General features: G+C 40.5%; 8 protein-coding genes and 1 long non-coding RNA gene across 15 annotated transcripts; 5 read left to right on the top strand and 4 right to left on the bottom strand.

The window, feature by feature from the left end:
- Positions 1-17,467: 17,467 nt before the first annotated feature.
- Positions 17,468-18,310, top strand: LOC308402226 (trace amine-associated receptor 1-like; the record flags this gene model as incomplete). Its single annotated transcript, XM_080890914.1, has 1 exon — positions 17,468-18,310. One exon carries the CDS (start codon positions 17,468-17,470, stop codon positions 18,308-18,310), a length of 843 nt encoding a protein of 280 aa, XP_080747040.1.
- A 28,426-nt stretch (positions 18,311-46,736) lies between these two features.
- Positions 46,737-56,158, top strand: ccdc3b (coiled-coil domain containing 3b). Its single transcript, XM_080892464.1, has 3 exons — positions 46,737-47,459; positions 50,979-51,153; positions 54,749-56,158. The coding sequence occupies exons 1-3, from the start codon at positions 47,101-47,103 to the stop codon at positions 55,040-55,042; spliced, it is 828 nt and encodes a 275-aa protein (XP_080748590.1). The 5' UTR covers positions 46,737-47,100; the 3' UTR covers positions 55,043-56,158.
- LOC308403204 lies at positions 52,796-68,851 on the bottom strand. The gene is made up of 3 exons (XR_013972884.1): positions 63,350-68,851; positions 54,678-54,847; positions 52,796-54,228 (listed from the first exon to the last, which is right to left on the bottom strand). It is a non-coding gene; the product is annotated as an uncharacterized lncRNA (long non-coding RNA).
- A 433-nt stretch (positions 68,852-69,284) lies between these two features.
- On the bottom strand, positions 69,285-111,170 carry camk1b (calcium/calmodulin-dependent protein kinase Ib). Of its 3 annotated transcripts, none has more exons than XM_080892459.1 (12): positions 111,062-111,170; positions 104,968-105,081; positions 85,564-85,695; positions 76,705-76,779; positions 75,517-75,655; positions 74,886-75,012; positions 74,589-74,664; positions 74,122-74,234; positions 73,071-73,149; positions 72,760-72,847; positions 72,384-72,492; positions 69,285-72,293 (listed from the first exon to the last, which is right to left on the bottom strand). In XM_080892459.1, exons 2-12 carry the CDS (start codon positions 105,051-105,053, stop codon positions 72,193-72,195), a joined length of 1,125 nt encoding a protein of 374 aa, XP_080748585.1. In that variant the 5' UTR covers positions 105,054-105,081; positions 111,062-111,170; the 3' UTR covers positions 69,285-72,192. The 3 variants fall into 3 exon arrangements, with proteins under 3 accessions (XP_080748585.1, XP_080748586.1, XP_080748587.1); XM_080892460.1 differs by having other exon boundaries at positions 110,932-111,067; XM_080892461.1 differs by lacking the exon at positions 111,062-111,170 and adding an exon at positions 110,626-110,882.
- A 1,899-nt stretch (positions 111,171-113,069) lies between these two features.
- nek4 (NIMA-related kinase 4) lies at positions 113,070-122,302 on the top strand. Of its 5 annotated transcripts, none has more exons than XM_080891666.1 (16): positions 113,070-113,365; positions 114,666-114,932; positions 115,023-115,220; positions 115,967-116,074; positions 116,639-116,793; positions 116,954-117,098; positions 117,437-118,045; positions 118,130-118,180; positions 118,257-118,406; positions 118,906-119,070; positions 119,757-119,823; positions 119,940-120,052; positions 120,234-120,322; positions 120,436-120,647; positions 120,728-120,864; positions 121,585-122,302. In XM_080891666.1, exons 1-16 carry the CDS (start codon positions 113,276-113,278, stop codon positions 121,681-121,683), a joined length of 2,655 nt encoding a protein of 884 aa, XP_080747792.1. In that variant the 5' UTR covers positions 113,070-113,275; the 3' UTR covers positions 121,684-122,302. The 5 variants fall into 5 exon arrangements, with proteins under 5 accessions (XP_080747792.1, XP_080747791.1, XP_080747789.1 ...); XM_080891665.1 differs by having other exon boundaries at positions 120,231-120,322; XM_080891663.1 differs by having other exon boundaries at positions 118,879-119,070.
- A 148-nt stretch (positions 122,303-122,450) lies between these two features.
- Positions 122,451-123,897, bottom strand: spcs1 (signal peptidase complex subunit 1). Its single transcript, XM_080891667.1, has 4 exons — positions 123,741-123,897; positions 123,090-123,149; positions 122,921-123,007; positions 122,451-122,736 (listed from the first exon to the last, which is right to left on the bottom strand). The coding sequence occupies exons 1-4, from the start codon at positions 123,774-123,776 to the stop codon at positions 122,611-122,613; spliced, it is 309 nt and encodes a 102-aa protein (XP_080747793.1). The 5' UTR covers positions 123,777-123,897; the 3' UTR covers positions 122,451-122,610.
- A 355-nt stretch (positions 123,898-124,252) lies between these two features.
- On the top strand, positions 124,253-128,769 carry glt8d1 (glycosyltransferase 8 domain containing 1). The gene is made up of 9 exons (XM_080892838.1): positions 124,253-124,653; positions 124,775-124,873; positions 125,011-125,215; positions 125,311-125,428; positions 125,511-125,595; positions 125,699-125,811; positions 125,908-126,074; positions 126,259-126,371; positions 127,935-128,769. The coding sequence occupies exons 1-9, from the start codon at positions 124,638-124,640 to the stop codon at positions 128,117-128,119; spliced, it is 1,101 nt and encodes a 366-aa protein (XP_080748964.1). The 5' UTR covers positions 124,253-124,637; the 3' UTR covers positions 128,120-128,769.
- Positions 128,770-129,587: 818 nt separating this feature from the next.
- Positions 129,588-134,832, bottom strand: gnl3 (G protein nucleolar 3). The gene is made up of 15 exons (XM_080890445.1): positions 134,735-134,832; positions 134,479-134,537; positions 134,178-134,318; positions 133,883-134,002; positions 133,724-133,804; positions 133,508-133,643; positions 133,297-133,400; positions 132,413-132,563; positions 132,214-132,301; positions 131,852-132,029; positions 131,606-131,748; positions 131,249-131,385; positions 130,417-130,565; positions 130,122-130,188; positions 129,588-130,029 (listed from the first exon to the last, which is right to left on the bottom strand). Exons 1-15 carry the CDS (start codon positions 134,745-134,747, stop codon positions 129,929-129,931), a joined length of 1,668 nt encoding a protein of 555 aa, XP_080746571.1. The 5' UTR covers positions 134,748-134,832; the 3' UTR covers positions 129,588-129,928.
- A 2,815-nt stretch (positions 134,833-137,647) lies between these two features.
- On the top strand, positions 137,648-142,709 carry LOC308403178 (uncharacterized protein). The gene is made up of 2 exons (XM_080892444.1): positions 137,648-137,890; positions 139,694-142,709. Exons 1-2 carry the CDS (start codon positions 137,710-137,712, stop codon positions 140,611-140,613), a joined length of 1,101 nt encoding a protein of 366 aa, XP_080748570.1. The 5' UTR covers positions 137,648-137,709; the 3' UTR covers positions 140,614-142,709.
- Positions 142,710-143,756: the final 1,047 nt, after the last annotated feature.

The following is a 143,756-nucleotide window of genomic DNA, read 5'->3' as shown; positions in this document are numbered from 1 at the left end:
CGCTCTCCCAGCTGAGCTATTTCGGCACGTTTTGCAATGGAAAGTGCTCAAAAATTGCATTCTAATCACCAGTCAGGTCTACAGCTGGCCAAACTGCACTACAGCTGCCATTCTGAGACACTGGATCAATGTGAAGTGAACTTTTAAGCTTTGGATTTAACAGTGAACTGTGATGAACTTTGCTCTCTTAAAGAGCAAAGTTGCTCTCTTAAAGTAAGACAGAAAAAAAGTGAAAGTGTAACGTGTCGAGAAACCCAGGGCGGATTTGGTGAGATTGGCATGTCTTAGACACCGGGTTTCGCAAAGGAGCTGAGCTGAGAACCAACTGGCGGTGAGTTGGACCGAGGGGCAGGAAAAGATTCTTTACAGAGCTTGTACGGTGGGATTATCTGAAATAGGCCTCTGTCCCTGATATCCACAAATCCCATATCGTCATCCCACCTGCAGTCTATGGACTTTGCTAAAGATGACAATGAGGTCACAGAACTATCAAGAACAACTGAGCTTGTTAGGTAAAGCCATGGAAGAGCAAGGATCCAAAGGAGACACCTGGACAGGGACTTGAACCCTGGACCCTCAGATTAAAAGTCTGATGCTCTTCCATCTGAGCTACCCAGGTAACAAGAGTCACGTGTTTGTCCTCTGGGACACATATTGTCTTTCTTTTCTGTAAAAACGTGATCTCTTATCCTCTCATTTTACTGTAGGTACTGGTGAGGATTTGCAGTTAGATATTATTAAATGGTCATTTCAGACAAGAGCCAAGGGAAGGATTTGATTCTAGGGGAAACATCGCTAGGCTGTATTATGACGTGTGATCACCCAACCTACAAAGCCCTAGGTAAGTCAATGGTATAATGGGTGAGGCCTGGGAGCTTCTGAAGGAGGACCTTCTTCAAATTCCACCTCCACTTGATGGACGTTTGCAAGCTGCACCATCTGTGTTTGTTTTCTCATTTGATGGCAATGATCCACGTAGTTGTAGGCCGTATAATGAAGTCCTACCAACAAACCTACCAAGCCCTAGATGGTGACCAAAATAGCTTTGCCGAAACCCAGGATCGAACTAGGGTCCTTTAGATCTTCAGTCTAACGCTCTCCCAGCTGAGCTATTTCGGCACGTTTTGCAATGGAAAGTGCTCAAAAATTGCATTCTAATCACCAGTCAGGTCTACAGCTGGCCAAACTGCACTACAGCTGCCATTCTGAGACACTGGATCAATGTGAAGTGAACTTTTAAGCTTTGGATTTAACAGTGAACTGTGATGAACTTTGCTCTCTTAAATGTTGTCCCACCCAAAGTAAGACAGAAAAAAAGTGAAAGTGTAACGTGTCGAGAAACCCAGGGCGGATTTGGTGAGATTGGCATGTCTTAGACACCGGGTTTCGCAAAGGAGCTGAGCTGAGAACCAACTGGCGGTGAGTTGGACCGAGGGGCAGGAAAAGATTCTTTACAGAGCTTGTACGGTGGGATTATCTGAAATAGGCCTCTGTCCCTGATATCCACAAATCCCATATCGTCATCCCACCTGCAGTCTATGGACTTTGCTAAAGATGACAATGAGGTCACAGAACTATCAAGAACAACTGAGCTTGTTAGGTAAAGCCATGGAAGGGCAAGGATCCAAAGGAGACACCTGGACAGGGACTTGAACCCTGGACCCTCAGATTAAAAGTCTGATGCTCTTCCATCTGAGCTACCCAGGTAACAACAGTCACGCATTTGTCCTCTGGGACACATATTGTCTTTCTTTTCTGTAAAAACGTGATCTCTTATCCTCTCATTTTACTGTAGGTACTGGTGAGGATTTGCAGTTAGATATTATTAAATGGTCATTTCAGACAAGAGCCAAGGGAAGGATTTGATTCTAGGGGAAACATCGCTAGGCTGTATTATGACGTGTGATCACCCAACCTACAAAGCCCTAGGTAAGTCAATGGTATAATGGGTGAGGCCTGGGAGCTTCTGAAGGAGGACCTTCTTCAAATTCCACCTCCACTTGATGGACGTTTGCAAGCTGCACCATCTGTGTTTGTTTTCTCATTTGATGGCAATGATCCACGTAGTTGTAGGCCGTATAATGAAGTCCTACCAACAAACCTACCAAGCCCTAGATGGTGACCAAAATAGCTTTGCCGAAACCCAGGATCGAACTAGGGTCCTTTAGATCTTCAGTCTAACGCTCTCCCAGCTGAGCTATTTCGGCACGTTTTGCAATGGAAAGTGCTCAAAAATTGCATTCTAATGACCAGTCAGGTCTACAGCTGGCCAAACTGCACTACAGCTGCCATTCTGAGACACTGGATCAATGTGAAGTGAACTTTTAAGCTTTGGATTTAACAGTGAACTGTGATGAACTTTGCTCTCTTAAATCGTTTAAAAAATTTAAAATAGAATTTAATCTGGAAAATATGGATCTGGACATCATTTTTACAATACAGAAATAAAGAGCGCCTCCTCCCCAGGGCAAGGATTTCTGCCTACCAAAACCGTGTCTAACTCTACAAAGGACTACAAAAACAAAATGGCAACAACAAGTTGAAAATTGGACTGTCAGAGTGTGATTGGCTCTCAATGTATATCACACAACAAACATCAACTAGTTCCAAAAGGTAGAGGGAATTTGAGTGGAAAACTCCAATTAGATTATTTTGTAAATGGTAAATGGCCTGTCTTTGTATAGCGCTTTTCTAGTCCCTAAGGACCCCAAAGCGCTTTACACAACCAGTGTTCCACCCATTCACACACTGGTGATGGCAAGCTACATTGTAGCCACAGCTGCCATGGGGCGCACTGACAGAGGCGAGGCTGCCGGACACTGGCGCCACCAGGCCCTTTGACCACCACCAGTAGGCAACGGTTGAAGTGTCTTTTGGATGAGTACACAACTGCCTTCTTTTTATATCCAAGTTAACAGATGACATCATGATCTATGCCATCCCTAAGGATCCCAGGATCTTCTTACTGGGTTTGTGTAAAGAAATATACTCTAAAACACTTCTTCAGTAAAGACTCAGAGAAGAGAAACACACAGAACTTCTTGCTAGCAAGGGCAATCTCCAGAACTGAGACTCGCACTGAGAAACTGCCCCGGTCTTTATTTATACCTCAGTGGGTGCTTGTGTGTGTTTGTGCGTGTGCGTGTGTGTGTGGGGTCCTGCTGATCAAAGGGGTATATAACAGCACAAAAGGAACATCCTTGGTCATAAAGAGGGTAGTCTCCCCCTCACCCTAGATGGTTCACCCTAGATAACACAGTGAAGAAGTCCAGCAGTTCATCACAACAAAAGGCACTTAGACTAAAACAGACATAGCTACGTTAAAACAATAAAACAAGGTACGACCTCTTCCCATGCTCCCAGGATGTAGGTGTGCATTCCAGGAATGCAAGCCTTTTGCAGCCTGCTAGAGATCACACATCCTGTCACTACACAATTGATTATACGCCTCTAAGCATACATGGTTAAATATTTCCTAATACAAATAACTGCATGCAGTATTCTACCATATGCGAACTTATATCACTGAAAGATTATACTGACTACTAAGTACAATTTTCCATTGACAGTTTGCTACCTAGAGATTAGATTCTAAAAAAGGACAGATATTAATAGGTTTGTAGCTTAAACCTATTCGCTGGAATGTTCAAGACAATTCAACTGCACAGCAAAGCAAGACACAAGTAGGCAAAGTTCTTTATGTTTCTCGTGCACGGGAGAGAACTGGACAAAGGCCGTTCCTTCGCTTGACCCCAGTTGCTCTCGTCCGTTCCCCCGTAACACTGCTCTTTTATTTAGGTTACATGAATATACATAGGCTCATTAACATATGACGTGTAGGGTCAGAGTGTGACCCCATAAACAACTTCCCTAAACCTGCTGGTCTCATGATCCCAAGGGGTGTGTGATCTATGCCAGAACACTCTGGAGAGGAGTGAACGCACCCCCTCTTCATGCTACACAGAGTTGTTACAGACCTCCTAGGATGAGACATTCTTTCAATCTACAAATGATTATATACTTCTAAGCATATCTAAATATATATTTCTAGGCATAAAGGACAATCCAACAATACAAATCTAACAGATATATTTTTAAAATCCTGTTGCTCGCATCTAAAAAGGCCATAACAAGGAATTGGCTTAAGAAAGATCCTCCCCGGAGCAAGTCCTAGAGATTATAGAGGAAATACATCTGATGGAGAGACTGACTATCTTTCTACGACTAAAAGGTCATCTTTTTCAACAGCATTGGACTAAATGGTATAAATATAAGCAAAGGCTTGAAGATTCTGTCACTTAATTCAGCTTATATCTCTCTATTTGTTTGATGCCTGGAACAGTACCCCAATTTCTTCCTCTTATATTTTTGTTGGGTTCTGTTTGTTTGTTTTTGTTGTTCAAAATTAAAAATTTAAAAAAAAAAAGTTCAGGAGGAGTGCCAACCAGGTGGAAAGCAGCAGAGATGGAGTAACTCTTGAAGTTGGCAGGAAGGCCAACAGTAGAGATGGAGCAACTCTGAAGGCCAGCCATGTGGCAAATAATGAAGGCGAAGAAACCCTGGAGCTCAGCTGATGGGCCAGTGGCAGTAGGGATGAGGAAACTCCAGAGATCGGCACTGAGGTAACATGTCCAATCAGACAGCTTAGCAGGAGGCTGGTAGCTGAGATAATTCATTGGTAGCTGACCAATGAGGCACCTCAGGTGGCAAAGCCGGACATTGACAGGGCAGGAGGCCAGATGCTGAGATGGAGTTCCACTAATGATTTGGTTGCTGGTGATGATGAGGTTGCTGGTGATGACAGCGGATCCTCTGACTATGCTCAGGCGATGATCTCGGTGCTTGGGATACTGAAAACTGTACATTTGTTTCTGTTAAACAAAATAAATGAATGTGTCACCTGACATCCTTTTCAATCCTAATGTCAATTTACATCCCTCCAGCATTTAGAAAATTCTTAAATATAATCCCTAATATTGGTATTGGGATATCTTTGTCAAGTTTAGGTATAGCTCTCAATATTTAAGGATGTATTTGGAAAGCCACTACCAAAAACAAAACTGCCTTCATCTTTTGGATGCTTGGACCCGTTCTTGTCAGGGTCCTGGGTCTCCTGACCCAGCGTTTTAGTTCTTTGTGATTTTAGTATTATTGTACTTGGTGTGAGTCATTCTATGGTTTCTAGTTTCGATCCCTTGCCCTTCTCGTTTCTCTGTGTCCCCTCTGTTCTGTGTAAGTCTGTGTCTGCATGTTTGAGTTCCCCTCTGTGTCTCTCGGTTCTTAGAGTCCTCTGCCTTATGGTTTATGTCTCTGTGTTTCTTAGTTGCTGTCTCCACGGTGTCAAGTTCGCGTCTCTGTGTGATCCTTCCTGTTTTACTTTGAAGGTCCGTGACTTATGTGAATGTGTCCTGCTTTGCTTGTCTCGTCAGTTCTAATTTCCCCCAGCTGTGCTCTCCTTCTGTGTCTCATTCTCCTCGTTACTTCCCAGTGTATTTAGACCCTGTGTTTCTCTGAGTCAGTGTTGCGTCGTACCCTCAACAAGCTGTGTGTGTTTTGCCAGTGTTTTGTTTCCAGTTCAGTGTTTTCTGCTTCAGTGTTTTAGTCCACCAGCGTTTTTGTTTGTCTTTTGATGCCTTTAGTTAGTAAGAGGGTTTCCAGCAATAAAGCTGCGCTTTAAGTTGAACTTCTGTGTCTGAGTCCTGCATTTTGGATCCACCACTCCTTGCCCGCCTGCCACACAGCCAACCATGACAGTTCTTCCCTTTTACCAGACAGTTAGGGTCTTTTTCCATTATGATATTTCCTAATTCACGACAGAAATGCACCTGTATATTGACTGTCTAACCCAGCTAAATGAATGGAAATAAAATACTGTATTTAATTATTCATATTATTTGAGAATTATGATCCAGTGATGCATACCTCTGACCAGCAGATATCACTTCAAGATAAAGAAATGACTCTGTCAGTCAGAGTGGGCTTGTCTCTGATTTTAGGTTTCCAACTGTACAACTGTAAACACCTTGGCTGTCTGATGCAGCCAAGGTGTTTGATTGATGCAATGGTATCGAGAGGCCTCACACTTCTTCCATTAAAGGTGTGAGTGAGTATGAGTATTGAATCCCCTAGCTGCTCCATTGTTACACAGAGGGAGTTCTGCTTTTCCCCAATGTGTGTTGTATGTGCAACCAGATGTGTTACTTGGTAATAATATCTTGTTTACATGGGAAATGTTTTCAACAAAGTTATACATTAGAACAAAAAAGAATATCTAACAACAAATAGAACATGAAATGCTGCCATAATCACTGTGTAAGAGTCAGGGTCACAATGTGAACAAAAATAGAACTTCAAATTATCTACTTACTGAGGCGTCTTTTGAAAGAATCTTGAAAATTTTACAGCTGGGATAAGGTGCAGCATTGATGTGCAGCACACGATGATGCATACTATGTCCACATAGTGGACACTGGTTGCACACAGATGTTTTGCTTTAGCAGTAACTTAAACAACAAAGTTAAATCAACACAAGTTATTCATATTCGATAAACCTGTGTATTTTGTGTTGATACAATGTGACTGAAACATGTTTAGATGAAGTAATTGGAGCTCTTGGAATATTTTAATCCTTCACAATTGTCTCAATTTATTCCAACACTATTCATAACTTTTACCCCATTACTACGTGGTCACTTGAAAACTACATTTTATCTTTATATTACACAATGTTCAACAAAGTATGGAGTCTGGTTAACATAAAAGTTTAATGGATTTATAACAAATTCCACTCCATCCATTGATCTTATCTTTATCAGGGCTGAGGGGGGCCTGGGGCCTATCCCAGATGTGATAGGGTGAGACCCAGGGTACATCATGGACACGTCACAGGCCTATTGCAGGGCTAACACAGAGAGAACTTTCACCAATTACCCTAATTGGTGAAAATAACTGCATAACTTTTAACCGTGGGAGGAAACCAGAGTACCCAGAGAGAACCCACTGCAAACTACCTCGATTGTGGATTGTCAATCCAGACTTAACAAAAGTAGGAATTTCCTTTTTTTGAGTGCAGTGGTTCTCTAAGACTTTGCATGCTCTCACTGTGCCAATAAGAATTTGTTCTGGGCCCTACATTTACCTTGTACAATCCAAAGACATATGTTAGGTTCATTAGTGATGTGATGTACACAAATGTTTAAAATGTGGCTTGTAGCACTTGAAGATGTCAGTATGAGCTGTATGAATGTCATTCTCTTCCAGAAAATTGCTAAAAATCAAACTAATTATTATTATTATTGTTATTATTATGTTAATGGTCAGTTAAATAGCATAGGGGTTTGTTAATTAGTTTAATCTTTCTTTGGTGGTAATGAAATTAACAACAGGTCTACTAGCGGGCAAACAATAAAGCAACTACCAAACTTTTTTTTTTCTCTTTTCATCTTTCTTACTAGATTTGCATTTGGCTCGGGTCAGTGTCACTACTGGTAGTGTTAGGTAATATCTGCACACAACAGTTGTTCACCTTTTCCAGTATGGCACATCAATACTTGGCATTGACAGAATGCCAGACAGTTTGCTGTGAGATGACAGGAGACAGGTAATTACTCTTGAAAAGCTGGACAGGGCTTTAAACCACCAGCAGGATCAATATCTGTTGGTCCAAGAGGAGAGTGTGTGCAAAAAGGGTGTAGCTATTGCAGTATACAGTGTGTTAAGTGGGTGAATTGTACAGGGAGATGGCCACAGACAGGAAGGTTTTCCTATGTCGTTCAGTGGTGCTTTTTGGTACTCTCAGTTTCTCACTGAAAATGCTCCTGTGACTGACCAGCATGTCATGGAGTGGGTAGGAGGTATTATCCAACATTGTCTTTATTTTGGACAACATCCGCCTCTCTGACACCACCTTAAGGGAGTCCAGCTCCATCTCTACAACATTACTGGCCTTACAGATCAGTTTATTGAGTCTGTTAGCATCAGCGACCCTCAGCCTGCTCCCCCAGCACACAACGGCATAGAAGATTGCACTGGCCAAATTCAAATTCAAATTTTATTTGTCACACACACAGAACCATACACAGTATGACATGGGGGTGAAATGCTTGTAGCTGTACAATGCCCGACCATTAAATGACAGGAGAAAAGTTTTACAATATTTACAATTTACAGTTTACTACAAAAATTACAAATTAACTTAGGAATTTACAGTAAAGAATGTGCAAATAGCAGAAGAGATTATAAAGATAAGGATTATAAATTATAGGAATTATAGCATTATAGGAAATGTGTGGTGGTGCGTGTGGTGACGTGTGTGAGAGTCCAGTCTTATAGTGACGTGTTTGGGAGAGTCCAGTCCTACACCTGGTTCAGGCCCCGAATAGCCTGGGGGAAGAAGCTCCTCCTCATTCTCTCTGTTTTGGCCTTAAGGGAGCGGAAGCGCTTCCGAGACCTCAACAGTGAGAAGAGTCCATTGTTGGGATGGGAGAGGTCCATCATAATCTTCCTAGCTTTGGACTTGCACCGCTTGGTGTAGATGGACAGCAGGTCAGGGAGCTCTGATTGAATGATGCGTTCTGCCGAGCGCACCACCCTTTGCAGATCTCGTCTGTCCTGCTTGGTGCTGTTCCCAAACCAGGTGCAGATGTTTGCCGTCAGGACGCTCTCGATGGTGCAGGAGTAGAAGTTCTTGAGCACCTTCAGTGGCAGATGGAAGTCTCTAAGTCTTCTGAGGAAGAAGAGACGCTGACGGGCTTTCTTAACCAGGGTGTTGATGTGGCAGGACCATGAGAGGTCCTGAGTGATGTGGACACCCAGGTATCGGAAACTGTCCACTCTCTCCACTGGCGTGCCACTGATGATGAGGGGTTTGTAATTCCTCGCCTGCTTTGTAGTGAAGTCCACGATCAGCTCCTTAGTCTTGCTGATGTTTAGGAGGAGGTTATTCTCCTGGCACCAGGTCTCCAGGTTCCTAATCTCCTCCAGGTAGGCCGTCTCGATGTTGTCGGAGATCAGGCCCACAACAGCAGTGTCGTCAGCAAACTTGACAATGGAGGTGGTGTCGGATGTGGCTACACAGTCATAAGTGTACAGTGAGTACAGCAGGGGGCTTAAAACACAGCCCTGAGGCACTCCAGTGCTGAGTGAGATGGAGGGGGAGACTTGTTTTCCCACCCTCACTGATTGGGGTCTGTCTGTGAGGAAGTTGAGGATCCACTGACACAGTGATGAGCTGAGTCCTAGATCCGTCAACTTGGTGAAAAGCTTAGAGGGAATTATCTACAACAGACTTGTAGAAAATCCTGAGCATTGTTCGGCAGATGTTGAAGGACCTCAGTCGCCTCAAAAAATAGAGACTCTGGCCCTTCCTGTAAAGTGCTGTGGTGTTTTTCGCCCAGTCCAGTTTATTGTCAATGTATACTCCAAGGTATTTGTAGTCCTCCACAATGTCAATATTGACCCCCTGGATTGAAACAGGGGTCGAGTGTTTCCTGGTCTTCCTGAAGTCCACGATCAGTTCCTTGGTCTTTGCCACGTTGAGCTGAAGACAATTCTGCTCCCACCACGTGACAAAGGAGTCGACCACAGCCCGGTACTCTGTCTCATCATCTCTGCTGATGCATCCAACCGCTGCAGAGAAAACTTCTGAAGATGGCAGGTCTCTGTGCAGTGGCTGAAATCTGTCGTGTAGAGGGTGAAGAGGAAGGGAGAGAGGACGGCACCAGAAGGGACCGTCCTCTCTCCCTTCCTCTTCATAAAAGCACATTTAAAAACAACACAGGTTGGCCAAAGTGCTGTACATAGTAAAAAAGTAGATTATTGAATGGATCATGTAAAGGCACTTTACCTCATTCTCACATTTACCCATTCACATGCATTCAGACTCTGGTGTCTGACTAAACAATCAGAAACAGACTTCACTAGGTTAGCTTGAGGGCCTGGTATCTTCTAATGCAGTGGTTCCCAAACTTTTTTCAAGGTCCCCCTTTGTTTTACAAGAAAAATCTTCGCAACCCTCCACCACCTAACAATAGTTTGTCCGTGATTTGTACAGGGGGAACAAGTTATGGCAGGATCAGCCTGATATTATTTGTATCCCACTGTAACTTTACTGTATAAACAGCTAACATCTCCAAAATGTCAGGAGTAGTTAGTCATTACAGGAAGTGTTTGTGAACTAAAAATCAAGAATGTGGGATTCTGTTTTTGCGTGACGCAGGGGAAACTAATTCTGTCGCAGAGACCTACCTTGGCACTTGTGCAGGTGAAGCCAAAGGGAAGATATGCTTCTTCATATTTTCTAGTATTTGGCTTGAAAGGAAGTTTGTTTGGAAACATATTTGGGAATCCTTCATCTCTTGCTTTGCATTTGTGTGGGAGACCCGTCAAAAACCTGTCCATTATCCTGTCCAGTGTCCAAGCATTCTTTTGTTTTTATTCATTCCCCGACCCCCCTGCAATGGCTCTGCGCATCTGTCTCCCGAATCCAAACTGGAAGCTGGTTGCACAGAAGAGGGGCCTGAAAACTGAAGGCTCTCCCTCCCATTCTACTTTTAAATACTCTAGGAACAACAAGTAGGCCTGCAGAGCAAGAGCGAAGTGCTCTAATAGGGTGATATGGTACTACAAGGTCATTAAGATAAGATGGGGCCTGATTATTTAAGACCTTGTATGTGAGGAGCAGGATTTTGAATTCAATTCTGGATTTAACAGGAAGCCAATGAAGGGAAGCCAAAACAGGAGAAATATGCTCTCTCTTTCTAGTCCCTGTCAGTACTCTTGCTGCAGCATTTTGGATTAGCTGAAGGCTTTTCAGGGAGTGTTTTTGGACATCCTGATAATAACGAATTGCAGTAGTCCAGCCTGGAAGTAATAAATGGATGAACTAGTTTTTAGCATCACTCTGAGACAGGATATTTCTAACTTTAGAGATGTTGCACAAATGGAAGAAAGCAGTCCTACATATTTGTTTAATATGTGTGTTGAAGGACATATCCGGGTCAAAAATGATTTGAAGGTTCATCACAGCGTTACTGGAGGCCAAGGTAATGCCATCCAGAGTAAGAATCTGGTTAGATACCATATTTCTAGGCTTTTCAGGGCCGAGTACAATAACCTCAGTTTTATCTGAATTAAGAAGCAGAAAGTTAGCGGCCATCCAGGTCTTTATGTCTTTAACACATTCCTGCAGTTTAACTAATTGATGTGTGTTATCTGGCTTCATGGATAGATAGAGCTGGGTGTCATCTGCATAGCAGTGAAAATGTATGCTATGTCTTCTAATGATACTGCGTAGGGGAAGCATGTATAGTGTAAACAGAATTGGTCCTAGCACTGAACCCTGTGGAACTCCATAATTAACCTCAGTGTGTGAAGAGGACTCTCCATTTACATGTACAAATTGTAGTCTATTAGATAGATATGATACATACCTACAGCATGTTCTAATCGCTCTAATAGGATATTATGGTCAACAGTATCGAATGCTGCACGCAGTTCGTGGCCTTGTGTGGGAAGAATATGCAGGCAGTTCCTGGAGGATTAAGGAAGTGACACCACTGACTGCCCTCCACAGTCGGCTGACCAATACAATACCTCTGATGCATTATATTTCAGTCCATCTGATGCTGCCAGGTTTCCCCTCAGAGTGTCCAGGAGCTCAGTTATGCCTTATAAATATATATATGCCTTATACCATAAACACTACTCAGTACCATTTTGAGTAGGGCTGGGTATCGTCACTGATTTCTAGAATCGATTCAATTCCGATTCACAAGGTCCCGAATCGATTCGATCCACGATTCGATTTAATTCGATTCGATTCGATTTAAATCTGGGAAATTTTGACAGTCAGAAATATTATAATTCAGATCAGTACATTTACATATTTTTGTATCTATAAAAAGGAAGCTGACACACGCAAGACTTTATCACAGGTGTAAGCGTCACAGCAGATGCCTTTGTGTCAAAGTAGCTGAAGATAAAACACAGAAAAACATGAAGGTTTTCCTGGCCTGGGATTTATAAAAATATTCTGCAGTACATCAAAAACGAAAGAAAACCATTAATCAACATATGAACATCACCTCTGAAGTTACAGCAGTCTTATTAGAGACACGTTAAGCGTTTTGCATTTTGAATAATTTTGAAAAGTTTAAATTTGTTCAGTATTGAACAGCAGAAATGAGGTTTTCTTTTCGGAAGAATGTAAAAGGGAAAAAAACAGCGGCCGACAGCGCTGTAAACAACAGTAGACTTGTGCGTAACAAGCAAGCGAATAATGACGAAAGGGAAACTGTTCTTGAAGTACAGAGAGAGAGAGAGAGAGAGCTGTGCATCGCGGTGGAAGCAAAACAGTAAAAGTCAGAGTGAATTCATGACGATTTTATGTGAAGCGTTTGGATCTTCTTTTGCTGCTGGTTCGGTCAATATTGTTTGGAGAGAGATCAAACTAACAGCTTTAGAATCGGCGCATAAAGGGCGTGAACACAAAGCGCGGACCCGCCGACAGATCAGAATCAGTGAGCTGTCGGCTTTCAGCCCCGACTGTGAGAAAGGCGACATCTAACTGATTCTGATCCGCGGGTCGCGCTGTGTGTTTAAGTCTATGTGCAGAATCCGTGTTCCTGCTCTCATTTACTGTCTTAACTGTTTGGTGGTTCTTGAAATTTTGTGAGATTTCACCAGAGATTCTGGCATTTTGGGCAAAATAAATTTATATTAAAAAATCGATTCAGGATTTTAATGAATTGATTTTACGTTATCCAAGCCAGAATCGATTTTAATCGATGAATCGATTATAAAAACCCACCCCTAATTTTGAGTCACTGGAATGCCATTTCCAGAAAACAGACTACTGTGCCTCATAATTGGCAGAATCCCTCTGTCCTCGCCGATTGACTTACCACTTTCTGTCTCTCTCTTTCCTAAGCGCTGTACCTCTGTTCTGTCTAATGGCAGTTTGCATAATCTTCACATTGATTTAAGAAAAACAGTATTTCTGGGTGGAACCTCGATTGTCTCCAACAGTGTTTAAAGTCAGCCACTCCCCTGGTAGATTTAGTATTCATAACTGTACAAGAAGTATATCATGACCTTGCTGAGGTATTTAGTAAAGATCTCACCCTCTCACTTACACCACCACTGCTGCTTCCATATGATTGCACAATCATTCTGCTACCAGATGCTCCATTCATCTCAAGCCATCTATATAGTTACATAACCAATTCACTAGAATAGAATAGAATAGAATAGAATAGAATAGAATAGAATCATCATTTAATTTAAAACACATATACAAACAAACAGTACACAGGTCACAGAACAGAAAAATACACATTTTGTTTTACATATTTACATCAAGGACAATAGTTACCAAAAACAGAGTACTGTACAGTTATTAGAATTAAATAAAATTGAATACAGATAAGAGGCAAACCCAGGTTGTAGTGTGAATCGGTTGATAAAATAGTGCAAGTTACAGTGCTGATGTAAACATCTATGTTTGTTGGGAGCAATTTTGATTGTACAGTACACTAGCCGCTGGAATCATCTGTCACTTAAGACAGTAACACTTCTGTCACTGATTTCTGTGGGATAAACAAAATTACTGTTAAAACTAAATATCCTCTGCCTTTTTTGTCCTCTGCTTTTCAGCTCTTTTAGGGTGCGTCACTGTTCACCAAACCTACCACCTGATAAGAATTAAAGAGAGTGATTAATAGAAAGCAGCCTTTTAGACACATCTGGACCACTTTGAATATTGCCATACTTTTTTTGGCTAATGTCTCCCCAGTTTTCTAACCCCTTTTCAATGACATGCTACATGACTTCATTAATCATTTTGTGCCTGTTTACCTTGATGACATTCGTATTTTCTCAAAGTCTGTCCAGGAGCATAAGTCCGATGTCCTTCTGGTTCACCAGTGTCTTTTGGAAATGCCTCTATGTCACGTTGAGACAGTAAAATTCCTAGGGTTCATTGTGAAAAGGGCAGAGGTGTGGACTCGAGTCACATGACTTGGACTCGAGTCAGACTCGAGTCATTAATTTTATGACTTTAGACTTGACTTGAAAAAATGTTCTAAGACTTGTGACTTGACTTGGACTTTTACACCAATGACTTGGGACTTGAATTGGACTTGAACCGGTTTACTTGAAAAGACTTGATATTTTACCCCAAATATAAAATTTAACAGGCATATTATATAGAGATTGAAAATGTGACGTCATTCACGGGTAGAACCGCAAAGGATTCTGGGAACTCGTGGCAAGCGGTACTAGCGCACGCAGGCTTTCAATTAAAATCAGTTATACAGCGATAAAAAGAAACACAAAAATGTCAAGAAGCCGTTGTATTATTAACTGCAATAGCCGGTCGCATGACAGCCACGGGAAACCGACAGGTAAAGAGATCGGTTGTTATCGGATTACGTCGTTGAAGAGAAATTGTTCAAGCCATGTTTCCGAAGTAACAAAGACGCGACGGATGGCCTGGATTGCAGCCATTCAAAGATCAAATATAACGTCCCAGAACACTCCGGCTCACATGTTAGTCTGCTCCAAGCATTTACACGAAGGTCAGTGTTTTTTAGTAGTTAATACGTCATTTTTCTTAACATAATTGGTGATATAGGTTACAAGCAAGTCTGGCGCTGAACAGAAATTGTCGCGCTATGCTCCTTTATTTATTGTGCATAAATAGTGAATTGTCCTGACACAATATTGCGTTTCGCTTCTGTTATTATGGTACATTGACAAAAACATATACTTTTATTCACAGGATAAAACAGGTTTTTTGTATCACTAATTGCCCAGTACGATTACAGCATACAGTATTATTGTCACTGCTACATTTCTGTGATGGGTACCAGAAATTATTTCCACTACTAATTAATTACCGTTGAGCTCAAAGGTCCTATTAATAAACGGTTAACGAATGTGTATTTATGACGACAATTTGTGAGACTGGTAAACTTATGATACGTACGATGGTCTTTCGTTCTACACGGTGCATTTCAAGGTCCTGTACCCATCCGTCGGTAATCTGTACCTGGGCTTGTTGCAGTGACCTGAAGTTACTAAACTTCATGAGTGTGTGCACTCACTCCAAGAACCGTATAATTATAAATATGCATATAAATATGCTAAGATGATATAGCTGACTTCATCCAACTAGCAAATGTTGTCCAGGCTACGTTGGTGATACAGTTTTTTTTAATGTGTATGATATTTTTGTCATGCGATTTTAAAGCTGGTCCTACAACCGCATCCAAGAATAACATGCAGCTTATCTCAGAACTGTCGGTGAAAATTATTCTTGGAGCTAGGTTTAATTGAGCTGCATTTTAAAGAGGTGCAATTTCACAATTTGTGTATATTTACATTTAGCATATAACTGCAAAATTATTTTTTCGTTTGTTTTTTTTTAAAGACTCGAAAGGACTTGAAATTCAAAGTTTCAGACTTGTGACTTGACTCGGACTTTTACACCAGTGACTTGAGACTCGACTCTGACTTGCCTGACATTACTTGAGACTTGACTTGAGACTTGAGGATAAAGACTTGAGACTTACTTGAGACTTGCAAAACAATGACTTGGTCCCACCTCTGGAAAAGGGGAAAAGCGCAGGGCAGATACAGTTAAGGCAAAAGCGATTGTTTATTGGTGATTGGCCAGTACCTCCAGAGAAAGTTGCCTTACCTCTATCCCATCTCACATCTCCAAAGGTCCAATTTAAAGTGAGAATCTTCCAGTGATACAGATTTCTTCTTCTGAGTCTCCCATCTCTTCTTTTTTTCTCCTCTTTTTTGTTCTTAAAGCATAAGCATGTAAGCTTTTAAACTCTCTGATCTTTCAGAGATATGTTTTCCTCCTTTTTCAAATCTGTGAAGGCATGATTACTCCTTTCCCAAGTTGTTGTTGTCTTCCTTTCTGTTTTTTCTTTAGGCCATAAATCCTGCATCCTTTGAAGGTAGGGGTCATGCTCATCATGTCCCCATATCTGAGGTCTTCCATCCTCACCCAGAACTTCTGATAATGTTCCCTGATGAGCTCAGATATTCAGGTTGAGTAGGTTTGACTAACTGAATGAAAGCTGTGGAGCGTCATCATTTCTTTATTCTCAAATATTTACTTCAGGCAGAATAATGATATTAAAATAATGCAGAATTTACTCTGCAGAATACTCTGCAGAATAATCACTGTTCTTATTTATATTCATGTTATAAACATTGGTTTTAACACTTCCTTTCAGATTAAATTACCTTCAGCACAAGAGGTCTATATTCTTTTAAATAATTAATTGGCTCGATTTTAAGTGTTAATCAGTCACTTTAAAAATCTTACCCCCTCCTCGATCTCACTGGACCCCTCTGGAAGAGCATGTAGACCACAGGTGTCGAACTCCAGGCTTCGAGGGCCAGAATCCTACAGGTTTTAGATGTGTCCTTGATCCAACACAGCTGATTTAAATGGCTAAATGACCTCTTTGACATGTATTGAAGTTCTCCAGAGGACTGATAATGAACTAATCATTTGATTCAGGTGTATTGACCCAGGGTGATATCTAAAGCCTGCAGGACACCGGCCCTCGAGGCCTGGAGTTGCCTACCCCTGCTTTAACAAAATCAGCTTGAAGCAGATGGTGAAGCTGTCTCTGCTCAGTTTTATTATCTCATGCTGTAATTGTATTTTGGACTTATTGCCAGAAAGACAGCAGACAGTATGTGTTGGCAGTAAGAAATCACCAAAGCAGGGCTGCACTCTGGGCTGAGTACTTTGTCAACTGCTCTTTACTGTGGTGACAGATTACTGCACTGCCAAATTCAGCACAGATCAGATCAACACGCTTGCTGATGATACAACAATATTAGCACTCATCATCATGGACATGCTTTTCTATAGTGTCTGCAGATGTTGTGCTATCAGTGCTCAGGTGTTAACAAACAATGAAAAAGGTCAACTGTACACTATCACCTTAAAAACAAATTGTTTTTATTAGAAGTGGCCACAAATAGTTATTGCCAGTTCATCTAATTTGGGATGACAATACAAATCATGCATAAACACACATGCAAACTCATCACTACTTGTGATGTCAGCAACGGCCATACGTTTCTCACTTTTAATTGGACAAGTGCATAATGTATTCGTTATTCTAATTAGCTGAGAAATGTTACAGTCATGTGACTGTCATGTTAAAAGTCTCTTAACACACTCCTCATACAGGTATGTAGACAACCTCATACAGGTATGTAGACAACCTAAAGAATGCATTGTTTGTTTGTTTGTTCATGAGAACAGAGAAAGAAATGTTTTTTTGAATGCTGAAAATTGAAACTTGTTCCAGGGCTGTGACAGGGAGTCATGGAGTTATTCAATGTGACTGTTAATACTGTGAGCTTCCTTCTCTGCGATTCACAAAAGAACAAATTATGTGTGTTATTATATGTTGTCCTCAGCTCATTTATGCTTCTTACAATATGTGGAAATCTTCTTGTGATAATTTCTATAATTTACTTTAGATATCTCCACACTCCTAAAAACTACCTTATCCTCTCTATGGCTGTGGCTGATCTACTAATTGGTGCTTTAATATTTCCTTTGAGCATGACAGTGTCTCTAAAGCCATGTTTGTATATATACAGTTTACTGTGCAACTTAAGAAGCACAATGGATGTAACAATGGGTGTATCTTCCTTATTAAATTTGTGCTGTATTTCTGTTGATCGATATTATGCTGTTTGCCACCCTCTGATATATAAAACTAAAATAACTGATTGTGTTGCCATGAAGATGGGCCTTGGAAGTTGGGCTGTTGCTATCTTGTGTGGAATTTTTGTCTTCCTGCTGTTTTTTATTTTAGACGAATGTGACACAAGTTGCGTTTTCGCTCTCATTGCCGCATCAGTGGTAGTATATTATATCCCAACAATAGTTTTACTTTTCATGTACACCAAAATTCTTGTTGTTGCACTGAGGCAGGCACGCAGCATCCATAATACAATTTCTCAGAACACAAAGTCTAAAGCAGTTTCCAGTACGGAGAGAAAGGCCACAAAGACATTAACCATAGTTATTGGAATATTTTTAATTTTTTGGGTTCCTCTTTTTCTTAGTTATTCATTTGTTCCTCTGGATAGTTTTATACTTGATGTGCTTCTTGAACCATTTAACTGGTTTGCAGTTTCTAACTCAATGCTCAATCCCTTTATTTATGCTTTCTTTTACACTTGGTTTAGAAGAGCTTTTAAAATGATAATTTCTGGAAAAATATTTCAAGGTGATGTTACTAACATAAAACTACACTGACAGCTATATATATATTATGAATTATATCAATAAGAGTAAATATCACCACAGTTGATCTTCTCTATGTTGTTCATTACAGTTTCAACTATGTAAGTCAACTGTCACTATGCACAGACTGAACTGCCTATGTACAGATTTTATCAGTACACTGTTAATGAGCTTGTTCATGTAATTATCACGTTTCTATAAAATATGAAGATATATTGAATGGCTGTTAAAAGTGAGCATGACACAAATGATCATTCTTCTACTACTACTTCTGTATTGCCCTTATAGAAGACCTTGTTGACAAACAGCATATAATGTTACAATAAACATGTACATAATTGTTATAATAATTCTGTCTCTTTTTTAAAAAAAAATTAAGTGTGTACTGTGTAAATGAAACAAGACAACACAGAGTCCCTAATTAAAGGTGTGAATGACTGTTGAATCCTTATTCCCTAAGCTTGTCTGCGTGTCTGCTTGTCTGTAATTACAGGTGTTTAGTCCACTTCCCTTGTGTGTACTGTGTAAATGAAACACGACAACACAGAATCCCTAATTAAACGTATGAATGACTGTTGAATCTGTATTCCTTAAGCTTGTCTGCTTGTACACAGAGCTAACTTTCTCCCAACCAGCTCTAAGAAAGGTCTAACTTTAGCACTTGGCAAATACATAAGGTAAAGATGTTTGGAGCAGAAAACAATAAAAGAGCAACAACAGTAGTGACATGATATTTTCCCATAATTACTGCCTTAGGATGGTGACATTTTTCATTGCTCACACTAAATTAACCCAAAAAGTCTGTTTTTATTAATTTTTCATTTACAAACATACGTACATACTAGGGGTGCAACGATACACAAAATTCACGGTTCGGTTCGGTTCGATACTTTGGTGTCACGGTTCGATATTTTTTCGATACAAAAAAAATGTTCATGCCTTTTTAATTTGTCATTTATTAAAATTATAAATATATATTTTAACTCAAAAGTACAGTTTTTAAATTTAACCCTAACCCTTGTGCGTGTTTTTTATTTTGACAGCGAATGCGCACCTGCGGACCACTTATGTGCAGCCCTGGTTATTTAGCTCGTCATATTGCAGCCACAGAAATTCTTTTGTCCATGAAACCATAAAGCTGCACTTTCTTTTTGCCTTATAGTCTGATTTGTCATAACTTCTCCGTTTTGTGGTAAGCTTTTCTTTGGCTGTCACTTCTTCACCCTGACCTCTCTTATTTGGCTCAGCAGAACTAAAATATATATCTGTCTGTGAAGGTTCTCAGTCATCTAGGTTATCGTAGTCAAATATAAATCCTGCTGCTTTTACACACTCACTCACATAAGCTCAGCGATTCTCTGCGCGATCAACCTCTCACATGTTTAAGCTGCGGGAGATTTCACTTGTCATGTTTGCATAGTAAGCTAACGATTAATAAGACGATGTCAGAGGAATTGGTGCACAAATTATCATCACTCACAGATCAGTGCTGTCGCCCTCTATACACAGTTCGCGCGATTGCAAAGTGAAAGCAAAAAAACAAGCGCAAATTCAAACGCGATTTCAATATGTCACATATTGACAGTGGCTCACCGATGCCAATGACATAATTACCCAGCTACATTTCCGAAAGAATGCAAAAGCATTGACATATATTTTTCCTTCCTACAATAGCCCGACGGGCAGGGCAGAGATAGATTTTGGTAGCCCGACTGAAAAAATCGCTAGCCCCGGGACGTTGGGCTAGCGATATTGCGAGCCCTGTATCTGATTGAGGAATCACTCATCTTTGGAAAAGAGAGTTTATTACAGAGAAATGTCTCTTTCCAAAATAAAAGCTATACTATCCACTTCTTCTGGGCTATATTCTCAGCAGCATATTAAACATATAAGGAGAATCATGTGCTAACAGCTGTCTAAATGACTCGGCTAAAGTTAGTAGCATGCTTGCTTGTTTTTTTTCTGCTTCCACTTGTCTTTGCACTAGGATGATGTCGGCGTAAATGTGCAGTCATATTCGTTGTGTTCCCACTAGTGCTTTCAGGTTAATCTCGTTGAAATGACCTTAACGCCACAACACGGCAAATCTCCGTTAACGAGCTACCGCCGATCGCCCCGTGCATGGGGCTAGACGGCCAACACGTTAACGAGCTAACTGCGCTAACACACTAGTTCACACCAATGTAATTGAGCATTGCATGGCACATCCAACATACTGTTTTACTTTAATCCATGACTCGCTTACCTTCAGGGTCATACGTCACATGAAAACCAAAATAATTCCAAACGCCAGATCTGAATGAGTAGTCGAACGCAGATTCACTGAGCGCTCAACACAGACAGCATCATCAGAAGGAAAGTTGATAAAATAAATTACAAATTTTGTATTGTTCGATACATATGCGTACCGAACCGAAAGCACTGTATCGAACGGTTCAATATCGATACGAATATCGTTGCACCCCTAGTACATACATACACACAGTATATCTCAACAGGAAAACTAAATATATATTGAACATGGGAACAACTTTTTTTCAGGCGACACATAACACACGTGTTCCCATCAAAGAAACTGAATCATGAATCTGAACAGCAACACTGAGATAAAATATGTTTATGCCACCCACAAAAAAGCTTTTTCATTTCACTGTCTTAAAAGTGGGAGTATAAATGCAGTAAACCTTTTCCCCTCTTTCACTCTCTTATTCCCTCTTCTTGTGTGTGAGAGAATGTGTGCGTGTGCATCAGGTTTGCTTTGTGTTCCAAAGTTGAGTATTTCTGCTATTCTCTCTGCACCTGAGTGTGACACATTATCACACACCTGCATGTTGTTGGGCCAGTTAAGGTCTGACTACAAGCGCATAGTCCCTCCTGCTAGCCCTCAATGACTAAGTGTATTTAAAATTGAGAGGTGGGCAACGACGTCAGGGGTGAGGTATACACCCTGATGGTAATTTGGACTCCGTGATTGTGCCCACCCCCAAGATCCTATATGTATGTGTAATGAGAGTGTGAATAATGTGAATGTCTAAGTTGTGGGATAAAATTGAGGCAGAGGCAGCCAGAAGGGGACAGAGGGGGGGGGGGGGTAGCCTCCTCTGCACCCTGGTGACATACCCCCACTCCAAGGCCCTGCATGTGTGGGTGGTTGTGGAGGAGCGGGAGGAGGGAGGCAGCTGGAGATGGGGAGGGAAGGAAGGGAGGGGCTTACCTGCTGCTCCTTGGCAGGTAGCTCCATGCCCTCCTGGGTTTTAATTACACCTTAGAACACATATGCATCAACACTACAATGAGCGGGTGGGGGGAGGTTTGGAGTCTTCTCCCACTCCCATTCTCTGCGGCCTGCTGGAGCGGGAGGGCTAGTAGGAGGAGTTGGCCGTCTGACTGCGGTCTGGGGTGTGGGGCCTCCCTGCTGCTGCGGAGTCGGGGTGGTCTGCCTCTCCCCACCGCAGGGAAAAGGGTAACACCACCTGGGTCTGGGTGCAATTCCCCCCTCCAGGGGCAAGGGTACCTAGACCCGGTTTGTAGAGTACGCTTGGGGAGTGTGATTGTGTGTACAGCGTCTCTTTATGTCTGTCTCCACGTTGGTTGAGTGTGGAGTGAGTGCATATGAGAGCATGAGGGTGGGAATGGATGTTTGTGTCTGTGGGTGCCTGTATGTCTGTGTCTATATGTCAGGTTGGGTATCAGACGCCACCTCTCTGGGGACACCTCAGGCCCTCCAAGGTTTGGAGGCCTATCTCCACCCACCACCACTTCCCCTGCCGGTGGCGGACTCCCTCAGGTGTCGGTGTGTTGGTGGTTCTTTGTGTCTGGGGGTGGGCGTCCGGGTACACACCGGCTCACTCCTTGGCGGCCGCTTGTCGGGGCCTGGGGCCTGGGGCTCGCTCGGGCCCCTTTGGAGGTGGGGTGCCCCCGGCCTCTCGGCCTGGGGCTCGGTCACTCAGGCACAGCTGGGGGCCGGCGGAGCTCACGGGCGCGTCACTGCAACTCCCCCTGACTTCTGCTCCGCGGCTGCTGGGCGAGCCCTCATCTGGGACTCTCCTCAGCTCTTACTGGAACAGTGGCGCGGCTGCCCCTCTGTTGGTCTTCCGTGGTCTCTTGTGTTCTGGGGGCCTCTGGATGTCTGGAGTTTTGATCTCCTCCATACCCGCTTCACACCCTGGAGGACGGGGCTGTGGCCCCCCCACACTCCCTAGCAGATCACTACATGGAGAAACCTTTGGAATGCAAGCATGCTGATCCACACAGGTATGCACACATGGGTATTCACAGACGCGGACTAAAGCTTTCTTGGCTGCTGCCTCAAAGCACACTGTGCGCTGTCTATCTTGCGTGCTGCACAATATCGTTTATTATTTAGTAAATATTGATATCTATGACTAGCTAGTTTATTGTGATGGTGCTTTGTTTTCTCTATTATTATGTTGCTCTTTGTTGTTTGCTGTCTCCTCTGTTTGTTTTTTTTGTTTGTTTTTTTTTTTTTTTTCTCCATACAGGTGACCCAGGAGTTCTTTTTTTTTTTTTTTTTTTTTTTTTTTTTTCTCTCTCTTCCCCCCCCCCCCCCCCCCCCTCACCGTCTCTTCTCCCCTTTGGTTTTCTTTCTTCCTCTCCCCCTCTTTCTCTCATTCATTCCCCCTGTCCTATTTATTAAAAAAAAAAAAAAAAAAAAAAAAATGACAAAGGATGAACTGAAGCTCTGCCATCACGTAATGTCGCATACTGCTGTTTCTGATGTCATTTAAAAGAGAAAAAAAAACTACAAGAGAGGGAGTTTCTCCTCAGCCAATAACATATCATTGGCCTCTTAAAGCAAGCTAGGTTCCCGCACATTGGAGACTTAAAGAATCGGTGTAAGTGTGTTTCTTTGGCCCTTTTTTCTCCTCTGTTCAGAATGCCGATAACACAAGGTGGGAGAGCTGAAACTGGACCTTCACTGTTAATGCAAGGAAATCTTTGGCTAACGGATCGTCATTACAGCAGATATGAATGGTAAGATCACCAACAATAAGCACACAGTCATATTTAAAAATAACTGAACCAAGAAGGTCAGCAAATTCGTGAATAAAAGTCTTATTATATTTATGTGGCCGGTAAACCACAACAAACAGAGAAGTTCGCGAGGCGGTCATCTCCAGAAGTTGAGCCTCGTAGCTGAAGTAGGAAGGACAGGGTAGCTGTTGGACTTTGTATTTACATTTAGAGACTGAGGGTAAGCTACCGCCTCGGAGAGCTAAAAAACACACAGTCCGGGGGGAGAAGCTCAGAAAAGGGAAGCGACTCACCAGGGCGAATCCAGGTCTCTGTCAAAAAGAGAGCATCAAGGCTCGTGGCGGAGAAAAAGTCTACACATGGTTGGACCTCCAGGGCAACGGAAAACTACGTGACCGTGACCGCTCATTACATCACAGCCGAGTGGGAGATACGAAGCCCTGTACTGCAGACATGCCCCCTCTATAAGAGTCACACGGGTACAAATCTGGCGCACTTACTGACAGAAGCGATGGCAGAGTTGAGGATAGAGAGGCCCAATACCAATATCCCAGTCACAACAGATAATGCTAAAAACCAAATAAATGCCGTGAACGAGGCAGGACTGGGCCCACAGATAGGGTGCTTTGCACATGCAATTAATTTAGCATCCCAAAAGGGAAAGTGAGTAAGATGGACCGCCTCCTTGGGAGGATAAGGAAGGTGGATTCCTACTTGCACCAAAGTTCAACAGCTGCTCATGTGCTTAAGAGCAAGCAAGATATGCTACAACTGCCTACTAATAAACTCATACATGATGTCCCAACAAGGTGGAACTCCACTTATGATTAGGGATGGGTATCGTTTAGGTTTTATCCGATACCGGTGCCAAACTTTTGAAACGGTGCCGGTGCTTAAACGGTGCTCAAACCGGCGCTTAAAGAATGGAGAACACAAAATTGGTCCAAAAACCTCTCATGTTCAGCTGTTTTTTTGTAAAAAGATAACAATGTTAGCATTCTCTGCAGCTATAGGGGATTTATGGCATCACTCTTGGCTGGAAGCAGAGCTTAATCAATGGAAAAAACACAAACTTTGTCCAAAAACCTCTCATGTTTAACTGTTTCCCACTTTTTCTTTGGTCATTTTAGCCTTTTTGGCCAGGGTGAAGAGAGTACCTGCCATCAAGCAAGAAGACAGCCGCATGTAGCTATGATGATGTTTGCTAGTTCACCTTACATGCACTAATGTAATAACGAGGTTAGCCTACTCAACGTAAATTACACACGAACAACATTAAGCTACTCACGCAGAGAAGAACGGCAGCTGCTGCCATCATCATCACCTTTGACAGTATCACAGTATCACCTTAAAGCACTTGTTGCAGGCTGCTGAGTATACATATTTTGCTGTGAAGTACAGCCAGACTTTTGACTGCTTCGCCTCGGGCATTTTTAATCTGTAGCACTGCTCTAAAAGAACGTACTACTATCCTCAGAAACGTAAAATGATTGGCTAGAATCTAAAGTGTATGACATCTTAGGGAAAAAAAAGCACCGAAATAAAGCACCGAAATGTGCGCTGCTTTTTGGTCTGGTTACTAAAGTTTATGTCAGAACCGGTGCCATCATGGCACCGGATACCGGTACCCATCCCTACTTATGATATGTTGGAACGTTATCATGAGCAGCAGACAGCTATATACTCTGCACTAACAGACAAAACCCTGAAGAAAAATGTCAGAGAGATCGTCACCTTGTCTGATGATGATGTTAGAGTGGCAGAGGAGGTCCTCCAGCTGCTCAAACCACTCAAAGCGGTTACAACTCTGTTGAGCACTGAAACTGCACCATGTGTCCATGATCCTGCCTCTGAAAACAAGGATCCTACGATCCATGGTCCCAAGTGAGGAAGACAGCACCATCACAAGAGATGTCAAGACTACCATTACAGAGGACCTGAAGCCCAGATACACTTCACCACCAGCCCTACAGGAGAACCTTCACGGAACTACTGCACTTGATCCAAGGTTCAAGTCCCTGTCTCACCTAGACATTGCCCTACACCTGAGGACATACAGTGATCTCACTACTGAGACTGTGAGCAGTCTTGGCACTGCAGACTGTGAAGAGGTAAATAAAATAAATATTTAGAAATTATATATATATATATTTTTTAATGATAATGTTTTTCTTCAAAGTTATTGCCACATTTTAATGTCAATGAAATATTCTTTTAAAAAATAATTGTTTTAATCAATAAAGTAACTTTCCCTGTAGGGTCAAGCAGCACCAACAGGAGCAGACACAAGTCCTCCTCAAAAGAAGTCGGCAATGGCAGAGCTTTTTGGCGACACTTTTGTACAGAAGGACATGGGCAGCAAGGCTTTTGCTGACACCATCAAAGAGGAGGTGGCATCCTATGAGGCAGTAAGTGGCATTCCAGTGGATGGTGATCCACTGACGTAGTGGAAAAGTAATGAATGTAAATACCCTCACCTTGCCATAATGACAAGACGCTATCTGGGTGTGCCTGCCACTTAAGTGCCTAGCGAGAGGGTGTTCTCAACAGCAAGGGACATAGTTACAGCAAAGAGGTCTACACTCTCCCCAGAAAATGTAGACATCCTCATCTTTTTGAAAAAAAAATTGAAGTTATAAGCTCACATCTGCTTTGCTTTCTTTCTTCTTTTTTGATGATGTGGACATAAGCTAGTTTTTATTTCATTCTCCAAATGTTCAAAGTAAGAAGCAATGATACCTTAAATTGAATTTTAAGTTGTTTTTGATTGTGCCCACATTAAAGGAAATAATTAAAATGCCCTATAATGCACCTTAATTTGTTTTTATATAATTGTGTGGAATGATTCTAGAGTTGAATGTTTTTTAAAGGGCAAAAAATACTTAACTAAATAAACGGACAGTTACATTTGTCTTGTCTTTTTTGCTGATCCAAAAATTTATCCGATCCATGACTTAAAACCGTGATCTGATCCGAACCGTGAGTTTTTTGATCGGTTGCACCACTAGTAGTGAGTATGGGCCCAGTGTGCCTATTCACTTCTATGATGTCTGGATATGCTTCTTATGACACGGTGCATATTGTCCTCTTTTAAGATGTGGATCAGGGCATGAGTGAGCTCCTGTACAGACTGTGGCCTATCTGGGTTTAGGTCAGTGATAAATTAGGACCAGTCAGAAGCATGCCTTTGTCATCTATAAACAGCCTGCTAATTGCAGCTACATAATATCAGGCATTTGTGTTTCACCATAGAACCCAGAGCACACTGCAGGAGCATAAGATCTGACAGTGGGTCCTGCTACCTAACAAGGCATTTCTGGCAAGTCAGTGGAGGTCTTTGGATGTCTGGGTGACCTACAAGACATGTTGTATAAAGCTCTGTCTCTGCTGACTGTAGTACAACGTTCAGCAGAGATTTCCGGTATTTCCGGGTCACTGCTCGTGTGGTCGACTGGCCAGTCAGCTGAGCAGTTTTGTCACTGTCTGCTGAGGCAAACTGGAGTGTGAAGAGTGGACCCAGGTGCAGACATTCTAAAACTCAAACTTAACTGATCATGAGCCGTTTATTAAGGCAGACAGAACAGTACAAAATAAAAGGGCGAAAACAATGCAAACTAAGCAATAACCTAAACTGGGTAAACTAGAAAGGAAACACGAACTATGAAAAACCCCGGCAAATAGAAAAACAAACAAACTCCAAACATGGCAATGTGATGAGGATATATGAAAACCTGAACGCAGTACATGGCATGGGAACAACGCAGACGATCCGACAAAGACTGAATGAGAAGGCACAGACTAAATACACACAGGAGGCTAATGAGAGAAGTGGGAACACATGGGGAAACAGCTGACACACATGAACATAATGACATCATAGTAGAAGAGTAAAACTAAACATGATGAACACAGGGACACAAGACCTCTTCAACATAAAACAGGAAACATAAGACGCAGACATGACACATCAACACCCTGGTTAAGAAAGCCCGTCAGCGTCTCTTCTTCCTCAGAAGACTTAGAGACTTCCATCTGCCACTGAAGGTGCTCAAGAACTTCTACTCCTGCACCATCGAGAGCGTCCTGACGGCAAACATCTGCACCTGGTTTGGGAACAGCACCAAGCAGGACAGACGAGATCTGCAAAGGGTGGTGCGCTCGGCAGAACGCATCATTCAATCAGAGCTCCCTGACCTGCTGTCCATCTACACCAAGTGGTGCAAGTCCAAAGCTAGGAAGATTATGATGGACCTCTCCCATCCCAACAATGGACTCTTCTCACTGTTGAGGTCCGCTTCCGCTCCCTTAAGGCCAAAACAGAGAGAATGAGGAGGAGCTTCTTCCCCCAGGCTATTCGGGTCCTGAACCAGATGTAGGACTGGACTCTCCCAAACACGTCACTATAAGACTGGACTCTCACACACGTCACCACACGCACCACCACACATTTCCTATAATTTCCTATAATGCTATAATTCCTATAATTTATAATCCTTATCTTTATAATCTCTTCTGCTATTTGCACATTCTTTACTGTAAATTCCTAAGTTAATTTGTAAATTTTTGTAGTAAACTGTAAATTGTAAATATTGTAAAACCTTTCTTCTGTCATTTAATGGCCGGGCATTGTACAGCTACAAGCATTTCACCCCCATGTCATACTGTGTCTGGTTGTGTGTGTGTGACAAATAAAATTTGAATTTGAATTTGACAAGCTGAACTTGACAACATAAGACACAGACATGAAACACATGAAGGGCAAGGAGACTTAACAGGGGTTGGAAGACACAAGGGGAATATAATAACAAAGAACTATAACAACCTAGGCATGGTAAAAAAAAATGAACTTAGAAAACCTAAAGGGCTTAAACATAAGCCATAAACATGAACAGAAAATCAAACTCAAAATGCTGGGTCAAAAGACCCAGGATCGTGACAAGTTTTGTGTTCTTTTTCATTCTTTTTCTAACTTTACTGCTCTTTTCATTGTTGTTTTGAGCTGTGTGCTTGGTATAGTTGTATTCTTTTCCTTTTCCTTTCCCAGTCATTTTCGGACTTGTTTTCGACACTCGACATGACCCCAAGGCTCAACTAAACCTTGCAGCTGCATCCCAGCCTCCTGCTTTTTCGCTCTACTCCCATGGACTACTTTCCCGAGGAAATACTCAGTGGACACGGAAATAAAAAAAACTCACAATAACAAGGTAACCAGGACTCAAGAGGGAGACACACAAACAACGAGCATTCCCATCCATTATCCTTGCTAATGTGCGGTCTCTCTGCTTCAATCTGGACGAGCTGCAAGCCTGCGTCAACCACCTGCATGAGTACAGAACTTCCTCCGTTCTGGCATTTACGGAATCATGGTTAAACAACAGCGACTATGACAGCACGCTGCACACTGATGGCTTTTCACCACCCCTTCGTCTGGACAGAGACCGCGAACGCACCGGGAAGCAACATGGCGGCAGAGTGTGTCTGTATGTAAACAACAGCTGGTGCTCTACAGTCACTGTGAGGCAGAAGCTGTGCACTACAGACATCGAGCTTCTGGCAGTTTCCCTGCACCCCTACTACCTCCCCAGAGAATTCCCACAGCTTTTCATCATCTTGGTTTACATCCACCCCAGAGTTGATGCAGCTAAAGCCACAGAGTACTTCACCAACACTCTGTACAAACTTGAACAATTATCACCGGACTCTCCCAAGTTCATCCTGGGTGATTTCACCCAATGTTCTCTTGACAACTCGCTTAAGGGATATCAACAGTATGAATACTGTGGTCACCACCCCCAGAACCCTCCAGGTGGAAGGCAGCAACCCTTCCTCCCTCCCTGACAACCTCAATAATTTCTACACCAGGTTTGAGACGGACAACATCGCCAAGCTTGAAGAGTCCACATCCTCACTCACCAGGACTTAAAAGTGAGAGTTTAAAATAAGAAAGTTCGGGTCAACAACTCTCTTTCTGTTCTCCGTTCCACCTCCACTGGCTCCCCCCAGGGCTCTGTGCTCTCCCACCTGCTCTTCATCCTCTACACCGATGGAGATCCACACAGCCCAATTGTAACCTGGTGAAATATGCTGACGACACAGTTCTCCTGTCACTGCTGTCAGACCCCTCACAACACCACAGGCCTACTCTTCAGGAGTTTGTAGAGTGGTGTAACAGCTCCAAACTTGAACTGAACGTGAGCAAAACCAAACAGATGGTCGTGACCTTCTCCAGTAGGCAGAGGGATCTGGCTGCTTCAGTCACCACCACTATTCATGGGAAGCCAGTGGAGGTAGTTGAGGAGTACAAATACCTGGGAACCATCTTTGACAACCTCCTGAAATTCTCAGGAACAGAGTGCAGCACAGTAAATCAGGGTGCTCTAAAATCATTGGCCTGCCTGTCAGAACTCTGGCACAGGTTTTCAGTCAACAGGCCCTTAGACAGGCAGCCAAAATCATCAATGACCCATCTCACATTCTCCACCCCGCATTTCAATGGTTCCCCTCTGGGCGACGCCTCCGCTGTATTTCCTGCAGGACTGAGAGGAGGAGAGCCACCTTTGTCCCCAAAGCCACTCTGCTTTATAACTTTAGCCGATAAGACCATTTCCCACACCCATAAACATAAACTACTCTACACTCTTTTTATACTGCCGACACTTTACTCACTTTTAGTCACTTACAGTTATTTATTCACCTATTCAGTCACTTTAATTTTAAAACTGTGTAATTTTAAAACTGTGTATATACTGTATATTATGTGTATGTATTATCTCACTCTTATTGCCTGTTTATGGCCTGTCCTTATCTTCAACGTCATGCTGTTCTGTTGTATCTTTATTGTCCCTTGGGGATAAATAAAGTCGTTCTGATTCTGATTCTACACCTGAAGGGTCACTAACTTAATGTTAATACAATACTGGTTCTCGTGCTGGGTTGATACCCTGTCCAACTTCCCTCGTGTGATAGCCCATCTGCTGCTATGCCCTCCATAGGTTCGAGGCTGTGATAGCAAGCTTCTTCTGACTGGATGATCCATGTATGGATGGGTCATCCTGGTGGAGCTCATCTACCAGCAAAACCTCAATGGCGTGTGGCACTACTCATGCTGCAAGTAGTTAAAATGACACTGACAAAATGAAAAACTAGAAAAAAATTGATAAGGAGAGAGCAATGGTCATTGAGGATGGACAACTATTTCATTCTATTTCAGTGTGAATCTGAGCTGTACCATCTGTCACTTATCATCTTGATGGATGCTGCTGCGGAGCTAACAAAAGATTTGTGTGTGTCTCAATTTGCTTATGTGCAATTTGATTTGTGTGAACATCCGTGTGTGTGTATTTCGATGCATGTGTGTGCAATCAGGAATATTTATAGAAATCTGCAAACGTGTATTCAGAATATGGGTTTAAAGATTTATGTAAATAACTGTGAAGCGTGCATTAATGGCTGCTCAAAGTACAGATAAGTCATCACTTACAGGTCACCCAGCTTTCCATTTGATTTTCTTTTTACACATGAATCGTGGTGGAGGGGTTTGTGTGTCCCAGGGATCCCAGGGGCATTGTTAACTCGCAACTCAGGAGTCCTGCGTGTGAATCCTCAAGGGCAACCCATTACAATATGGACATTTACTACAGTAGCTGAAAAATCTGCTGGAAAAGGCACAAATGAGATGATATGTTTCACGTCATGTTTGCTCTTTCCCTCCGTGCTCTGCACTCGGCAGTGAACCCCCACTCACCCTCCCCCCAGCTAAACATCTAATCACTGTTAGTATGCAAATAACCTGGTGTCAGGTTTCTCAGTAGGCAGGGCAGAGCAAAATTAAGCAGCTAATCTCTGTCGTCAAAATCATAGCAGTTATACCTGACAGTGAATTATTTTAATGTTCTTCATTGTATTTGTTACTTTAATTGCGGGATTTTCTTTTGAAACTTAGTGGAGTGGAAGTAATGTTCAGCACGGACTTTTTAGTGACACATAACAAGTAAAGCATGTACCACGGGTTTCGCTGTATCACTGCCTTCAAGCTGGACTCAAGTTTATAAAAAATGTTTAAGTATTGTGGTTAAGTTAAATCCAATTTATTAACCTACCTTTTTGAAATGAAGTGCAGCTGCGAAGAGCACTATGGCAACAATGAGGTGTCTTTATGGTATCTCTGAGTTTCCATGAAACCATGACAAAATGTATTTGTGTTTCTACACTTTTATTTGCTGGGTTTATTTTGATAACAGTGTTATTGCAAACCATGTCACATGATGGTTTAAGTTATTTAATTTCACTAAATATGTGAGAAAAGCTAGAGTAGCATTATATTTTTATGTTTAAGATATGGTGATGTTTCTGAATATAATTGACTTCATTTTAATTAGTTCTCACGATGACAAAAATGAGCTATCCTTTTGGGTAACTTAGAATAAATCATCTGTAAACAAAAAACTTGTCTGCATGGTGGCTGATGGTAGCAACAGCGACTCGTGAGATAATTAACAATTAAAAAATACATCTTTATTTGTACAGTCAGTGGGGAATGAGGCCATTGTTCTTTTCAGTTTAATGTCTGGAAGAGAAGTGTTTCTTTCTATATCCCACAAGCACCACTGTAAGCCTGTCTGCTGCATAGAGCTGATTGGAGGACCTGTGTCTGTCTGAATTTAGATCAATTGTGTTAATACAGTATGCCAAAATGAAAAAATAACTTCAAATTCAGATATTTGAGGTTTCGCTGAAAATAATGATACCAAACAAGGCAAGATGAACAGTTTTTAAAGGTGAAATATAGAGATCAAATCAAAAGTAGTCAAAAACGTCAAATTATACCCTGGATCCCAGAGGGTTAACACACCCCGGGAACCAGTTCAACTTATTGCCAGCTATTTGGACCAAGCTTTTACAATGGTTGTATAAGGAGTGAATGGCCTGTAGCAATGCGACAGAAACACCATACTACGGAAGCACCTCCCACAGGGCACCCCGAGGGACACGGTCTAATGCCTTCTTCAAGTCCACAAAACACATGTAGATTGGTTGGGAAAACTCCCATGCCCCCTTTAGTATCCTCTAGAGGGTAAAGAACTGTTCCAGTGTTCTGCCACCAGGACGGAAACCGCATTATTCCTCCTGTATCTGACATTCGACTGATGGACAGACTCCTTTTAAGCGCCCTGGCACAAACCTTCTGGGGGAGACTGAGGAGTATGTTTCCCCTATAGTTGGAGCACATCCTCTGGTCCCCTTTCTTGAAGATAGGAACCACCACACTGATCTACAAATCCAGAGGTACCCCCTTGATCTCCACATAATGTTGCAGAGGCATGTCAACTAAGACAGTCCTACAACATCCAGAGCTTTCAGGAACTCAGAGCAACTTCTCCACCCCAGGGGCCCTGCCACCAAGGAGATGTTTAACTGCTTCAGTTACCTGAGTTGTCAGGTAAGATGAGTTGTCTCCCTCAACCCCAGACTCTACTTTCTCTACGACAGACGTGTCAGTGGGATTAAGGAGGTCCTCAAAGTATTTCTTCCACTGCCCGACAATGTCCAAGTCAGCAGCGCTCTGCCCGCACTATGCAGACTACAGGTAGAGCACCGCTTTCCCCTCCTGAGTAGCTTGACAGTTTCCATGGCCTCTCCGTACTCCTCTCACATTCGAGTTTTTGCTTGAGCCACAAGTCCAGTTCCACTTTGCCTGTCAGGACCTACCTTCCAAGTCCCACAAGCTAACCAAGCCAGATTTTTTCTTCATCCTGATGGTTAACTTTACCTCTGGTTCTGGTCACCATCTAGTTCGGGGTTACCACCATGACAGGCACCAACCACCTTGCAGCCGCAGCTCAGTGCAGCTTCTTCAGCAATGGAGGTGCTGAACATTTGGACTCAATGTCCCCAATCTCCCTTGGAAGGCTGTCGAAACTCTGACGGAGGTGGGAGTTGAAGATCTCGTGGATTGGGGCCTCAACCCGACTATACTTTTAGGCGCGCCAGGTCTGTCCAGCATCCTCATCCACAACAGCCCCTCTGCGGTCTATAGTGTCCTGGTGCCACGTACACGTACCCTTATGTTTGAACATGGTGTTTGTTATGGAGAAACTGTGGTTTGCACAGAAGTTCAATAACAGTACACCACTTGGGTTCACATCTGGCAGACCATTCCTCTCAATCACACCCCTCCACATCTAATTGCCATTGTCTACATGAGCACTGAAGTGTCCTAGTAGGACCACAGGTGGAGTACCCTCAACCAATTTGCCCAGGGACTCCAGAAAGAAAGCCAGATACTCTGAAACATTTGGTGCATAAGTTCAGACGACAGTCAGGACCTGTTCCCCGACCCGAAGGTGCAGGGAGCAAACCCTCTCTTCCACTGGAAAAAACCCAACCGTTCAGGCAGATACGAAGATACCCACTCCAGCCCGCTGCCTCTCACCAAGGGAGTGTACTCTAGACTGAAAAAGAGTCCAGACCCTCACCTGGAGATTCGTTCCGGAGCTTGGGCTCTGGAACAAGTCTCCAGGAGGTGAGCCCAACTATATCTCCATTGAGGTGAGCCCAACTATGTCCAGCTGGTACCTCTTAACCTCATGTACTAATTCATGCTCCTTCCCTACTGGAGAGGTTACACTGCATGTCCCAAATGCTAGTTTCTGTAGCTGGGGATTGGTCTGCCAAGGTCTCTGCCTGGGTGAAGGGTTCCCTCAATCTTCTGCTCATAGGGGCTTTTGGATCGCTCCTTGTCTGGTTCCTCACCCAGGACCAATTTGCCACATGAGACCCTACCAGGGGACAAAAAGCCCCAGACAACATAGTGCCTGGCATCCCTGGGACACACAGACAATTCCATCACGATAAGATAGTGATTCACACAGGGGGCTGGCAAACTATTGTGTCCTAAATGTTATGCAGCCATCTGCCGCCAGATGATGCATCTTTGTTGAGAAACACCACAAATCTGTTAATCTAGGCCTCACATTTTTGTTAACAGTATTAGAATGAGATTACCGATACAAGGGGCAGAAGGGAACTTTCTGATAAAATTGGATGGCTTTATTTTTTCCATTAAACCATTACATTTTCTCAAATGTAACTTAAAAAGTGACCACCAATGGCCAGTTTTGGTAAGGACAGAGACTTTCAGGCAACAGGACTAGAGGCCAGCAATGGTGGTGCAGACCCTGGGTTGACAGCGGTGACGCAAACCCTGGGCGAGAGTGGTGGAGACTCTGGGGTGACAGGACTGGAGGTTGCCAACAGCAGCAGCACAGATGGAGACCCTTGGGAGGCTTGGCAGGAGGAAAGCTACACGCTACAACGATAAACCTATTAGCAGACGGTGCGGAGAAGTCTATCAGAGATGGAGCAGATGGTGTGGGAACCTCTGGTGGAGATAGCGCAGGAGCAGATGCTGCGAAGTAAGACGGCTGGGACGTCTCGGCTCAGTACCCAACTGATGCAGAAGGCTGCATATTTTTGCAGTCGAGAGTGCACTGAGACCTACGACTCAGTCTGAGGGCAAACCAGGATAGGAGCACTAAGTCTCACAATCTCAGAGCTTGGAGGACAGATATCTGTTTTTTGGTTTTCTGGAACACTTCTCTGGAATGTTGACAGTCTTAGAATTCACAGAGGTGGAAATCAAACCCTCTGTTTCAATTTCTAGGAGAAGGCTGAGGCAGGGGCAAGTTCGTCTTTTTCAGCACACAATCCAACCTGAAAATAGGCTTGTGAGGAGTGAACTGGCTGCAAAGGCAAAGAGGAGCAGGCCTGCTGTAATGGAAACATGGAAGGACACATCTGCTGTAGGTGACTGAGAGCTGTAGAGAGCTGTCAGATTGCGAGACAACCAAGAGGCCAGGAATTCCAAGTCTTTAATTGGGGTGCCCATGCCAAACAGTTCAAAACATATTTTTGTTCTTAGCTGGGTGCTAACAAAATAGTGTTGGGAAACACACAGGTTGTGAAGGAAAGGAAACTATCAAAGACAACACCCTGCAGGTGACTCCAGTACAGGTCTATAGCATGGATTAAGCTCTGGCAATAATCCCAAAGAGCAAATATTTCCTCAGAAAACAAATTTGAGTCCACTCGGTCCATTATGTGGTCATGTTTTTCTGTCACTTTGTGTCAATGAGTAAAACATTCTGCGAGGCACAACACAACCATGAGGGAGAACACAACACAGGTGGGAATACAGCTGACACTAATCTGACTGACAAGAAAGGGGAAGCAATACTAAACATAATACACATAAAGCATGACACTATCACAATAAAACAGGAAGTAACAAACACAGAGGCCAGGACTAAGACACATGGGGTTGACACTGGGAATGGGAAGAAACCAGAGGTGTGGACTCGAGTCACATGACTTGGACTCAAGTCAGACTCGAGTCATTAATTTTATGACTTTAGACTTGACTTGAAAAAATGTTCTAAGACTTGTGACTTGACTTGGACTTTTACACCAATGACTTGGGACTTGAATTGGACTTGAACCGGTTTACTTGAAAAGACTTGATATTTTACCCCAAATATAAAATTTAACATGCATATTATATAGAGATTGAAAATGTGACGTCATTCACGGGTAGAACCGCAAAGGATTCTGGGAACTCGTGGCAAGCGGTACTAGCGCACGCAGGCTTTCAATTAAAATCAGTTATACAGCGATAAAAAGAAACACAAAAATGGCAAGAAGCTGTTGTATTATTAACTGCAATAGCCGGTCGCATGACAGCCACGGGAAGCCGACGGGTAAAGAGATCGGTTGTTATCGGATTACGTCGTTGAAGAGAAATTGTTCGAGCCATGTTTCCAAAGTAACAAAGACGCGACGGATGGCCTGGATTGCAGCCATTCAAAGACCAAATATAACGTCCCAGAACACTCCAGCTCACAGGTTAGTCTGCTCCAAGCATTTCCACAAAGGTCAGTCTGCTGTTGTAGTTAATGCGTCATTTTTCTTAACATAATTGGTGATATAGGTTACAAGCAAGTCTGGCGCTGAACAGAAATTGTCGCGCTATGCTCCTTTATTTATTGTGCATAAATAGTGAATTGTCCTGACACAATATTGCGTTTCGCTTCTGTTATTATGGTACATTGACAAAAACATATACTTTTATTCACAGGATAAAACAGTTGTTTTGTATCACTAATTGTCCAGTGCGATTACAACATACAATATTATTGTCACTGCTACATTTCTGTGATGCTACCAGAAATTATTTCCACTGCTAATTAATTACCATTGAGCTCAAAGGTCCTATTAATAAACGGTTAACGAATGTGTATTTATGACGACGATTTCTGAGACTGGTAAACTTATGATACGTACGATGGTCTTTACTTTCTACACGGTGCATTTCAAGGTCCTGTACCCATCCGTCGGTAAACTGTACCTGAGCTTGTTGCAGTGACCTGAAGTTACTAAACTTCATGAGTGTATGCACTCACTCCAAGAAGCGTATAATTATAAATATGCATATAAATATGCTATGATGAGATAGCTGACTTCATCTTACTAGCAAATGTTTTCCAGGCTACGTTGGTGATGCAGTTTTTTTTTAAATGATATTTTTAAAAAAATATCATTTATTTATGTATGATATTTTTGTCATGCGATTTTAAAGCCGGTCCTACAACCGCATCCAAGAATAACATGCAGCTTATCTCAGAACTGTCGGTGAAAATTATTCTTGGAGCTAGGTTTAATTGAGCTGCATTTTAAAGAGGTGCAATTTCACAATTTGTGTATATTTTCTAAGTTCACTATTTTGTCATGTGTTGAGAAAAACACAGATTTAAAAATTACATGGTCTAATATTTACATTTAGCATATAACTGCAACATGCTTTTTTTCGTTTTTTTTTTTAAAGACTCGAAAGGACTTGAAATTCAAAATTTCAGACTTGTGACTTTACTCGGACTTTTACACCAGTGACTTGAGACTCAACTCTGACTTGCCTGACATTACTTGAGACTTGACTTGAGACTTGAGGATAAAGACTTGAGACTTACTTGAGACTTGCAAAACAATGACTTGGTCCCACCTCTGGAAGAAACAGACTGACATGGGTACATGAGAGGGTAGACTGACAGACACAGAGAGGAGACTAGGACAGCATGGATGTGAAGGGAACAAACAAGAGCAACAATACATATAGAATTTAAAATACGAATAAAGAAGACTCAGAGACTAGTGTAACGGAAGCTCTAGAAACAGTAATATAGAGCTACAGCACAAGTTCATAACAACAAAAAAAAACCCAAAACTGGGTTGAACACCCAGGACCATGACATATCTGTTGTCATTGTTTCTTAGTTTTATACTAGTTGGTTAGTCTAATTGTTTTTCCTCATGTAGTTGATTAAGAAATTAGTTGCCAGTAACATCCCTAGTCTTGACCCTACAATATAAAGTGCTTGAGGCAACTTTTGTTTTGATTTCGCACTATATAAATAAAACTGAATTGTAATATGTTGCTTTTTTCTTCTCAATTTCTAAAGCTTTCTAGTTTTCACACGTCATATTCACTATACCAACACATGCACCCAACAGGCCACCCCTAACACTGCCAAGCAGGGAGGAGAGCAGGCAGGTCTTCCTACACCCCTGGCTGATAATCCGTCGCCAATCTGGCTACATCCTGAGTTTGTTGCAGAGGGGGGCATCTAAGTGTCTGCCATTCAGAGTGTGGTGTCGATGTGGATGGATGTGTGTCTTTGTGAGTGTACCCCGCCTCTTGCCCTATGGTAGACTCCAGCCTGCCCACTACCATAGGGCAATTGGCAGAGGATGGAACTTGAATTGGCATTACTAAATAAATCCCGGGAGAAATCAACTCAAATTTGATGCAGACTGGTCTAATGGTATGGGCTCAAATTGTGGTCATAAATATTTTGTACTTGTAAATCAGTTTTGTATGTGTAAAAAGAATTTGTGTGTGTGTAAAAAAGATTTGTATGTGTAAAAAGAATTTGTGTGTGCGTAAAAAAAAGATTTGTGTTTTGACTTAGCCAAAAAATACATGTGAAACTCTGCACTCAAGTTTCAAGTAACAAGTATGAATTTTGACCCTATTTTTCTTCCTTTCAACTGATTGGTCAATATCATGTCAATCACAAATTTAACAATCCAGTCAGAAAACAGATGGGTTTGACTGTCGGAGGGGCGCTTTTTTGAACTGCAGGTCCTTGAAGGGTAATACAGTTTGAAGCTGGAGGATCTCTATATAAATATCCGATAGAAGCTAGGTCCCCTATCTGTGCCGCGTCATCTGTTACCATTCCTGTCACTCTAGCGACACGTCATGATTCATAGTTTTTCAGTCTCTGTTCTGGTCATGTTCATAGTAATCTGCTCCTGTCATGTTTTCATAGTCTTTCATGTACCAGTCCAGAATTCTGTTCTTTGCTTTTTCATGTCGTGTTCATAGCTCATAGTTACAGTTCAAGTCAGAGTCTTAGTTTGTCTTAGTCTTTAGTTGTTTCCCAGTTTAGGCACTTTGTTTAGGTCATTGCCATAGTTTATGTTTGTTTATTTTTGCTTTACTGTTTACCGGCCCTAATAAAGGCTCACTTTGAGTTCAGTAAACATTTTGCCTCGTTTGTCTGTGTCCGCACCTGGGTCCTTCAAAGTTTGAAGTTTAATACTTATTATACGTATTATTTCTCAGGATGATAACTGTGATTTCTGTGATACAGTTAACTTCATGCTTTGATAAGCAGGGGTTACAACAGAAGGATATCCACATTTGACAAGGAAAAAAATTCTGAGTTGAAAGACACTCCAAAGAAATTTCAAACCAACTGCCACAATGATTCTATTGTAGGAAAAGGAAGAATGAAACGTACAGCACTACAAGCGTGACTGTCCATTAGTGCTTTTGTTACCTACTGATGACCCAGTTTCTGGCTCCTGCACTGGGGTTGATGTACACACAGCTGTGGGTCACTGTGGGTTATGTGTAAGCTTTGTGTTAGCAATGAAAATAAAAAGCCAATGTTATGACTTCTGTCCTAAACACACTTTTTACTTTACCATGACCCGCTACTTCTTTTACCTAATATAAATATTACCCCATATCTCCACTCATCAAAAATTGTAGCTCCTTCTGCTGAATTAACTGAAATTGCCTGATTGTAATCCAAATTTGGAGGAAAAAAAGCAAAATTGTTTGACTTTGTCTTTCTACCCGCCAGGTGTGCAAATAACTTGGAAATCAAGTTATTGGTTACAGTCTGTAACCAATAACTTGTTTGAACAGCATGTTGTCATGGTGGTTAGCACTGTTGCCTTACAGCAAGAAGTCCCCGAGCTCCACCACTTGGCCAGGGTCTTTCTGTGTGGAGTTTGCATGTTCTCCCCGTGTCTGCATGGGTTCTCTCTGGGTGCTCTCGTTTCCTCCCACAGTTCAATGACATGCAGTTACTGGGTTTATGTGACGGCCAGGTGACCAGTGCGAGGTGTGTACCCACAGTTGTGAAATTAAATCATCTTTATAATAGAAAAGTTACAAAAAAACAATAAACTCACAATGCTGGGTCAAAACACCCAACGCCCTGACAGGTTACGTGAATTGGTGAATCTAAATTGCCCATAGGCGTGAATGTGTGTGCAAACGGTTGTCTGTCTCTGTGTGTTAGTCTTTCCCAGGCTGGTGACCCATGCAGGGTGTACCCTGCTTCTCACTCTATTACAGCTGGGGTAGGCTCCAGTAACCCTGATAGGTGGAAGAGAGTGGATAGAACGTTACAGAAAAGTGTTATTATAATTAGAGTTTAATGACACTTAAAACCACATTACTTTGGAACATGTTACTCTCAACACTGATTATACACCAGGAGATGTATAAATCAGTTCTAAAAATTAGCTATGTTGTTGATGTACTTTTTTCTTCTTCTTCTTTTTTAAAAAAAAATCTCCATAAGTATCATTCTTTGTATCAGCGGCACAATGCTGCCATGCTATCAGTCAGGAAAAGGTTATAAAGCTGTGGGACCTCAGCCAACCACAGTGAGAGCCATTATCTACAAATTGTTAAAACAGGAAACAATGGTTTCCAGGCTGACTTACCAAAATTAAGTGAGAGAGCAGTGACTACTCATCTGAGAAGTCACAAAAGACCCCAGAACCACATTTAAAGAACTCAGGCTTCATTTGTGTCAGTTAAGGTTACTGTTCATGACTCTGACATTTTTGCCCAGTCTCTTTCTTATGGTAGAGTTCCAAGAGAAAATCCACTACTGAGCAAAAGGAACATAAAGGCTCATTTCAGTCCAGAAAACATCTTGATGATCCTCAATACTTGGACAAAACAAGTATTCAAGTAATACTCTAACTTTTGTCTTTTTAGTCCAAGACTTTTCAACCTTTCGGAAGATGTGTGTCCCATTACATCTGGCGTAAAAGTAACACAGCATCTCAGAAAAGGAACACCATATCAACAGTAAAATATGGTGGTGGTAGTTTGTTGGTCTGGCGCTGTTTTGCTGCCTCAGGACCTGGAGGACTTGCTGTGGTGTCTACCAAAACATCCTAAAGGAGAATGTATGGTAATCTGTTCATTGACCTGAAGCTGAAGCGCACTTAGGTTCTGTAGTAGGACAATGATCCAAAACACACCACCAAGTCCAACTCTGAACGGCTTAAATGTTGTCCCACCTAAAGTAAGACAGAAAAAAAGTGAAAGTGTAACGTGTCGAGAAACCCAGGGCGGATTTGGTGAGATTGGCATGTCTTAGACACCAGGTTTCGCAAAGGAGCTGAGCTGAGAACCAACTGGCGGTGAGTAGGACCGAGGGGCAGGGAAAGATTCTTTACAGATCTTGTACGGTGGGATTATCTGAAAGAGGCCTCTGTCCCTGATATCCACAAATCCCACATCGTCATCCCACCTGCAGTCTATGGACTTTGCTAAAGATGACAATGAGGTCACAGAACTATCAAGAACAACTGAGCTTGTTAGGTAAAGCCATGGAAGGGCAAGGATCCAAAGGAGACACCTGGACAGGGACTTGAACCCTGGACCCTCAGATTAAAAGTCTGATGCTCTTCCATCTGAGCTACCCAGGTAACAACAGTCACATGTTTGTCCTCTGGGACACATAATGTCTTTCTTTTCTGTAAAAACGTGATCTCTTATCCTCTCATTTTACTGTAGGTACTGGTGAGGATTTGCAGTTAGATATTATTAAATGGTCATTTCAGACAAGAGCCAAGGGAAGGATTTGATTCTAGGGGAAACATCGCTAGGCTGTATTATGACGTGTGATCACCCAACCTACCAAGCCCTAGGTAAGTCAATGGTATAATGGGTGAGGCCTGGGAGCTTCTGAAGGAGGACCTTCTTCAAATTCCACCTCCACTTGATGGACGTTTGCAAGCTGCACCATATGTGTTTGTTTTCTCATTTGATGGCAATGATCCACGTAGTTGTAGGCCGTATAATGAAGTCCTACCAACAAACCTACCAAGCCCTAGATGGTGACCAAAATAGCTTTGCCGAAACCCAGGATCGAACTAGGGTCCTTTAGATCTTCAGTCTAAAATGTTGTCCCACCCAAAGTACGATAGAAAAAAAGTTAAAGTTTGACGTATCGAGAAACCCAAGGTGGATGTTTGCAAGCTGCTTGGACTTTGCTTCAAATGTCAAGGTCACAAAAAGTTGTGCGCTGCCTGTGTCAGTTTTTGTTGGTGAAGCGTTCAGTTGCGAGCTTGAAAGCTGCAGCTGTGTGAAGTGATAACAACTATATGCTGAAGAGCATAAAAATGTGGACGTGTCCGCCGTGGTTTGTTTACAATAATGTATTGTGTAAGTACTATTGCTGTATGGGTCACTCAATGTAAAATCCATAAATTTACTTAACTTACTCCTATCATACAAAATATTTGTAAAGCGGATTCTGACTCATTATTTATATTACATGCGCAAACACTATACATCCATATTTTATTCACATTAGAACACAGAAAACAATACTAATATTAGAATTTAGAAGAAGAAATTTTACTGTTTCATGAAAAATATAACTTCATTTTCAATTTCATGGCAGCATTACATCCATCCATCCATTCGCTTCCGCTTATCCTTTTCAGGGTCGCAGGGGGCGCTGGAGCCTATCCCAGCTGGCATAGGGCGAAAGGCGGGGTACACCCTGGACAGGTCGCCAGTCTGTCGCAGGGTGGCAGCATTACATCTCAAGTGAATTTCCAGGAAAGGCAGGAAAATAGGGTGTTGCTAGCAAGAAACAGCTAGGCTAATTCGCATCTACTAAATTATAGACTAATTTCAAAATAATGTTGTGTAAAAAAAAAAGTAAATAAATTGAATAATTAATCATCTCCTCTATGTAGTATCAAATAATCTGGACAAATTTCTGTGCGTAAAGCGAAGACTGATTATTATTCTGTCATCAGCTCGCCTGAAACCTGTTTATTCTGTGCAAAGCGCTAACTTGTTTCTGACCATTTTCTCCTGTATATAGATTCCCCTGGAACTGTTCCTGTTTCCTGTCCTGGATTGTCTGAGAGCGGCTGAGTGGCGAAGTGCGTGTGGGACAAAAAGTATGAGTGTCTGACGAGGAGTGTGGAGAAACAGCGAAGGAGCATTCATATGTGGACTTCTCCCTTTCTTCCCCCACAGATTCCTGGAGCTCTGCACTTTGTATATATCACACGTTTTCTGTAAAAACAAACAAACAAACAAACTACTGACTTGTCTTTTGAAAGGAAACCTTGGTCTGCACCTGAGTCCATTCGGTACTCCGGTGTATGTATCTCTACATCTACTCTATTTCTTGTAAGAGTAGCTCTCCTGATACTTCAAGCCCTTAGCCAACCCTTCCTTCTCTTTTTTTTTTTTTTTTTTTTTTTTTTTAACCTTAGAGAATAATATGTCTTGTGTTGCAGTTGAATCATCTTAACTGGGTCCCAGTTTTGTCAAAGGTAGCTACAGTAGTAAATCAGCTCTCATTTATAGACAGATTTTCTAAATAGAAAGTGTCTGTATACCACACCTGAGGTCTTGTTCCATTAATTGGACTCCAGATTTACTCCTTCCTGAGCCAAACAGCTCAGCCTAAGCCCAGCCATCTCACTGAGGGTCGTTGGTTGGTGCACAGCAGATGTTTGACTTTCAGTCTTGGGATTAATCATTTCTAGCCCCAGGCATCAGAATCAGTTCATTAAGTACATTTAAACCCCTGAAACTTCTTTTGTGGATCCTTTGTTCAATGTGGAAAGAAGCTCTCTTCTTTATTTCAAAACCTAAAACTTTGCAGTGTGTCAATGTGTTATTTTTAAAACTGAGGTAAACTAAAGCTGCTGCTTAATATGTGCACGCTTTATTTGATTTTGCAAATCGGGCTGAGGGCTCCCTCCACATTCTTCAACTACACCTTTACAATTATTCCACTTTGAAAACAAAAGAATAAGAATAAGAGAATTTAAAGAATACATTAAAAGCACCAAATTACCATAACATTTAAGCCCATGATGAGTATATGTAAACTTCTGACCACAGTTGTAGATCTCAGTTTATGAGGGAATAAAACAACACTGAAAAATTACGTGAGCTGAGAAACACAACACAAAGGTGGCGTGAAAGATGATTATTGGTTTGAAGACTTGACTTTCAATAGTGCACACATATCTGTATCTGGTAATAACATGCAAAATTAGTCAAATATGTCATGCCTCTATGCTGTATTTCATTAAAGACTACTGATAATATTCTGCTGTAATCATTTTTGTATATTTTTTTTGTCGGTGTAATCAAACATCATCAATCAAACCCAAGCTTCCTTTTGTCCAATAACAACACGGTCATCTTGTGCTCTGCTCTCTCTTCGCTACATCCCAGATCCTTCATCCACCACAGTTTCCTTCCCAGGGCTCTGCTACAGGACAACAGTATTTCAGCCAGGCTCTACTCACAAACCTCTTGTGAATTGTAAAAAAATTTTGCTCTTTTTAATAGGATAATAAATGCAGGATTCAACTTCAAGTAATTACAGCTTACATAGTTTATGTCCTTCTGGGAAGCATCTCCATTATACCGCAGGCTGGAACTCTCCTCCTGTAAATGAGTTGTTATATTCATGAGCTCTCTCTAGCAGAGGTCTCTGTTAATAATAATAATGCTGTATGGGTTAGATTTATGCAAAGCAACACAACAAATACCCAAGTGTACAACATGACAGACAGCCCACTTAATCACATTCCACCTCTCTGCTGGCTTTCACGCTGGTTATCTGATACGTGTAGCAAATGCACTAAGTAACAAAGTCAGTGTTAATGGGCTTCGCGGTGTCTTCAGATTCCAGGCCTGGTATGCAGGAACACGGTAATGATACATGTCTCAGTGCCTTGCTTGACTAAGTTACACATTATGCCGGTTAAACAGAGGAGTGCTTCTCGACTTAGGAGTCCAGTTTCTGGGCATTGTCTTTGTTCTTTAGGTTTATTTTCGTGTGGATAGAATCTCAAGTCCATCTGGCCAAATGGGGACATGGCCTACTTTTACCTAAAATATTTCTCTTCACAGTGTCTGCAGCTACTGACATTTACACTTGTTTTGGGTTTTTTTTTTGTTTGTTTGTTTTTTGTTTTTTGAGGACTGCAGAGAGGATTGTGGTGTGAAAGATCTGTAGATGACATACACTCTACATGCAGTTTAAAACGAAACAATGAAAAGGAAATGCATCAGTAATTAGTACAGAATGTCTCAGCATAAATTCCCTTATCTCCCTTAAACTCCCTTATCTGAAATGTGCTGGTTATTCAGCTCATTTTCTAACAATAACATTTTAGCATGTGAAGATGTTTCACTCGTTTCGTGCTGAGAGTTCCAAAATAGTCTGTATTGTCTACTATCAGAGAAGCAGTTGTTAAAATCAAAGTAAGCATAAGCTACAAGTGTGGGCGTAAATCTGTGGCACTTTCCTCCTTACTTACATTTCCTGCGTTCACGTCTATCAGCTCTTCAGCCTCACTGAGCTCGGTGCTGCTGCAGCCTCCGGGGAAACACCTTGATGGTTCCTCCTCTCTTGTTTTTTGCAAAAAGTCAGACGCTGTTGATTTTCTCAACAGTGCTGCCACACAAACAGGTGAGGCAGATACATTAATTTAACACCGAATTTCCTCTAGATGTAAATATTCTGTCCTATCGTAAAAACATTTCACCTCCGTCACAGATGTAGTTGACCGTGAGCATCACAATCAGCAGCTTTACCGCCATGTCTTCTTGCAGACTGTCATACGCTGGAATACTGTGCCCCCTTTCAGGTGCTGCTACTTTGTGTTTGTTACCTGAGAAATACCCACGCCCACCACCATCCCCAGCAGTAATCCCACAGGGACAACAAGAATTTGATGGATTTGCAGAGCGACAGGGAAGTAAGAACTGTGCGAAGGAGCACATCAGAGCTATACTCGGAAAGGTTTAAGAGTTATAAAATATTCTCAAACACTTCATAAAAGTTATCCAAAGGAGAAAAAAGTAGTAGCTTTGTTTGAGGAGCGACTCAGTCTAACTGACTCTGTACGAAGCTATTGTGGTAGAAGGTCATTAAGTCATGGACCTTTAAAACCTAATGTTCAAATCTGCAATTCTTCAATAGTGTGTGAAAGGTTATAAAAGAAAAACAAATTTACTCTGACTGAATCAGTTTCTATTTATGTTAAAGCAGTTGTTTTTTCCTTATTATACAGGATTTGTGCAGAACTCATTTGGAAGCTGCTGTTGTATGAAATGAAAATAGGAAATACTCCCAAAACTGGGAATTCTCATTATACAACTTTAACAGTTGTAAATGAATTACACTTCGCACAGCAATGCGTCAGATTGAGAGAGATCTTTCAGAGCAATTATGACTCCATCTAAAGATTTCTGTAACCACACTGGGTTCGTTTGTGTAAAATCATCGACATTTATAAAACTATCCGCATAATTCATGTAAATGAGAGGAACTCAGATCTGAGCCGCTACTCCTCCACATCGCATGGAGCCAGCTGGGGTGGAACGTTCGTCTTACTTGAATGCCTCCTAGGCGAGGTGTTCCCTCCATGTCCTAGCGGGAGGGAGGCCTCCCAGGACTCTCGGCCTCAGTGTTTCCGCGGATGAGCTGGAGTGGGTGGGAGGTCTGGGCTTTCCTTCTTAGGCTGCGGTCCCCACGATTAATGGATAGATGGATGCTGGATATTTGCCACTGACATGCAACTGGTATAGGTTATCAACTCTTTTCCAGTTCTACCTCTGCTATCTTGCGGATAGTCACTAGAGGGCGCCACTATTCTTTCTTTAGTGAGTTTCAATTAAAACCCGTAATCTTCTATTGTTTGCTGGGATTTCACGATGGGTTTGCTGCTTTAAATACCCGAGTTTACCAGCACTGAAGGTGCCTTTATTGTGTTTTCACAGGAAAATGTAGGTTTGAAACTGAAAGAGCACCTTTTTTGTCTTTGCTCCTCCTGCTGCCATCCTAAAGGTGAGAGGCAGCGTTTTTACAGGGGGATGCTGAGGTGAATGGGCTGGTCCACTTGCAAAGAATTGTGGCTGGAGGCAGTAGTAGGACCACGGTGAAGGATACACGGGATTAATTTGTTGCTCAAAAACAATTTTTTTCCTAAGTAACTTACTCTGAAACTAAATATTAATTGTGCATTGGTGGAAGTATGCGCCTGTAGCGAAATCCCTGCAGCTTTTTTTTCTTCTTCTTTTCCCTCAGTGATTTCATCCATCACCAGCACTGCGCGCCTTGGTGCGCCTCCCTGACTCACGGTTGTCTCCTCGTTGTCACAACATGTGGATTATTTTGGCGTTTATTTTTGCAGCCGTCCGTCCCGAGGGGAGCTGGGGGTGTCAGCTACCCCATGACTGGAGACCGCAGACGGAAGCGTGCCGTGCCGAGCTGGCCGAGATCATCGTGTTTGCCAAGGTGCTGGCGCTGCACAAGGAGTCGTACAGCGTGTATAACTATCTGCCGTGGCAGCACGACACTGACCTGCTCTTCTCCGCCGAGATTGAGCTCCTGTGCGATCAGGCGTGGGGCAGCATGCTGGAGGTTCCTGCGGGTTCCAGGTTTAATGTCACCGGCCTCGGTTACTTCCCCTGCTTCTCCTACAGCGTCACCAAAGACAACAACTACTACTTCTTCCTAAGGTGAACTCACAGATGAATAAAGTTGGTATGGCATTAATCACGCGTGATAACAGATAGCTGTAGTCTGATTTGATGCCAGTCTCAGTTAAGCTTCACTCCTAAGACTTTAACACCATGCTCACCTAAGTTGCAAGCGCCTAGTTTAATTTGGTAAGAAGACTGTAAACGATACACTAGGAATCGGGCCCTCCTGTACAAGATGCTTAGCTCAAATGTTGCATTTAATTTCACACATCCTATATATTCAATGTGGAAATATAGACAAAGGGAGACAGCGTTTAAGGATTTTATATGTTTACACTAAAATATGCAGTGTGTGTTTTGTCCCTGACAGATGATCTCCTACAGGTCAAAAAGACGCTTAAATGTGCATTTGACTGCATTATATGAGAATCAGAAGATGATTACCTGACTAAGTTGGCTACCTGTCCATCTTTTTCTTAGGTCCTCTTTGACACAAGAGACAGTTAAATATTTAAAGAATAGAAGAACAAAAGGTTTAGTCAATAGCCATGTCATTGCTTTATATGATGAAAAATAATGATCACTAGCAGGTTTAAGTTTTCTTCATCCTCATTAAGTGCAGATGTGATTTATTCTCTATGAATAATGCAAAATCCACAGATGTCACGTAGCACTCTTTCCAATGAAAACCAGCACCTCATCAGGCCTGTGCTGAGATCTGTCATGGAAACAAAGTATTGTTGACAGATTTAGTGAATTCGCACTCGAAGTTCACTCAAAGGCAGATAACTGGCACCTGTCCCCCATACAGCATATTCTCTTTCAGTCATTATCTGTCTGTGACACCATCCCAAATTTGGTTAATGTGCCGAATAACCAACCAATTTCCAGATTTAAAAAAAAAAAGACAAGAAAAGAAAAGAAAAGTATGCAACAAGTTAATTCCTAAATGTCTGTGTTGGACAGAAACAACACTGTTGCTCAGGAAACGTCTGTTGCTTTCCAGCTAGTGTAATTACAGAGCCAGACATTTCCAAGAGCTTGAAGGTAAATTACAAAGAATTTGTGAAGAGTTATGAGCACACCAGCGGTCAATACGACCACCTTTTGTCCTCCATATATGCACCAGTGTGTCACCTGACAAAAGGAGCGTGTGCTGACACGCCTTACAGATGAAGAGACAGGATATTCAGAGAGGGGTACTAAAAATGCATTCCTCAAGTTTAAAGTTTGTCTGTCCCACATGAGGGTATGTGGCAGAGCCAACAACAATAATGTTTTATAGCACATGTTACACCTCATATATGCAGAATTACGTGCACATGTGTGATAGTGTTTTGCTGTGAGTGGTGATAGCAAAAAGACTTTCATATGATTTTTTTTACTAGCCTGAGTTAATCACACCTTCAGGGACAGCTTTGCCGTCCCCCTGTTGTGATGGTGAAAACCATCCGGATGTTATCCCTGTAATCGGGGCAGGTGACCGCTATCGGAAACTTCCTAGAGCAAGTCGCAACAGAGTTGTGTTTAAGTGGAGACCTGAAGATAATTAAAAAGCCATGATTACTTCAGTAAAGCAATACAGTGGTCTTTGTCAATGTTTACCAAAGATATAATGGAGGAAAACCCCCAAATATGTTTGCCCACATTTTCCTTTAACTTCAGGGCATCTAGGATTGAAAGACTGCCAGTGTACTGCTTTTAACAGATGGTTTTTAAAAAAAACAAAAAAAGCTCAAGAACCCAAGTAATTACTGGGATGGGAACAGTTATTACACTGTCATAACAACATATCAAATGACAGTGTGTGGCAAGACTCGTAACTTCATGTAAAAAAAAAATTGCAGAGATCAGAACAAAGCCTGAAAATTTCACCTTACAGTTTAACAGGGGGTGATGCAATCTGGGGGTTAATTGGCTGGCCAGGAGCAGCATTTCCTAAAGTCAAAGGAAGTGTGTGACTAAGCAAGACATAAAGCATTAATAGAAAGATCCAAAAATCCCCTGTGAGCGTGCACTTGGCGAAAGTGGGGGAGAAGAACACCCTTTACTTCTTCTGGAAAGCACAGGCCTGGTGAGTGAGAGGATGATTATTCGAAGCCATATGCTGTTATGCTGTTAGTAGCTTCATATTTACATATTTAAACAATCCAACTAAGTTTCCTGGTGATTGCAAACGTAGCAAATCGATTTATTTTCCAACGATTCTTTTAGCACCCTAAAAAAAAGAAGAAATAGATTTTAGTCTCAGTTTCGTGTGGTGTTTGACACCACAGCAACCAAATATTTAGAGAGTATTAAATCAAATGGTTTAGATGGGAGATGACATATGGCTTAAACAAATTGTGTTTGCATGTTCTGCTATGTGCGAGGTCGAGGCACCTCCTGTTTCCTGAACCTGAAACAGATCAGTTTAGTTTTAGTGGAGTACAACATCAAGTCCCAGACACTATAGTATCAAGTCCAAACTGAAAACTTCTCATCACAGTCTCCAGTGGATGTTCATTTCCTGTTGCAAAAGCCCCAAAAGCATAGTCTCTGACTAAAATAGTATTTCCAATCAATCATGAGTATAAGCTCCCTGGACAGAGCTGAGCATGGAGAAAAATGCAACTGAAGACCTCCCTCGGGACCTTTAAATGAGACAGATTGAGTGTTCTGCTTTAGCCATATGTTCGATGCAAAAACCTTAGCTTATAGTTCATTTTTTTCAGGATTTGTAACTTTTACAGTAAAAATGAGGTAACCTAACACCGAGCCTTGAAGGAGGAGAAAGCTATACTTACTTTTACTCAAAGTAAGGTTTTTGAAGTACGCATGCTGCTTTTGCACTCTCGATCATGTACTAAACCGATACTCTGTGAAAAAAGAAAAAAGAAAAAGGATTTTCATTTTTTCAGACCTCACAGTGACTGTGATTACATCTCACCTTTGACATCTTCTGTTGAAGCAAAACATCAGCTTTCTTCTCGCTCTTTCAACATACACACAGATACCCACATATACAACACACACCCACACAGCTTCCTATAGGGACAGCCAAACTTTTGATGTCCCTTGAGGGATATGAGATGGAATCCAGATGTATGGAAACCCACTGCTTCAAGACTTCCTGAAGATATGAAACATGTTTTGTAAAAGCCTTTGGCTTGTCATTCGCTGGTTTGAGTCATCCGCATAATGCTTCAATTTGCATAAAAATAGAACAAGACCTGTTAACAATTCTCTAGAGATGTGTTTCTTTTTTTCCCCCAGATAAAGAAATTGTATATATGAAAATCATACAAATACTAAATGCCTAAATTCTCAGACAACAAACAAACATTGACTGAGTGGACTTGTGCAAAATGCTTATAGCGATTTTTGCACAAGTCCATTTATTTGCTTTGAGTGGACTTCTGGTGATAATTAAATGTTACACAATCTATTCTTCTGTCTGCGTGCATCTGTTTGTTTCCACACATTTGAGGTTTTTTGTTTTTTTTTACTGAAAGCCCACATTTCACTCTTGCTCGTCGCTGTATCAACAGACTCTTTCCCCTTTCTGTCATGCAGGATGGATGAGAATTACAACATCGTCCCCCACGGAGTGAACTTTCAGGACCCCATCTTTATCGACACCGCAGAGAATCACCGCATGTTTGCTAGCCTCTTCCAGTTTTCCAACTGCACGCCTGGAACTCAAGTCCACACCTTTACCCCGGAGTGGGAGGCTCAGGAGGACAGCCGGGTATGCAGATACTCAGACCCACCAAGAGAGACTTGATGTTTGACTCTCTTGAAGTCATCTGTTTAAATCCAGTTAGTGAGAAGGGGAGTGTTTTTCTCATTTAGCTGCTGCAAGTTCTGGTGGCTTCCCACATAGTACTTCAGGCAAAAAAGTATACTATAGGACATGATAGCCACAAGCATTGTGGTAAATGTGAAAAGTATTCAGTTTGACATCCTGTTCAAAGGACCTTAATGTGTTCTTACAGCATGGGAAACCAGAAGCACGTTTCTTTAGGTTTGGCTAGATCAGCGGTGCTCAAACTTTTTTCTGGCACGCCTCGTTTCAGGGGCTGACAAAGGTTGATTCCTCACACCCCACAATTTACAGCCTGCATCCAGCAGTTGAACTTTACTTAAATGAAGGTTAGCGTAATAGCATCAGCAAACGTGCCATCCCTGCAGTGGCTCGAGAACCACTGGGCTAGATAAAAATTGGGACAAAGGACAAAAACATACAAAGAATCCTGAATAAAGTCGCTACATAAAGTAGAACAAACATAATTAAAATATTTTCAAAGTAAGTGGCCATTTTCTACAAAAAAAAGCTCATGATTGCAGATCGGTGGTGTAGCAGTGCCACACTCTTACTCTTGTAATGCTTCTAATGATGCACATGAGATTATAACATGACCTTAATGAACCAGCTCAGTCTCCGCTTCACGCCCCTGCTGTCACTGCTGAAATGATTAAAGCATGTTTGTGTCTACACGTGCTTCTCCTAAACCTCGACTGAGTCAGTTTTGAAGGGGTTTCCAGCCGCTCACTGCTCTTTTATCTCCTTTAATGAATTTAAACCTTTTGGCATAAGCCCCCCCCCCCGGTTCAGATCAGTTCACTCCTGTCTGGTTTTCATTTGCTGACTACTCATAAAAGAAAGAATCTGCCATGGGTTAAAAAAAAAGAAAAAAAGAAAAGAAAACATAGTTTTGTATTTCCATTAATGGAAAACTTTTTTTTTCTTTTGATCCGGCTTGTGATTATAATTACAGAGTGACGTCTTGATATCGGTGCCGCTTTGTTATATCACTCTGGTGATTAAATTTCGTTCTAGCAAAATAAAAACAGACTTTGCTTTTAGTGCTACTCAGCGACCGCTGTTTGGACAGTTGACCTGAAGTCAAATCAGACTGGATAATATGTCCTGCATCTTATAGTCCAGTGTCAACCGGAGTAAATCAGATGGGGTGACGTCATGTTGTGATTTAACACTAAACGTTATTAGTAACATAAACATTATTTTAAGAAGCAGGGATTTTCCCACAGTTTTGTTTCTCACACTGATGGTGAAATATTAGTGTTAACGGGCCAAAAACAGTCTTGAGCCAGTGATAGGACACAGAGCCAACACTGATCACACAATGTAGGAAGACCGCAGCTTCAGGTTGCATACGGTCCAACTGTGCAAAAGTCTCAAGCTGCCTCTCATTTCTTTATATTTTCTTAGGAATATGTGACATAGGGAAGTGATTTATTGAGACATCTGAAAAAAAAAATACAATATACACACCAAAAACTTTAACATGCTTGAAAGTCAATATTTATTATGAGCACCTTTATTCTTCAACACACCCTGAACTCTCTCATCAAGCTTTCTTGTCATTTCTTTAAGTAGTCTTCAGGAATAGATCTCCAGGTTTAATGAAGGACATTCAAAGCTCTGTGCCAAGATCATCCTACACTGCTTCAGTAATTAGGTTAAAACAGATTTAGATCAGACACATTAGAAGTCCTGGATATTGTCTGTGCTGGTTGGATGCATTTTAGAGAAACTTTAGAAAAAATGCAGAAAGAAAGAAGAAAAGTGTGGTTCACAGAAGAGGCAGGCAGGATCTTTTTAACAGTGTTGCATGTTGAGCTTGAGCCATTCTGGGGTTTAAACATCAGAATATATTTAATGCACTACGACATGCCCAAGCTACAGTATGTTTGGCCGGTTTGTGCTGTTAGGCGTGAAGGTAAAATGATACGATGCTTTTTTGAGGTAATGTACGTACGCAAAGACAAAAACAGTTGATTTTAGCACACTCGTATGTGTCTGCCAGGCAACCTGATGACATGACAATCACTAAATTGAGCCCTTTGGGGGCCTAAGATGTACCTGTGTGCCAAGTTTGGTTGCTCAGCTCTTTATTGTGTAGGAGGAGTCGGTGTACAAATAAAAACAACACACACAAATTTTGTCCCTTACATTAAATCTAAATAGATATTAAAAACAAACATATAATTAACAATTGTAATTAAATCATCTTAATTTTATCAGTTTTTCACTTGATGGCAATCAACTAGAAAATTTTGCAGAAGCTGAAAGTTTTTTTCCCGTCGTTCTTATAAATCCTTACAACTGTAGTTTGACACCATGTGTCATACAGGAGAGATGTTTATCTAACCGAAAAACCATATCTCCCAAATCCTGATTATACAAATTTGAATGTCATGTCTCTCCAAGCTCATTTCCCAAAAGACTTTAACAGTTTAATACAAAGTATGTTGAAGATGAATTACACTTATGAATTTTTCGCACTAGCTGCTATCATCTAATCCATCCATGGCGCCGTTCTAGGTTCAGCAGGTTTGCTTTTGGTCCACCTCTAACTGAACGTGTGCGCAAAAACATAGATGTGCCACTTTACACTTTATGCTTCATAAAACATTTCTTTTAGCTCCTAAACTTCATTCTTTGCATTGTAAAGTTTAATATTTCCACAGAATTCGCTCTGGGACATATGGAAGAGCACATGGGCAAAACCCACAGCTAATATAACGAGAAGTAATGTACTAAGCAGCGATGTGGGCAGGCAGCCGGCAGCACATTTTTAACATTTCCTGAAAAACCATGAGTGGTGGTTATCTGATGAAGGAGAATTTACATCAGTGTTTCATGCTGGCCCGTGTGGAAGCATTAGGATCTGCTACGGAAATCCACACTCAAGCAGACAGGCATGCATTCTGAAGCATCTGGAGCTCGTTTTTTCACCCAGGAATGGTCCAGGCCTTTGGATGTCTGTCACAGGTTCCATCTCACAGTGGTGTCTCACTGAAATGGGAAAAGTATGTTGTGTAACAATTTTTCCCTAGTTGCTATAGAGCTGCACCGTTGCCCACAGTATTACATAAAGAGTGGGACTTGTGCTACACGATAATGCTTAAAACAGTTCACTGCCACAGTTACACAGCGAGAAATTCTCTGCTGTTTATACAAAAGCTAAAACACTGGAAGACCTATGAGCTGTTGGCACTAAAAACATGAATGATTCTCTCATTAGATTCTGGCATCAAGAGCAACAGATCTAGTAGGTGTTACATCTTAAATGTATCACAGAGAGATTTGACTTGACTCTAGCATTTAGCATGATTCATTGTGGGATAAAGCGCCAACTATGATTTCACTCAAGTTGCAGCGCAGGATGAAAATTTGTGGGAAAGCCTGCAGAATAAGGCTAACACTGGAATAATGAGAGATTAACTGTAACCTTTCACGTTTACCTAGTGTAAGACATCTCGTGCTTTTTCAGGTAATACAAACGTATTTGGCTCTGTTTTCCTTCTCCTCGCAGTTGCTGTGCTCCACCGTGCAGAAGGCTCTGTTTGAGGAGGAAGAGAGGGTGAGGACCCTCTCCCAGAAAGTGCGTTCCTTGGAGAAAGCCAACGGCCACCTGAGGGAAAAGGTGAAGACCATGAAACGTCTGCTACGCCAGGCTCAGCGAGAAACAACAAAAGAGCAGCAAACCCTCAGCTTCAAACAGATTTACGAATCGAAGAAGCCGCAAAGTCACCCCGATCAGGACACGACCCAGGACCAAAAGAACCAGCCGATTAAAAAGGCCCTCTCCAAAAAGCTAAAAAATTAGAGCTTCTTCCTGTTAACTAACGGAGAAGTGCTCTCTGTGAAGCATTAGTGGCAGATCAAACTGAAACAATAGCAAGTGAAATGTTGGGCGAGGTGACAGAAAGATCTAAGAACTCTGAATAAGCATGAAAGCCACTGTATTCTTCATGTCTTCCACAAGATTCGCCTTATTTCCAAAGAAGCATTCATTTTAACCCGCAGGATGATTCCTCTGCTTTGCTCATGCAACAAAGTTTAGTGCCTCACTCTTTAGTTTGTGGTTCAGTTGATCTGTGCCAGTGACATCATTGTTTCTCTGCACGACTGTACTGTCACCTAATCTACCCACAACTTATACCAGTGTGTACCGTTTCAGTTTATTTCAAGTGGCCGCACAAACAACTACTAGAAAGCTCACAGTTCAAAGCTTTTGAATGCCCAAACAACAGGGAGATAATGTTCAAACATTGGAAATGAAATATCTAAATCTGATATTTCTTGTTTCTGTGCTGGACACAAGCATTGTATACATTTTAGAATTTGTTTGTTTTTTTTTTCTTGGTTTTGCTGTCAAAATTCTTCAAATCAAACGTTGACTTTTGAGAGGATATGTGACAGTGTGGCATGTATTGTTTTAAATGATCCTATGTTTCCTGCGAGTGCTGAGGTACAAATAACCTTTTATTAACTCAGAAGTTTGTAAGTGCATGGCATTAGGTTGACTTCAGATGCTCACAATTACTGGCTGTGCAAGCTGGTGAGCTAAAATAAGCATGTGTGGGGTAAGTGGTTACAGGCCTGCATATTGATCTAGTTCTCTTTACGAGGAGCAACAAATATACCAAAGAATAAGGTGTGAAAAATATTTTTAAATTCAGTATTTGTTTGTGGGGGGGTTTCTCCCAAGAGTGCATTTTTCCAAGTTCACATTAATCTGTGATTTGTACTGAATCAAAGTGTCATTTTCGTATATTCCAGCCAGTGAGCCTGGCATGGTACGGGATTGGCTTTTTCTGTGTCAGAAAAAAAAAGGTTGCTTTTGTTATACATTCTGTATTTGCTTTTGATATGATCTTGCTCTCTCTACAATGTAAACACCTGGCTTGCCTCGCCGATACAATAGCTTTTGTAATAGTGACTGTAGCTTTTTGGAATAAATTAATTTTTACAGAAAGTTGCAGTTGTCAGAGGTTTTTATTTCATTTGTCAATCAGATCTTTATGCTTCATCATTTTCCTCTTTTCAACACATTGCCAAAAACCGAGTGGGGCTCTGTGGAGGCCAATCCATGACTGATAGAGTTTCCCTGTGTTTTTTTTTTTGTTTGTTTTTTTGCTTTTACTTCATTAGCAGTGTATTTGTGATCTTTGTCATGCCGAAAAAATCAAGCTGTTGCAAATCAGATGCCTTACAGATGCTATTGCATGATGGATGAAAATGTGATGGTACTTTTCTGCATTTATAATTCCACCAGTTCTGAATAAAAAAAAACATAACATGGTCAGGTACAAAGACTGAGCTGATAATGAGTGAAAAAGAAGCCAATGTCCAAAGAAAAACACCTACAGGAAACCTGAACTAAATTAAAAATGACAAGAAAGGCTGGCTCCTTGGAAGGAAAATATAAAGAAATGAGGCTTGACTCACAGCTTTTGCACAGTACTGTAACTTTGAAAAAAGTCAGCGTTGCAGTGTTGGTCTCTGGATCTGTTTCCAGATCTGTCCAATCAGCAGCAGAAGAAAAAGGTTTCATGTAACAGTTTAAGGCAGTCATGCTTCTTTGTCTTCGTTTCCTGACATGACTGCATTCAGAAGTCCAACCGAGTTTAATGTTCCTAAGTTCTTTTCATCTGCAACACTGATACTTTCTAATAAATGTAGCCAAACAGCAGAACAAAGCCACTACTGAAAGAGCTGTGTTGCAGAGTGGTAATGATTTCATTTCGTAATGTTTCCTGCTTTCTGTGTTTTCCAGTCAAAAATGATAAATGCTTTCTGGCATACACAACATATTTAGTGTGATTCGCTGCTAATAAATCAAAAGTTCTCACAGACCCCAAAAGAAACATCAATCCTAAAAATAAATCAACCCTGCATTGACCCATTGCTCTCAAACTTTTGTCCACCTTGAATCTGGTGAACTTTCACAATGAACATTTATACAATGCAAAATCATCTTGGCAGATGAAATTTTCAACAAAATTTCCAAGAGAGCTGAACCAAATTTCTTCCACATGCTGCTGTCGCATAAAACGGGGGGAAGCCCCCTCTCTTTGTGTGTCCAGAGGAGAAATGAAAAACGGACACATTTCAAACACATTTTATGTCAGGAAGTCTCTTGCAGTTCTGTTGTTCTGCAGTAAACCAGACCATGATGCTTTTCTTCACAAGCATCACGTGGCCTCTTGAGCGAAGAAAGAGACTAGATCCACACTCCTCGTCTTTGCTTTGTTGACTCTTTCTTCTCCCTGTGAAACCATCGCATCCGACAACCTTGCCTGCAGCCAACTGTCAAGATCACATGGATCTGAGCCAAAGATGATATACACACACCGCTTTCTCAACATAAACCACCGTGCACAACCAAGCTGCAAAACAGATGTCAGGCAATGCGTTTGCACAGTGGTGGTCCACCTCGACAGGACCTGGCATTTCTGTGAACACGGCTCGTTTATCTGGCCCCATTTTCCTTTTTAAATGCTGTTATTTTTCTCTGGTTTTGTTTTTTTATATTAATAATTCCAGTATATTTTCTGATTGGTTATTGCATTTTATTCTTTGTTTTCCCCACCTTGCAGTTCAGATTTTCTCAAGCATTTACACTTAGCAGTCTGTTACTGCTTCACATAAAGAAGTCCTGCAGAGAACTTTTAACTCTGAGCCTCAGAACCTAACACTGACTTTGTTGTTTCTGTAGATAATTATCTGGGTTGGCCCTTGGGTATGCAGTTTTTCCTTTAGAGCAAAGAAACCCAGAGCTTTGTGTTTCAAATTAACTTTATTAAAACCTGTGAGGTAACAGTTCTCTGTATGTCCTCTGGCTTTTTCTCCAAAGACATGCAGGTAATGGGGTTGGGTTAACTGGCGACCTGTCCAGGGTGTACCCTGCCTTTCACCCTTTTGCAGGTGGGATAGGCTCAAGTATTGACCACATAAACATTTGCTCACATGTTGCTTGCCTCCACCCCAAGGGGAAAGGGTAACATCTCCTGGGTCTAGGTGCCGTTTCCCCCCTCCAGGGGTGAGGGTACCTGGACCCAGGGTATAGAGTTTTTTTGGGGAGTGTGATTGTGTGTACAGTGTCCATGTATGTCTATCCCTACGTTGGGTGAGTGCTGAGTATTTGTATATGTGTGCATGAGGGTGGGAATGCATGTTTGTATCTGTGTGTGCCTGTTTGTCTGTGTCTATGTGTCAGGTCAGGTCTTACACTCCACCTATCTGGGAACTCCCAGGCCTATCTCCCCTCACCACACTCCCTGCCGGTAACTGATGCCCTCAGGGGTCGGTGCGTTGGTGGTTCTTGGTGTCCGGGGCTGGGCGCTCAGGTATGTACCAGCTCACTCCCGGTGACTACTTGGCGGGGCCTGGTGCCTGTTGCTCGGTCAGGCCTCTTCTGGGGTAAAGGGGGCCCTCGGGCCTCCAGCCTCTGGGCCTGCGGCTCGGTTCACTCTGGCACAGCTGGCTGCCAGCAGAACCGGCGGGCATGCCACTGCAGCCCCCTCTGGCTTCTGCTCCGTGGCTACTGGGTGACCCCTCATCTGGGGCTCTCCTCAGCTCTTCCCAGGAGGGTGGCATGGATGCCCCTCCAGTGGTCCTCCTTGGGCTCTCACACTCTGGGGCCTCTGGATGTCTGGGGCCTGGATCTCCTCCATGCCTGCTTCATGCCCTGGGGGACGGGGCTATGGCTCTCTACTTCCTCTAGCAGACCATTACATGGGGAAACCTTTTGAATACAAGCGCGCTGATCCACACAGGTGTGCACACGGGTGTTCACTGTTCATAGACATAAACTACACCTCTATTGGCTGCTATTTCCAAGCACATTGTGCGCTGTCGGTCCTGCTTGCTACACAACAACATTCAATATTTAATATTTACTGCTGTTTACACTTAGCTAGATTAACGTGATGTTGTTGTGTTTAGTATGTTGTTCTGGTTTTTTTCTTTTTTGCTTGTTTTCTCTTCTTTTTCTCTCAACAGGTGATCCAGGAGAGTTTTTTTTCTCTTCTTTCTCTTTTTAAGTGCCCTTTCTCACTGTCCCTCTTCCCTTCTGTTTTTCTTTTCCTTCATCTTTCTTTCTCCCTTGGTTTACAACTGAAAATAAAATAAAATAAATAATAACAACAAAGGTCGATCAAATGGACCAATACGGCAAGGCCGTGATGATCCATTTGGCAAAGTAAATCCATTGGGTATCCTTGTTGGTCTTCAGACAACAATTCTGACGGCTAAAGAACCAAATGGGACAGGCAAAAAGAAAAAAAAAAGTGACCCAACTAGTTGGCAAGTTGTTGTCAGAGATTACTGGCAGCTGTTAAAACTGGTTGCAATGAATACCTCCTTGCAAAAGCCTTGATCACCAGTCACCTGTAGTTTGCACAGAGGATGCTGAGTCGTCTGCAAACATTCTCTAGGGAGGCAAACGTTCTTTGCTTCCAGTTTGCATTGACCTTTCACAAGTTTCTCTACAGCTCAGAGAGTACGTGACAAGTGCTTGCAGACATGTTGGCATTTTTCATGCAAACTGTGGGTGGCAGCATCAATCTGCTAGCAGCCAAAACAATTTCAATCAGGCTTTGTTTTGTTGCACCAGGCGACAGGCAGAAACCACTCACCAACTGGCTGTGGAATATATATTTTTCCTAGAAGACTGGAGGTTGCCAGGGAGTCGACGACTGGTCTCTAGGCCTCTGTGACTGTGGATTAACCAAGTTAACTAGCATTAGCTTATTACTTCTGCTTCCAAAAAACAAAAATAAATAAATAAATATTTGACATAGATTAAAATAATTGAGGCGTCCACAAACCAACAGGTGATATTATGGTGGTTATATCAATTTTTTAGGTAACAGCCATCCTCTCTGTAGTATGAATGTCTGCACTCTTTTTAAGGACTACAGTGGTCTAACTGACTGATCCAAATCTATGATAATACTGTTAGAAAGGCTAAACACTGAGACACAGCTCTGTCTCTCAGTTTTTCATTGCCACCACAATAACATCTACAAACATTTCCTCAACATCTCCTTACACTTAACCAGCTGTACTTTCAGCAAAGGGGGAGGAGATTTTTCATTGCTGTCTGTCCATGTGTCCACGTGTGGCACATGAATGGGCTCTGTCTCACGTTTGAGTATGTGGATTTTGCTCACTCGGGGAAATAATTTCTCATGTTTGCATTTACTGACTAAATCACACATCTTTCTTTCAGAAATCGTTTCAGGGGCACAAACAGTTTATCTTCTTTGGAGGTATTTTCTTTTCCAACTCTTTGTATTTCTTTCTTTTTCCTCTACCAGTTGGCTGAAGGTAAGCTGCTGCTTTAACCTTCACTGATAACTGTTTTTTCCCCCACTTAGCTTCTTCTCCTCTTACCACTTTTACCTCCTTTCTTTCTGGGTGCACTTGTATGTACTGATTCCTTTCTTTGTCTGGGTGGATGACTGGGTCCATAAGGCAAACAGGAGGAATTCAAGTTCATGTGTTTGTTGTTAGTAATGCTATTCTGTTTTTCTATCTAATAGTTGGGGGAGTTTGCGTTAACGTTGCCATATTTTCCACTCCAGATGTTTACAGGTTTTTTTTCTTGGTTTTTTTTTGTGAGCGATTTGTTGAGGATTTGAAGCTGATTTAGTATTGTGATGTGGGTCGACTGTTTTCTTGCTTTGTTTTGTTTTTTCTATGCAAGAGTGATGGATCCTTCCACTTGATTGCAGGCATGAGTAATTGTAGGCTGGATGTTACAGCTTTAGAAATCAATGGATCAGATTTTTTGCAGAGCTTAAAGGGACAGCTTACCCCACAGTGCCAAATGTTTACCTTTGACCTGCACCATATAATTATATATATCTTTTTCCTTTTTGAGGTTGTATTTGTCATAGAAGGAGCTTTTTCCCCCACCACCAAACTATACCCACCAACGTGTCACTCTGCAGAAGAAGGTTTGTGGATTTTGAGCAACCAGGTCATGATTTCCATTGTGTTTAAGAGAGAGCAAACATTTCAAGAGCCTTTCTTTTCTTTTTCCAATACTTGGCAACTCAAACCTAGACTTTCTATCTTTCCTATCTTGACTTAATTTCTAAATCCCAGTCATAATGTTTATCCAAACCCAGTTTATACACGGCACAAACAAAACACAGCTGTGAATGCTATTTTTTTAAAGCAATTAAAAAAAATATTGGCACGAGTCATTAAGCGTGTCAGAGCAGATTTAATATTAGTGCAATCAACAGCACTGCTTGCACCTTCTGCACACACTTATCCTGTAAAATAAGCCTGAACATATCACCAGAACTTAAACTGGTCACTGTGAAAAAGCTTTTCAGACCTGCAGTCTGTGAATGCACAAGCAGTCATTTTCTTTTTCTTTCTTTCTTTTAGAACAATTACAATTTCAATAAAACAAACAGAAAATGGAAAACACAAATAAAAATGGTCTGTACAACACAAAGAGAAGGTGTTGGAGAGGTAGCAGGAAAGAAGCAGTGGCTTATCCAGTGCTGCCCCCAGATAAATACTCTGTTATATCACCTACATAATGATATTCTTATTCTATACAACAGCACATGTATATACACATAATGTGAATCAGCAGACAAAATAAATTTTAACTTAAATTGGACCAAATCCATGAATTTTATAACAGATTTTTTCAAAAAGGTATTTTTGTGTTCATGATACCAAACATTATGTATTATCCTTATTGGTCTTTTTTGAATTGTGCATATTTTTGTAGAGAGGTCTTGTGTTGCCCCAGATTTCAACACAATAATCTCAATATGGCAGTAAATTATTTATTTAAATTTCGCACATGTGCATGGTTTTGTGTAACGGGCTGAGAATGTCCTTTGTGTCTGCTCGAGCCGGTTTTCTTGAGAAAGAGCGCGTAGTGAACACGGACCGCAGTGTGTTTAAAACCAACGGAACAAGAGCTTGGGCCCGTTCTTCGTACCTCGCTAAGTAGGTTAGCCGGATTAGATTGTTGACGATTTCGCGTGATCCTGGATCAGTCGGTTCCCCGAAGCTCATCCGGGACTTGCTGTCATAGCAACAGAGCCGTAAGCGTAAACCTGCTCGGGAGCAGGTTTACTTTATGTAAACAGGATTAGATCGCGGCCACGCAGGTATGTCCGCGTCATTCATACGAAAGCAACAGCGATATTCCACCACTGTTTCACCATAAATAAATAACATCAATGTAACTAAAGACAATGCAGCACCTGATCCATTTATTGATTTCACACAGATACATACAGGTCATTTCCTAAAAAAGGGAAATGTACTATTAACATTCTATTACATGTATGTGATTATTACAGATTTAATTCATATTTCAGAGTAGCAATTGTAAATTACTTCGTGTAATCAAGATGAGAGACCACGGCTATAAAAGCGAAGGTGGATTTGGGAAGCCTGTCGCAGCCATGTCCTGTCCGTATACGCGAGCCACCCATTGCGGAAGGTGCAAGATTGATAAGGAGAGTCCTCAGAATTCAGCGTATATTGCGGGATAGACAGGATCCTTTAGCTCAGCGCGACAGTGTGCTCATTGAGAGATATCGATTTTCCCGTGAGGGTATTATTCACTTAACCAACTTGTTGACGAGGGGGTGCAGGACCACCACCTGTCTTTTTTTCCTCTGCCCTTTTCTTGGTTGCTGTTATAAACAAACAGATTATTCCAGGGTCTCTTTCCAAGAGACTAAAAGCAATATAAGTGATAAATATTACCATTCTGTAGGATATTCTTATATTTCACTTTTACCTGTTCCCATGTTCTAGTGGGTCCTGTCGTGGCTCTAATGTGAAAGAGGATAAAATATAACATATTATAATATAATGTAATATAATATTGGATAATATAGTGTAATATAATAAATCTACCCTACCGCCTACTGGTGTTGGCCAGAGGGGCCGATGGCGCGATATGGCAGCCTGGCTTCTGTCAGTCTGCCCCAGGGCAGCTGTGGCTACAACTGTAGCTGCCTCCACCAGTGTGTGAATGTGAGAGTGACTGAATAGTGGCATTGTAAAGCGCTTTGGGTGCCTTGAAAAGCGCTATATCAATCCACTCCATTATTATTGTTATTATTAAATTACTTACGAGTTTAATTTGTCAGCAACTTCCTGCCAGCCCTCGCTCCTTGCTTTTGCAGCCTTTGCAGTGTTCCCTTGCGTTCTGATTAAACTCTGAAACTCCTGAAATCCCTCACTCAAGAGTTCTTGCTCTGCTGCCGAAAAATACCGAGCCGAGCGCGCTCCGTCGACATTTTCGCCGACCAATCAGAGGGTTGCCGATCAATGTTTCTACTATCGATGCGTGGCCCCTTTTACGACACCCAGTGATGTCACATTACTGCGTCCAGCTGTACTAATCGTCAACAGCAGGTGTGTTCGGGGAACCGGATTAGCGAGCTCACGGTTAGCGCGATGATTTGATCTTGGATGTGTCATTTGATCTTGGATGTAGTAAGCGACGTACGAAGAACGGGCCGTTCTTCGTACGTCGTACGGTAACGTTCGCACAGAAAATCATCAGGAAATGATAAAATGTCCAAACGCGCTCTGATCACTCTCTCCCGGCGGAGAGCCCTGTGGAGAATTTGGGCTTCACGATCTACTGGCTCTTCAAGGAAGGGGCACGCCATGTCCGACACTTCCTACTGTCAGGTTTCCGACAAAGGGGCGGAGACAGTCAGGGTTAGTTGTAGTAAACCTGCTAGGGGGCAGGTTAGCTTCACGGAGTGTGTCGTCATAGTGACTCACTGAGGCTTCATCTGAACTCGCTTTCTGAAACCGAAAACCCAGAGTTTTCGTTAACTCAGGGTATACTTACTCAGTTTTTCCACTAAACCGGCTTCCTGAAACAGGGCCCTGCTCTCATTTCTGCAGGCTTTTCAGTGGCTGCTCTTTAACGTAAGCACAATTTTGTGCTAATGACCTGAATGAATGAGTAAAAGTGGGTTATCTGAAAATTTTATTCACACGGACACTGATTTCACAGAGTTAACACCCACTGTGACCTCAGGCAACTCAGAATTCCTCTCCGGATCCCGTCTGATGTCCACGTTGATCCACGCACGTCCTTTATAGATGTGCAAAACCTGTAGAAAAAACCTCTCTAATGATTTTATACCTCATCTCTCCTGCACTGCTTGTGTTTTCCTCCTGACAAAGGCTTTCCTTTTTGTCTACCATCGCCTCATGGCCGGAGTCTGGGCCCGCATTGCTAATGTAAGTAACATGGATGTCAAGTTTCTGGCGATGTTGGACCCTAATTGCAGACTGAATTTTCCCAAAAGTGGAAAATTAGTGGCTCTTCTCTTTCTGCCAGATGCTCTCCATCTCTCGTTTTTCATCCTTCTTTCCATCCTGTTTATTATTACCAACTGTGGTTTGCAGAGTCATGCAGGACTTGAGGGGCTGCAGCTTTTCACAAACTGTGGTTCTTCGGCTTCAGGGCCTACAGTTCACCGTGTAAGTGCTCCAAGAAGGTCTCAGGATACAGCCAATGTTTTTCAGAGAAGTCGTCACACGTCGCACGCCAATATTGTCTTGGAATTCAGCTTTATTGGCTACTACTATTAAATATGAGACTCCTAAGAAAGCCCTTTTCATCCTTTCCCACTCATTTCTGCTAAAATGACTCATCCACAGTGAGTGAATTGTTCACAAACTATATGTCACTCATCTCCAGGGCATGAAGAGGAGGGTGAGCTCACTGCATAGTTTAGTCTCGAGCCTTCCGCCGTGCTCCAGCACCTCAGGGATTGTTCAAATTCAAACAACTTGGTTTTACAACTAAAGCAATGCAAGGCCACAGAACTGAAGAGACATGCAACTGGAAAATCTGTGCACGTTAAGGTTATTTGTCTGTTTTTCCAAAGAAAATATTTGGCTAAGGATGCTGGGGGTTATCTGAAGCTGCATCCAAGACAAATGCACAACTTAGAGTGAATAAAACATGTCAGCGATTAACTGAAAAGGGCGGAAAGTGAATGTGTGTGTGTGTGTTTGTTTCTGTGTTTATTTGGTATCTAAAGCCATCCACACAGCTATTTGTTTGTCAAGCCACTGCTTGCTCACTGCATTTGTTGGTCTTCCTAATGTGTGTGTGTGTGTGTGTGAGTGTGTGCAGAATCTCTAAAAATAATTTAGAGATTCTGTAAAACTTTGCAAATATTTTCTCATTATTCCTTCAGCATGCTGCTTTAAACTGCTTGTTGAGCTTGGTGAGATCATACAAGTGTTTCAAATAAAAATCACCAGCATATTTGTCTGGGAATGGAATATCACTTAAATAATTGTGACCTCCACGAAGGCAATTACGTTTTCACTTTGTCATTTTCAGCCTAAATTTTCCCAGATTTTTTCTCAGACTTCAGTAGTGGGTCCAAAAAGAACCAAAGAAATATATTTTGGAACAGAGACTCAAAAATAGTTTGGGAAAGCATGAATTAAAATAGAGCAGAATAATTGGTATTTGCTATTATGCATGCACAAATGCTATTGCAGGCAGATATTCAGCACTTGGCAGAAACTAAATGCATTCAGGCTTGTAGACATGGTCATGACATCTGGTTGAAGTTCAAACCGAGCGTTAGAACTGTGAAGAAAGGTGATTTAAGTGACTTTGACTGTGGTGTGGTTGTTACTCTCAGGCAGGCAAGTCTGATGTACTGGAATTTTCCCACAAAACCTTTTCTGTTTTTGACTGAGAATGATCTAGAAAAAGTGGAAATATCGAGTGAGCAGCAGTTTTGATTAAAAATACTGCTTTGAGCTGATAGGAAGGCAAAAGTAACTCAAATAACAACCAAGTTATGCAGAAGAGCATCTCTGAACACACCACACTTTGAACTTTGAAGCAGATGGGTTACAGCAGCAGAAGACCACACCATATTCACTTTGAGCCCATCAGTATCAACTGCGTCTAAAAGCCACAGCCTTCCTTACTATTGCTGCTGACAATGTCCATCACTTGTGGTCACATAGTGATTGACATTAACAGAATTCTGATGTTTGCTTCCAGCAGGATAACATAAAGTGTAAAAAAGATCATCTCAAACTGGTTTCTTGAACATGACAATGAGTCCACCACATGCACCCAATGTAAACCTAATATAGCACCTTTAGGGTGTGCAACTATGTGATGCTATCATGTCAATATGGATTAAAAACCACAGAGGAAAGTTTCCAGCACCCTTTTGAATCCATGCACCTACTTTGACTTATTTATTTATCGCAGTTTTCAATCCTCTCGTTTAGTTTTCCCGAATGGCCTCAGGAATTATTGTGACAAGTATTTATTCGAATGGTTTTCTTTTCAGGGAAAAGGGTGGGAAAAGAGCGAACAGTTCAAACCAGTAAAAACTTGTCATACTTGTGACATCACATGTGTTGATGGACAGCATGGATGTAACGGTCGTACAAATCTGAGAGCATTGACAGATATTAGCACAATAGGTTCCTGCTGACAGACGTGAGGCCTGTGTGCTAGTGCTTTTTTTCCTTTGTACACAACACATTTAATTTCAAACCTTTAGTCAACACAGTAAGGTAAAACCTTGAGTAATTAAGCTTAATAAAGAGGCATTTAATCTGAGAACCGCTTTCCCCCAGAAGGCATAAACTCACAGAGTTGTAGCTCGTCTTTCATTTCCAGTGACCTACAGTATCTTATCAGTTATCTTCATAGTTATTGGAGGGTAACTTAATGCCAGTCACCTTGAATGATCGGTTTGATTTAGACTGTAAAAGCTCAGCTACAGAATGGATCAGCTTTTGCCTGAGTTGTATACTTTGTATTTGTGCTAACAAGGTTATATATCCACCTCTCAACGGCAACATGCTAATGGCTTATTTAGAAATTTCGAGCATGCTGACATAGTTATTTACCTATTCACCACGTCTTCACAGTGCTGTGACACTGTTTGGGTGGAGCGTTTTTTTAAGGTCTGATTTGGGCCCTGTTCGCGACACATAAATCTTTGCAGCTTTCAACATCAGCAGATAAATCAACCTGAAAATGATGAGACCAAGTCTGTCATAGCAGTGTTGCTCTCTTTTGGCTCTTAACTGCATCAAGTCTGCGTTTCACATTCCTTACAAGCATGGGCAACGGCATGTGCTGCGAGGAGGATGTGGACTATGCACAATCCTCACCAGGGTGCTGATGCTTTTGTTTTTCTGTTTTAATGGGAATTGAACCCCAGTATGAAGATGCGCATCCTCGCCTTAGTTTTACAAGTTTGTCGTGTCAGGTTTCACTTTCCCTCAGTCTTCCACATCTAAAAATAAATAAACTGCTTCTTTCAGCACTTTCTACCTTGTGATCAGTGAAATTTATCCCCCATTATTTTTGAATCCTTCCCGTGTTCATGGTTTGACCACATAATTTTTACTCGTCTACTGTCTCCTGAATGAGGTCGACCACCAGATTCTTTCTCACTCTCCGCTCTCCCACCAGCGCATCGCTCTGGCGGCCAAACCGCAAGCCGCAGTTACCCAGCATTCCTTGGAGAGGATGAGAGAGGCTTCAAGTAGCAGACTGTTAAATTAACATTCATGAGGAACCTCTCAAGTCACAGAACTGTTTCATGAGATCAACTGTTGCTGAATTTCACCACTGAAATGTAAAGTAGCACTTCCATTGTAGTGTTATTGTTTTGCAGATTTGCCGTTCGAGACAAAGAACAAGACTGACTTTGAAACAGCTCTTAAGACTTCAAATATCAAAGGGCAGAATGGGGGCTTACTGTTTGTGCATTTATACTGTGTCTGGGAAATTTACAAAGTCACATCTTTAAGAAATAAGAAAAGACCAGACACAGGACCTGAGAGACGCATATGGTCCTTTCAGTTGAGCCAACTATGTTCACTGACGCGTCATCAGAAAATGGTCTCAGTGGAAGGGTGGCTGCCAAGAAGCCATTCTTAAGGAAAGGAAACAGGGAAAAAAGGCTGCGGTATGCCAGATTACACAAGAACTGGACTGAAAATTAGTGGCAACAGGACTTATGGAGTGCCATCCATCATTTGGATTGGGGGGAGACCCACATGTGCACAGGACAAATATGTAAACTCCACACAGAAAAGGCCCAGATGGCACCTTCCTGAGGCAACAGTGCTAACCACCACACCACTGTGACTCTTCAAATTCAGCTTCAACACTCTAATGAAGTGATAACATAATGTGTAACAAGATGGAGGTTCTTTCACGGTTTGACAGCCAGTAGTGTTGGAGATCTTGTCAAAACTGATGGAATTATGAATGAAGAAAAGCAACATCAGATTTTGATCCATCATATAATACCATCTGGAAAGCATCTGACTGGCAGTGGGTTAATTTTTCAGCATGACAATTGAAGCAGCGTGGGAAGAAAATGCAACCAACATCTGAAGAAGAGCTTTGAATGCCCTTCAAGAAGCCCGGAGAACTATTTCTGAAGACTACTTAAAGAAAGTTGACTTAAGAGTGCTCAGAATGTGTTTCAGAGTAAAGGTGGTCACAGCAAATATTGACTTTCAAACTGTTTTTGTCCTATATACTGTACCCCCATGTATGTGTGAACCTTTCAGTAAATCACTGCACACATTCCTATTATATTCCTAGCATAAAATAAAGAAATTATTAGGGGCTCAAGACTTTTGCACAGTGCTGTGTATTCACAACAAGACAAAAACCTGTTGTGGTAATTAACGCTAGCAGGAGTTTGCCTTTAGCCTAATGAAATTAAAATTACTTTCACATCCTCCCCAGCTGTGTACTGTAACTGAAACATATAACTGGTTATTTAGTAGTAAACTGACAGAAAGTAACAACCAACAATCCTGCTGAATTAAAAAAAATAAACTAAAAATCAGACTAATGAAAAAATTCAATTTTTTGATTTTAAGGTTTTGTGTTTAATCGAGCTAACTCCTTTTAAATCGAATATGTAAATGCATTAAATCTTAAGTCAGTGCATTAGTTAACATCATAACTAATGATATAAAACATGTGCTGAGGTGTCATTTAACCTTAGATGAAATCCTTTTATTCCACTTTCCAGCACACTTGAACTCTACATATTAAGCATAAATGTAGCATTCAACATGTATTTTTTCCCCGGACAAACAAACTCATTTCCATAATGCATAGACAAGGATTTTAATGTATGCTTCCCTTACAAATCACTGGCTTTCACACTAAGCAATAGTCACTTTTCAACAACCCATGATGCATTGCATCTGTGTATACAGTAGGTACTGCAGCTCAAAACAGCATTTATTAAAAGGCAACATAATTATGGTACAAACACTCAGAACAAACTGTCACCACACACTGGTCATTCTCTACAAGCTGTTAGAGGAGAAAGACTGTCTCGCTCCTTTAGACTGGCGCAGTGTAAAATATATAAATGAAATTTGTCAAGAGCAGTAGCAACGTATGAAACCAACTGTGAGGTCATTAGCACATCCTTTCTCTACATGTTCCCGATATCATTCCGGCAGTTTTCCTACAAACATGGCTGACTGAGCAGATAACAGTTATATTTCCCCATCATGTGTTTTATTACCCTATACCCTGATGTAAAAATCTTTAATTTCCTTGCACATTTCAATTTGTTGCCTCAGCAGAGAATCAAATTAGAACTTTCAAGGACTTCTGTTAGTATTTTTTTGCATGTTAAATACAACAAACCATCTTCTTATTCATCATCACTAGATTTCTTTTTCCTGCAATATGTTTTCTATGGGTATTAAGTTTTTAATTTAATGGAGGAGGACATGCAAAGGATTATGCAAGTGACGGGGTGAGAGAGCAACGTGATCTGCTGTGGTGTCCCCTAAAAGGGGCAGCTAAAAGAAAAGAATATTTACATGGAGGGTTTGAAGTAACATTTTAAATCCATTTCTTTTTTTATTTATTGTGTTGTAGCTGTCTAAAGGAGACACGGCCAACAACGACTCAAATTAGAGCTGTTTTCATTAGCACGGGATCAGTTTTAATATTGACTGCTCCAAAATTAGTCTGTCTGCACGTCTGTTTGCTTTCCTCTGCTTCATGACATACAAACAACTCACGCAAAAAAAAAAAAAACAAATTCCTGAAAAAAATAATTTGCCATTTTTTTTACCATCTAAATACAGTACAATGTTTACCCAAATATATGCAGAAAATTTCAACAATTATTTTTTGAAGCAGCACACTAAACTCGTTTGAACCTGTTGAAATGTTACTATTTTTTTTCTTTGCCCTTTACTCATTTGCATGACAGGATTTGGATTAAACGATTGTCAAATAAAAAGAAACATCTTCCTTTTATCTGCATTCATCTCATGGTGGCTGTACAATTTAAGAAACGGTCACAATTTTCAAACAACATCATGCAAACATATGTAACCAGCACTAAATTACATGAGCAAGAATGATCAGCTGAAAGTCAATGAGAGAGCAGTGAGGGCAGAGATCATCGCTTTTACTGCTTTTGACAGCGCTGAGCTCAGGACAGGACCCACTGTAACAGGTCCCAGAGCAAAAGTACAGAATATCCAATTAAATGCACACAAAACACCTTAACATCTGCAGCAACCAATATGAACACACTAAATGAACATTTATAGATTCTCCAGCATTTACATACTAAGATTCATTATAAAAGCCAGTAAAAGGACCAATAAAACTCTGTTTGTCCATGTAGGATTTTAAAGGGAACTGAATGTAATAAATGTGAAATATTTACTTTTTATTCTTACATAAAATGCACTGAAGGGTGTAAAGTGGGTCTTTGTAAACACCAGCGTCAAAGCTGTCCCTTGTTGTTGATTTACCTTGTCGTATTGTAAGGAGTTTAATGTTATTTTCATTAACAATTAATGAAAAATATCATTAGCTTACATTTTGTCTTCAGGCATCCAGTCTAAAATTACAGTAATTAACCGTGAAACTACATCTTAAAGCTCAAAGTATAACATGTACAAAATATGAAGTTCCAGAAAGAGGTTCTGTTGCAACAACTCTCACCAATAGACCCATCATAGTGTATATCCTAAAGGCACCTTAGACAAAGAGAAATCCCTGTGTGCAAGCGGTTAAAGAGGTTGAAGGTTGAAAAACAAATGTGAACAAAAGATAAATGGAGAAGCTTTTCCCTCTCAGAGAGCCTAACCACTGCATGGAAACACTGTATCACCACGAGAAAGGCTACATAGTAAATAAATGGAGTTTTCATTGCATAAACTATTCTGTTGCTGATTGTCTAAAAGCATGACTTAAAGACACAGAATGCAGCTCTGTAATATTACAAGATTTGACTCAGTTTTTGTTTCAAATGCTGCAAAAAAAATGCCAGAAATGCTCCGTCGTTCTGGCACTGCGTCATTTGTTTTGTTTTCGTACTGCGATTACTGAAACAGTGTATGTTTTTAGAAATAGGAAAGCATGCATTGGGAAATTATCTCCTGATCATGCAGATATTGTTTCTGGATTTGTACTTCAAAGTCTAACAGTAGGAAGGAACACACAAATATACAAAACAATAAAAACAAACAATGAGACGAATTGAATTCAAAAAACAAAAACCTCAACAATTAAAAACAGTGTCCAACAAGCTCTGTTCTGCTTCGGCAAAAACAATCCCCCCCAGGAACGATGATGGAAAAGTTCGCCTTCCCCCACTTGCTTGGTATCCTCTCCTCCTTTTAAACTCATCCCAAAAATCACCCACTGTGGTGCATCATCATCGTTATCATCAATTCTTCCACCTCCTCCACTTTCAACCGGGTATATGACTTTCCTCTTCAGGCTGGGCTGACTTGCTCCCCCTGCAGACGAGAGGTTGGAATGACTCAGTAGTCCAGCAACCAGATAAGTGGGGAGACAGCGCCTCTGGTGCCACTGAGGGAGTTTAAATTGGAAAGTGACTTGGGATCAATTAGATAAGTAGGTGGAGCATGTATGGATCACACCCTGCTGGTCGGGTGGCAGCGGTATGTTGGACAGTTGGACAGAGCATCTACTCCGCTGTCGACGTTCTGTGAGCACCCTCCCTCACAGCAAGCCTCTGGGAGATATAAAGCAGACAATATGAGTAATGAATCTACCTGACATTAAAAACGGTGAAGTATGTTACACACAGCCAAAGAGGAGCCACCTGCATCTTCCCCCGGCATCAGCAGATGAGCTGGGTTGGCTCCTTCTTGTCCCGTGCCGAGCTGGAGACGCCTCATGTGACGAACCACTGCTGTGGCATTGAACGCTTGCTGCAGAGAAGCAATAATGAAACTTCAAGAAAGGAGGAAAATCTACTTGCCAATTTTGGACAAATTAGGATCTGGATGGCAATTTAACCCGCCGAGGATCAAGTCATTGTAGCTGAAATCCCTAACCCTAATTACATTTTTTAATTGCCCGGTACAGTTAAGTTAAAATATAGCAAACCAGACCAGTTTTAATCTCTGTCCTCTCCTTTAATGCTAAAAATGAAAAGAACAATGCAACATGTAAGTAGAACTGGGAGGCAGACTTACCTTCCACTTGCTCTTAGCAAAATTCTTCTTAATCTGCGCACTGACAGACTCGTGAATGTTCTTGTCCAGCGCAGTATCCCCAGCAATCCTGACAGAGGAAATGGCTTTCAGTGCGAATGTGTTTTATTTGTGTGCATAACGGATAGGAATCCGGATAGGAATTGTTCTACAGATATGGTCACACATAGTTAACCGACATGCAGTCCAAACACTTACAATATTTACAAAACTTAAGTGTAATTATTGAAGATTTGAACTAACAAAATAACATTATTCTTCTTTGGAAAAATTATGTGTACAAGGAGCCATACCAGGGGTGCTGCAGAGCCTGCTCACAAGTGTAACGTATGCTGGGATCTTTCTCCATCAGATGTACTATAAAATCTTTAGCTGAAAAGGTAAAAAAATATACATTTTAAACATTATCAACTGCATAAAACTGATGTTTAATGAATGATTAATAACCATACTGTACTATCAGTCTAAAACTGGATTAAGCTTATTAATGCAATAATACTTCAGTGTTTTAACTTGACGCCAAGAGTCAAAAGTAGGAATTTTATTTTATTTTTTTACATTTGATCGTTGCCTGATCTTGCAAGTTAAATGCCTGCAGGGTAAACTTTAGGCTTGGAAGGAACAAAAAGATCAAGTCTCCGTCTGGCACTCTGTGTCAAATGGAGTGTCAGGTAGGTGGGAGATTTTTCTGCTCACTGTGAGGGTCTGTGTTTTGCAGAGAGAAGTATTCAACATTGGCGTGCAAAACTGCCGTTCACAATATTCACTATTGGATGAATGCCACCCATTCACAAGGCAATATTTTATGAATCTGGCAAAGATACTTGTAGTAAAACATTTAAATCAGCATGTACGTGTGTAGACACAAAATAATTACCATGTTCTTCCTGTCGCTTGTGGAATGCAATATCTAATGTAATTTCCAGGTGTGATTTAATGACTAGAAACCGTATCAAAGAAAGTTTTTGAAGTTTCTCCAGGACATGTGAGCACTCTGGAGTGTACAATCCCAAATAACAAATGCAGACAAGCACCGGCTGAGACTGTAACAATATAAGAAAAAGGATGTAAATTTCTAATAAATTTCTAGTGGCTCATCTCTTTCTGTGTAATCCAGAACTATCAGATTTGATTTAAAGAGGAGGATGTTTCTGACCTCAAAGAAAAAGAATGAATTAATTTGATGGTTTCCACAACACACACCCAGAACACAATCCTCTGGTGATTTGGGAAACTTTGTTAAAAGGGTGTGTTCCTTCTTTAATCACAGTTTCCAGTGTGATCAGCCTGAAAAGTATCAGTTCCAAAAAGCTCTTTATGAGAGGTCTCATGTCTGTACTGTACCTGAATCAGAGATATCGTCCCAGTACGGAGAATCAAACTCATATTCTGCTTTCAGGATCTGTTCAAACAGTTTGGCATCATTCTCGTCATAGAAGGGAGGATAACCACACAGCCTGAAACACAGAGACAGCACAGGCTGACACTTCCCTTTACAGACACGCTTCGGCTTTTCTATGATGCTAAAGCCTTAATCACTCCTTTATTTAGTAGCTCTGCTTGTTTTGATTTGGCTGATTTTAATGCTGGGTGCCCTTCCTGATGCAACCACCAAGGGATTAGTGTCTATTCCTGGGATCCAACCATGAATCCTTTGCTTGTTAGTTGAATGTTAAAATTAATACTGCTGCTGCTGAATCCAAAACATGCTGCATTCTGATTAATCCTTATCAAAACCTGACTGTTAAAATATTGTATCTCTGCAGATGTGATTCATCTTGTATAAAGATACATCTAAAACATGTACTCACAGAATATATGCTATGACACCAATAGACCAGCAGTCAACTGCTTTACTGTAGGGCTTCTGAGCCAAAACTTCAGGGGCTGAGGAAACACAAGGTCATAGCTATTAAGGCACAATATAACAAGACTTAGCCTTCATAGTGTCTGATACATGTTTAGCATGCTTTCTGTCTCACTTTTTCATACACAGTACACCATCTCTGAGCCATTAAACTGTGTTAAAGCTGAGATCTGAGAAAAAGGTGGTGTACACGCCTAAAGTTGTTTTTTATAAACAGATTTCTAGTATTTGACTCCTTTACCGACATATCCAGGAGTTCCACAGGCTGTTGACATCACACTGCCAGAGCCCTCAATTTTTGACAGACCAAAGTCACTGATCATGATTTTGGAGTCTTCATCCATGCTGTAATACAGCAGATTCTCTGGCTTTGGATGGAGGGACAACAGAACAGAACGTAAATAAAATGCATCATAAAAAAACCATAAAAAGTCTTGCAAACTGAAATCCAACATCACTGGACACACAATTAATAACTAATTCTACTTTTGTTAATGATCAGCAAAGCCATACAGTAAGGGGGGATAACAGACATGTATTTAGTCTGGGGGGAAGAACGTTTTTGCCAATTCCTTTAAAGGAGTGTGTGTGTGTGTGTGTGTGTGTGCGTGCGTGCGTGCGTGCGTGCGTGCGCGCGCGTGCTAAAGATCCTCAAAGGTTCGGTTTAAAATACACAGCACCATTAGGTATCAAAACACAGAAGATAAAGCCCCATAGCACAAAAACATTGATGAAAATGAAACCATATCTCATTATATTGTAGTGAAAAAACAAAAAAAGAGAGACAACAACCTACAAGAATAAACTCAAATTCACTACCATTTGCCACACAAAGTCAATCTTTTCAAACATAGTTCTGATCCCTGGTTCACCTTGAGGTCACGGTGCACAATGCCCATGTCGTGGAGGTATTTGACAGCATCCAGGATCTGCTGAATGAGCTTACTGGCATCTTTCTCTGTGTAGAAGCCCTTCTCTATGATACGATCAAAGAGTTCCCCACCAGACACTCTGTATTTTCAATGTGGATAAGAAAGAAGAAAAGAACAGTGAGAGGGGGACTAAAAATAGAAGGGAAGCATGGAAATTTAAAAGTGTAAAAGCGAGATATAAAAAGATAATCCCTGCTAACTCCAGCAAATAAAAATCTTTTATAGTTAGTTATAAACCACTACTTCAGATAAAGTTACTTTCTTACAAACCACATGGGAAAAATGCTTTCAGTCTAAAATTATAAACAGTCAGTCAATCTTACAATGTCTGCTTCATATTTTGCCACTAGATGGCAACGTGACTCTATCATAGGAATTTCGAGTACATTATGAATACCTGCACAGGAAATTTAACATCTTACAACGAGCTAAAGAAAGAAAAGAGAAGATGATATGGATGTTTAGACAAGCAGTGCATGGAAAGCTGGGTTGCTGAACTCATTCGGCCAGTGTCCCCGTGTCACTTTAACCACATATTCAGTTCCCTCCATGATACATTCCTATTCCTGCGTACATTTTCACATATATGTGCAGCCTCTGTTTGACACCAGTTGGCAGAGGTAAAATAAAACTGAACAGGATAGTGATGCAGCACAACATGAAAGAGTGAACAACCACGAATGAGGTAAAACATCTGGATTTCAAGGTCACATCTTCCCTCTTTGCTGCTGTTTTTCATTTCCCTAATTTTACAGTCATTAATAAATTAATAATAATTTTTCTAATCCTCATCTTGCCTTTGTTTTTCCTCTCTCACTCTGACATTTCACTAGTTGAGGTGGGTGGGACACTGACTGGCAACTAGTATGAGGGCAAACTCCCCACTGTTGCTCATGAGTAGGCAAAGTACAGAGTTTTCGTGTGTGTGTGTGTGTGTGTGTGTGTGTGTGTGTGTGTGTGTGTGTGTGTGTGTGTGTGTGTGTGTGCGTGCGTGCGTGCGTGCAAGCATGCCTGTGTGAATGTGTTGCAGGGTGCAATTCATGGCATGTGACAAGCCGTGTGTGGGAGAGAACACAAGTAGGCACGCAAAGACAATTCACAAAGTCCCACACATATGTGAATACTCACAGTTGCATGACAAGGTAGAGGTGTGATTTACTCTCAAATATGTCTTCCAGAGACACAATGTTGGTGTGTTTGATCCTGTGAAGAGAGGGAAAAAAGGAAAAAGCAGGCGAGAAGTTCAGTTGTTAATTCTGTTCTTCAAGCAGTACTTGCAAAAAACTGGTTTTACATATGATCTTTATCCAGTCTTTATCGATAAGAGCTGTTTGCAGAGAGCAAAATAATAATTTTCTGTCATGTTTTTTGTGGGACACTAATTGCATTTTAGCAGTTTAAACAGAGCTTCCACTGTTCTGCTGCCCCATGTCTGCAGATACAGATGCGAGATGGACTCATCAGATTAAGATTACTCTTGTACCTCTGTCTAACCAACGTGTAATGTTAGCACACCTGCAATATGTGTCTCATACAAATGCTACTGTCAATAAATAACTGTAACCAAACTTTCTGCCAGTTTTTTAAAAGTGATTTACTAACACATCCATCTACAGTCATGTACAAAGGAAAATGCATGCTCTTTCTATCCTGAGGTTTAAGTGATAACATTTTTTAAAAAATGTGTGCTGTATGTCCCTACGAGGTTCTAAAATTACTTAGAGACAACCTAATCTAAAAAAATAAAAAAAATACATACATAACACATTTGATAGGCAGCGTGGCCTTAAAAAAATATCAAGAAAAATGTAAGAAGTGAAGGACAAAAGAAGAAATGGCAGGCATAAAAAGAAAAACAAAAAAAGACACCAACAATCTAAAATAGATCAATAGTGTCTGACAGTCATGTCCTCAAGAAAAAAGGAAAAAACAAAGACCTGGCCCATGACCTGAGAGATTTAGCTGGTTTTTCCATCTACGGTTCACTGAAGCCTCATCAGAAATGGTCTCAGTGGAAGGGTGGCTGTTAAGAAGACATTTTTTGGGGGAAGAGAATCAAGTAGGAAAGGCTGACATACGCTAGATTACACAAGAACTGAAATGAAAATGCAAAAGTCTGATAGTGTGAAGAATCCAAATGTGAAACATTTTCTTGAAACTGTTGTCAGTATTTATGGACGTCAGAAAAGAGGCACAAGAGAGAGCATCAAAAGCCATGTTCAAAATACAGTGGAGGTTCTCTCATGGTTTGGAGATTTTGATTGAACATGCAATATGTTCTATAGCTATAATTCTTATTTTTTTATTTACTTTAACTGTTGATTCACTTTTGACCAAATGAACACACTCAATACTGTATGTTGGAAAGAAGTAAATCACTTTTGAAAAACTGGCAGAAAGTTTGGTTACAGTCTCCATGGTTTCCACAGACCATGGAGACCATCTGACTGGTAACGACTTCATTGTTCAACTTTACAATGGTCCCAAACACACTGACAATGCAGTAAAAGCATACCTGGAAAGAAAAACACACAGTGGATCACTATCAGTCGTGGATTGGTTTCCACAGAGCCCAGACCTCAACATTATTGAAGCAGTGTGGGATCATCTTGGGTGAATGGTAAATGGCCTGTACTTGTATAGCGCTTTACTTAGTCCCCAAGTACTCCAAAGCGCTTTACACTACATTCAGTCATCCACCCATTCACACACTGGTGATGGCAAGCTACATTGTAGCCACAGCTGCCCTGGGGCGCACTGACAGAGGCGAGGCTGCCGGACACAGGCGCCACCGGGCCCTCTGACCACCACCAGGAGGCAACGGGTGAAGTGTCTCGCCCAAGGACACAACGACCGAGACTGTCGGAGCCGGGGCTCGAACCGGCAACCTTCCGATTACAAGACGAACTGTCAACTGTTGAGCCACAATCGCCGACAAAACGTGACAGCCAACATCCAAAGAAGAGCTTTGAATGTCCTTCAAGAAGCTTGCAGAACTATTCCTGAACTTTGCTTAAAAATGACAAGGAAGCTGCCTAAAAGAGATTAGACTGTGTTAAAGAATAAAGGTGCTCATGCCAAATATTGACTTTCAAGCTCATAAGTCTGTACAAACTCAGCGTTGATCTTTGGTCTTGCTGTGTTTCCACTGATGTTTGCACATGTTTCAATAAATCACTGCACCTAGTTCCATTTTAGGAGCAAAATATAAAGAAATATGGGTAACTCAATCTTTTTTCACAGTACTGTATCTCAAGAAGAGGTGTTTGTCCTGGTACAGGAACCAACTCATAAAAATATTGCCCCATAGTGCTACCTTTTACTTCAGCTTTGATTCTTTTTGATTTTTCCTTTTCCTTCATCATGCACTCTGAGTGTTTGTTACCTCAGTGCCTGGTCTAAGGTGTGTGTTTGAAGGTTACCGAGTTGAAGGCAGGAAGACAAAGACAACATAAAACCATGTGTCTGAGATGTACCCAAGGTAACTATGTATGCGTCATCCTGTGCTCACGCTGGATTACAGCAATGAGTCTTATCCACCTTCATTCAGCAGCTTAGCTCTGTGTGGAGCGAGAAACGGACATGTGGAGACTCACATACAGTTTCACACACACGATTACATATGGTCTGCAACATGTAGTACACATTCTGTGCTTGTGTGGACAATGAACCTACGGGTGGACACGGGTCATTGTGACTGTCAGAAAGCTGAAGTGTCTATTTAAGGTTCGGTCCTCTGCTGACCCCTGTCAGCTTGGATCACAGAAAGTCAGCAAATTAGAGAACAGAACTGCCAACTTTGCAGTGAGCACGAAGCAAAACTGACACTTGAGTGAAAGTAAGAAAACAGGAAATTCTAGTGATTTTTAAATGCTGCTGATTTTTTATTGATTTATTTAACCCACCCTTTGGATTTTGCTGTCTTAGACTTTAAAGTTAAAAATTTATTTTTTCTGTTCACACCTTTTGTATTTTATTGTATTCTTCCAGAGCACTGAGTGGGCCAACCACAAACGAAAGAATGGTTCTTATAAAACTCTTATAAAATTTTAAAGTGTTTCCAGAGAAAATGTAAATATGTTTTTTTCAGATCAGAAGAGATTCAATTAGTCAAATGAAAAGAAACAAGCCACCAAAACAGAACTGTTAATCTGTTACCCATCGTGTTTTAATTTGAATGCAGTTACTTCAGTTCATGTGCACGCAAATAAAACATTTTAAATAACTTCTCATTTTAAGAACTGTATAATCACTTGAAAATCTTCCACAACTTTTCTGTGTTAGAAGCAGCTACTCTACTGGCAACAAGGTTCCCTGTGTGACACTGAGCAGAATATGCAGTCACATCACCCACTGCCTGCCTCATCTCGTGAATTCACTTTGTAGTAAAGGTGTCAGATACAAGCTTGTGGTCTGACACAAACATGTGTAGTCTTCTTATCTGTCCAGTCCAGTGTTAAATGAGATGGAGCCAAAGACATGCTTAAGGTATGATATTCAGGCTTTGCTGCAACCCTTTCCAGATTTGAAACAAAGTAAGAGGGCGACTTCACAGAAATTCCTCCGACTGGCACAGCTACAAGTGACTCGAAGAGTACAATTAGTCACTGTATTTGCAAATGTCTGTGCTTCAGTAAATGTTTGGTCTAGATAGAACGGGGGAAAGACGAACAGCCCGTGTAACATTTATTAGCAAGACAAAATAGAAAAGCGAAACAGGAAAGACATATTTCTACACTAGCTTGGTGATCATATATTCAATACACTGACCTCTTTTATACAGTTCATAGTAACACGTGTCAAGCATTAAATACACACCAATAAATTTACAGTGGGAGAAATAACAAAAGCCATAGAGGATGACGGGTTTGGGTCTGGCCTCACAGGGAGTGAAGGCAGAGACCGAGTGGCCACATAACGTGGCAGCTGACTATTTAAAAAGCAATTTAATGCGACAGCTGTGTCCCTCGGTCATAAACAAACAGCAGGTTTACTCTGTTTCAGTGTTGTTCCACTGTGCTTTTAAAGTATTTATTAAGGCAGAGAGTAAAATGTGGAGAGAAAGAGTCTCTTATGGGTGTAACACAATGGTGAGACTTGTTTTTCACTGGTTATGTATATAATCAGTTTTGTATTCTTGTTTGCCTGTTTTAGTTAAACAGTGGTAATTTTATTTTGGTGATTTTATGACCTACAACACTGTTTCTAAAAAAAAATAAGTACACTTTGAAAAAGAAAAACAGAATGCAATAATTTAAAAATAATTTAAAACCTATATTTAGTTGAAAATAATACAGAAATATATCAAACTGTTTTGTTTTGTTTTTTAAAAAAAGCTCATTTAATGTTTTGCCACCAACACTTAAAAAAAAATTAGGAAGGAGCAACAAAAGATAGCAAAAGTGGTTCAAAGCCAAAAAAATAACTCATTATGATTAAACTTAATGAATAACATTATTATACATAAAACGGAAAACCTAGAAAAAAAAAGTGAACCTGAAAAAGGTTCACAGTTGCACACACAAACTTTGGAAACACATAAACTTTAAATAAACCTCATTTTTTCATAAACAGGATCAAGAAACACTGCCACATATTGTGGGCCTGACTACAGCCTAGTCTTTGCAATCAAAGTCACGGATACTCTGACTTCTCCAAGCTAAAGCGCAAAGTGCACATTAATGATGGGTAAAGTGAGGCTTTGTGCAAACATTCAAAGCAATTGTGTCAACTGTTTCGAGACACTCATCCCTACAGTGACACCTACTGGCCAGTTTTGATATTGTCACAGGTTGACAATGCTCTTCTTCTCTAAATGACCATAGAGAAAAGTGTTGCACACTTCTACCACTCTATCAATAATTATGAACATGTTTTGAAGAAATGCCCATACAACAAAAGGAGAAAAACCTGTAAGAACCTTAAACGACAAAGCTGTGACTGTAAGCAAATACTATTTCCTCCCTTTTAAGTTTACATAAATGTGGTTGTTTCCGCTGTTTTGAAATTCAGTGAAATGTAAACAAACCAATTTATAAAATGTTTGTTTATTGTGACAACAATTTCAATGTCACCTACTTTGTAGGTAGGGTGTAGATGTAGATGTAGAGGTGGGGAACTCCAGGCCTCAAGGGCCTGTGTCCAGCAGGTTTTAGATATCACCCTGGGTCAACACACCAGAATCAAATGATTAGTTCATCATCAGGCCTCCGGAGAACTTCAAGACATGTTGAGGAGATAATTTAGCTATTAGAATCAGCTGTGTTGGATCATGGACACATTTAAATCCTGCAGGACACCGGCCCTTGAGGCCTGGGGTTCTGCCACCCCTGGTGTAGAGTGTAGGCCACAGTGATCTTTATAGAAGATGTTTCATTTACAGTGGAACGAATGTAGCTAATTATACCAATGAAAAATTAACGTCTATGTAAATATGTTTATTCACAAATATTAGTTTTTCAGCTGTTTTGCGGATGAGTTGGCTTCTTTTTTTGTAACTTACTAGGGCTGAACGATATATCGCATTTGCGATAATATCGCGACATGATCAAGTGCAATTTTCTAACCGCAAAGGCTGCGATTATACTGCGATTATAAGGCTGTCCAAATTACTACCATATCCCAGAATTCATAGCGCGGCCCAGCCAAACTCCAGTTTCCAGCAATGGCGGCCGCTACTAAGTTTTAAAATTACTCATACTAATCTTTCTGGGTCACAAAATAAACTTTTAACATATTTTCAGGCGAGAAAGTAGTTGTGTAAACATCAAATATCTGCTCGGTTTATCAAAATATCCCATATTTGCAAAAGTGCTTCGACGTTTTCAGAGGCGTCTGCTACCCACCAGCTCGACAGCTAGCCGGGAGCTCGAGGATTACTGATGCGGCCGAGAACGGCACAACTCCCGGCACATCATTTTCAGATCACCGCGGAGTTTCGCTGCTCGGGTTAAACGTAATATATAAGTCACTTAGACAACCTAAAAATGTTATTGTTGGGCTTTTTTCAGTGTTTTGTTTGTTCGTGAGTAAATCGGTTTGGCTGAGATTAAAGTTATTAGATTAGATAAAATAAAACTTTATTAATCCCCCGGGTGGGTTCCTCCTTGGTTTTCACACAGCTGACTAAACGTCAAACAGAAAACTTATTAAACAGAAGTATGAGACAGTCGAGAATTTACACCAGTGTCTGGTTATATTTTAGATAGCAAGAAGCAGACGGCCGAGTTTATTAAACTCCACCGAGACAGCGGTGACGCTAATCAGAACTAGCCTTCTGATTAGCTAATCAGAAGGCTAGACCGTCCAATTTCACGCCTTTAAGCTTTAAAGGCGTGTTTGTGTGTGTGTTTATACAATTGCTATTATGTTTGCACTTTATGTGTAATGTTACTGACTGCAGAGATCAGTAAGATGTGTGTATTTTTTATTTATTAGTTTTATTTATTTAATATTATTTTTTAATTGAATGACTGTCTAGTAGTTCACAGATGTCGAAAAACTGAGTGTGGTAAAGCCACTGATTTTTTTTTTTTATGTATATTTCTGCAATCTGCACATTGTACTGACTTTCATTTTAATGTTTACACCAGGGTTCCTTGTCAGCACTTTATGCTCAGATGTTTGTAAGCTAAAAATAAACTATTGTGTATGTTCAAATATACTGTTGTGATTGAAGAAGTTAAATAAAAATGTCAGTCATCAATTCATGCATCACCTCATGTCATCATAACAGAGGTCTGTCTTCCAGGAAAGAACAGTTTAAAATTAATGTAATATAGTATTGGCCATACTATATGATGTATTGCTTGTCTTTGTTTAATAATACAGAAGACAAAGACCTTAAAAAATAATCGCATATCGCATCGCAATCGCAATATTGGGGCAAAAAAATCGCAATTAGATTATTTTCCATAATCGTTCAGCCCTATAACTTACCTCCCTAGACGTGGCAAAAATCTTTTCACACTTACTGTGGGTATACACGGGTATTTTTTGCCAAGCTCTAAAGGTGTGGATAAACAACACCTTATTCATGCCATCATCAGTGACCTCTACAGTGGCATCAGCAGTTGCACTATGGGTGCTATGAGTTTCACTAACCCAGCTGTCAAAAATTTCCTACAATCTCTGCTGAGTCCTGAGCTGTGGTTACTGCTGCCACTCCTGCTCCTGGTCTCGGTCCAGCTGCTGCTGACTTTCAAACTTTCTGGAAGTTTGTGGTGACACCTGGTGTGGTATCGCCCTCAGTTGATACTAACAATCAACTGAGGGCGAACGCACCAAAACTTGAATTAGCTGTGATCACATTATGTGCGTGTTTTGAACTGCACTGTGTTTCAGAAGATCTGCGCTTCATAAGCTCAACACAGCATTGAAGTTTTAGTATGGAGCATCCCACCCTAGTGCAAATGTCACAGGTAACATCTGTAAAGGGCCCACTAATCCTAAGTAATATGAAATTGTGTATTCGGGGCCCAATTTTTATTTTTCACTTTAGTTTTAGTAGGGTGACTGGACAAAAACTGTGGAGTTGGGTGATTTAAGAATTAAAAAACTGGACAGCAAATATGCCTCTTTTCTTAAGAAACATTTTATGAAGCCCCTGTAATGAAAGCGTTACATGATCACGTATATCAAAAAAACAAAAAAAATGCATGAATTTTGGGGGAAAAGGAAAAAAAAGGTGGAGTTGGGAGTGAATTTCCTGATTCAGATATTCATTTTCTGGATGCTGCCATCCAGAAGTGTTTTTAGTAAAGGTCTTGCTCATTTTAGCAAGTGTGCCAAACTTCTGCAAGTATTACAACGGCATGCTTCTGTCCAGATGCTACATATTAGTACAGCTTCATGAAACGTATATTTTATAAACAGTTTAAATACTCCCCCACTCAGACCCCGTTCCCAACTTTGTGTACTTGGATGAGGTGTTACAATGATTCATGAAACCACTTTTCGAGTCTATGCAAACTTCACAAAGAGCAAGGCCTGATCTGCAATCCAAGTTTACTTCAGTTTACCTCATTTGTCAAATTTGGACTGTTAACTAAACCCCAACATGCTCATTGCTCCGTCCTCACGTCACCTCGTCTCCTGTAACCCAGGCAACAAGAGCGCTAAAAATAACTAGGGACCCAAAGTAGATCAGCCATTTTCACTGTGGCCTGTAATTCCCTGCATCTAAAGAAAGGTACATTTGAAAAACTTCATAACAGCAAAGAGTGAAACTGCCGCTTGCTTTAATATATTCAACATTATGCCTGTTTCTCAGGTAGAAAGAAAACCACTTGGGCAAATGACTCAATATGTGTTTGCTGCCAGGAGAAGCTGAAAATCATTGGTTTAAATCATTGTCAATCTTCATTTTGTGTGATGGCATGAAACATAGCATGATCTCAAAAGATAATGTCAATTACATTAATAGTTGCATCATATACAATAATTAACTTGAACACCTCATATGAACCCCAATCCTTGTTTCTACCTGAGAAACTCCAAATCAGTAGAAATAAAAACTATTTTTAGAGTAATTAGGGGTAAAACGACTCTATAACAGGCTACAGAAGCTAATCGTGTCAGCTAAGAAGAGGAAACTGATGCTATAATTCACACAGGCTCACACGGATCCTTCCCACCTTGGATCAGCGGTTCAGGTGTGTGGTGGTGTAATGGAGTGGGTGATTTCTTTTTAATTTTGTTTTGTTTTTTTGCCAAACTTTGGCACATTTAAATGCCACAGCCTACCTTCTTACCCACATCTTTTGTTATTTGCTCTCATCGTCACAAACACAGTCAGGAGATCTTCCTAACGTAATGTGCAGTGCTTCAAAATACAGATTTTTACAATAACAATTTAATCTTCTATGTATAAATAATTTCTGATCTCTCTCGTGTTTTTAAGCAAATCCATTCAAAATATGTCTTCTTTAAATGAAGACATATAGGGCCTATTAATGCCAACTCACCAAAACACAGAAGTCCACTTACTTGTGCAGTACTGCTATCTCATTCTCAATGCTGTTTTCCTTGCCCTCTAAGGCCTTCTTGGGGATACACTTGACGGCCACCAATTTCTGAGTCCTCTTCTCCTCAGCCAAGACCACCTCAGAGAAAGCCCCGCTGAAACACAAACACACAAGTCTGTTAGACCTGAGTTTATTCATCCCAGGGGCTTCAGCTTTTCACATGCGTCGCTGACACTCTACAGAAAATAAGAAATTCCAGCTCTGATGTTAAACTGGTCTAACTTTTGTAATTCTTGGCTACCAGCATCTAAAAGCTAATATAAATTTTAGCCTGCTGATGCCAGATTGTGTTTATTTTTAATATCAGCCGCCTCCCGAAGTCTTTGGCGTGCTGAGTCAAGTTTTGGAAAGACTACAACCTGGTGGGATGAGTTGGAAGCACCAGTATTAAATATCGAGGTTTATCTCAGTGACAAATGTTGATACTGGCCAAAGGATTTTAAGTCTGACTCATGTAATGCTGTATATCAGTTGTATGCTACAGTTTACATTGTCACAGATTGAATAATGGTGTATATGAAAGTCCATATGAACAATAAATGGGGGAAAAATAGCCTCAGAATTTTTCCCCGTTTTGGATGTATTGCAGGCTTCATAAAACTTACTGTTATGTTATAAAATTCACTGTCTTCTTATTTATCTGTATGTGTTTCTAATTTATCTATATTCAGGGGTGCACATAAGTGGTCCGCAGGTGCGCATTCGCTGTCAAAATAAAAGACGCGCACCAGATAAGAAGTTGCAACGCACGTTTTTTTCACGGTATATTCTGCACCACATCTCTGTGCGTTCATCATTTGTTTGAAGCCAGCTCACCTCCTGCAACCACTGTTCCGAGACTACGTGCTTCTTTTGCGGTTTGGACTCCTTCGGACATTTCTTTGGTGGTGGAGGAGCACCAAATTAATTGCTTAAAGGAGCTTGCTTCTTCGCATCTTTAAGAGTTCTAAACAAAGAAAATCTTACGTACGCAAACGCGCGTTGCAACTTCTTATCTGGTGCGCGTCTTTTATTTTGACAGCGAATGCGCACCTGCGGACCACTTATGTGCACCCCTGTCTATATTTGTTTCTCTATTGTTTTCTCTTGTTTTAATCGATTGTGAAGCACTTTGGTCAACTCCGTTGTTTTTAAATGTGCTATACAAATACATTTTGAATTGAATTTGAATTGAATTTTGCCTTTTACCATCATTTACGTAAAGAACCCAGGCTTTGACTAGCTGAAGTACTGCAACGACAAATCTGACAGCCTTTTACACTTTTTTCTTTTTTATTCTCTTGGTTTCTGTATTCAGGAAAATCAAAACAAGTAAAGCATCTGAAGTCAGAGTAGCAAAAGAATAATAGCACTTTCCCATGACCCATTTCAGAGTGGAGGTGGACCTCGAGCATTTTGACCACAGCCCGAAGAGTTCTGACTCAGCTCCAGTGCTGTTCAATAGCTACAACTCCTGAGCCACAATGGTAGGCTTTGACACCGCAATACAACAGAGACAAGGTCACGGTAGCTTCAATGCAACGTTTTGGTTTCTTCATGTGTAATGTAACTTACTGTTTCAAACTGTGATGATTTTAATAAAATAAAAATAAATAAATAAGCAAGACTAAAGGAAAAAACATTGGTAACATAAAAATTACATAACACTCTCCCTGCAGCAGAAGGTCTTCTGATTACTGATTTGTTTAGCCTACTAATCAGTCTACCATATATTAAGCTGTACTTCACATACCAGAATAAATAAAAGGAAGAGCTTCCATGAAAAAACTAGGGTCTTCCTGATTTTTAATTTTTCATATTTTCCCATACACCTAAATTACAGAGCCTTTTTAGGGAAAAAAAAAAACAGATGGAAAGACCACTATGGCACATAATAATCCTGGTAATTAGCCCTAAAGCTTAACATCTGTGCATCCCATACCCATGACCTTATGCTGTGTTTACAACACATAGGATAGACTGTTGGGATGATGAAGTGGGTAGTGTCGGGTATATATTTGGTTTTCTACTAAGTGCTAATGTTGGATGAATCTGAGCGTTTTGAAGTGAATACATTTCTTACAGTAATGTGTAACACAGGCAAATTTATCAATTTCAAAGCTTTTGATACTCTCATGCTTGAATTCACTGGATCATTCTCACTGATTTTTATGAATTTTTAGAATAGAATAGAATTCAACTTTATTGTTATTGCACATGTCACAAGTGCAGGCAACGAAATGCAGTTTGCATCCATCCAGAAACTGCTTTAGCCATAATATAGATATATTACAAAAATATATATTAGCAATAATATATATATATATAGATATATTACAGGAATGGGTCTATTATAGGTCATTTTTGCAATGGTGGTTCTTCCAAAAGTCTTATTGCACGAGGTCATCACTCTCAGTCAGTTTATTTATAAAGTCCATTTAAACACAACACAGTGCTAAACAGCAAGTAATAACAAGAGTGAAAATGTTTAGAACAATAAAAATAATGATTTTATCCAATATTCTTCAGGTAGGAGTGTCAGGCAAGTCATTACACAACAAACACAAAAATCTGATTTTTTATATCTCACCTGAAGGAAATCTGAATTCTAGTAAATGATGTGTAGTTTTACAGGAAAGTTTACATAGCTTGAAATAACTCACAATGATGTCTTGCGGTGAAGCAGTAATTCACACTACAACAGACACTGACAGTGAACAATGTTTGTTTTTTGTTTTCTCAAAAAAAAAAAATCTATGATCATTTCAGTATTAGCTGCCAATACCATGTTCAAACATGTCCCTGTTTTCTTAAAACCAATGGCACGATAAAAACTCAGATCAAAAGTGAAATCGGTTGTTATCGCTCTGGTTCCAGGCAGTTGTTTGTGTAGACAGAAAGGAAGGACATGCATTCAGTCTAGAGATTTACAGATTCATTATTACTGCCAAACATGAAGACTTGTTTTCATACCAGCGACATCTGAAAAACAAGCAACTCTCTCTTCTCTGTAAAGTAATCCTAGAAAAAAAGAATCCTGCAAAACACATTTACATTCATAATTCAAATTTTAATTTTAAATAAAATAAATAAATTCTTGAAAGAAGGCTGATATTGCCTAATGTAATTTATGGCTCATGAGTTATATCAGGATTTTCCATAAAGGGACACTGTGTTGGCAAAGGTCGAGTGCACTGAGCAGTGATAGATGTCGCCTGCAGTCCTATTTTGGCTCAGCGTTTGTGTTCCTGTTTGCATTTCTTGCAGTATTTATAACAGTTGTTTGTGTCTTTTGCTTTAGGAAATTACTTTCGTAGTGAAATAAAGCCCATGATCAGTGTAACAAACTCAAAAATTGGGTTCCCATTTTGCTACTACTATTGAAATACACGCTGCCATGCATGACATTGTGATATTTCAATTTTGACATGACAGGCATTGGTGCACGCTGAATAACACTGGCAATGGCTTCCTTACAAAATAACAGTGAAACTGCTTGCTTCCTGCTTACGTTTAAAGAAATTGAATATGCAAACAGAGGGCTTACAATTACCTTTTTTTAGTTATCAAGCAAAATTCGTAAAGACAACAAATGAACAGTAGTTGAGCTTAGATATATATGTTTTACAACGGGTCCTTCCACAAACTTTATGCAGTGACCCTCATGCAGGTCTCTGGTGGTGTTAACTACAAAAACCCAAAGAACCCTGAACCCAGATCTTGATAAGACTAACTGTGAGTGAGGCTTTGTGGTCGTGTGTCAACAAGAAACTAAAACTTGTGCAGGAATGCCATCTGCTTTGGCAGAAATCCAGCTCTGTGGAGGAGGTTGTCACTGCTGCAAATTCCTCTGCAGCATCTGGAGAATTTAGCTGACATTCTCCATGCTTCCACTGACAAACCAAAAGGGCTCTTGGGAAGTGTCAAATAGTGGTTCACAGAGACGGTCTTTGACTACAGATATTCAAGGGGGGGGATTTTATTTGTTTCGCAAGATAAAAACTGTATAACCATTTTGCCATGTGAAATGATCCTGATGTATATTTGCCTGACTTGAATTGTTTAAAATAACTTGATATTTATATTTAACCACATTTTGCCATAAACACCCCCCCCCAAGAAAAAAAAAACCTTTTACGTTCTTGACTTCCCATCACAAAATAAGACTGGTCATTGTTTTTATATAGTTCCCAAAATTACTTCCCTATTTTCTGAATATCAGGAAACAGTCCTTCACTGCGTTGGTCCTTTAAAGTGACACTTTTACTGAGCAGCAGCCTTGACAGCCACTGTTTAATAAAAACAGAAGAAGCAGACACAAGTTCAGCCAACTGCCTTCTATGCTTGTCACCACACAGGGGATGCCAAAGAAATGTAGCAGCAACCCTCAAGTACTGTTGTTATACAACTGTTTTACAGTAAATTATCTGAGTATTATTTGATGTGTCTGCAACTGGCACCGTGCAGCCTAAAAAAACATGAAGAATATAGAAAGGATGGCTGTGTCGGGTGAGTTTGCTGAAGGTTAATCCTAACCAAGGTTTCAGTTGGATTATAAGGTAAACAAACGTGTTTACAGAGCTGTTCCCGTTCCAAACAGGATGTTCTAATCGGCACCATGGGAACTGTGTCCAGAAACAGGAAACACTCAGTCCCCTCACCCTCACGCACACACAGGCATGCAGACATGGTACGACTGGAGAGCTATTAGCTGCTAAGCCCTTAATGAGGACTAGCTTGCCATTATACAAACAGTAGGGCATTTCTCAGAAAAACACTGTGTAAATATTTTACACAGTGGTTTCAATATATACATACAGTATACAGTCAAATATAGAAAAGACATATACACATTTAGGCCTCATACAGTTTAAATATTTGCATAAACTCCGTCTCTGTTGGTTTTACACCCCACCCAAACATTTGAATAAGATGCTGGGTTGTTTTTTTATTATTATTATTAATTTTATTCATCGTAAATGGTCAAATGTCAGCAGACCCCTCTGTTTCTTCTATTTTGAACACAACACCTTTTTTATTTTGTTACTGTTGTATTGTATAAAGTAAGTGTCAGTGATGATGCAGATATGTACAGCACATATGCCAATTAAAATGAACTCTGCAAAGCAAACATTAAAAAAAGAAAATCAACAAGGAAGTATTTCTTATGTGGCAGTGACGTTTTGAGAATACTAATCTTCTCTGACTGTCTGCCATGGAAAAAGGACATTTCTTATTTCTCAAACTCACAGCACTTCTGCCATCTGTCCTGCTGAGAAGTTGGTCAAGAAGGTATGTAAACAGATGACAAAACTGTAACTGTGGAAAGGTCAGAGAGACATAGGGAAGGACCATCTGGCCCAATAAGAGCTGAGAGATACCCAACTGTGAAACTGGACCTGAAACATAAAAAGACCATCTTTGCTCTGTGGGCCTCCCAAACATGAAGAACAGCACAATCAAACCACAATCACTCTCGATTTACATATAACAACACAGCACACAGACACAACACATCAGTAAAATGTGGTCATCTAATCCTAAAGGGAGACCCATTTAAAATACTTGAATTACCATTTTTTTTTGCTCCATCAAGGCAAAGACACAAATCTGAGACAGTGAAAAATACTTGTCTGTCTGTCAGCAACATCACACAAAAACTGCCAGAATTTAGCCTACATTAACCACATCTACCTCATGAGTAAATAATGTTGCCTATGTTGTGTTTACAGCCTATTGTTTTGAATCACCTGATCAAAACAACCATTTATACATGGCTAATATCTCAAAATTATACACCGTGCCTCCTTTGTCACTGGCGCCTTGATGCAGCAGGTTATGACAATATCAAAATACATCTCTCACTTCCAACTCATCACATATGGACACATGTATAAGAGCCCTTGGCATCAAATCACATAAAGGCAGTGGTTAACCCATCCAATACGATGGGTTAACTTTTGGCATATTTTAACTCAAACTGAAAGTTTTTCCTATACTATATTCCAATATTATACTACACGTAACACAGTAGTGTGCCTAGCAAGTAAAAAAGGAAGTGAAAATCAGTAAGTGGAAGATCAAATAAACTCAGAAGCTTCCAGATTATCCTCCGAACCTTTTCTGTCGTTGAAAGCCCACCATTACCCCTCTGCATTGAACACAAACTAGCAAAGCATTGTATTGGTGTGGAGCTGCGATGAGTATGTTTGCATTCTGTTCTCCTAGTTTACACATCTGCAGCATTAAACCTTCCTATGGGGCTAAGACTTGCTGTGATTGCATACCGAGTGAGGATGTATACACATACTGTATCACAAATGTGAAAAGTAAAATGAAAAAGAGATTTATTTACTTTTAAAAGGTTTAAATAAACCATTTAAAAACCATTAAATAAAATAAGGCAACACGGTGGCACGGTGGTTAGCACTGTTGCTGCACAGCAAGAAGGTCCTGAGTTCAATTCCACCATCAGGCTGGGGTCTTTCTCCGTGGAGTTTGCATGTTCTCCCTGTGTTGGTGTGGGTTCCCTACGGGCACTCCGGCTTCCTCCCACCGTCCAGCTTGTGGAGATAGGTTAATTGATTAATCCAAATTGCTCATAGGTGTGAGTGTGAATGGTTGTCTGTCTCTATGTGTTAGCCCTGCGACAGACTGGCGAGCTGTCCAGGGTGTACCCCGCCACTCGCCCTATGACAGCTGGGATAGGCCCCCGTGACCCTGAAAAGGTTAAGCGGAAGCGAATGGATGGATGGTGTAAAATATGACCTACTGATATTGACAAAGTGCACCAAAGACCAGCACCATGGCTAAACTATGTTTTTTAGTGTAATACCTCAGTACAATCCGCACTACAGTTCAGTGAAGTAATATTACATAACCAAACCAAGAAAACTAAACTGCTACATCTAGAGCTATGAGCAACATGGGGAGCTACTGGCTAGAGTGAACTCATTAATTCACCAAAAGACAAACATTGCTCCTGAAGTCTGTACTGTTGTCAGTCTCTGAATGGTGATAGCAGACAGCAATCCCATGATTCCTATGTCCTCTCTAGGTTACTATCCAAATATTTCTGTAACTGCAAATCTAAATATTGGAAACACTAACAATTTACTTTTAGCCATCTGATCTGTTCATGAGACACCAACAAAAGATATTTTCTGACTTTTTATATGGAATACTATTTGTAAATTAAAACAGCTTTAAATCTACAAGTACACAAGTGCTGGCATCAATAATGGTCAGTTTGTAGCATGAAAAATTTTCAGCAAAAAAATTTGTCCTTCACTGAGAATAATTAAGCCACTCTGACGATACACAGTCTATCTTGACCAATCATCTCATGACGTAGCCTCTGCAGCTAACATTGTTTCTGAGGATAGAAATTCTTGGTTTTGTTATCTGCTATTTCCTCAATAAATAACAAAATGAAACACTCTTAAACTGTCATCACAAAATAACTGAAGGTTTCAAGTCTGAACTATGGCCAGTGCAGTAAGAGGTCACCTTACCAACTCCAGTTAATTCAGAACACTGCTGCCTGGATTTTAACTGGCACTAAGAAATATGAGCATATTTCTTACTCCAATAATAAATCAATGTTAAACTTAGACTGGCTGACCATTCAATTTTGTATCCATTTTAAAAGAAAAAGCTACTTTTAGAGGCTACCTTATCCACAAGGGGGGTCACCACAGCAGGTAGCTCTCTAAAAATGCACCTCATGAGGTAGCTTGACTTCACAAATCTTGTTGTCCTTAAAGTATTTTTTGGGAAAGCCAGAAGCTGTTCACTGTGTCCATGGGAAAAAACAAAACTAATGATAAACACACACACACTCACGCACACACACACACACGCACACACACACACACACACACTATTTTGAATTTTGGATTAAGTAAAATCCAACTTTGAATTTTTTGCCGTTCTCCAGAGCCCATAAAAAGGTATTTGGGAGAGCCATACAACAATCCCCCAAAAGCTTCCATTACACCTTGAACCTTGCCCTGATATACTGAATGCTCATATATACATCTACCTGCTAGTAAAGATTATGTTCAACTATAACTTAAGATATTGCATGCAGAGCAAGTTGCAAAAAAGCAACAAGAAATTTCTAAAACTTTTTGACATGGAAATGCTAAGTATATACATACATTTAGGGAAGATTTACCCTCAAAAAGTGCACTGTAAAAAAATCAAGTTGGTATTTTGCATTGATAAGCTGGTCCGGCTGTTTCAGAGATTCAGGATTCATCCAATTCCCATGAAAAGACAGCAGCAAGGAGAATTTTATGATTTGCTCCAGAAGCTGAAGCTGTATCATGAATGCTTTCGTACATATTTCAGGAAGTCAATGGGGCAGTTTGAGCTCCTGTTGGCATAGTTGGGACCACAACTGAGGAGCCAGAGAAATCATTTCAGAGAGGTGATTGCGCCTAGCTGTTTATCTGAGGTAAAACAGTATTAAGTTAATATTTCCATATCATTGTATATTCACTACCGATGTGCATGTTAAGCTACAAGGACTCTTGTTGCTTAATATAGTGGTCTGATTACTAAATATTTTACGTGTCCTGTGTTTAAAGGCCTTTAAAGTCTTCACTAATTGATTTTATTTTATAGCTTGATTATTTATGGATTCTGACTCTCTTTGGTAAACAAATTAAATTTCCAGCACGCACCTCTTTGCAGTACGCCATTGTCTTTTGTCAATGCCTGTCCAAAGTAACAAGAAGCTCTACCCAGCTAAAAAAAACAAAAACACACACACACACACACACACACACACACACACACACACACACACACACACACACACACACACACACACACACACACACACACACACACACACAGAGTAGTTTGCTGGTAGTTTGAGTGTTGAAAGAGATCAAAAATAAAATTTAAAAAGGAATGAATATTTGCCATAAATTGGCCGGAAAAAGGACAAATAGACATAAATGGTTACTCTTGGTGGATGTTTACATAGCTCACTGCTATCTAGAGGCCTAAACTCTGTTACTACCAGAGCTTTAGTATCCATTTAAGATAAAAATAGACCCAACTTTCCACTGTTTAAACTCCACTTACTGGCAGGAATTGCTTTGAAGCACATACATGAAAACAAAATCCCCCAATCAAATCATATAGCGGAGTATAATTAAGTTAGACAGCAAAGAACACGCATCCCTAAGGATTTCTTGGATTGGAGATAATAAGCGCATGGAATGTCTTTTCAAGCCAGTTTGCTGATATGTGGACAGCTTGAAATGTGAGAAATACGGACAATAAAGGATTATAACAATGGAGAAGGACTGTGGGAAGATGTACATGACAAGCCTGCGAGTGTACTAAAAGCTGTTAGGAGGATATATTGCTGTGAGCAGATGGAGTTGCCTAAGTGGGCCAGACAGTGGGCATATATGTGTGTGTGTGTGTGTGTGTGTGTGTGTGTGTGTGTGTGTGTGTGTGTGTGTGTGTGTGTGTGTGTGTGTGTGTGTGTGTGTGGATTCAGGAACTGCAGGCTATGCCATGCTGAGTTGCAGACTTCTGTTCGAATTAGGTCAGGGCAGGGCTGAAGGGCTGAAGGTGCCATAAGCAGGGATGGATTTTGAGGATTGTGCTGGAGTTGGAAATAGTTCTAAACTGTCATTGTTCCAAGGAATGGTTAAACTCCACTGATCTGTGCTATGGCTGCTAGAGTGTCTTAATGAATGCATATTTAGAATGCAAAAATCTGTCCCACTTGATTACTATTTTTGGAATTTGAAACTGAAAGAGCAGCGAAAAGACAGAATAAGCCAGAGACACTATTACAAGGACACAGTAATGTATTGTCTTGTGCTATGCTTTACAGTACTGGAGCAAAGCCCCATCCACCTTCTTCCTTTTAATATCATCTATTCTGCAGCTCAGGCTCAATTTAAAAAAAATAAAGAAAACCAGTCTTCTTTTTAAGCTAGCTATGAGGTGATAACGTTACAGAAAAATTTATACTTTGGGGGTTTATGTGAAGATTAAAAACTGACGTTATAATAAGCACTATTACGGGAATACGATGGGATAAATATGGTGGTAAATGAAGAGATGGGAGAGTTAGGACACAGACAGAAAAAAAGAAGCACGGAGAGATGAAAAATAGATGAAGTGGGGCAGCTCTCATGCTGTGAGATTCATCTGCTCCATAAAGGTGGCTGTTTCTTTTGTCTGAACGGCTTTGTTAATCATCATTTTGAATTCGTTTGATTCAACTTCACACGCAAATGCTGTAGTAAAAGTGAGTCTGTGCTTATTTTCCTTCAAACTCCATGTGTGTCTGAACCTCCACACTACACTTTAGACTATAAATATGTTGGCATAGGGATGTGTGGGGTGATTGCTCACTTATTACTTGGAAATATTGCACAACACAGCAACGAAGTAATAAATTGCAGCAATATGGATTCAGCAGCATCATCCAAATTCAGACAATATAAATATAGTAATTATGTATAGGAACTGTATTACTTTACAAGATTATGGAAATACTATGTAAACACAATATTTGTGGCAACTAACTGTGGTTGAGGATGTAATACACACTCAATTTCTGGGCAATCACTTTCATTTGCAAAGTGACTGCACAGGTTACCTAATGAGATGCAACGTCCAAACAACTGCAGTACATCTTGGACTCACTTCAATCCCTCTCTGACAAATTGGCAAAGAATTCAACTAACCGCCATCTAATTTAAAAATACAGATCGCCAATCAGGTGCAAGCAACCTGACTCAGTAAGAACCAATGAGTGCAACTTGTCTACGCTGCAAGTTGCTCGATTCCGACTCAATTGATTGTGCAAAGTTGACATTTTGCAGTTAAACTGGCCCCTACAGCAACTACGTCACCATCTGAAGAAACTTCTTTCAGCTGTTTCCTTATTTACGTGTCACCACACTAGATGGCTCTTCATATTTGCATATCCCCCCAAGGGATTTGTGTCTCCTCCCAGTCTTAAAACAGGGACCATGTTAGGCACATGAGTGGGCCACTGCACCACAAAGCCACAGTATCATTAACTGTGCAGGGATTTCTGAATTTTAATTTCAAATCTCTGAAGTTCTGGCTGCACTAAATAATTAATGTGAATTCCTGTGTATGCAGGTAGCAACAGGTTTGCAACATACCACAACTGATTTGTGATTTTTGCAGTTTAATCACAAACACAATGCACATCTGTAATCTGATCCCATTCAGCTGCAAACTGGCCACCACAGTCTGACTCTACCTCGTTGCTGTTTATCACTGCCTTGCTGGGCCAAAGTCACTTTGAAGATGGCAACTGACTGTCATCGAAACAGTCATTTCAATGACAATGAAACTTTGAACGGGTGAGTGCAAGATCCAGACAAAGGCATGTCCCTTATTTACTATAAGATTTATATACTATAAGAGAGGTTAGTACGTGTTTTAGAGACCGTGGTCTCTCTAAATCAGAGTTGTCAAACATAATGCCCAGGGGCCATAACTGACCTAGTAAAGACTCCAATGCGTTTTTTATTTTTGTTTGCTTGTTTTAAACAGCTTTTCCTACAGGCAGTAAGCTAACAGAACTTTTTTCTGTAGTTTTATACATTTATTTATGAGTTCTGACAGATTTTTGTCATTTACTACGGCAGCATTTTTATCCTTGTAGAAAAACTGAGCTGTACTGTTGAAGCTGCACTTCTTTTTCTGATAATAAATGGGATTAAATGCGTAGTTAAACATCTTTACACTGACAGAAAGGGGAGTTTGGCTGAATCAGCCCACTTAAGCTCAAAGTGGGCTGAATGTGGCCCATGGTGTAAAATGAGTTTGACTTTCCTGCTCTAAACAATAATATGATTTACTGTAAGAACATTTAATGCTACAGCGTGGTCAAAGCCTCATCTCTGGTCATGCAAATCATCGTCATTCACAAATGAAACTGTGCGTAAAAGTGCCCAAATAAACACACTCAGACGTATGAACATTTAGTGCTGAGTTATTGAACCCTTCCACTCAGGAGCAGAGAGCCCTTAGACAGAGAGGCAAATCAGTGTTAAAACCCATGTAATAGCCCAGAGGCATGAGTATGAGGTAACAAGTGGAGCAAAAGGTTCCTCTTTTCACTAACAGATTGTGTCCCAGCACTAACTGTTGATTCTGTACAACAAATCAGCAAAAATCTTGAATCCAGCATTTCACTGAGAAACATCAGCAACACAGTTTCATATCACAGAAATACACACTGATGAAGTTAAAAAGATTAGTATCTCATCCATCTAATAGACACTGAACAATATAAGCTCACTCTGAAGTCTAGCACATAAAAATATCTGTGCTCTTTGCTTGGTAAAAAGAGAAGAGAAGTGATGAATGGATCCTCTTTCATTCTCAGAGTTGCCAAGTCAAATGGGGGGAGCTGAAGGTCAACAAGAGATAACAGAAATAGAGAGGTTTTATTGATTATTATAATTATACTGCATGTGCCTATAAACATACACAACGGGGCAGAAAAGAAAAACAAGTGTTGAATCCTTTTACTCTCTGTGCCTCTCCATCACCCCCGCATGTACAAAAACACAACTCTTACCAAATCAATTGCAGCCAATAGCAGATCCTACAAACAACGAGGGCCACTGGGTCACCATAGAACATGACTGACGAAGACAGGCAGTGGCCAATCCATCAGCCATAACGATTTTAGATGATTACACCATGCACCCCTGCTTTTTCTGTCAACTTCCTCCTATAGCCAGTCTCTTGTTGCTTTATCTCCTCTATGTTTTGCAATGTATTCTAGGCTAAAAATACCAAGAATTCCGCCTTACTGCTCGCGGCATGAGAACATGTGCAGCCATTTAAATGTCAAAAAAGTCAGCATGGTTCATTTGTGCAGTTTATCATCACTAAAGAAATCTCAAAGCCTGTGGCAAAGTGTGGGAACATTTCTTGCAAAGAGATGTTTATAGGCACTACAGTGAAAAGATCAACATCTTAACAACAGAAAGAAGGGGAAAAAAGTGAAATAATGGAGGACACTGGGATTCAAATGACATAATAGGTCATCTAGTCTTTGAAACATAGAAACAGTTTCAAATAAATAACTACTGACAGCAGATTCACTCATATTTTCTATATTAAGTTGAAAAGGCTCTATAATAATACATTATACAATATATAAGATATTTCCTATTTTCCAAATACAGGGCCTGTGACAATGAGCAGTACACCCGGGGCAACATGACTCATGACAAATGCTTACCAACATATTGTAGAGAGAGCAGCGAAAGTCAATATTTGAAATAAAAGGTTAGGAAAGTACCAGCAGAGACAAGGAAATTCAAACTTCTCAGTCAAAAACATCTGAATATGTATGCATGACTACATACACACCAAGCCTTGCACACCTACCCTTGTTGAATTCAAGGTAACTGTGACAAATGCTACTTTTAATACTACCAGATCTTTAACTAGAAACGTAACTGTAATACTCTATATGTGATTAACAAAAGCCCTGAAGAGGATCTGTGGCATTATGCTCAGCTGTGTGTCCTCAACCCTGCATAATGAACGCTTTAATTTCAGCTGAAAATCAAAGGGCAGCAGGATACACTGGGATCCCCCATCCAACACTGAACACAGTTTGAAACCAGGAAATAGAGAGCAGGTGATAGAGATGTGGAGCCAAAAATGAGGTTGGCTTTCTGACAGCCGAGATCCAAGTTTTGAGTTGGGTAGGACAAATAGAAAGAGAGAGAGGTTGGGGGTGTTAACTTAAGGGAGGATTTAAGTTGATTGCAGTACCATTGCTTGTTTTTATTAATCCCCATCTGTTTTGATTACTGAAACATGTGCCTGCAGCTGGGGATTAACCAAATGCAAGCAGCTGTTATGTGGTTCATAGGACTGATGCACTGATACAACACTTATATCAGATACTGATCAGACAGCTGGATGGGGCATTTGTAACAACACAAAACTCTATGGGGCTGACCTAGAGTACTGTGCAATAGGGTTGAGCTACCCCCAATTTCTTTATTTTATTTCCAAGGAGCCAGACTTTCTTGTAATTTTGAAAGTGGTCTTGGCAATAGCTTGCAGAAGTTTCTCTTTGGAGACTGGCTGCTTTTTCACTCATTTTCAGTCCAATTCTTGTACCTGACTATTTTCAAAGCCACTTAACACCGACCTATGAATCATATAATATAAAAAGGCTCCTAACTCGAAAGATGAACTAGTGTTGTTTTCATAAAACGGATAACTTAGCTAGGACGTGGCTGTCAAAAGGCCATTTTTTTAAGGATAGCAAAATGGGAAGAAAATGTTGAGGTATGCCAAATTGCACAATAACTAGACTAACTAGACCAAAGGGTCTGATGGAGTGATGAATCCAAATGTGAAAAGTTTTGTTTTTTTAGTTCTAATTGTTAGTATGTACAAAGGAGGTCAGGAGACAGCCATCTGTAAAACATAGTTGAGCTTCTGTCATGGTTTGGGGCTGCATTTCAGTCAGCGGTGTTGGAGATCTTGTCAAAATTGGTGAAATTATTATAAATTCAGAAAAGGAACACCAGATTTTGAGACAAGATGCAGTATCATCAGGATACCATCTGACTGACAACAGCCATTTCCATTTCTCAAACACACTGCCAGTGTAGTAAAAGCATACATGGAAGGACTATTCCTGAAGGACTATTCCTGAAGAGTGCTTAAAGAAATTACCAGAAAGCTTGGTTAAGAGAGGTCAGTCTGTATTTAAGAGTAGAGGTGATCGTGCCAAATACTGATTTTCAAGTTCATTAGAATTATATAAACTCTGTTTTACCTTATATATACCATATTTCCATGCATGTTGATACACATTTCCTTAAATTATTGCACCTATTTTCCAAGCAAAATATTAAACAATATATTTTTAAGAAAGGTGACTTAAGAGTTTTGCACAGCGCTTTATTTAATTCATTTCTATATTTAATAGGTTACTCATCAGAAAAAAGTGCACCAATAGACATGGGTCAGGGAAGTGACACTGAGTATTTCACACATGCTACGCTAGAGCAGGGCGATATGACCAAAAATATTTATCACGATATACATTTGAAAATTTGCGATAACGATATAACTGACGATATAATTGACACTAGACAAAATACTTTACAACTCCACAATTTTATTAGTGGAAAAAAAAACATCAATGTATTTTCACTTTTCACAAGCAGCTGTTTTTTTATGTGCATTAAAGTTATATAATATAAAAAATTAACAGTGCAAATGGAAATTCCTTGCTGACAGTTTAACCAAAAGGCATTTCCAGTGGAAATTGGCCAACATTGGCCAACATATCCTCAGCATAACCAGTTCCACACCAGTGAAGTTGCAGCATTTTTACAAACCAATTCTGGTTCATCCGTTTCATTCAACGATGCGCGTTTTACCCATATTCTATCGCGATATTTCATTTTCTTATCGTTGCCCAACATTATACCAGTATTACCGTGAACGGTATGATATGGCCCAGCCCTATGCTACGCCACAAGTTCTGGGGTTTTTTTTTATAGTTTGTAACTGACTAGGTGATTTCCAACAAACAATGGTCAAGTGAGTTGGCCACAATAAAAGGAGTGTGCTTTCCATTTCAGCTTCGCTCTCTCTTTCTCTGTTAACATTTTGGATGTTGCTATATTCGATTTTACACTTGTTAGGAAGATTTTATAGTGCTTGCAGTAGCATTAGTAAGCCATCAGCTTCATTACACTCATCTATACCTGTCTCTCTGTCCAGCTACACTCCATGTGTGTACAGAGGGGTACACAGGGGTAAAATGGAAAGCAGAGAAAGAGAAGAGAGACACTAGCAAGAGCGTTTAGGACAGCAAGCGCAAAAACTTTGATCAACATCAAAAGTACAATTTGTTTGTGTGTACCATTGTTTGGTATTATTTTGATCATAAAAAGCAGTTCAGTACATTTATACCATTGCATGTACCTGTTACATTTGCTTTGTGAAGTTTGAAAAAAAGTTTAATTTGAACCTGATGCTGCTTGAAAGATAAAAGAATGATTTCCAGTCTTTACCTCACAGTGAGAAACAAAGCTTGTTAATGTACACTGGAGCTGTATCAGTATTCAGTATTGGCATAAACCTAAAGCCAAGGTATCTGCACTGATACTGCAACAGACCAAGCATCCTAAAGTGCTGGGATAACTGTGTCATTGAAGACCCCTGAAGGAAATAAATGTGACATATATAAATAACAAGTCATTTAAATACACATTTGATTATTTTGCATTTACTGAATGTTTTTGCAAATTCAGGACAGGTAAATTGATGACTAATGTTTAAGACTAATACTAATGGTTTTACATCAGTGACCACCCCGATCATGGTCAAAATATGAGCAAGGAAGGTTCCAAAAAAAACCCAAACAAACACAAAACGTGTTTCCATTAAAAAAATTTTAATTTTTAATCCGATTCACAAAGCACACACATGAACCCGGTGGTGGATTATTAATAGCGAATCAAAAACTTTGTTTCCATAGTGACTGTTTGAGTCCATTATGGAAAGTGTCTCTTGTTGTTACCAAGACAACAATCCAGCAAAGGCAAATGAATGTGGCAAACAGCTGAGTGATGCATTGAGCCGGTGATCTCTCCATAAACAAGCTCAGCCCCAAACCGGGGGCAGGTGGAGAACTAGAGGGATGACAATAAGAGGGTTGAAAGGATTTTCATGTATGTGGCTGTCAACCAGGCTCAGCTGGTTATATATATATATGTATTCTTCATATTATGATTAGGTTTTGAATATGTTTCTACTTATGTCAACTCGTGACACAAAAGGAGCAAGGGGAGGTTTTATAAACTCACAAAACCAGCTAGCTTTCACCTTGTATTAGGTTTCATCTAAGTTCACAGAACTTAATCCAAAACTAACAAGGATGTGGGTGTATGGAAAACACGCTTTAAGCAAGACACCTTGGACAAACATCCTGTCTTATGACACTCGGCATCCATGCTTAACGAGCTTATAACCAGGAGTTATTCTAGGCATTAAGTGTTACAAGTATGCATGCACAAAACAGTATAGGCTTAAAGGGGAAAAATGGGATCCAAATTGCTAAAGTAATTTTGGGAAAACATTTCATAGTGGGAAAGACAGTGGGACTATTTGGACAGGAGGACGATCTCAATCCCAGCATGACCTCTGAAAGGCAGAAACAGTCTTGATGTCAGAATAAATTATATTTTTATAAAAGCCAAATCACATCAAGATTTGACTAGCATACTGTGTGCAGCTACAACAGTGGGATTCCTGCATACTAGCACATATAGTGTAGCTGCGCTTCAGATACGTCAGGAATGATTCAAGTTTCTATAAATGACAAACAGCGGGGTTGCCATTCAAAAATCAAGCATGACCATTTGAGATAAAGTGATAATCACAATCACACCCATGTGAATAAATCCTAAACTTAATGTTTGTGATTTATATGCTATGTTTTGCAGGATTTAAACATCTCATGCTATGACTTATTCATGAAAGAAGCCACTTTCACATTTTTTGTCCCATGAAATAACAAAAGCAAGAAAGTATAAATCAATTTAACATTATGTTCTATGGGAACAAAAAAAAACAAACTAGGTCACATTCACAAGTGAATCACACTAAGACATATTAAGTCATATAACACAGGCACACACGCACGCACACACTTTGAGAGATTACACAGCAAACAGATCATTAATAAGGGGACAAGCACAAATCTGCAGCCAGCTGAACGCAGGACACTACATCCAAAAATATTTCAGCGATATAGCAATCTTGTCTGCAAGTACTGATAATACTGAATGTAGGCAAAGACTGCTGGTGGTTTGATGAAAAACAGCTTAAATAGTTTTCAGAGCAGCCAATCCTCCTTCCTAGTGTTTCACACTCACCAGCGACACAGACGTAAAAACACAGTGACAGACTAAGAAGTGAGAATCCAAGTCTGTTACATATTTTTATGTGTCACTAGTCTCATATAATGACATATGTGCTGGAATAAACAAAGACACTCAGCTATGCAGTTTGACTTTATGCTTTCTTAAACAGTGAGCCACACATTTACAGAATCACAGAATCACTGTTACGTAAAACATGTTTCCCAGTTAAACAGTATATTACAGGGGAATAGAGAATGAAGTGTTCCTCATTTGGCTGTTCAGCAATATAAAATAGTGATAATTTGTTGAGAGGTCCTTTGGCTTAACAATCTTATAATATAAGAATAAGAATAATCGAAGTAGATCAATAGATTACTTCAGTATTAATGCTGATCCTTCTCAGGAGTATCATTTTGGCCTTTCGTCGACACTACATTAAACAGGTTTAAATTTACGAGGCTGTGTGTTTATCTTGTGTACTGACTAAGAAATACACTTCTTTAAGAGGTCTAACATTGTATTCATTTGCACACAAGCAGCAGCTGATCAGCATCTCAGTGTAATGCTTTGTGGCAGGATTGTTGACACTGGGCCAGAGAGGTAGATCAACAGGATACCGGTGACACGGCAGTGTTCCTCATACATAGACTTTACTTGGGCAGATTGCCATGGTATACTGAAAACCTCCAAATCATATTTGATGACCCTTTTTTTTTTAATCAGTCTGAGAGAACAATAACACCTGTTACAGGGTTTGTCATACATCCATTTATTTATTCAGCTGCTGATAACCATATAGACTATATACGCAGCAGATAAATGTAGCCACTGACCCTGACAAGTGAAGACAAACTGTGGGAGACTAGATGCTGGGTAAAAAAACAAATACAAGTAAAAATCAGTGTCACACACAACAAGTAATTGTGAGGTCATTAGCTAAATTCACGGGCTTTGATCAGATGATTTTTCTGAAAATAAGTCCATGTTTGAGTAGATATAATACTTCAAAGAGAAAAAGGCAGGTGAAACAAAAGGTGGAACACAAAACTAAAAACCTGACATTCACAAGAGCGCCCAGCATGAAGTTGGCTTGCAAAAGGCAGCCCTTTTAGGCGGATGGTTGCATAACACCGCGTATGGGTGCATCATTTGCCTATTCAATACATTCACGGCTGAGTGCCCTTTACCAACTATGGTTTATACATTCTTCAAGCAGCAACACTTACTAGGTAATTACATGTATAATGGTTTTATAAAAAAAATGAAATCTAGTGTCAAGTATATATTTCTGGATTTTGTCCATGTGAGACAAGTGAATAGACAGGCATTAAAGAGCACACCATTTTTGCACTTCATGGTTCTGCAATGTCTTCTAGAGTGTGACAAAGACATCTCGCAAACCAACAGCACGAAGGATTTCAACACTGTGGCAAAGACACACTTACGTGCCCAGGACGTCTTTGAAGTCATACTTCTCCTTTATGTCCGTGGTCTTCTTTTTCCAGGCATGACAGTCCTCATCCAGCGGCATCTTCTTGTTGGGACGCTCAGAAACAATGCTAGTGAGGAAAAAGGGGGATAAGGAGAAAATATTCATAAATATCGGCATTTAACTGCCATAAATACTTCACTGATAGTTCAGGGCTCACATCTCTTGTGCTTTTTATTGCAAATCTATTTTTTACCCTTATCAGTTAGATTAAACATTTCATATCCAAATGTAGGTCACATTACTATGTGAGCATTATTTCACTGTGTTGGGAATATATTAGTTGTTTAGCTGATTTATTAGGGTGTGTATAAGCCAGGTGGGTGTCTGTTAAGCCACTTTTCCACTAGAATCCACATGACTCATCTCAACTTGGTTTTTAGGTTTTTCCATTAGGTGATAGTACCTTATACCAAGTACTTTTTAGTACCTACTAGACCAGGTTTCCAATCGAGCCAAGTCGAGTTGTGATGTCAACAGACTCCGTGCCACTGATTGGTCAAGGAGTGACGGTACTGGATGAGTTATGAGACCGACTCCTTCACAAGAATCATACCCGCCATTTTTTTATCCTGGCAACGAGGGAAATGGCTACACACAACGCCCGCCACCTTCTCTGGCCCTCTTCTTTCACACTGAGTATGACAAAAAGTCATAGACCAAGCAGCAGGTATACCATCACCTCGATGTCCTCCACTGTATGGTGTGTTTGTGTCTCATACAAATGAGATCACAGACCTTTCTACAGCGCCTTTCAAAAACTAACCACACTGAGTTGCAACTACAGGCAAACCATTGCAACACTTTGTTACAGCAACAGCTGCATGTTTCTGTTGCGTTTTCACACAGTCAACATTGTATGGCATAGGACTCTAAGCACAGGGCCAGGAGAGAATTGGTCATTTACACAAAAACACTGGTAAATATCTGGTCACGGTTGCTTGTGTGCTGGTGATTCCTTTTAAGTGGTTGTAACATGTAGCATATGCAGTGCTATAAAGCTTCAAAATGGCAAACAATAAAGTTCACTTCCAACTATATAGAGATGTTGTGAAGTTACATCAGTGCAGTCATGTGCAATACAATTTATAATCAGCAAAAGAGGAATTCATTGCAGACAGGGCCAAAAGCCAAGTCTTGTATCTGCCAGGTTAGTAAGTAAACCAAACAGTGACCTGAAGCAGTTCAGTTGCTGCTGTATGTCCTAAGTACATAACTTCAAGTGCTTAACTTCTTACCACTGCAGTTGTATCAGAGCTGCATACAACTCTGGTTGTATTATGGATCCAGATAACATATAAATTTGTCATCCTCACGCAATGTTTTTTTCACAGAGCTGCAAAGCTGTGTTGACAAGTCCAACTTTAAGATGAGCCCCTCTGAAGAAGCACATTGTTATGAAGAACTGAAACTCAGATGTTTATGCTTATGAAACGTGTGTTTATCTATTTAAAGTTGAGCATCAGGCAAGTTAGGTGAACTCAAATAAAGTCAAACAAAATTAGATTCACACTCATATACCCGGCCAAGGTATTAAGCCCTCCATAAATACCCTTCTACCATTAAAAAGTTATAAATGCAGCTCTCATTGAAACAATGTTTGTTTCTTCCTGTTTTCTTCTCACTTCATTTTTCACACCAGAAGTTAACTTTCAGATGTTTGTCCTCACCACACTTTGAAGAGTGGGAGGGATCACAGAGGACCCTGCTGTCACAGCTATCATAATCTAAACCTAGAAAGTGCCTCAAGATCTCGAAGACTAAAATAGCCCTGTTCATATCAGCATGCCTCACTCCTCCTCTGTTCCTGCTGCCTGCCTGGCAACTTCACAGTCTGTCTATATGGGATGATATAACATATTGTTCTGGACTGGGCCAGTGTTGTTCTGCTAAAGGCGATATAACAGCGCAGTTAATCATCTTCCAATTAGTTCAGAATCAGCTCATTTTAATGCCGAGAGGCACTGTAGCCATATAAACAAGGCGAGGCTTAGCACTGCAGTTATCTCAGAACAAATGGTCATGGCCTCTTCTAGCTGCAGGCACTGATTGGTGTACACGCACAGTAGCATGAATTCAAAGATTATTTTTTTTCCCACGTGTGTCCAGGGGTTTTCACATGATCACACACATACAGACGCACACAGACAGGCGCAGCGACAGTCGTGTTACCTTCACTAATGCCAGAAGTTGGCTTCATACATGTCGCCATGGAAACCCAAAGGCGCTGCTATGGTATCTGAGCGTCTAAATTGCTTTAGTGTCTAATGGCAGGTGGCAGCTAAGCTGGAAATCATTCTGGTTACTTTGACGGCTGGCTGCGGTGTGTTACCTTTAGCTTGAATATATCAAAATAGCCTGCTCAGACATAAAGTGCACATATATGCACAGGAAGAACTGTTTCATTTTAATCTACAGGGTAATTCTCAGTGCTAATTTTTGTATGTGTTCATGTTCAACTTCCGATATAATCTAAGGAACAAACCAACCAAATGAGCCTGTCGGAACAAAGCTTACCGTTAACATTTAAATACATATGAGTCATTCTACACCACATCATTTGGTGCGCTATTTAGAGAAGATGAAGTAAAAAGGAAGTGTCTCTAAATTAAACATGAAAACCAGCATGCAAAGTGAGGATAGTTGTATAAGGAAGTATAGTTAACCATGTGTAAATACTTTACTGATACATCTGATGTTGCACAGCCTGTAGTCCTGTAACTACTGTGAAGAATCAACAAATAATAAAAGAGCAGACTAACTGAATTCCCATGTGTATGCTCACCACCTGTCTCTTTCTATGGAAACTGTGGATTCATTTAGCAATTTTTACTTTAATGTTTTCCTTACAAAATAACCTGGAGTAACTTCAAGTCAGGACCTTGAACCTGCACTGCCAAAACAACTACTTAAAGTTGATATGTTGCAATCATTTCTACCATCATAGTTGTTTCTTGGCCCCAACCACAGAAGCTTTGCATGATTCACTGTTCAAAATAATCCTTGTCTATCGCATTGTAGGATTTGGTGCAGCCCCTCAGTTTGTCCACATTCCAAAGCACAAAGTTATTGCTCCACTACCTTTAAGCCAAAACTCTTCTGATTGACTACCTGTTGCAAACAGAAGGTCTGAGCTGTTGAGATGATAACTCTCTTTTATTTACAACATACAGACCCAAGAGCAATCTGAAGTCTGAGCTTTTGGTTCACATGGATCATTTGTACACGTGCTTTTTGAAAGTCTGGCATTTAACAGTATAATATTATATAAGAAATATTTATTTATTTAAATATATATAAAAGATATATTTTATGAGAACTATGCAACTACACAGTCATGACCCCTTGATTGTAAAGATGTTCGTTTTCTGTATACAAAATGGTTGGGTTGCATAATAAAAAGCTACAGTAAAACATGACTTCCATTAAGAGACTAAACAATGAATTAAACAACTGAAAATAAAATTCTTCACAGTTCTGAAAGGCTTTGTATTTTTTTAATCCCCCTAACTGCATAAGAGCAAAAGACTTTTGAGAACATGAAGCCAGAGGAAGAGTGAAAACACCTCTCACATGCTGCTTGTTTGTAGCATCTCACCTTGCTCATATGGAAATTCATGTTAATTCATGCACTGAGAAGAAGTAACATTGAACATCAAAGTCATTTTTAATCCATATATGCGTCAACCTTTTGTTGCCAGTGGTTGCATTTTCTAAAGGTAGCATTACGCAGCAAATGCCAACATGCACCTAAACCTCCTTCACAGCACTTTTATATCAAAACAACACATTTCAAGCCACTGGAGTTTAATCCAGTTAGACATGAGCAAGGGTGTCTGTTGTTTTTTTTTTTTATTAAAAAAAAAAAACAGGCAAATGCTATAAACAGCAGATTAAGGTTCATGTTTCACACACGCAAGGGCAGAAAAGGCCAAAGCTTAAATATGTGGAAGAGTAGAGGAAAGATACATGCATGGTATTGTATGAGCATAAAGCGGATAAAAAAAAAAAGCCCTTCAACGTCCACGGATGGCATGACTTTGGCCAGTGGGACACGATAAGCTGCTCAACTGAGTAAATAAGCAACAGGACTGAAGAAGCTGGAGGTTGGAAAAAAGCACAATATCATAGTCACATTCCCTGAGAAGTAGGTGACATGCAGCATTCACCCCCTGTTGAAGAATTAGAGAGAGTTGCTGTACTCACTGGTTTCCCATTCCTGTGATGCGCAGTGGACAGAAGAAACACACACACAAACACACACACACACGACGACAGTTAAATGTGACAAAATGGCACGTGCAAAAAAGCTCTGTCCGGCCCTGCTAAACCGTCTCTCACACTCACAGACACACAAACACACACATGAACACACCACAAAATGAATGCAAAAGACTGAAAAAAAGAGGAAGTAGAAAAAGTTAAATTAACATTTAAGGAGACAGAGCTCTGCAAATAACTTATTTGGCTTGTGTCTCTATAACGATGCAGATAAACTCCAAATTGGTTCTGTTTATTATTCTTCTGTTTTTTTAAAGAATAAAAACTGATTTTGGCTCAGCTTAATCACTATTATTCCATACTTCTCCACACCATCTATGGCAAACTGAGGGGAAAATATGCTGCCAAGTATGAACAAAAAGTCAAAGACATGTCCAAGGAATGCATTCCTGTTAAAGCAGACAGAGTTCACTGAAAGCTCACTACACTAGTGCAAAGAGATGATCTTTCAGTGATTTTAAAACCTTCAGATGAGTCTGGCTATGTTTTTGAATCAAATTTCATAAACCTACCCCCAACATGTTTGGTTATTTATCTTGATATCTTTATTATCTCTTTGGAAAACTAGTGTTTTTGTTTTTGAGGAATCTAGTTTTTTTGTTTCTGAGAATGTTGCGCACACTGACAAGGACGAAAGACACAGGGGGGGAAAGCAGCTGCTGTCAAAACAAACTAACAAACTCCATTCACATATTTCATACAACAACAACAAGTTTCATTAGGTCAAACACTTGACAAAGACCTCCGCAGATGTGGGCAAGCTCTTTTTCCACAGGGTGCCAAGTGGAACATATTTAGAAGCATAAACACAGACAGTGAAAGAGAAGAAAGAAGAGCCAGTTTGTGTTTCCCAGAGTCAGAAAGCAGCTGTCAACTGAACGCCATGGAGCCCATCCATACCTGCATATCAATCAACCGACCTGCACCCATCTGCTTCCATGGCAAACACATTGAGATTTTTCTAACAGCAGTGTTGATTGGTCATCTGCTGTCAGTGACGCACACCAAATCTCCTCTTAAGGCCAGCTTATCAATGATAAGAGGACTTCTTAGTAGAAGAGGTGAGGAGGTGTGTGAAGTGTTAAGAAAGTGAGAGACGGTGTGTAAAGAAAGCCACAGAGAAACAGAAAGCAAATAAACGACAGAGACAGATGGGGTTACACTCAAACTGCTTTAAGGACTTCCCGGGGAAGACGTACAGTGTGATGTGTTTTTACTGATGAAATCATTACAGTATTTCTGATTTACAGATTAATAACAGGGATCCTTCTGGCCTAACGCTTTTTGTAGACATACCATAAGTTAAACTTGAGCCATTTAGATAGATATCTACCTGTATATGGTTTCAGTGAAAGAAGAAGAGGATAAAAAGCGATCACTTCAGTCTCTAGTATATTCCATGTCAGCATCTGATCTTCAAAACAGCAGCTTTAGTTACACCGAGGTCCTCTCGGAGTGAATGGGAGGATATAACGTGACCCCGGCTGCTGTTTATGCTTCAGCAGCCTAAAACGCTGAAAACGAGTTATTTTTAAAAGTCGTCAAATCTCACTTCAGCTGTTATAAACACATTCCTTCTACGGAAAAGTCCTTACAGGCGAGGTAAATGCAGCCAAAGTGCCCGTTAACGACAGCTTACCTCACAGAGAGCTCAGTGGGGGAGAGCAGCTGTCCAAACCCTGACGAGAAATCGCGCTCAAGCGCCTATCTGCTCTTTGTCGGAAGGGGTGGGAGTCAAAATGAAAGTTAACGCAGTGTCTCCCTCCTACCTGAAAATGTGCTGTCACGAAGGTCCGGAGTCTCTGCCTGGAGCCCGCCGGCTGTCTCTCCTACTCTGAGCGCTCGCGCTGAATCTGCACGCGCCAACCTCCACCAGCAGGGTTCCTCCTGACGTCACCTCAGGGCAAGGACGGACACAGTGAAGCGGACCAATCACCGCTCTAGCAGTGTGGCGCATAGGTGAACGGCTCTGTCTCACCGACGGTAGCTGCCTCCTCGCTCTTTCCCTCCCCTCACTCGTGACTCCCACACCTGTAATAAAATGCTTGGAGGCGAGAACACCTGTATCGACGTGCTGTTTCGATAGTGGCTGTAATAAACACAATGTGTCACGGTTTTTATGACGTTAACAGCCAAGGTGCTGTGGTTAACAGACTTCCAGGTGTAGGCTAGTTAGGTATTATAAGCTCTAATAAGTTTAGATAAATACTTGTGACATGCACACGCTGAGTGGTGTAGCCGCTTTTATTGGCCTGCTGTCACATAGAAGTGCGACAGTGTTGCAATAAAATAATCGTTATGTTTGATCAAACGAGGGTTGCTTTTTTTGCTAGACATGAGCAGAAGCGTGTTTCAAAGGGGGTATGGGGTGTCACTACCCCGCCTAAAATATAATGTACCCCACCCCCATCAAAGCCACTGAACTAGAGTGATGTTAATCATAAAATCCCTAACACCATCGGATAGCACCACATATAGGACTAGTAGGAATGTTACTTACATTTAGTCCAAGTATTCTACTCCAGTTTACTGGGCATGTTGCTTACAGCAAGTAAAAACTCATGAGTTTTAAAATTTGCTTCCAACTCTTCTGCCTGTTGTTTCATGAAACAATAAAATCAGTGACAAACCAAATTTTTAAAACTGAAGCCAAAAATAAATAAACCCATACAATTTTTTTTCAGTACCATGTGCATACACTCTGTCCTGTGCAGACACCTCTAAGCTGAAATTGTGCAGTGTCAGCTTGTACAGGTGTAGTGCTCCATCTAGTGGATTACATAACCTCAAACAGGTCAAGATCATTGCAAGCTTAAAGTGGTCTTCTTGGAACTGAAACACGTGTGCTAACACACAGGATGTTGTGTATCAGTTTATTTGAACCTTTTTTAAATCATTGTACCCTGTCCATCCCTTTATGTTTCACAATGGAATCATAAAACGCTGTTAAATTGCTCTTCAGCACCATCTAAGCTTGCATCCTGACAAAGAGCCACTGGTTTTAAATTATCTGAAGTGTCTTGAAGTTCTCACTCATTGCAGATGTCAGGTGTAAATTTGCATTTAAATGTAGTTTTCTCTCTGCTGATACAAAGCTTAGACCTATATTGTTGGATGTGGGATTTAAACATTAAAATAGGATATTATATGACTTGTTATAAAGGGTTCATAATTTCCATGCCATAGCAGAAATAGTACATGTATAACTCGTAATTTTAATAAAGAAAGGTTACAGCCAATGCAGTGGTCCAGTGTGCTACCAGTGGCGTCATCAAGGGAAAACCCTGTCTCCCAATATGTTTTTTTAAACATACAACGTTTTGCTATTATGTAAAGAAACAAGAAACAAATAATAAATATTTCTTTTTAGATCTTAGAAATTTTATTTGACTTCTAATTTGATGCCTGTTTTGTTAAAAAAAATAGTATTTTGTTTCGTTATTCATTTTATTTGTATTTTTATGTATTTATTCGTTTTATTTATTCAGTCATTTTTTTTATTTCAGTTTTTAAACATCTACATTTGTAATTAAACAGGTCACACGTCCTCGGTGGCTTCTACGCTTTGTATTCTTCTCTCAAAGGGTAGAAGCGTGAATTAAGGTGCTTTAGGTGAACAGTTGTGCCACTGTCCCCTGAAACGCATACAAAGCGTCTCTGCGGTGAAGGTGCTTCTTGTTGTGACTCCAGGCACTAGGTGGCGCTGTGTCACAAACTGAGCGCTCCTTTCCCCCCTCTCACCTCATCATCGGCAGTGAGCGACCAGTTGCCTAGTGACGAAAAAACTGTGCAGCAGGGCTGATTTCCTGCGTTTCCAACATCTCGTCGCTGGCGCTGACCTAGGGGGAAGTTTTTTCTCCCAGCAGATTTGTTTGCGTCGCATTCACAGCAGGATGCGGGACTGAATAGAGCTGTTACGCTTGACGGGAGCTGGTCCTGTAAACTTTTGGCGTTTCGGGCCTCGTAATGAAGCATTTTGAGGAATGATGAATAATTACACTTTCATCAGGGTCGTTGGGAAAGGGAGCTATGGGGAGGTGAACTTGGTGAAACACAAAACAGACCGTAAACAGGTGAGAAACAGAGCGGTTGTAAGTGGAAACAAACCCCAGATATGTTAAAATAAGCACGCCTTTCAACCACATGCTAAACGTTTTCGTAGAGACCCTAAAACCCTGCTAAGTACTGCTAGCACAAAGTTAGCATAAGTCCTGTAAAGTTAAGGTTTTATACCCACTGAAAACCAATGTTTCTGCTCACTTTGGCATTATAACAACAGCTTAAGCTTGTTGACCACTGTGATGATAATATTTCTATACTCTATTATTGCGTCTGACAGACGTGAAGTAGTCCATTCATAACTGACTTATAAATCAGAACTCTTTGCTCCTATAACTCAGCTTTTCATTGCACAATTTGTTTTCTTTCACGATGAAGCATATATGAAATCACCTCCTGCAACACGATTTTTGTGGGCCAAAGTTTGTATGTACATGAATATTTGTAATGATTTCTGTGAGATATGCTATGCCAGTTACAATTAGAGTACCATGTGTAACTCCAGAACTTTGTTTCATTTGGATTAAACCATCTTCTGATATTTTTATTTGTTTGTGGTACAACTTGCACATTTGCTCGATCCAGCGTGACAGATGGATGCAATTAGCATTTTCTGCCGTTTTGTGACCAAGAATTTCATGTTAAAATTAATTCTCTCAGCATTATTTTGGAATAGAACCATATCTCATTCAGAAAGTTATTTTATTATGTGTTCAAATATGTATGTAAATAAGTTTACAAGACTATTTGAATCTTCTTTTTCTTTCTTTTTTTCATATTTTAACTAGCCAATACTCAGACATTTATTTATTAATTTTTCCGTAATTACAGACCCGTTATGAAATACCAGTGAAATTTTCAGGCATGTCTTTAATAGTTTCCGAGATATTCATATTCAAACATTTCCTCAGATTTCAATGTGAGGAACAAGGTCTGAAAGTGGCTGATCCATCCATCCTATTTATTTTTCACATATGTCACAGTGGGAGCTGGGCATTATTCAAGATGTCATAGGGGAAGCAGCAGTATGGCACCTTCTAGCAGTGAGATGACAGAGCTACCCGTTGTACCATTGTGGGTTGGCCTTTTAAAAATATAAAAATTTTCAATGCATCTTCTAATAAACTTGTATGCATTCATATAGTTTAGTTTTTGTTTTTTAATGTATTTTTTCATAACAACTATTGACCAGTGTACTTCATTAAAGGTGTTCCCAGGCTGCTAGTCTATAGAGGAACAAAGGCATAGACTTGTAAAATCTATTCAAAGTGCATAGGTTTTGTTTTTCAGCACACGTGTTTGTGTTTCTTGTAGTATGTTATAAAGAGATTGAATTTGACCACCTCCTCCAAACGTGAACGACGTGCTGCGGAGCAGGAGGCGCAGCTGCTGTCTCAACTGCGCCATCCCAACATTGTGACTTACAAGGAGTCCTGGGAAGGAGATGACTGCCAGCTGTACATTGTGATGGGTTTCTGTGAAGGTGGAGACCTCTATCACAGGCTTAAACAACAAAAAGGAGAGCTGTTACCCGAGAGGCAGGTGGTGGAGTGGTTTGTCCAGATAGCCATGGCATTGCAGGTGAGTTCTGCATCAGTTTATGCATTTTTTCCATCATTTATTCACATAAAGCGACAGTCACTCTCTTATTTCTCTTATTTTGTATATCAGTACCTACATGAGAGGAACATTCTTCATCGGGACCTTAAAACGCAGAATATCTTCCTGACGAAAACCAACATCATTAAAGTGGGGGACCTTGGCATTGCCCGAGTACTGGAGAACCAGAATGATATGGCCAGCACACTCATAGGAACCCCATACTACATGAGTCCTGAACTCTTCTCTAATAAACCTTATAACCACAAGGTATTTTGGATATCTGTTTAAAATGACTCCTTGTCTTTGAAGTTATATAAGCAGGGTAAAGGACTGGGATGACTTATTAAACACAAATGTGTAGTATATGGAGTCAAACACATCAGCTAGGAGGCAGCAACTCTCAGGGCTTCATTAAAGGGCACATTAGCACATGCATAAATAGGATTTCCTTGATTGTTGTTCCCAGGCCGTTGGTGCATAGAGGAGTTGTTCTCTAAGCAGGACAAAGACATAGACTTTAGTAGCTATTAAAAGTTTTTTGTTTCAATGCAGAAGGAAAGCTTTGGCAGTGCACAGAGACAGTGTGCCAGGATGATCACATAAGAAATGAACTATCGTGTTTCTTTCCCACAGAAGTGAGACAGTGCTAGCGCTCTGCCAAATAGGTTATGGCACCAAACTGTATGTGTAACTTTAGCTTCCCTGATATAGTGTTTTATTGGCTCATTACATGTTAGCACACTGTGCAGTATAACCAAGGAATGTATCCACTAATACTGGCCCACATTAGGGCAAAATGTTATGTAGCTGAGGTATCCAGCTTATAAATGAAAGAAACTGCAAGTAGTAATGTAGACAAGTTAACAAGTACTTATGCTTTGAGTACTTAATTTAAAGGTCACATTATGCCAGGTACAAAGTCATGAAGTCCGCTCTCATGAATGATGCTCCCATAGACTTTGTATGATAATGATGCATACATCTTTTTATGGGTTTAATTTTTCTGTCTTTAGTCAGATGTCTGGGCCCTGGGCTGCTGTGTATATGAGATGTCTACACTGAAACACGCCTTCAATGCCAAGGACATGAACTCACTGGTGTATCGTATTGTAGAGGGAAAGGTGAGCTTTATATTTTAACATATTTATGTTTTAAAAAAAATTATTATTCATTTTTTATTCGTGTTTTCTTTAGGTAAAGTATTGTAAGTTACAGTATCTATCCATCTATCTTTGTCTGGGTTACAACCTGGAACACCCGCCAGTCTGCCACAGGGCTAACACAGTGAAGCATACAACTGTTTACACTCACATTCACACCTATGGTCAATTTAGAATCACTTGTTAACCTAGTCCATGCATGTCTTTGGACTCCAGGAGGAAGCTGGACTATCTGAAGAGAACCCACACAGACATGGAGGAGAACATGCGAACTCCTTACTGAATAAATCCATTTTAATATATTATATCAAAATAATATCTATACCACAATGTAGTTTAATGAGCCTAAAACGTTTGGGTGATTTTGTGAGTGTCACTTAAGCTCACTTGTTTACAAGCCCAGACTGTGGTTTCTGTGTGACTGATAGGTGTCTTCAACCATTTGGATTTGTTTTTTAATAATTAACACTTGTCCCATGTGGTTTATTCTGAACGGTGATAATTGTCTTCTGGGTTTCTAAACAGCTTCCACAGATGCCCAGTAAGTATGAGCCCCAGCTTGGAGATTTAATCAAAAGCATGCTGTCTAAGAGACCTGAAGACAGGCCCGATGTCAAACTCATTCTCCGGCAGCCCTACATAAAACGACAAATTGCCATGTTCCTTGAGGCAACAAAAGAGTAAGTTCCCTCTAAGTCATTTTAATGAAAAAAATCAAAAATGGTGTTTTGAAATTTTCTTTGTATGTTTTTATAACCTGATCATTTCTGCCCCTCTCTTTGTGCAGTGATCTCTTTGTTCTTAAAGGCTTATTATGTGTCTTGATTTTCACTTCCCCAGAAAAACTGCCAAGTCACGAAAAAGACCTGTTGGTGGCAGTGGTGATTGTAGGACCAGCAGTGTGTCACCTGTGATGTCATGTCAGCCAAAGCCTGAGAGGCTGGCTCCCAGTCCACAACCTGAACCTCGTGCCAGGGTAAAGCGGGTAAGTTAAGGATGAATACTAATACTGATTTACCGTAATAAAATGAATCCTATGACTTATATTATTTTTATTTACACAGTGGTAGACTGATGGAAGCCTACACATATCAGTGTGTAATGGTAATGATACTCAGTCAATCCTTTCTTTTGAGTTTTCTTATTTTCATCTCATCTGCGCTCATTAAAAAAACTCCCCCCTTTGTGGAAAGTATTTGTTTTCTACTTGGATATAGCTGCTATATAGAAAGAACACTCCTATTAAACTTTTTGTGATTCAGTTAAAGATGTTCATATAAACAAGGAACCCTCTGTGATTGTTATTTTTGTTGTTAAACTCAGAAAGACGACAAATCGCAACACTTTAAAGGCCGGAACGGTGTGGTAGACAGCACTCCCATCCAGACGCCTCCGCCATTCAAACCCTCTTCACCTGATGCTCTCAGAGCATCCCTGCTTACTGTTAGCAATATCGATATTGATATCCCCGTGCAGCTGGACAATGACCTGATACAGAGACAGGTGCAGAGGCCCCAGCCTGTCGTGTCGCATCACCGGGCAGCTAATGAACCTCTCACGCACAATGTGAGCAAAGACAGCAAGGTGAGAGGGAAACCAGATCCCTTTCCCCCTCCTTCGCCACTAAAGCCCCCTCTGAAGTCTGTATCAGGTGTTTGCAGCACGAGAGAAGACGAAGGGAGGGTGGCCGGTGACTTGTCTGACTTTCAGCGACAGGCCAAATCAAACCCTGGGGACAAGTTATCTATCTCGGGGGAGAAAAAGATTTCAGATATGGACGATAAGGATGATACCATGGAGTTACTTAAAAAAGCTGATCCACAGGACCCAAATCCAGAAAACGAGGTTCTAGAAGCAGATGCAGACAATAAGAACAACACTGTGACTCTTTTCAAGCATGCTCCAGCACACCTACCTACCTCAGACATCCAAGTAAGTGTCCTAAAGTACCTTCTTTTGATGTTTTCATCTGGAGTGTTCGGTGTTTGTTTTATTTGTTCAATTATATCTCTGTAGGAAAGCCTAGAATCTACTGAAAAGCTGTTAGAGCCACTCCCTCCACCACTGGTGAGTGCTAAATAATGCAGATATAGTATAGAACACGTTGCCTCGTGTTAATGCAATTGTATTTGTGTTTTTTCAGGAACCCGTTAAGGAAGAATCTCCCTTACAAGCCAGTAAGCCAGATCGAGCTGCTACATGTCTAACTCCTCTGTACCTATCATCAGAACCATCTATATCACAGCAGCACAGAGGAAAGCACACAAGACAGAAACATGAGGACCAGGACAAGGTAAAGACTGATACAGGAGTGATGTTGCTGAAATCATTATCGTTCTAATGATATTTTAAAGGAATGGCAAGACAAAAAAGAATGTGTCTGTGTAGGTTCTCAGTCATCAAAATCATCCAGGCATTCTTAAGAGCTTGACAAGGAAGGGAAGTGGAATTCTTCAAGTTTGTAAAGCTGTTTCACCTCTCATCCAAGACGCTTCTTCAGTTGTAAAATAATCGGAGGAGAGTCCCTGTTGGATGAGAGGCGAACCGTCTTCACAAACCTAAAGAAATCCAGTTGCCTTCTTAACGATGCTCTCAAGAATGTGCTGCTGATCTTCTTTCACTGACCTTTCACTGACTCTCCAGTCAGCAAATTTCATTTAGCATTTGTTTTGGTTAAGATCTATTCCTAACCACTTTCTATTGCAGTGCTAGCCAGCCAGCATGCGTGACAGTAACAAAGGAGTGAGTTAGGCTAATTAAAGCAGTTGTTGCATCTTGTTTTGTCCTTTCAGTCCAAGGTGGCCGCTCTTAGACCTTTACCTCAGCTTCCTGTTGATACTGTAGCTGTGGAGGGGAAAAAGAGGAGCAGGAGGAACTCGGAGACCAAGAAAGCTGATGTGACTGTGACCTCAGAATCAGTTAGCTCCCATAATGATGGACTTTTACCAGCACCACAGGTGAGGGCATTCCCCTAAAACCACAGCTTTTAATTTCTGAACATTTGCTTTGCCTAAGACATAACGTTTTTGAGAGAGATAACAGATTATCTATATCTGCATTTTTTAGTCTTCTACATCTTAGAAACAAATGTCAGCAAGAGTAAAGAGAACAGTGTCAAAACAGGAGCAAGGCCAAGGCTATACTCAAACTTTGATATTTTATTATTTCCTTATTACAATATGATGACGTCAGCCTGTTATGGCATCATTTGACGTTGTAGGCCGTCGTATTGGAAAAAATAGAAAATATGTTGTTCAGCTCCATTTCATATGTTACATTATTCAGTATAATTTCTTGAAAGTTTTTCTTCAAGGTCAATCTTTACTTTGGGTGCTAACAATGAAAGTCAAGGTCAAATGTTTAGCTGATCTATCTAGCTGATCCCAAGGCCTAGAATGTTGTTGTAAAGTTTGAAGATGATCTATAATAAATTTTGGGGAGCAGTTTTTACTGATTTTCACCAAAATGAAATCACCTCGAACTGTGAATGCTAGTCTGCTAACCAACAGACAGACAGACAAACAAATAGATCCAATTACATACTGTGTAATTGGATCTGTGGGGGCAGAAAGGTTATTTCTGTTTTAATTCTTGTCATGTTTCATAGTTTATGCAATATTGTTCTATCAAATTTTATTTTTAGGATCGTCCCCTCTCTGCAAGAGAGAGAAGAAGACTGAGGCAGTCCCAAGAGAGTGCCAGACAACCATGTACGATACTCGAAACTCAAAGTGGAGCATTTTGTTGCAAAACAAACAAAAGGATTTACAGAAATTAATATTTGTTTCTACATTTCTGTCTCTGATTAGTTTTCTGTCTTCCCCAGGTGTTAGTGCTGTACGGAGGGCATCTTATGATGTCACGTCCACCAAGGCTGAGCACGACAGTGCCCCATTTACTCGATCTGTGTCTGCCTCTTTTGCAGAGTCCAATAGTAAGGTACAGACACGCCACCCACTGTGACAGTGCATTGACTTTACTGTTCATTTGTAAGCTACATTACATACTGACTGTGGCACTGGCCTGACTGAGAGTGACCCACTGCAAATTCTGCCTATTGTGAGGCTAATCTGATCCTATCGTACTGAGTCTGAAACACATATCTGTGTTGTATCAGCAGGATAAACTGCTGGAGCAAAAGTCAGATGAAGATGAATGCAGCTCATCCACAAGTTCCACAGAGCGTTCAGAAGGAGACTGCAGGGAAAGGTAAGAGCATACGGCAGTCGAATTGAGTGCAACTTAGCTGAATTATAAAACTGAACCAAAACCTAAATTTTCTTAAACGTGTTTATAATCCATGTTTTGTGGTCTCTCTGCAGAAAGACTGAATCCAGCGACATGCACGACTTAGTTAATATGATGACTCAGACTTTGAGAATGGATGTTGGAGATGGTGTAAGCGAGGGGGACAGAGGCAGATTTGGCTCTACCGCACTGCCAGAGTTTAAACTGAACAGGAAGTACAGGGATACCCTGTTGCTTCATGGGAAGGCTCGAGAGGAAGCGGAGAACTTGTCACTCGGTCAAATAGGTTAGATGCTTTGTTCAAACCCTTTGCAATATGTCAGTCTTTATGAAACTCCATTGTGTTAAATATGTATGTCACTTCAGAAGGCTCTCCATCTGGTCCGGCCAAAATAAGAAGAGCCATAGAACGTCTGAGAACAGATGTGGTGAAGGGCCTGGGGGTCAAGCTGTTGGACAAAGTGCTGGAAGTGATGGAGGAGGAGGATGACGCTAAAAGAGAAGTGGGTAAAACACATCCAATATCAAGATAAAATTACATGGATAGGTCAAGGTTTAATAAACCATATAGTAGTGGAGAGGAGAAAAACATTATTATACCAATCTTCTTGGTTTTAAAAAAATCAAGAACAATATCTAAACAAGTGCAGGCCTCACTTCTCTCAGTTCACGTCAAAGTTTATGGGAGAGCTGGGAGAAACCCCAAATGAAAATTTTGGAGTGGCCTAGTCAAAGTCTGGACTTAAATCTGATTGAGAGCCTGTGGCATGACCGTAAACCATCCACTGTGGCTGAAGAGTGGGTCAAAATTCTTCCAGTTTTGTGAAAGACTTATTGTCAGTTTTCACTTGATAGCAGTTCTTGCTGCCAAGGGTGGCACAATTAGTTATTAGTTTCAGGTTTTTCACACAGGGCCAAGTAGGTTTGGGTAGCTTTTTTCCTGCATGAAAATATAATCCAAAAACCATATTTTGCATTTACTTGGAAATATCTTTGTCAGATATTGGAATTTGATGTTGCTAAACATGAAAGTATAACAAATATGGAAAAAACTAAGAAATCAGGAAGGAGGTGAATACTTTTTCATGGCCTCGTACATTCAGAATATCTAATGAGACTAACAAATTTGCCATTAAAACACCACTCGTGATCATGTACAGATAAACATGCCAGTTCACAGTAAACTGACCCCACTTGTCTTCCTTTTTTTTTATTTTTTTTAGCTGTGCCTTCGCAACCTAATGGGAGATGAGAAGTACCAAGCCTATGCTGTAATGGTGAGGCAGCTGAAATTCTTTGAGGATATGGCCTTTAAGATTTAAAAAGCACTATATATGAAAGCTTAAATGTTTTTCACAATCGTCTGTGTGGAAACCCCGAAGTAAGCTGGAGCAACAAATCTTAAATGATGACGCACATCAAGATGGTCTTTGCAAGAAATATACCAGCATTCATGTTCAAACATGGACTGAATTGAAAACTGCTCAAAGGCATTTTTTTCCTGCCACTACCAACATGATTGTTTGGGACTGTTACATTTTTTTCCAGACAACATGCAAGATCTCACTTCTGACTGCAGGGTTTATCATGGGACTGTCATACAGATATAATCTTATTGTGTACATCACATGTAAATGAAGTTAATTTCTTTCTCTTTTTTTAAAACTTAATTTCAGTATAAACACAAAATGTGAAAGCATCTAAGGATTTTCCAGATCCCTATGCAAATATTTTTGTCATGTTTAAGCACGCTCTGTCTTTCCATTTGCTGTAGAGGAATATCACCTTATGTATAATGCAAACCAGAATTTCTAGAATGGTTACATCTGTTGAGGACATTAAATCTTCCCCCTACTGCTCAATTGTATTTTCTTATAGACAAAATAATGTAAATTAGATGTAGATATTAACATGTGAACAATTTCTAATAAATCCTTAATGTATTTCTTGTTTATTTTTCTTGTTCTTGTTTCTTGTTTTATGTTGAAAACCAGAATAAAACATTTAATTGATAAAAGAACTAAAACAAGATGACTGCATGTGCATTCTCAGCATTCCCAAACATAAACATAATTTTAAAAAAAACATGGACTGTATCAGGTGTTTATTATGTGAAACACAGGTTTCATTGCTGGGTAACACTGTAACAAAGGGTTCTTACTAAATGCTTCAAATGTGAATTGCAAGACTTCAGTACAACATCCAATATAAAAAGATGTATTAACAGGCAGATACGGGGTGCCTGCGAGTTATTTGTGCTTCTTCTTTTTGGTGCTTTCCTGAGGTTTTTGGCTGGGCTCTGCAGTGCTCTCTGGTAAAGCCGGCTGCCAGGACAGAGGATTCCTTCTGAACATAGGCCATGGAGGCAAGGTCAACTAAAGCAAAGAACAGACCCAAAATTAAGTTATGATGGATGTTGTTAAAGGGCTGGACAGGTGTGAAAAAACAAGCGAAAACAACAATGTGTCTAATTCTGACATGTTTTCCTCTCAGGCTGAAAGGAGAGCAAAGACAGAAACATGTAACAGGTGCACAATGTATCTATCATGGCAAACTTACCACACAGGAGACAGCAAAACCAGCCAAGACAATGTACACTGTCCACCCGAACTGTTCAATGATCAGACCGTACACAAATCCAATCGCCTGCAACAATTACACAAATATCTTAAAATCTAACTTCAAGTAAAAATTAAAAAAAAGATTGTGTGAAATTTTGGTTAGTTACCGCTGAGATGAGTATTATTCCCTGGAAAATCTGTTCTGCCAGCTTCTGACCTTTATAATCCTGGAAAACAGTTGTTTGGGGAGGGAGGAGTGTGTGTCAATGAATCTCTTATTATTATACGTGAAAAGGATGTACACCATGATTGCTTAAGCCCTCCTATGCTACTTAACCCCCCCCCCCCCCCCCCCCCCACACACACACACACACACAAGCAATAACAGAAACAAGTACCAATGTCGTCATTAAAACAGCTTTTTCTCAGTGTAAAGTGTGCAGATGAATATAACACCAAGACCCTTCAATTCCTGACTGAAGGTTGCAGTGTAGTAATGAGTTTGTCTTATGGGTCCGAGCACACACATCAAGCTTCTTTAGGTAAGACAATGCATTTGCAATATCAATAACCAACTAATAGCTGCTGAGTCATATGGTAAACCTATCTTTTAAATCTTCTTAATTAGGAAGAATGATCTTCTTCACGATTTTAGGTTTAGGGGATAAATCATATAACAGCTGTTACCTGCGTAGCCACAGACACATCGGCCAGCTACCGTTAGACAGGTTAACTTTAGCTCAATAGCACAGCATGCACGAAAGTCAGTGCGAGCCTGACCGTGCAGTTTCTGATCAAATAACCCAATTACCGCTTACCATATGCGTGGGGATAGACTTGAATATAGGCAGCATGTTTCCAAATGAAATAAGCTACCATAAAATTGAAAGAATTAGCGAGAACAAATCGAAGGAACTGAATTTCCGGTTTCAAAAAGATACGTCTGTAAACGAAAAGGACCCAATTACAGCGGAGGAAACCGCGCAAGCGCAAAGATCTACAACGCATACGGATTGGACGAAGCCGTACGTGGTACAGTCAAATTTGGGTTTAGTATGATTGGCCACACAAGTGCCAGTCAAAATATGTGGCTCCATTATTTTAGTCGTGTGTATATATACATATATATATACATATATATATATACATATATACATATATATATATACATATATACATATATATATATACATATATACATATATACATATATATATATACATATATACATGTGTATATGTGTATATATATATATATATATATATATATATATATATATATATATATATATATAAATAAACGTAGCTTATGACACGTTTGTGTTAGTAAAACGCGACAAGATGTAGTTTTTTCAGTCAGGCACATCAGAGACACCTCTTACTACGCGAAGGCGTGTGGATGGGGCGGATTTGATGATGTTGAGTTGGCAGTTTGGTTTCAAAGTGAATTCTTCTTAAAACTCTGCAAAAATTGCAAAACTTTTGTTTGTTTTAACGTACTAAAAGCCAACGCTAATGTCCGCTAGTTTGCGGGTGGTTTCTCGTGTTTATGAGGTTTCTGCCACGCAGCGGTACAGCAGCAGTCCTCATTAACTGCCAGATGATCCTGCGCCTTCTGCGCGCAAACCACCTCTGATGTTTATGTTTTAACCTTTTTATTATTTGGTTTGTTTTCTTTTCCTTTCACGTGCTGGAGGGACGGATGAGATCATTACTATGGGACTGAGGAGAGGTAGGTCAGTTTGAATCATTTGCAGCTTAGCTGTAACTAGTTCTGCAGAGTGTGTGAAAAGCAGAAATAGAAAACTTGCAGAGTAATAATGAGAGGACTATATACTTACTGTGTCTTTCAGTTAACGTGATCATTCTTGTGCTGCTGGCTGTTGCCTTCCTCATCATAGTCCAGCGAAATCTCCTCAATCTCAGTGACTTTTTGCACACAGAAAAGCCAGGTATGGTCATTATCTCTGTGTTCGAGTCTTCACTGTAGTGTGGGGCACACACTCTTGCGTGGAGCAGTTAGGTGAATTTAAGTAAAGCCATACAAAAAGTTGATGTAATGCATTTTTAAATGTGCCTTTATGTGCAGATGAAGGGCTGATTCTTCCCTTTGAGTCTGAACTGTCTCCAGACTTGAATTCGGCAAGGACGGGTGAGGAGATTCCTGTTCTCATCACCGCTGCTGAGGACAGACTTGGTGCTGTTGTTGCTGCCATGAACAGTGTGTACAGGAACAGCAAAGCCAATGTTGTCTTCAACATCGTGACCTTGAATGAAACCGTCGCTCACTTAAAGTAAGATATTTCAGCACGTCTCTCTCCTTAGGTGCGGAAAGGTGGGAGTTTGTGAACTTGGTCATATTTGACCTGTCCTTTTCTTTATTTTACAGAGCATGGCTGAGTAATACTAGACTAAACAGTGTCAAATATAAGATAGTAATTTTTAAGCCTGAGTTACTTAATGGGAAGATATCTAAGGATCCTCAGACCCCGGAGGCTGCAAAACTAGTAAGACAACTACAGGCATACACATATTGTTTGCATGCCTTCCCCACTAGCTAAAACTTGTTTTAACTGTATTTTTTTTCAGCTGACCTTTGCCAGGTTTTATCTTCCTGCTTACATTCCCGAAGCAGAGAAAGCTATCTATTTGGACGATGATGTCATTGTACAAGGTGAGAAGTCTCCAGAAATGAAGAGATTTGGTTATGAAATGAGGCCCCCTTTTTTTTTTTCTTTTTTTTTTAGATCAGTAAATTCTTTTCTGTTGGCTCTCAGGTGACATTCAGGAGCTCTATGAAACCAACCTCAAACCAGGACATGCCGCAGCCTTCTCTGATGACTGTGACTCGGCATCTGCCAAAGGCATTGTTCGTGGTGCGGGAAATCAGGTGGGCATGACCCACAAGAGCTTTTCAGAGTAAAACAAAAAGTTAAGAATATCATACACTGTGATGCTTAATTAGATGACAAATCTCTGTTAACAGAATAATTACATTGGCTTCTTGGATTTCAAGAAAGAAGCTATCAAGAAGCTGGGGATGAGAGCCAACACTTGCTCTTTCAATCCCGGGGTCTTCATTGCCAACTTGACTGAATGGAAGAACCAAAACATCACCCAGCAGCTGGAGCACTGGATGGAGCTCAACACACAGTAAGTGACTCAGACTGGCGCAATAATGAATGGACTTCAAACAAAGGAAAAAAATCCTACTGTTAGTTACAAAACATGAATTTAGAATAGAATAGACCTTTGTTGTCATTGTACATGTACCTTGAAATTTAATCCAGTGAATCTCTTTCTTTGTTTTAAAACCGTGATGTTTTCCTTTTCTCAGGGAGGATCTATACGGTAAAACCCTCGCAGATAGCGTTACCACTCCTCCACTCCTCATTGTTTTTTACAAACGCCACTCTAGCATTGACCCCATGTGGCACGTGAGACACCTTGGTAAGTTCTGGCTGATTTCTAATTTTAAAAATTGCACGCTTGACTTTTCTCAGTTCATGGGCAGTTATTTTGCACCTTGGTTTTTCCACACGCTTCTTGCAACCCTGTTGACTATTTTGAATGAAACGCTTGATTGGTCGATGATCACGCTTCAGAAGCTTTGCAATCTTGAGACTGCTGCATCCCTCTGCAAGATATCTCATTATTTTTGACTTTTCTGAGCCTGTCAAGTCCTTCTTTTGACCCATTTTGCCAAAGGAAAGGACGTTGCCTAATAATTATGCACACCTGATATAGGGTGTTGATGTCATTAGACCACACCCCTTCTCATTACAGCGATGCACATCACCTAATATGCTTAATTGGTAGTAGGCTTTCGAGCCTATACAGCTTGGAGTAAGACAACATGCATGAAGAGGATGATGTGAACAAAATACTCATTTGCCTAATAATTCTGCACTCCCTGTATAGCTCGTTACCCTAACCTTAACCATGTTCACGTTCTAACCCTCAAATCTAACTCCAAACGTTTTTTTAAAAAACTTTTTTTCCTGAGTGGACATCAGCAGGTTTATTTTTTCCATGTTAAAAAACTATGACATCACAACAGTGTTCTTGTTCACTTGCAGTGTTGAACTTTGACAAACGTTAATGCTGCTGATTCAAGAACAAGTCCAACGTGGAGATATCAGATACATCCACAAGACCAGGCTGCTTGACAAGCTTTTAAAGACACATTTAGCCTCAGAATCTAATTATTTATGTGGTCTATAAGGCCAGATGAATACTATGTAAATTACTTGGGGGTAAATCATTTAAATAGGTAATTTTTTTCATGGTGCCAAGTTGTAGATTTCTCTGCCTTCTTTAGAATATAATGGATCTAAATGGCACCTTGTGGAGCTTACAGTGCCGTAATGAAAGTCAGTAGCGACGCGTCTCTTCACAAATTACGACATGCTTTCTTAAAACAACAAAAAATATTGTGATCACTTAAATGTAAGAACTATTCTTTTACTCTTTTATCTGACTTCACCCATCAACTGTTTCGCTCTTCAGAAGAAAGCATGAATTTAGTTTTGTTTTTCCATGTTCACCACCACATAATAAGATACTTCCATTATGTTCAAGAAAAAGGCAGCGATTTCTACATCTAATATTTTTAAAATGGTGGAAATCACACCAAAACAATCCAGATAGATATATGGCAGGCTGTTCATTAGTCTGAGCATTTTGCTGTAACTGACTTAAAACAGCCACCTCTTAGCCTTGTCTTCACTTCTAACTAATACATGCCAGTGTGGTCAAATGTCTCTGCAAAGAGGCAAATTGTCAGTGTCAGACTAGTCCTACAGCAGCCTTTTGATGTCATTAAGTGACTTTTAATTGTGCAAAAACTCTGTGAAAGATAAAAGTATTCAGATCACATGTTTGATGATCATACAGGATGGTCCTGTTTTGGTGATAAAAAAATATGTTTCTCTTCATACAATAACGGATTATATTTTGTGCTTTCAGTGTTAAATATGCTAAATAAAAGAAACAATTCTGTTCATTTTTCAGGTGTAACAGGTGCTGGAAGCCGCTATTCTTCCCAGTTTGTGAAAGCTGCCAAACTCCTGCATTGGAACGGACACTATAAGCCCTGGGGGCGAGGATCCTCCTTTACTGATGTGTGGGACAAGTGGTTCATTCCCGACCCCACAGGAAAATTTCACCCTGTGCGAAGACACACGGGGGACAGCTAGACTGAAAAATGGGCTCCTTGAACCTTCAGATCGGGTTCGTAGCAGCAGGAAAACTTCTTCATATCTCAGGAACTATGCAAATGTCATGTGTTTTAGTTCCATCGTCCTCCGAATGTGGACCTGCCTATTCTCATCTTCCAATGAACAGAGATTTTTTTTTCTATATCCAGAGTATATTGTTGATAGCTCTGAATTGCATTTTTTTAGAAATATTTTGTTAAACTAAAAGTAGACCATTTCAAATACTGTTTTACTCCCACTCAGCTGAGCATAAACCATCCTTGTCAAAGTAAATGGCTTTTAAGTAGGTGTGTTTAGCAGCTAAATAAGGATTTATTTACTTAATGTGCATATTAAATGACTCAATTATCTGAGCTGTCGTTAGAGTGAGTCACAGCCACAGCTTATTCCTGCTTCTTTCTGATCAGCTAAGTTTGAATTATAATCATTAGCCATGCAAATTCCTCATGTCAGTACCTCAGTGCAGTACTTCCTGTGGAAAACTATATTTTTAAGTCTTGTATAAATCCTCTACAGGTTAACTGCAGTCAAACTAATGGTGCATGTTACTTTACCATAATAAACACTACCTGTCCCGCTTTCATATTTAACAAAAAACAAAAAAAAACGGTGTTTTTTTTTTTTTTTTTTTTTTTTTTTTTACACGAACCACTAAGATCACTGCACCTCTGCAGGAACAGAACAGCTTTGCACGAACATCTCCTACTTTAGTGCTTCATTATCAGCATTTTCCTACTACCTGTTTAAAGTTCCCTTACTGGTGTAAATGTCTTTTTTTTGTATATCAAATAAAGGTTACATGTTTATTAAACTCTCGTGATTCTTTTTTTGTCCAATATCTGCTAAATCTTTTTACAATTGCATCTTCTTCAGAATTCGGTACCTTTTGTGACAGTGTGCCAAATATCAGGCTTAAATCCAGAATTTGATTTGATTTCCCAAAAATAGCAGTCGCCATTTATGAATCAGAAATTGCTACACTTTTCAAACATGTCTGAGGGATTTGCAGAAAGTTGATAAATATTTGGAAAGTCCAGTCTTTTGTGATCATACCGTTGCTTTTGTTGTGTACAGTGAAGATGCTGGTATCTTTGGTCACCTCTACATGTGCTAGCTCTCATTTTCCTAATAGGGATGGACAATAACAAAACAAAGACACTATAGTTAATACCTTTAAAATTAGGCTAAGATGTTTCCCAGTGGGTTGTGTCAGATGGATGTCCCTCCCTGAACCTGGTTCTGGAGGGTTCATCCTGTTAAAAGGGAGTTTAGAAAAGTTAGTTTTTATCACCAAATGTTTGCTCATAGGGGGTTGTCCGATTGTTCAGGTTTTCTCTGGCATTACTGTAGGCTCTGTAGATATAAATAAAACTGAAGAGGGTTTTCATATTGAAATGTACTGATCTAAAAAAACAAAAAACTCCACACAGCAGAAGGCAACAGATTGTTTCTTTTCAGGTTTATTACCTTGGTAGTACGATGTCTATTTACACTGCAATACAAGATATTACAAAGATCTTGTAAAGAATCAGATATATACAGATGCATGCTATGCAATAAAGTCCATCTCTTGGTTGGTGGTTATTCCAAGAAAAACAAACCGACTGATTTATCAGTTGAAAACTTTCAGATTAATCCCACAGTAAGCTGGGTTCAACCCAGCTGTACTCTGAAATCAGTCCACTAGCAGGACAAGTGAAGGCACCCAAGTGACTGTATATCATCATTTTCATGCATTCTGCTGAATCCAAAGTCTGAATGTCCACCAGGCTGCAGGCACCCGCTCAATCATTTAAAATCAGTGTTGAAGTCATAGGCGTCGTCTGTGATAGCTGTTGAGAGGCTGATGTCAATGGGGACAGACTGAAAACGCACGTTTCCTTTTTTTCCTGCAACGAGAAAGCAGGAGATGTTAAGTAGCTGCCTTGATGGGACCAATATTCTAGTGACAAATGAAAGCAATCTTTTTCAAAACATTTACTTTTGATGGTCTTTTTCTGTAGTTTCTCAGCTTTCTCCTTTTTATTCGAGTCCTCTGTGGTTTCAGTCTGTAAGAAGAGCGGATGGTTCAGTTATTTAAACTCAACAAGCTCAAAAATATACAGTGTGTTTTATTAAGAGAAAAAAAAGGGTTCCAGTCATCAGGATCAGAGTTGGATTAGAAGTCTTCATGAACAATTCAAGACTTGCATTTTTGTCCTCATTTCCAGAAGAGTGGACCATCATTAACATTTTAAGCAGCTCTATTGTTTGACAGGTTTCCCATCTGTAATTACCTCGCTGCTTTCTTCGTTCTGCTCTGCTTCTTCTTCTGTGGCTGCAGCTCCAGGCTTTCCTTCAGGGATGTCGGCGACACTCAGCAAACCTGAAGTCGGCCCTTTAGAGGTGAATCCTATACTGCTGGCCTGGTTTGGAAATCTAACAGCTGCAAAAGGGAATGTTTTCAACAAGATTAAAAAATGAAAACACTGTAATACATTCACAAGTGCTGACCTGAAAAGCCCACTTGAGGCCTCAAAAGGCCAAACTGCAATTCTTTACACCTCACACGAATAGAACATTAATATTAACCGTAACTACTTCCTGCACTCTCAACTTTTATTTCTAGACCTCTATCAACCAATCCCTGAATTTCAAAACAAGCATCAGATGGGAAAGGAAGGTGATTTTATGACTCTAAATGTGCATGATAGTTGTGTCAGATGGATTGGTCCATTTCACATTTTGGACCTCTTAAAACCATTTGAGCATCATTTGCTTATTATTTATTATGTTTAATGTTGCTGACAATGTCCTTTTCTAGCAGTATAACGGACCATGTCACAAAACTCAAAAATCAGCTGAAACCTGCTTCCTCTGAAATCTTTTGGGATTTCAGTATCGACCAAAACCAGAGGAATATTTCCAGCACTTCACTGAATCTATGCCACCAGTAATTAAGGCACTTCTGAAGGCAACAGGGGCTCTAACCCAGTAACTAACCAGGTGTAACTAATAAAGTGGCCGGGAACCATTTACCTCTGTAATAGTGTACTGTGTTTGCCTTACATTACACAATGACACTCACCCCCCCCCAAAAAAAAACTTCACAAAATTTCACATTAATACCTTTCAGAGTTTCCTTGTTTCCCGTTTTTATTTTGTTTAGATTCCAGCCATTCTGCATCTCAGTGACCACGGCATCAGACAGGTAGGCAGGAAGGCTGTGGTTTTCTGGTGCCTTACAATGGTAGCTCAGTTTGGCTCTGAGGAGACATCAAGCCAGAGAGCAGGATTTTTTTTAATTCAAAAGCACTAAGCAGTTTGCCAAGCAGCATATTTACAGCTCAGTACAGCACAGTATCTGGATCAGAGTTGGATTAGAAGTCTTCATGATGAACTCCAGAAGTGCATTTTGTCCTCATTTCCAGTCATGCACTGCAGCTGCCCACCTTCCCAAGACAGTATAAAAGTGCGCACACTCACCCTGTCCAATCTGCAAGAAACGTGGTGGCCGCCTGCTCTGTGTTGGGAACGCCGCCCTTCTGCAAATAACCACGCTTTTTGGCGAAAAGGGTCAGAAACTCCAGAGAATTTCTGAAGTCTGGGATGTTATACTGAAGCATGATCTGGAACAATCAGAACAAATAACCTTAATTTATTAAAACTGTAATTTACAGCAGCGACCAAATTTGTAATGTTAACACCTCCTGTGAGAGAAACTCTTCGTACCTGGGTCTTATCACACTGCTTAAGCAGATTCCTGACAGCCTCCAGCACACTCTCACCGCCTTCCTCCACCTGCAGGCTCCTCAGAGCCATCGAGGCCGGAGGGTTGGATGGCGATGCCACAACTCCTGGGCTGTCTATTAGCTTCACATTCTTTGCGATGTGCACCTCTTGCATCATTCTGGTGAATTGTAGAGAGGAAAAAAAAAATGATGATGCAAAACAAGCGAGAGGGTCAGAGAAACGTATTCACCACCAATATTCACTTAAATTACAACTTTTAAAGCAAACTAAACAGAACAATTGCAAGCAGTGATACAGAAGAGTTCTACTTAGAGACTGGATTTTTAAAGATTGCCACTTACTTGGTGGTGCCTCTCTTGATGCCAACATTGCATGCTAGGGACCCCTTTATACTGTTGATGATGCTGCTCTTCCCAACATTAGGAAAACCTGAAGGTAAAAGCAAGTGTGCAAAAGATTCAGTACCCTGAACAATTGACAGTGAATGAAACACCCATCAAGGACATTGATGGCAAAAAAAAAAGAAAAAGAAAAACTTACCGACTACGCCGACTCGGAGTGAACCTTCACTCTGCGTTTTATCAGCGTAGCTTATGAGCAACTCTGCAAGACAACAGTTTCCAAAGCAGGCTGCTCCTCTGGATCTGTCCAGCACTTCATTAGAGGCCACTATCCTGCGCTTTTTGGCTTTCTAATGAAGAGCAAAACAGAGATATCATGAACAGTTAAAGTGGCTGAGGATTGCTCTTTTGTAAAAATGGATACCTCGTGTCTGCATGCATAGAGATTTTTAAAAATGATCCACAAACACATCTCAGCTCTGCGTAGAACAGGCTGAATTAATCATGTGGTTTGTTTACTACTCTTGGAGGCTATAACCAGTTATAACAGCACAGAAGAAGCTGTCCAACCTTCTCAGTCCTCCACATCATTAAAAACAACAACAACCCTAATTTCTAACATTTCTTAGTAACCACAGAACTCACACTAGCCACTGCTGAATAACAGTTTTAAAACACGCTCGTTATTTCAGCCCTCTATGACAGACAACTCGTGAAAATGAATAAACTGCATCTGTGATCTAAACAGACGGTGGACTGCTTTCAAAGCAGAAAGTTGGAGCTGTCACCAGTTCAGTATTGACCAAACATGAGATGTGATCAGTCTCCCTTTCGCTTTTTAGTTATGATGTTGGGTGATGGCAAGAAAATCATTTTAGCAAAATCTCACTGTGCAAAATCTCAGGTGAATTGACTCTTTTTCAATCCCAGGCGGAGACACAAATCTACTTGGGGTTGTGCCACGCATCCAGCGTAAAAATAACTAAATAAATCAAACTTACGGAACTACTGGCTGTTGTGGCAAAATCTGAATGGCAAAGTCTTCATGTTTTTAAAGTGTGGAGAGTAAAATGCACCACCTACCACAACTCCATCCCGCAGCTGTGTCGATGCTTTAAATGCCACAGCAGGAAACTCCTGCTGCAAACACTGGATCCACCTTTCCACGGTCTCTTTTGGCACCAGGTCTGCAACAGACAAAGCCAAAAACCAGTTTAATCCAATGAAATTCACGCAAACACATCAGGGTTTAAACTGTACGTGAAACATGAGGCAGGATCCCAAGTCAATTTACCTATTTTGTTTAAAACCAAAAGTAATTTCTTGGTGCCTCCTCTCTGCAGCACAGCCTCCTCGAGCTGTGGACACCTGCACCCCAGTGGATCACGAGCGTCGAGGACTTCTATTACTACATCGGATGCATCGATTACCTGAAACAGAGGAGATCCCTTGAGCGTTAAGAGCTATTATTCTCCAGGGTTAGACCACACCTGGGAGCAGGTAGCTTTACCTTGTTTAATTCAGCACAAAGGAAGTGTTTTGAGCTCCTGTCTGGGGCAGGCTTTTTCTCTGACTGAGTTCCATTGTCATCCTATTTAAACAAGACAAGGTCAGCAGAGAAGAGCTTAAAAGTTGAATACACATAAGGTCTTAGCGATGGCCTTTTTACCTTGCGAGCCTTCTTCGCCGTGGGTTCTGCTGCTTTACTCGCAGCCTCCTTCTCTTTCTTCCTCTTCTCAGCTCGCTGCTCCTTTTTAGCTTGCCTCCTCTTTTCTTTTTCTTCCTCGACCTATGAGACAGATTCATTGAAAGACTCTTACACTTTACCAACACACGAGACATACTGCACATGAGTGTCATGATGATCAAAGCACAGACTTTTTCATGGTTAGATCGGGACTGTGCATTAACCTTCAACATGCTCCCGTGATGATGTGCGCAAGAAAAGCCATTTGACTGCTAACCTGTAGCCTCCTCTGTTCTGCCTCTCTGAGGATCTCCTCTTTGAAAGGGGCACTGTTGGGCACTCCGATATCCTTCTTCACTCGTTTGCTCACTCCTTTCTTCTTTGCCTCTTTCCTTAGCTTTCTGTTGTGCTCCCGGACCTAAATACACGACAAGACTGGGTCACTCAGTTACATGGGGACACAAAAATCCGTTTGAAAAAAAAAAAGAAAAAAAAGAGTCTGGTCCACATGGGCCTCCTGTGGGAAACATTTACTCAAACGTCCTGCTAGAAGTTAGTGTCAAAGTTAAGGCGCTTACCTTCTTCTGTATTTTATAACGTTTGGCACATGAGAGCCGCTTGCTTGCCTTCTTTAACTCTGAAGACGACAGAAAAGAATAAAACAGTTAGTGGTTGTTAGCTGGAAGCCGCGCTAAAGCAGACTGAACAGGTTTACCGGCCACCAATGACAGCCGCTAGCTCGTTAACCGCGTGATTAACAGACCAGTAAAGCTCTGTATAATTATTCCACTTTATTCATAATGAAGTATTATTGTAACAACGTTATTTACTTACTTGGTCGTTTCATGATGGAGCCGCAGACCTACCAATGTGACTGAAATGCTCTCACACGTGGGAGACGGAGAAGTTTGATGTCATGTCACTTCCGGTTCTTTCAGCGTGTGGTTGGGATTTCGCCACCTGCTGGTCAGGAGGGTTTAGTTACAATCTTGTTCTTCTTTCGCCACAGCGGATCATCTGCCTCAGCCTCATCCTCTGTAGCTCCAACCGTGTCCTTCTTCATTACGTCCATGAATCTCCTCTGTGGGCTTCCTTTTTTCCTCCTCTGTGGCAGCTGCATATTCAACATCTTGTGTCCAGTGTATCCACCTTCCCCCCTCTACACGTAGTCAAATATCTCAGTCTTCAAGGTTCAAGGTTCAAGGTTCAAGGTTCTTTATTTGTCACATGCATAGTTATACAAGTATAACACACAGTGAAATGTAGCCTGACACGCTCCTCGACATGAGCAAAAAAAATTGGGGGGGGGGTGTAGAGGAAAAACATATATATATATATATATATATATATATATATATATATATATATATATATATATATATATATATATATATACACACATATAGTATATACATTGGGTGAATGTGCAGTAGTAGCAGCAAGCAGGTGAATTCTGTACATTAATATGAATAGACATCTGACTATTTTACAGGATAGACAATATAAACATATTTAAAATTAAAGGAATTGAAATGTACATTGTGCCTTGGTTTAGTGTCTGGAAGAGTCCTGACTCAGTCAATTATAGATGATGTGAGAGGGCGGGTGTGTGTGTTTAGGGCACGGATGGCTTGGGGATAGAAGCTCCTCTTGAGTCTCTCTGTCCTTGCCCGGAAGATGCGGAACCTTCTACCAGATTGCAGAAGTTGGAACAGTTTGTTGCCAGGATGGGACGGGTCCTTCAGTATCTGCGCTGCTCTAGTCCGGCATCTCCTGGTGTAGGTGTCCTGAAGCGGGGGGAGAGCAATCCTGCAGCAGCGTTCTGCTGTACGGATCACTCTCTGGAGAGCTTTTTGGTCCTTCACACAGCTGTTCCCAAACCACGATGTCATGTTCTGTGTGAGGATGCTCTCCACAGCGCCTGTATAGAAAATCCTGAGGATCTTTGGAGAGACCCTGAACTTCCTCAGTTGTCGTAGGTGATAAAGGCGCTGCCTAGCCTTTTTGGTCTGGACCTGAATGTGGGCAGCCCATGTCAGGTCTGAGGAGATGTGGACACCAAGATACTTGAAGGACTGCACCCTCTCCACTGGAGCTCCATTGATGATAATGGGCTTGTAGTCAAGTCAAGTCAAGTCAAGTCAAGTGGCATACTGTCATTTCAACCACGTGCAGCGGTACAGTACACAGTGTAGTGAGACAATGTTCCTCCAAAACCATGGTGCTACATATAACATATAACAGACAATCAACACAGGACTACATAAAGTGCGATTGTGCAAAAATAACAAAACCCCCCAAAACTAAACACAATGAAACCAGACAGAACAGAACAATACAGACACAAGACAGTGCAGACACAACAGTGCAATAGAAAAGTGCAACAATGACAGTGGGAAAAAGCAGCTTGATGTATGAAGGTGTGTGTGTGTGTGTGTGTGTGTGTGTGTGTGTGTGTGTGTGTGTGTGTGTGTGTGTGTGTGTGTGTGTGTGTGTGTGTGTGTGTGTGTGTGTGTGTGTGTGTGTTTAATCCAGTCACTGAGTTTTCAGGAGTCTTGTTCTCTAACTTCGTCTCCTAAGCGTTCAACCTCAGATTTCCCTCTGATGTACTTATTTCTAATCTCATTCATTCATCCGGGTCACTCCCACAGAAAATCCCAACATCTTCAGTTCTGCCAACTACAGATCAGCCTCCTCTCTTTTGGTCAGTGACACTGTCTTCCAGCCGTATATCATACCAGGTCTAACTAGTAACTTATAAACCTTCCTTGTCACTCCTGCTGTTATGCTTCTGTCACAAATCTATCCTGACACTTGTCTTCAGTTACTCCACCCTGATTAAATTTTCTTCTTCACCTCTCTTGTGCACTGTCCAATGTTTTGGATGGTTGACTCCAGGTATCCTAACTCACCCACTTTCACTACCTTTGCTCTTATCAGCTTCCCTATACCCATCATCCTTCTCTTTCACACATTTCTACCCTGTCTTGCTCATTCCTTTTCTCTCCAGAGCATACCTCCAGATAGATCACAGTGTTATCTGCAAACATCACAGTCCACGAACACTCCTGTCTGACCTCATCTGTCAACCTGTCCATCACCACTGCAAACAAAAAGGTGCTCAGACCCAATCCCACCTCCACTTGAACCCATCTTTCACCTCATACCTCATACATTTCCTGCACCACCCACACATACTTCTCTGCCACTTCTAACTTTCTCCTGCAGTGTCACAGTTCCTCTCTTGGCACCCTGTCATATTCTCTCTTTACATCCACAAAGGCACCGTACAGTGCAGCTCCTTATGACTTACTCTGTGCTTCTCCATCAACAATCTCAAATGCTCACTGATCATCACCTCTCTTCTCACCCTAGCTTCAACAACTCTTGCAACAAATCTTATGTACACGTGATATTTTGTATAAATAAATAAATAAATAAATAAATAACACAGCAAATATTATTTGTATTCCTTATTTTTGTGTGTTCTCATTCTTGCTGGCTCCTGAGTGCAAATTTTAAATCACCAGAAACGGATACGTGTTGGAATTACATTTAAAAAAAGCCCAATGAATTTGAAACGAATAAAAGAAATTGAAAACATTCTGCACAATAAGAATGAAACAACCCCAAAACTGCAAGTCAAAGCACAGGAAATATAACGAAAAACAAAAATCATTGGAAGACAATCCCTGGGGGTAAGAAGGCAGAAGAAAGTAGTTGGGGGTCACGTGACGGGGTCGAGCATCTTTTTTTTTTTTTGGTCCGTTTTAGCTGGTGGCAGGAGCTCCGTGCAGCCCAAAACAAAAATGACCAAACTGCAATTTTTAAACGTCTTTTTGACTGAGCGTCTCATGCTTGCTGCGCAGGAGATTTACAAATCTGTCGAGGACACGATTTTGGAGTACCAGGAGGAGATAGCGATCCGGGAGCGGGAGAACGACCATCTGAGACGCAGGCTGCGAGAGGCTGGGATTGAAATATGGCCAGGTTAGCTCCACTCTAAGCTAACGGTGCAGTGGTTTCTTCTTCTGCACTATTAGCCGAGTGTATGCGGGGAAGCGGGGATTGGTAGGCAGAGGAACTGAAACAGAAACGTCAATGATGAAGAGCAGCAGCAGCAGAATAATTTCGACCCGCTTCCAAGCAAGTCCAGTTTGGTCGCTGACAAGCTAGTTGATGTTAGCTGCTGGTGCTGTTGTTGTGTAGGGGCTAGCGCGATAGCAACCTTTGTTCGTTAGCCAGCCTGCTAGTCTACTAGCCTAGTGCCTATACCCGGGCTAGCACTGAGCTGTATCTGGATCCTTGTGTGTATACTAACGAATTTGTTTTGCAGACGCATACATTATCTGACAGTCACACATGCTGGAGAAGGAAAAGCAAACAAACCACCACACAAGTGATGTGTCAGCAGTGTTTGTTTACCCCGGTCTTAAACCCCTCATTCACAAACACCCATAATTCACTCGGGTTCCAAAGTGCTGGCAGAGATGCCATTTAATTATTAGAAATATAGATACTGTTGTTTGCATGACACATTAATCTAAATTACCAAATTCCTGTTAAATCCTCTGTAATTTCTTTTAATACATCACTTTAAAGTCAGGGGTGTTAAACATAAGGCCTGGGGTGCCTGAATGGACCAGGCAAAGACTCCAGTTTAGCCTAATGAATGGCTTTGGAAAATGTGAAGGACGGCATAAATGTCTGACTTTTTGCTGCATCTGTTTTTGAAAGTTTTATAGCTTTGTCTACAATAAAACCAATTAAGGATTTGAAAAAAATTTTTTTAACAATTAAACTCTCCTGTTTTATAACATAGTTGGGGCAACAAGCTACTTGAAACCTTTCTGTAATATTACATATGCATCTCTTACAATTTAAGAGTCATGCTGAGAGATTTCTTTCATTTACTACAGCAGCATTACTTTATGTTAAAGAGAAACAGACATAAGGTTGAAATTTCACCTTTATATGAAGATATCTCAGGGAATTTTTTTTTTTTTAATTTTTTGCACTGACAGAAAGTGGGACTTTCACCAGATCCGCACAGTTAAGATTGGAGTGGCTAAATGTGGCATAACTTTATCTATATAGAATAATTTAAAACAAAAGAAGTTGACCCAAAGTAATTTACAGGCACACTCTTTTGTTATTCAGGTTTCAAAAGGAGGTGTGGGGTTGGGCAATCACCACAAAGGCCTGGTTTGCTTTAGTTTTCTGGGGAAAATGCATTGAAATAAGTTGTTGGGACAATGACCTCAGTGACCCTGATGCAAAATATGCAGTTAAAACATCTGTAATAATTATATAGACAGGATGTCCAACATGTCACCATCAACAGACTTTGGATGGTATCTTTAAAATGGTACACTTTAACTTTACCCTTGTAGCTAGACTACACATACACTGTATTTACTGAGTATGTCTTTAGGCCATAGTCTTGCCATTATTGGTCATAAAACAAAAGGTTTAGGATGCCACCATGTCACTCGTACTGTAAGCTGTGACCACGTCAGATTTTTAACATGGCATAACTAAAATGAAATATTTCTGTTCTATTAGTTTTACTTAAGAGTGTCGCACGTTCAGCTCTTTGCCTGTTTCATGTTAAAAAGAAAGAACAGAAAAAGGTTAACAAAGAAGATGCATCTACCATTTCTTCAAGCTCTTGTGTTGAGGAACAAGGGATTTTAATATTTGATTTCAAATGTCATCAACAGGCTGTTAACATATTTTCTTCAATGCAGTCAGTGGTTTCGTCTGACCAGCTTCCTTCCAATGTCTTTTCAGATCGTCCGTCCATGGCGTTGTTGGACGAGGAGGATGGTGAGCATCCGCGACGCGAGTGGAGTCCCAGCATGGGGCACGAAGAACGCATTCCTATTCAGATCAAGGACAAAAGAGATATGCGGGCCAACCAAGCGGATGATCAGCTTCGGGGACATGGTTCTTGCAGCACATCAGAGAATATGTTCTCTCCTCCTCGTGTTGGAAATGAATATCCTCAGGATGGCCCACACACATCCAACGTCCCGCAGAATCAGGGTGTGGAAAACAGGGAAAGGGATCCTGGATCTCGAGGTCCCCCGAGGCATGTGAAGGCAGAGAGCGGAGCTGGCCACAGAGGCTCGACTTCCTCCAACAACGGCGCCCAGCCTCTTGCACCGGTCAATCCAAACTGCTCAAACGAGAACAACATTGACATTATTGGGGTGGAGAATGGCGGACAGATGGTTGGTGCTAAGGGTGCTGGAAACGCAGCGAACAGAGGACAGGCTTCTCACATGCGGAACCAGGGAGCCAGCGCCGTAGACTGTCCCCATCAGAAGTCCCCCCTACAAGGCCACATGTCTTCTTTCTGTTGCAAAGTTTGCGGTGAGGCGTTTAGTCACATTGGCCACTTACACGTGCATGTGCAAGTGCACACTCGGGAAAAACCTTACCGCTGTGGAGTATGCGGAAAATGCTGCAGCTCCTCAGGCAGACTTCAAGAACACCAGCGTAGCCACACGGGAGAAAAACCGTTCCGCTGTCAGATTTGCGGAAAGGGCTTCACACAGATGGCTCACTTGAAGGTGCACATGAGGATCCACACAGGAGAAAAGCCATACAGTTGTCCTGTGTGTGGCAAGTGCTTCAGCCGCTCTGACAAAATCAAAAGGCATCTTCAGACCCATAGCCGTGAGGGAACATATTTCTCAGGGCAATGATGCAACTGTGTTGCTATACAATCTGTTGTGTGAATCTTGAAGAAACTTTTCTATAAAAAGCTCAAATTGCTGCCATTAGGACGATGAGTTGTTTCTTCCAATATTTCAGGATCGAAAAATTCTGCAAATCCTGGAGAACTTTTTTTTTTTCTAACCTAATAATCCTCAGTCCATCAATAGAATTTATATTAGCCAGTTTAGTTTGTTGTTTAACACATTTTTTGTACTTGTCACTGAGTGTTAAATATTTGACACCATTTGCGTCATTAGCTAGACTTTCTGTAATATCTAGCCTTTCTTTAGTCAAATAAATAGCATGAAGAAGTCTTCCACCCACATCTTGAAGCTGAGACACATCAAGATCTGCAAGAATGTCCAGCACAGTCACAGCTTATGAGCAGCCGGTCACTTCCAAGTCACACATGAGTTTTAAAATCTCTCACTTTATGACTTAAACTAAAGAGCAATGTATGCATAAAATCATCTTAATTTTATTAGCTAACAAACAGAGCTAATAGTGATGGTTTGGTAAATAAAACCTGTGTATTACATGGCTAAAGCACTGCCGTTTAAAATAAAATACTTTTATTTTTAAATGTAGCATTTTTTTTAAAAGAAAAATATTAGTGTTGCCAAAAAGCCCTGTAAACTGGAGATGTGGCTGATATAAAAGGAAGAGTCTGATCTAACATTTATCTCCAACAATTTTCTTATTGTCTAACTTAACTTTCTTTTTTTTTTTTTCTTTTTTTTAAATTAGGTGCTGTTACATTAAATACTTACATGCTGCTATTTCACATGAGCCCTTTTCAGACATGCTTGCCTTATCAGCCTGTTAAACTTACGGCACATGTCATTTTAACACAAACTTTTGTGTTCACATAACTTACTGCTTCCACTGCAGAGATGAAGAGTCGTGCAAACACAGTTTTTCCTGTGTGTGCAAACAATGTGCACACTTTAGGGTTATTTCTCTCTGTCATTGTTGTCAGGAGAAGAGTCTCTCTGTGTGTTGCAATGAAGGTGCTGCTGAAAGAAGCGTCCCCTGACCCTCTCACACAGGCTCGGACAGGTCCCTACCTGTTCTGTATTACGCAGCTAAAAGGCATCATAAAGGAATGTCTGCTGAGCTGAACACCTGTCAAAGAGCACAAGAGGCATGCGCTTTGGCATTCTTGTGTTTTTATCTATCCAGTAATGTGACTGGATGTATTTCAGACTTGTGCACAAAGTGGCACATTACAAGGTCTGACTTTAGTGAGGTTTGACCTCTACAGAAAAGTGTCCAAGGTGCATTAGGATACTGTGCGCATGTCTGAAAGTTACTCTTGTTTCATGATGTTGATTAAAAGGAGGATACATCTGTCAGGAGAGTGCACCACTATTTTGTGAGATTCTGTATAAAATCCACTGTTTCTGACCCATTATACATTTAGGAATTTTGTGATGTCTTTTTTTGTTTGTTTTAACGACATGCACTATTGCATTAGTCCTGGATGATGCAGGAATTGACACTATGACAGGACCAGGCAGTATTAGCAGAAACTGTGTGGTTTTTCAGGGATTTCATTCACAGTAGTGATCATTTAAATGTTTTTGGAGTGGCCTCCCTCCACTTAAGAGTTCCACTTAAGTCCTTCCTCTTCACAGTGATTGATCTCTTCACAGCAGATTCATCAGTTTCTCCTCTCAGGATTAATGCTGCATTCATAACTGGGGGCAGTTGAGAAGCATTAAACAGTTATGATCAATTTAATTTTTTCTCTGCTTGTAGCTGAAGTAAATACAAAAAAAGAAACTTGTATCCACGTATCGTGCAAAAAGATGAACGATAACGAAAGAGTGGTCTTTCCAGAGTGTGTCAGAGCTCAGTCGCTAAGGAGGCCTTGTCTCGCATCATTTGTCCCTCTACATGTGATGAATGCAGCATGAAAAAAAAAAAAAGAACTAAACTCCAGCACATCTTCTCAACTTACCAGCAGCCCAACTCACAGTCTTCTCTGGGACATCTTTGTTCCCCTGCGCACACATTATACTGTACAGTGTTGTATCAATATGTATTAAATGTTATTTTTTAATAAACTAGCAGTTGAGTATTTGTTGCTGTTGTCTCATATGTGGCCAAAGTATTCTAAGAGAGATTATTTTCATAGCCAATCACATCAAGCATCCAAAGGTACAAGACACTAATGTTTGCACATCTAGACAAAACTTCTGGCAGCTTGAATTTTCTTGTTTGACGAATTGCAATGTTCCAGTGAATTCTAAATAATACTACCCAGGATTTGAGCACAGCCTCTTCATATGGGAGGCAAATGTATAACTACTAAACTATGAAAGCGCCTCAGACTTTGGACAAATGAAGGTTATTTGTGCCATGGCTGTATTTAAGAATGCTGATTAAATGTGTGCTACTCAGTACCGCTAAATCAAGTCTTGAATGTAATTAAACTCCTACTGAGTTTCAGCTGCTTCAGAAAATTAATTCTAATTCATTGTCGCATCTTTAGCATTCAAGTTCCTTGGCCTTCGAAGTAAACATTGAAAACCATTTCTAAATAACACCTGTCTGCTCAAAAGCAATACAGTTTTGGAAAAGCTGGGGAAGTTTCTTAGAATGACAAGCTTTTGCTAGTTGTTGAGTCAGAGTAAGCTCAAGAACTGTTAGCTGTCAGCTTTACAGTGTTTATTAGCAGCACAGATTAGTTTGCAGTATGTCAATAACAAATTCCTGTCCCTGCAAAGATGGCTAATTTGGAGAAATCCACTGCCCCAAAACAATATATACTAAGTTGTAGTTAGGTTTGACTATTTTATATTCATTACACAATACATACACTTAGGGACACTGACCTGTTTCTCTTACTTTAGCATCAATGCCATGGCTTATCTGGAGAAAGAATGGAGTATGCTGTGCCTTTGTACTACACCACAATCAGTGAAATGTGCCATTTTCTTTAGTTACAATAATGCACTTTATAGGCATATAAAAACAAAGAAGCAGCATGTACAATCAAGAACCTTTAAACAGGCTGTCACAATGTGTTACTCGTCTCTTAATAATAATGCAGTCATGCTATTTTATATTGTAGTAACAGATTCACAACACCTGGTGGAGTCCTTTCCATGTGATTGTTGGTCAT

Source organism: Rhamphochromis sp. 'chilingali' (assembly GCF_963969265.1).
Source record: "Rhamphochromis sp. 'chilingali' genome assembly, chromosome: 9".
Lineage (NCBI taxonomy): Eukaryota > Metazoa > Chordata > Actinopteri > Cichliformes > Cichlidae > Rhamphochromis > Rhamphochromis sp. 'chilingali'.
The sequence above is the reverse complement of the archived record's forward strand: the minus strand, read 5'-3'. Positions and strand labels throughout refer to the sequence as shown.

What these genes read in the sequence shown, in the direction of transcription:
- ccdc3b (XM_080892464.1), top strand. Translation starts at nt 47,101, where the DNA reads ATGTGGATTATTTTGGCGTTTATTTTTGCAGCCGTCCGTCCCGAGGGG. An exon ending in AACTACTACTTCTTCCTAAG is followed by an intron (nt 47,460 to 50,978) that starts GTGAACTCACAG and finishes TCTGTCATGCAG; the next exon opens with GATGGATGAGAATTACAACA. An exon ending in AGGCTCAGGAGGACAGCCGG is followed by an intron (nt 51,154 to 54,748) that starts GTATGCAGATAC and finishes TTCTCCTCGCAG; the next exon opens with TTGCTGTGCTCCACCGTGCA.
- camk1b (XM_080892459.1), bottom strand. Translation starts at nt 105,053, where the DNA reads ATGCCGCTGGATGAGGACTGTCATGCCTGGAAAAAGAAGACCACGGAC. An exon ending in GGTGTCATAGCATATATTCT is followed by an intron (nt 74,235 to 74,588) that starts GTGAGTACATGT and finishes TCTGTGTTTCAG; the next exon opens with GCTGTGTGGTTATCCTCCCT. An exon ending in GATGCCGGGGGAAGATGCAG is followed by an intron (nt 72,294 to 72,383) that starts GTGGCTCCTCTT and finishes TATATCTCCCAG; the next exon opens with AGGCTTGCTGTGAGGGAGGG.
- nek4 (XM_080891662.1), top strand. Translation starts at nt 113,276, where the DNA reads ATGATGAATAATTACACTTTCATCAGGGTCGTTGGGAAAGGGAGCTAT. An exon ending in ATCGTATTGTAGAGGGAAAG is followed by an intron (nt 116,075 to 116,638) that starts GTGAGCTTTATA and finishes GTTTCTAAACAG; the next exon opens with CTTCCACAGATGCCCAGTAA. An exon ending in TTCCTTGAGGCAACAAAAGA is followed by an intron (nt 116,794 to 116,953) that starts GTAAGTTCCCTC and finishes TCACTTCCCCAG; the next exon opens with AAAAACTGCCAAGTCACGAA.
- spcs1 (XM_080891667.1), bottom strand. Translation starts at nt 123,776, where the DNA reads ATGCTGCCTATATTCAAGTCTATCCCCACGCATATG. An exon ending in AGTCTATCCCCACGCATATG is followed by an intron (nt 123,150 to 123,740) that starts GTAAGCGGTAAT and finishes ACTGTTTTCCAG; the next exon opens with GATTATAAAGGTCAGAAGCT. An exon ending in GTTTTGCTGTCTCCTGTGTG is followed by an intron (nt 122,737 to 122,920) that starts GTAAGTTTGCCA and finishes TCTTTGCTTTAG; the next exon opens with TTGACCTTGCCTCCATGGCC.
- glt8d1 (XM_080892838.1), top strand. An exon ending in CGATGATGTCATTGTACAAG is followed by an intron (nt 125,596 to 125,698) that starts GTGAGAAGTCTC and finishes GTTGGCTCTCAG; the next exon opens with GTGACATTCAGGAGCTCTAT. An exon ending in TGGATGGAGCTCAACACACA is followed by an intron (nt 126,075 to 126,258) that starts GTAAGTGACTCA and finishes TCCTTTTCTCAG; the next exon opens with GGAGGATCTATACGGTAAAA.
- gnl3 (XM_080890445.1), bottom strand. An exon ending in TTTGTGCTGAATTAAACAAG is followed by an intron (nt 133,644 to 133,723) that starts GTAAAGCTACCT and finishes CCTCTGTTTCAG; the next exon opens with GTAATCGATGCATCCGATGT. An exon ending in TTTCTTGCAGATTGGACAGG is followed by an intron (nt 131,386 to 131,605) that starts GTGAGTGTGCGC and finishes ATGTCTCCTCAG; the next exon opens with AGCCAAACTGAGCTACCATT.
- LOC308403178 (XM_080892444.1), top strand. Translation starts at nt 137,710, where the DNA reads ATGACCAAACTGCAATTTTTAAACGTCTTTTTGACTGAGCGTCTCATG. An exon ending in TGGGATTGAAATATGGCCAG is followed by an intron (nt 137,891 to 139,693) that starts GTTAGCTCCACT and finishes ATGTCTTTTCAG; the next exon opens with ATCGTCCGTCCATGGCGTTG.